The sequence below is a fragment of the Mercenaria mercenaria genome, chromosome 3, assembly GCF_021730395.1.
Source record: "Mercenaria mercenaria strain notata chromosome 3, MADL_Memer_1, whole genome shotgun sequence".
In the NCBI taxonomy this organism is placed as follows: Eukaryota; Metazoa; Mollusca; class Bivalvia; order Venerida; family Veneridae; genus Mercenaria; species Mercenaria mercenaria.
The window spans coordinates 86,455,623-86,576,886 of NC_069363.1; the positions used below are offsets into that span (position 1 = coordinate 86,455,623).

The 121,264-nt window shown below is 34.2% G+C and overlaps 5 protein-coding genes and 1 long non-coding RNA gene across 6 annotated transcripts; 1 reads left to right on the plus strand and 5 right to left on the minus strand.

Annotated features, from left to right (window-relative positions):
- Nucleotides 1–24,654: 24,654 nt before the first annotated feature.
- On the plus strand, nt 24,655–48,598 carry LOC123524166 (uncharacterized). The gene is made up of 7 exons (XM_045302138.2): nt 24,655–24,742; nt 35,165–35,465; nt 37,053–37,250; nt 37,540–38,271; nt 39,842–39,937; nt 44,116–44,311; nt 48,199–48,598. The coding sequence occupies exons 2-7, from the start codon at nt 35,282–35,284 to the stop codon at nt 48,293–48,295; spliced, it is 1,503 nt and encodes a 500-aa protein (XP_045158073.2). The 5' UTR covers nt 24,655–24,742; nt 35,165–35,281; the 3' UTR covers nt 48,296–48,598.
- Nucleotides 48,599–53,065: 4,467 nt separating this feature from the next.
- On the minus strand, nt 53,066–64,619 carry LOC123524165 (sushi, von Willebrand factor type A, EGF and pentraxin domain-containing protein 1-like). Its single transcript, XM_053539157.1, has 10 exons — nt 64,493–64,619; nt 63,731–63,946; nt 63,182–63,391; nt 61,647–62,648; nt 61,281–61,460; nt 57,615–58,613; nt 55,838–56,011; nt 54,798–54,903; nt 53,669–53,763; nt 53,066–53,380 (listed from the first exon to the last, which is right to left on the minus strand). The coding sequence occupies exons 2-10, from the start codon at nt 63,927–63,929 to the stop codon at nt 53,355–53,357; spliced, it is 2,991 nt and encodes a 996-aa protein (XP_053395132.1). The 5' UTR covers nt 63,930–63,946; nt 64,493–64,619; the 3' UTR covers nt 53,066–53,354.
- A 5-nt stretch (nt 64,620–64,624) lies between these two features.
- LOC128555760 (uncharacterized) lies at nt 64,625–66,524 on the minus strand. The gene is made up of 3 exons (XR_008370337.1): nt 66,079–66,524; nt 65,093–65,195; nt 64,625–64,712 (listed from the first exon to the last, which is right to left on the minus strand). It is a non-coding gene; the product is annotated as an uncharacterized LOC128555760 (long non-coding RNA).
- An 11,492-nt stretch (nt 66,525–78,016) lies between these two features.
- LOC123524163 (sushi, von Willebrand factor type A, EGF and pentraxin domain-containing protein 1-like) lies at nt 78,017–94,772 on the minus strand. Its single transcript, XM_053539158.1, has 8 exons — nt 94,654–94,772; nt 93,755–93,857; nt 90,836–91,928; nt 90,289–90,498; nt 82,595–83,596; nt 82,221–82,400; nt 79,649–79,822; nt 78,017–78,815 (listed from the first exon to the last, which is right to left on the minus strand). The coding sequence occupies exons 3-8, from the start codon at nt 91,032–91,034 to the stop codon at nt 78,706–78,708; spliced, it is 1,875 nt and encodes a 624-aa protein (XP_053395133.1). The 5' UTR covers nt 91,035–91,928; nt 93,755–93,857; nt 94,654–94,772; the 3' UTR covers nt 78,017–78,705.
- Nucleotides 94,773–106,264: 11,492 nt separating this feature from the next.
- On the minus strand, nt 106,265–112,029 carry LOC128555761 (complement receptor type 2-like). Its single transcript, XM_053539163.1, has 6 exons — nt 111,866–112,029; nt 111,383–111,592; nt 109,619–110,620; nt 109,247–109,426; nt 107,021–107,200; nt 106,265–106,638 (listed from the first exon to the last, which is right to left on the minus strand). The coding sequence occupies exons 3-6, from the start codon at nt 110,100–110,102 to the stop codon at nt 106,538–106,540; spliced, it is 945 nt and encodes a 314-aa protein (XP_053395138.1). The 5' UTR covers nt 110,103–110,620; nt 111,383–111,592; nt 111,866–112,029; the 3' UTR covers nt 106,265–106,537.
- Nucleotides 112,030–112,960: 931 nt separating this feature from the next.
- On the minus strand, nt 112,961–116,236 carry LOC123523372 (uncharacterized). The gene is made up of 3 exons (XM_045301054.2): nt 116,156–116,236; nt 115,209–115,311; nt 112,961–114,164 (listed from the first exon to the last, which is right to left on the minus strand). Exons 1-3 carry the CDS (start codon nt 116,183–116,185, stop codon nt 113,923–113,925), a joined length of 375 nt encoding a protein of 124 aa, XP_045156989.2. The 5' UTR covers nt 116,186–116,236; the 3' UTR covers nt 112,961–113,922.
- Nucleotides 116,237–121,264: the final 5,028 nt, after the last annotated feature.

Below are 121,264 nucleotides of genomic sequence, written 5' to 3' on the forward strand. Positions count from 1 at the left end.
TACATATTTTAAATGTATGAATTTAAAGATTTGATACATATAATCAGCTAATTAGAGTTGTCCTCAAAATCACAGGTTGAAATTTTCTTGTTTATGGTATGCATACATAAAGATCATCTGTGATTTCAGCTATTTTTACTCTGATTTTTTTGCATTTCAACAGAAATGAATGAAACTCACAAATATGAATTCATAGAGTACTTTGTTATTGTTGAAATAGGGCAACTATTTTATTACAAAAAATATATGCCATTTGAAATGTCATTTTGTCCAACGCAAGGGCAATCATTCTATTTTAACTTATTGAATTCGATGTCAAATCTGCACATGCACAACTTTCTCTTGTCATGTTTCATGAGAACTTTGAATTTATTAATTTACTTCATAAGGCTATCAGCCCATCATGGCATTAGAAGCATACATACATATATGATGAACAGTGTAAACATAAATTTTTGAAAACAAATAATTTTTACGACCTTTTTCATTTAACATTGATAATTAAAATAATACTTCAATATTTCTGTTAATTACACCAAACATGATACAGTCTTAGATACATACAACACAGGGTTCCAACAGCCCATTTCACCAAAGTCAAGACATACAATTTAGCTCTTAGGCCACACCAAATTGATGTCTTGTTCTTCGGATTTTTTTCAAAAATATTTGGGGCGGGCGAGCGAAAAAAAATTAAAATAATTTTTTTTCAAATCATCATTTATTGATGCGAGCGAAGAGCGATGAAATAAAAAAAAAAGGTAATTATCGCTTGTGTCATGTTTAACACCAAACAAAGTATATTTCCATCTATATTGTATGACAAGCCGAAACAATCTTAATTTTGGTTCAGCAATAATGTGTACAAAATAACCTTACCGACTGATGTTCAAACAACAGTTTCGGAAAAAAGACTCTTCACTGAAATGGGACTTGGACGTAGTAAGTTAGGAGTCCGAAACTACATTTATTACTGGAAATTTTTTTGTGCTCCTCAGTGTAAAAGGCACATGTGGCAATTAATGGCTGAATGTTTGTCCCATATTTACTTTCAATGGGTCTTCTTTATTAGTATACTTAAGTGGACATGAGAATGTTGCCAGGAGTTTCATGTTTGATAATTAACTTTTGAGTTAGGCCCGTTAGGGTACCTGGTTAGAACTTTATTCAAACTAATTTGACTTGATCCTCGGAATATTGAGATAAGCTTTTCATATGTGCAATATCTCCACTCGGTTAGGTTGCCCGACAGAAATATAAAACAATCATTAATGTGACCGTCAAATTATTTGGACTAGTTTGAATTTTTTATCACGTGTTTGCATAAATTTTGCAGGGGACATCAATCATTATACATTGAAAATGCAGTTTGTTTTAAACATAATTACTAACAATTGTGATATTACTTATTGTTTTCTTCTCTGACCCCTAACACTTCAAAGGAAAAGACTCTCAATACTTCAAAGAAATAAAATGTTTTTACAAGCTGATACTCACTTTTGCTCTTCCATTTCCCAATTTCTTTGTTGTCTTTCCTTTTTTATTAAATGTGGTATTTTTCTGGCAGTCCCACATGAATTTGATCGTTGTCCAATTATAATATAGAGACAACAAATCTCGTACATGTGATACGCCAGATTTTTCAACATCTGGACAGCGTTGTTAGTGAACGTCATTTTTCGTAGTTTTAGTAGTGATTATTCCCAATGTTGAGCTTTAGTTGCTGTAATTTCTATTCAGCTCCAATTCATTTACAATACTTGTTATCACTACCAACTTATTCCAAAGATTATTGTCTGTTAACTAATATATTTTGTCTAATTTAATTTTACACAATTTCATTCATGCAGGCTGCCATTTTTCATGCGTCTGCTCACTTTGACGAAACAAAACCATACAGTTAAACTTGTATTTGACAGTAGCAAATATGGACGGTCGGCGGTAAAATGAAAATAAAAGTACTGAAAATGACTTTTATTTTTATTTCGTTTTGTCAAAAAATAGGGTCTGCGCTCCCATAAACTTTCAAACTGGTGCGGGAAATCCGACGAACAGGTAATCAATTTGGTGTGGCCTTACTGATGAATTCTTTGGTTGAATATTCAGGTGTTACTATTCTTTTCCGACAACTATTTTCTTAAGATTTTTGTTACTTTAGTATATAGTTTCCAAGAAATGGCTCAACAGAGTTCGAGTTCGTAAGTGACAAGTTTATCTTTACAAAGTGATTATTTCTGAAATATTATGATGACATCAAACCACTAGTTGTTTTGAAAGACTTTGAAAGGAGTATAATTTAGGATAATACTACCCTGATTTTTCAAGTCTAAGTGATGTGCTTCAAAATGAGGTATAGGTAACGTTTGAGAGAATAGAAATAGCTAAAACCAAAACCAAAGTAGAGGGCCAGAGTGAAAGTATTGGATTTAAATTAGATTTAGTTATTTTCCTATTATTGATCAACAGCACAGTCCTTTTTTTTATTCCTTTTTAGCTCACATGTCACAAAGTGACAGTGTGAGCTTTTGTGATCATGCAGCGTCCGTCGTCCGTCGTCCGTGCGTCCGTCCGTCCGTCCGTGCGTCCGTGCGTCCGTGCGTAAACTTTTGCTTGTGACCTCTCTAGAGGTCACATTTTTCATGGGATCTTTATGAAAGTTGGTCAGAATGTTCATCTTGATGATATCTAGGTCAAGTTCGAAACTGGGTCACGTGTGGTCAAAAACTAGGTCAGTAGGTCTAAAAATAGAAAAACCTTGTGACCTCTCTAGAGGCCATATATTTCACAAGATCTTCATGAAAGTTGGTCAGAATGTTCACCTTGATGATATCTAGGTCAGGTTCGAAACTGGGTCACGTGCCTTAAAAAACTAGGTCAGTAGGTCAAATAATAGAAAAACCTTGTGACCTCTCTAGAGGCCATATTTTTCATGGGATCTGTATGAAAGTTGGTCTGAATGTTTATCTTGATGATATCTAGGTCAAGTTCGAAACTGGGTCACGTGCCATCAAAAACTAGGTCAGTAGGTCAAATAATAGAAAAACCTTGTGACCTCTCTAGAGGCCATATTTTTCATGGGATCTGTATGAAAGTTGGTCTGAATGTTCATCTTGATGATATCTAGGTCAAGTTCGAAACTGGGTCAGCTGCGGTCAAAAACTAGGTCAATAGGTCTAAAAATAGAAAAACCTTGTGACCTCTCTAGAGGTCATACTTTTGAATGGATCTTCATGAAAATTGGTCAGAATGTTCACCTTGATGATGTCTAGGTCAGGTTCGAAACTGGGTCACGTGCCATCAATAACTAGGTCAGTAGGTCAAATAATAAAAAAACCTTGTGACCTCTCTAGAGGCCATATTTTTCATGGGATCTGTATGAAGGTTGGTCTGAATGTTCATCTTGATGATTTCTAGGCCAAGTTCGAAACTGGGTCAACTGTGGTTAAAAACTAGGTCAGTAGGTCTAAAAATAGAAAAACCTTGTGACCTCTCTAGAGGCCATATTTTTCACAAGATCTTCATGAAAATTGGTCAGAATGTTCACCTTGATGATATCTAGGTCAAGTTCGAAACTGGGTCATGTGCCTTCAAAAACTAGGTCAGTAGGTCAAATAATAGAAAAACCTTGTGACCCCTCTATAGGCCATATTTTTCATGGGATCTGTATGAAATTTGGTCTGAATGTTCATCTTGATGATATCTAGGTCAAGTTCGAAACTGGGTCAGCTGCGGTCAAAACTAGGTCATTAGGTCTAAAAATAGAAAACCGTGTGACCTCTCTAGAGGCCATACTTTTGAATGGATGTTCATGAAAATTGGTCAGAATGTTCACCTTGATGATATCTAGATCAAGTTTGAAACTGGGTCACGTGCCATCAATAACTAGGTCAGTAGGTCAAATAATGAAAAAACCCTGTGACCTCTCTAGAGGCCATATTTTTCATGGGATCTGTATGAAAGTTGGTCTGAATGTTCATCTTCATGATATCTAGATCAGGTTCAAAACTGGGTCACATGAGCTCAAAAACTAGGTCACTATGTCAAATAATAGAAAAAAAAACGACGTCATACTCAGTTCAAAACTGGGTCATGTTGGGACAGGTGAGCGATTCAGGACCATCATGGTCCTCTTGTCCTGTACATGCGAGGGAGTGTTTTTTTTTCTCTTAGAGATAAAAGTTTTGATGAGGTCGATCCGAAGAACTACAGATCAATTTGGAATGGCCTAAGCTCACTTCACATTTTAAAAAAATGATGACGATAAATCGATGGGTATGGGTAAGTGATCTTGGAAAGGATTCCAACAATGGAACATATAATAGTTAATCCTTTACATATGCAGCTTCTTTTTACAGCTAAAATACCCTTTTCTTGTTTGTGTACACCCCACTCCGAAGCAAGTAGAGACATTTTTCTATTATGTTACGTACACTGGTACTTCGTTATATAAGTCAAATACTTTTGAAGGATGGCTCTAGGCATATATTTCGCCAAAGTTCAAATTTTAGGTAGTAAGCGGAACATTAGATTTTCAAAAGACTTTGAAAGATATATTTCACGTATAAAGAAATAAATGACATGTCAGAAAAAAGAAGGGGTATTCTGTAACTTTCAGTTTTGCCTAGGTGAATGATAAGTTAATTTTTTAACATATTCCAAAGATTCTAAATTAAGTGGGGTAATATTACAGCTAAATTGTACGTGCATTATAGCAGACGAGAGTTATCTTACGCTAATTCCTTCCAAATGCATGGCTTCTCAGTGTTAATTCTATTCACTGACATGAAAAAAAAATGATTGTCATTTTGTTGTTCCAGTGGTGAAGTCACGCGAAACTTAGTAATCACATGTTTCTCAAAATCACAAAAATCGGGTATCTTCGGCGATTATCGCCAAAAAGTAATTGGTTTTGGAAGAAACATGGCCGCTGAAAGGGGTCAAATACGGCGGTCGGGGGGCAATTTCGGTGGCCGCTGGCCGCGGACGGGAGGTGGCCGCTGAATAAAGTGATAAAATAGAGGAAAATCCGTCGGGGGCGTCATGAAATGACCGCTGAATGGAGGTGACCGCTGATCGGAGGTGACCGTTAGTACAGGTTAGACTGTAATCAGTTCTGTTAAACCAGTACCTTAATTATATTAGTGTGTTTGTTTTACAAGTATTAAATAGTTTCCTTTAGCTGACCCGCTAGTTTTGCTATCAATGTTCAACAAAAGTTACAGACAAATGTATATTATATGTGTCTTTTCTTTCTAATAACAAAAAGTACTTTTCGTTCATAATATATGGGTAGGTCAATATTAAGTATTAACAGTCTGGGGATTTTTGGGGGAAAACCGGGCGCGAAATAAATGTTGCAACTCATTCAGGCCTGAAAACTTATCTCTGATAAGAGTCTAGGGGTTTGTCTATAGCTGGCGTCTACAGCAAAAGTGATAAACTGATAAATCCTGTACAAGGATTTTGAACAACATGCACATGCTATGCAAAAATAATTGTAACTGGGTCATTATAAAATACAGACTCGCCAAACTTCATATGCATATTTGGCATACTTGTACCTTTCTTGTGGTGTGAGTTAAATCCAATATATTTTGTATTAAATTAAATTCCAAGGTTGAATTTTCCTGATTTCACAGCCTTTGCACTTATTTCCCATTTATTTGCATTTTATTTGCATACTTTCAAGGAAGCTGGTAGTTCTTTTTTTTTACCTTTATATAGAAAAATCTGTAAAAGGACTATATGTATGTACATAATTTACATTAAAGATCTGGACATGCTGTCAAAATAAAATGTAGCAGTACATCATTTCACTTATATACAGTTATGTGCAATATATGTGTTTTTGTTTGTTTGTTTGTTTGTTTTTGTTTTGGAGGGAGGGGGGTACTTTATTTTTTATTTTACCACCAGCTCCTTGATGTTCACTATATTAACTTTCCTTTGCGCTTTTTATTCCTGTATTTTACCGCATATCGAATAATGAATTACATACAAAATTTCACTTTCACTTTTCACATAACTATGCGGCACTGCATTGGCTCAATCAACACACACTTTTAATTTAGCACACGTTCAAGAGGACCAGTAATGCTTTTGAATTATTTGAAATGTAGAAATGTTATATAATTGATAGAATTGATAATAACAAACATCTACATCAAATATCATGCTAATATCATGCTTGATGCATGACAGGTAATGCATGACACTATTTATATAAAGGGATGTTGTTGGAAATAGAGAAGTTAGTGCAGTAAATTTATAGATGTTTACATTTTTATTCATTTTAGTTAATATTTTGTAAAGGAATTACAAGCCCTCTTGATGTTCAAAGATTTAATTGATTTACACTGATTTTGAGCACTATTTCCCAAATCGCTCCGGAAATATTTCAAGGTGGTACAGCTTATAACACTCAACACAAAGATTAGATTCACTCCACATCCTTCACAACTATACTGTGTTTCGCGTCGCTTTCCATTTGTTCGAACACACCTTACAGGTTTGCCTTTTTCCCAAATTAGCCGGCCAGCATATCCTGTCTTGTAGTTGAATATTTTCCTTTAACACGTCGCGTTTCCATTTCTGCATAAAGTCCCCAATTAGCTGCTTCGCGAGTTTCTTTCGAAAATCCAGTTGTGTCAGTGGCTTAGGTTTTCCTTTTCTTGTCTTCTGCTGGAGATTTATTGATTCCTTCATCAATATGTAGGCTCCAACTATGGCAAGATCAACTAAACACCAGAAAAGATATTTCCATCACTTGGCTGACTTGTGTGGGAGACTGTACATTGCCCGTAGCTGATCCGCATGGTCAACACTGTTCATATGCTTCGTGTAATTTCGTTCTCCGGGCAAGAAACGTCTTTCTGCCTTCGTTGAACCGTTGTCCTCGGCGTTGTTGGATCGAAGTTTGTCGATAAAATGAATACGGTCTTCCTGGCCATCGAAGCTGTTGCTGTTTTATTTATTTCGTCCTGAATTCCTCGTCTGTTGGATCTAAATGTTTCACAAGCATAAGGTCCTTGCTATTGTAATTCTTCGAATAGTCTTACCATAGTGAAATAATTGTCACAATACACATGATGTCCGCGATTCAAGATTGGTGTCACTAAATCCATCACAACTCCCCTAAACCCTTGTCTCCGTCACGGTTCTCCTTACCTAAATACACTTAAATGTCATTTACATATCCATTGTGAGGGTCCGCCCTTACCCACACTTTGATCCCACGTTTAGTCGGCTTCCGTGGCACATACTTTTTGAATCCTAAGCGACCGGTATATCCAATCATAGACTCATCAACTGTCGTTTCACGGTGCGGTTTATAATTGGCCATCAAATTCGCACGCACGACTTCAAGACTCGGTCGAACATGTGAAAGTTTGTCATGACCTTGTTGTCCGCGTGCCGGATTGCATGATGTATCAGGTACGGGGATTTATCATACCGATCGCGTGTCATCCTTACTTTTATTCTACATTGACTAAACATAGGATCACTACTCCAGTACATATCCAAATTAGGTGCAGCAATAATCCCCATCACAATTTGAAATCCAAGATAGGCTCTTATTTCACTAAATGTAACATTCCTCCATTTATCATCAGGTTACTCCAGCTGCTTTTTTGTTGCATACTTGTTGGTCTCATCCACGATTTGTTGAAACATCTGCGGCGTAAATAATAAATTTTAAAAAATCCATTTTAGTTTTATTTACATCCATAATCACGGAAGGTCCCGGATTTCCACTGAAAACGTTAACATTTATCGGTCGAAAATTTGCACTCCATTCCTGTAGTACCCCACCCACTTCTTCGTTACGTCGGTCTCCATTCTGTCGCTGAATTAAGTCCACTAAAGGCATATCGTCGTCAGAATCATCGTCACTAGACATAGAAATATCCGAATCATTCACGGTTTCATTAAATCCCATCATATATTCAATTTCTGCGTCGTCTATAACTGAAAAATCATCGTCATGAAAGCTCGCCATGTTTACAAATTTTGTTTCTCTTTCATTTTGAAACTCCCGCATTCACATAAGAATGAAACAGATTATACTTGTCCAATCAAAATATTTTTTACATAATTGCAAAGTTTAAGCTTTTATCTGATTGGCTAAATATTTGGGGAAACCCTTTGTGTTCACAATTTTAAACCAGTCAAATGTTTTTTAACAAGGGATTGATCACGTATAAATTCGGGATCCGACTTACACTATATCGTTATCATCACGCATTATATAAGGGATCCGACTTGGAGCGCTTATCTCTTATCACGGATTTTCACGGGATTAGGCCTGAATGAGTTAATCCTCAAACATTTTGTTTATCTCTTTCTACATTAACACATCCTGAGGCTGAACTCTACCTATTCACATATAATTTATTCTTAATTCTTGCACCCTGGATATGTATCAAAACAAGACAAATAGTGTACAACTTTGAATTTTGTTCCGTTTTGAGTACAGAAATCATTTCTTGGTCAGCGTCTTTACACAGAAGTGTGAATTCCGCCCGCCTAGATCAATAGGGAGAGTGCAGATCTATGGATCCCCGGTCGGGACGAATGATCTCCGTTACGATTTGATAATAGACATTGTGTCAGGAGTCATTTTTTCCTTCACCTCCAACACTTGTTAGGTTAACAGACTGTTAGTTTTTTGATAGTCCCTCTGTCTGCCTGCTATTTGTGGGTATATCTACCTGGCTGTTCATTTAGGGGTCTAAATACTTTGGATTTGCGGGTTTGTACTGAACATAGTATATATCTATGATTTTTCCTTGAACGAAGTATACGACCAGATACGATGATGAATTTGATAACAACAGGGCTGCTTCTGAACTTAATACATGTGAGTGTTGAATAACTGTCAAGACATGAATCTAGCTACTACATCCTTTAAATTACCCTCATAGTTTTATAAAGGCTAAAACTGTCCTCCTTTACAAGCGTGTGGATTTCTTTCAAACTTTCACAGTTGGTCGGTAATTATGCGAAGGTTTGCAAGGTGGAAGGAATTGTAATTGGACCAATTTTTCTATGAGTTATAGCCTTTTGATGTTTTTACAATAATGGGTTGCAAATCTTGTGTGTCCAACTCCCCTTTTAGTGGGTGGATTTCTTTCAAACTTTCACAGTTCATCAGTAATGATGTGAAGGTATGCAAGAAAGATTATTTTCAAACTTCCGTTGACCAACTTTTCTAGGAGTTACGGCCCTTTGATTTTTCTTACCAAACAGAGTAGGTTATAGTAACCTATTTATCATGATCATTGGTCATATGTGTTTATTTCAAAATAAGATAAGATAGTTGTGTCATTTTACTGATATGCGTTTTTCCGCATTTACCCCACACCCATCCCTCATGCATATTGAAGATTCCCCAAGTTCAACATCCATTCCGCTGCTGCGTTTTACAGCAACATTTTAACTTGCTCGTTATTTACAGCACGAGAGCCATTTCACACAGTGGGGTGTAAGATGGAGTTTTTCAGCCACCGTTATAAAATTGGAAACTCACGTCCCGTATGGAATAAAATAAAATTATATGAATCCATATTTTATGATCAACATTACGTTCTAAAGGAATAACAGTGAACGATTTGTAAGTTCAAAGATATTGACAAGTCACAATATTATGTTTCGTTAGAAGATTTTTTTTAAGTTTTAAGAAGTTCTCACATTGAGGATAGGATGGCACGGCCTATATTCTCACAATCACATTAAGGATTGGATGGCACGGCCTATACTCTCACACTCACATTAAGGATTAGTTGGCAAGGCCTATATTCTCACTCTCACACTAAGGATTGGATGGCACGGCCTTTCTTCTCACCCTCACACTAAGGATAGGATGGCACGGCCTATATTCTTACACTCAAACTAAGGATTGGATGGCACGGCCTACATTCTTACACTAAGATTGGATGACACGGCCTATATTCTTACACTCACACTAAGGATGGGATGACACGACCTATATTCTTACACTCACACTAACGATTGGATGACACGGCCTATATTCTAAAACACACTCTAAGGATTGGATGGCACGGCCTACATTCTCACACTCACACTATTGATTGGATCGCACGGCCTTTATTCTTAAAATGAGGATTCGATGGCACAGCCTATATTATCACAGTGTGGATTAAATGGCACGTCCTATACTCTCTCAGTGATGATTCGATGGCACGGTTTATATTCTCACTGTGAACTGAACGGCGCTACCTATATTCTCACAATGACTATTCAATGGCACGGCCTATATTTTCACAATGAGGATATGATGGCAGATGGCACGGCCTATATTCTCACAATGAGGATTTGATGGCACGGCCATATTCTCACAATGAGGACTCGATGGCACGGTCTTTATTCTCACAATAGGTATTTCATGGCACGGCCTATATTCTCACAATAAGGATTCGATGGCACGGCCTATATTCTCACAATGAGGATTCGATGGCACGGCCATATTCTCACAATGAGGATTTGATGGAACGGCCTATATTCTCACAATGAGTATTCGATGGTACGCCTATATTCTCACAATGAGTATTCAATGGCACGGCCTATATTCTCACAAGAGGAATGGATTGCATGGTCTATATTCTTCTCACAGTGAGGATTGGATAGCACGGCCTATATTCTCACAGTAAGGATTGGGTGGAACGGCCTATATTCTCATAGGATATATTTGAACGGCCTTTATTCTCACAGTGAGGATTGGATGGCACAGACTATATACTCATTGGATTGGATGACACGGCCTATATTGTTACACTCACACTAAGGATTGGATGGCACGGCCTATATTCTTACACTCACACTAAGGATTGGATGGCACTGTCTATACTCTCACACTCACACTATTGATTGGATGACACGGCCTTTATTCTTGAAATGAGGATTCGATTGCACGGCCTATATTCTCGCAGTGTGGATTGAATGCCACGTCCTATATTCTCTCAGTGATGATTCGACTGCACGGTCTTTATTCTCACAGTGTGAATTGAATTGCGCTACCTATATTCTCACAATGACTATTCAATGGCACAGCCTATATTCTCACAATGAGGATATGATTGAAGATGACACGGCCTATATTCTCACAATGAGGATTCGATGGCACGGCCTATATTCTCACAATGGGTATTCGATGGCACGGCCTATATTCTCACAATGAGGATTCGATGGCATGGCCTATATTCTCACAATGAGAATTCGATGACACGGCCATATTCTCACAATGTGGATTTGTTGACACGGCCTATATTCTCACAACGAGTATTCGATGGTACGGCATATATTCTCACAATGAGTATTCGATGGCACGGCATATATTCTCACAGTGAGTATTGGATGGAATTGCCTATATTCTCACAGTAAGGATTGGGTGGAACGGCCTATATTCTCATAGGATATGATTGGACGTCCTATATTCTCACAGTGAGGATTGGATGGCACAGACTATATACTCATAGGATTAGATGACACGGCCTATATTGTTACAATCATACTAAGGATTGGATGACACGGCCTATATTCTAAAACTCACACTAAGGATGGGATGACACGACCTATATTCTTACACTCACACTAAGGATTGGATGACACGGCCTATATTCTCACACTCACACTATTGATTTGATGGCACGGCCTTTATTCTCAAAATGAGGATTCGACGGCACGGCCTATATTCTCACAGTGTGGATTGAATGCCACGTCCTATATTCTCACAGCGAGGAATGGATGACATGGTCTATATTCTCACAGTAAGGATTGGATGGCACGGCCTATATTCTCACAGTAAGGATTGGGTGGAAAGGCCTATATTCTCATAGGATCGGATTGGACGGCTTTTATTCTCACAGTGAGGATTGGATGGCACAGATTATATACTCATAGGATTGGATGGCACGGCCTATATTGTTACATGGTAGATTAGATGGCACAGCCTATATTTTCACAGTGAAGATTATATGGGATGGCCTTTATTATCACAGTGAGGATCGGATGGCACGGCTTTTAATATTCTCACTGTGAGCATTGAATGGCACAGCCTATATTAACTGGATGGCGCGTCCTATACTCTCACAGTGAGGATTGGATGGCACGGCCTATATTCTCACAGTGTGAATTGGATGACACGTCCTATATTCTCACAGTGTGAATTGGATGGCACGTCCTATATTCTCACTGTGTGAATTGGATGGCTCGTCCTATATTCTCACAGTGTGAATTTGATGACACGGCCTATATTACCACAGTGTGAATTGGATGGCACGTCCTATATTCTCACAGTGAGGATTAGATGGCACGGCCTATATTCTCACAATGAGGATTCAATGACAGGGCCTATGTTCTTACAGTGTGAATTGGATGACACGTCCTATATTCTCACAATGTGAATTGGATGTCACGTCCTATATTCTCACTGTGTGAATTGGATGGCTCGTCCTATATTCTCACAGTGTGAATTGGATGACACGGCCTATATTACCACAGTGTGAATTGGATGGCACGTTCTATATTCTCTCAGTGAGGATTGGATGGCACGGCCTATATTCTCACAGTGTGAATTGGAAAGCACACAGTACGGTTTGGAAGGCACGGCCTATATTTTCACAGTACGGTTTGTAAGGCACGGCCTATTTTTTCACAGTGAGGATTGGATGGTACGGCCTATTTGGGAAGTTCAATTTTATCAGAAAAACTAAATGTCTGCTTCACAGTTTCTTTTTGTATTTTTCTCTTTTAAGTTTTAAGCTTTTACATTTATTTCTTTTTGGTCTGTCGTTTCTCTAAATTGTGTATACATTTTGATCCTGTTAAAAAAACGATAACATTAAAAGTGATTTTGCCTTTTCGTTTTCTTAAATAAATACACTAAAGTTGATCCACCAAAATTTCAATGAATAGAAAACACTTTTGCTGATAGATAAGTTGAAAATAAAGACGCGACCGTGAAGAAATCGTCCGAATAGTTTTTTTTATTTACGCGTACACTTAGTTGTTGATACATGATCGATATGAAGTCCTATATGTACCTTCAACGTTCTATATTGCAAAACCTTACCCTTGATTTTGTTTGCCTCAAAAATTGTAAACTTAACACTGTAGCGAAATAGTGTACCTTTTTTCAAGGATGATTTATGAGGTAACTTTTAACTACAATGACTTAATATAATTATATATTTATAAAGAGGTTTTGTTTCAATAAAAAATACAGTATACACTTGAACAAAGAATTTGAGCCAAAGAGAAGTGCAATAAATAACAAAAGAAAAGTAGAAAATGAACAGTACTTAACAATTCTAAGATGTATGCTAAATTATATTATTACACGACTCCTTATAAAAATCTCTGGTCCTTAGTTTTTGCTACTGACCGGCCTAAAGCTCAGCACTCAATTTTGCTGGGCTGTGACAAAACTTGAAGAAACAAAAATTATGAAGTCACATAATAAACGCTTATAGAATGACTTACCTGTCACTGGTCAAAACTATTTGCATTCTGCCTGTCAAGAGTCAAAACTATTTGCGGGTAAATAGTTTTGACTTTTGACCAGCGAGCCAACCAATAAAATTCATTTTATGTACATTTTTGTAATATGCGGAGAAAATAGGTCTGAATATAGACCATGTAAGAAATCGAAAATATTATTTTTTCAGAGTGAGATTATATGTAAATAATATCAATATATAGACAAAAGTAAAGTGCCTGTGTGAATTTGAAAATTAATTCAATGCATAATGACGGACGAACGAGCAGACGGACGGACGGACGTCTTTTCTATATCTTCAATACGATAAGAAGGCGTCTGCAGTCGTGTACTTTAAACGCGATAGTTTCTAAATGGCCTTGCATATTTGTTACAGATAACTTGTAAATTACTTTGCACTCGTTTAAGTACACATGTAGCTAAAGTTTGTTAAATTTAAACCATGAATTAAACCGTTTTTATTTTTACATCTATTTGTATGTAATACAGTAGTGTATTGTCACGTTATGTAAAATGATACCATTTACAGCAGACGACACAATTATAGTAATTTCTCAACTTCACACCTAGGCTAACGGAAATACTTGATCTCTGACAACTCGCCTTCTCATTGGTTACGCAATAACCAATCCGAACGCTCTTCTGGAGAAGAAAATAGTGGTTCAAGTTTTAAAAGGCAGTTGTCACATGGTTATGCAGTGCACTCACATACCTGTTTATAATATACACTAATTTTAAAGGTGTTTTTTCGTGCTCCTAACATAGCGTTTAAACCGTAATTTCTTAAAGCCTAATTTTTCTTTTGATTTTGACAAAATGCTTGTTTATGGTTCCATTTTTATTTCAGTGATCTGAACTAACACTTAATATTTTTATGATTGTTCAGTTCGACTTGAATTACCTATCAAGCTGAAGATATCAAAATGGTTAAAATTTTATTTCTGCACTTTAAGCAAACTTTCTTTATCAGATGCATTATCATGTTTTAAGTCTACATATTGGTTACGCAACCAAGCTAAGAAAAATGAAAATTCCGTTAGAAATCCGATTGTCCACCTTTAAAACTGATTATCCCGACATATGCGCGTTACCATGACCTGCTTCGTTTGCATACAGCGTTATATCATTAAACCAAAACATTAAAGTCGGGTAGGCCAATGAGCTCGCAGGTTTGGAACACATGACATACCTGGGAATTTACCCTCAGTACCCAAAATTGTATTTACAAAATATATTTGGTTCCTGGTGGGTTTTCTATCGGATCTTAAAGTACAAAGAAGCTTTTGACAAACAAAGATTACGCTGCAAAATTCTGAATTACGTGTTTCAATAGATTATAATGGCTAGGTTGTCAAACTTAATTTCAGGTTTTAATGTAAGGAATGAATGTTGAATCTGTGCACGCTAGCATGAAAATATCACAATAAACAAACATGCATGTAGTTTAAACTTTTGCTGAAGAAAAATATATAAAACAAATGTTCAGTTAATTGCTGGATTGACGATTCACTTTGAAAAGAACGATGTTTCAATTGATGAACAAATGATGGATGCATGTACCTGATTAAGCATGAAAACAAAGATTATAAACTTTTAAATAATGGGCGAGATAATGATAATATTGTATATGTAATTTCTTCTTCTTCAGGAGTCTAAAAAACAGTATTGTTGACTTATTTATAGCGTACAGTACACCGTACATGTATACCATATAGAGTATGCTACAATATTATGCATTTTCCATCCTCTAAACATCAACAAACTTTTATTTGGTGTCGAGAATAGAAATGATGATGACAATTTTAAACTATTTAATGTTGTTCAAAAATACATTAAATAGTGTAAACGTTTTTAATACAAACGTTCTTCAAAGCAACTTGATATAAAGAATCTATCAGTGTTATCATTTTATTATCGATATCATTTTAAACATTTCTCTAAAGTTCTGCTGACGGCACTTTTACTGGTGGACAGCGGGTGTGCGAAACTTTCATTTTTGCGTTAGTTCTGATTAATCAATTAATAGAAAAAAACACGGTACTTAAAAGGTATTATTATATTTTGAAATTAATAGGTGCGAACTTTTTTTAAATATATTTTGGAACCGGTATAAAAATAATTCACTTTCAAAAGCTGATTTCTTCCATATCGCAGCGTTTGATTTTTTTTATTCAACAAGCCTCTTATCTGTGAGTTTTGTTTTCGGTTTCTTTAAGTGTGGCATAAGGCATTTCAGCACAATCACTCGTTGCTAATATTAGCCAGTGTAAATAGTACTAAGTAGTAAACAATACCAGTTGTGTTTAATTTATTAACTCGAAACTCGAATAAGTGTCTCAAAATTATGAGTTACCTTAACATGCTTAAGTCGAAATTTCGAGTTACTAACTACCATATATGGCCACAGGTACCCTACGGCTGGACATATAGCCGCCAATTGACTAGCAGCCGTGATTTTACCATTATTTCTCCTTTTTCAAATTCTTTACATATATAGTCACCAAACAACCCACAATTTTCGATTTAAATGCTTCTTTTGAATATCCAGATATTGCCGATGATATTTAAAAAATGACAATGTAATTCTCACGCCATTTTTTCAATCAACGGAAGTGGATTGAAACCTGCTTGGCAATGAACGCGACAAAAATCCGTGAGGACAGCTAAAAAGAGCTAGATTCCCGTCGATTCCATGCGTGCCGGGCTTAGTCCACTTCCATTGGTTGAAAAATGGCGTGAGAGCTACCTTGTCATTTCTTTTAGTATCAACTGCAAATTCTGAATATTGTAAAGAAGAATTTAAATCGAAAGCTGTCTTTGAATGTAAAGAATTTCAAATAGGAGAAATAACGATGAAATCACGACGGGTAATCAACACGGCGGCAAAGATGTATAGGTCCCGGCCAAGATTATGTACATTGGGTAGTTGTTGGGTAACGCTAGAGGATTACTCGGCAGACATACCCTACACGAAAGTGTTTTCACAGGTTCGTCCTGGCTACCATCTGAAATTAAGATCGGTACCACGGGTAGGGGAGGTTATAGAAGTTGGCCGGATAGTGTTCGAACCTAGAATATTTCACTTTTTTGTCCATATATATATGGAATACTAGTAGTAGGTAGATTTTTTCACTTTACTCTTTTCACTCAACTATCCGATAGTCAATAAAATTAGATTCAAGAGAGGTAGCCACGAAAAACTTATTCATTAATATTTTAGCGGACATTCAAATTTTGCGGATATGTCGAAATTTTGCACTAGCTTGACAAAAATTTGGAGTCGGGTAAATCAAAATCTCGAGTAAGTTAGTTTAAATTTCGAGTTACAACGTTGAAATTATTAGTAGAATCTTGCCATATTTCGAGTTAATTTTATATTACACGCACCCGGCAGTAATGCTATTCCATACATTACACTGAAAAAGCAGTCCTTTCTAATTTCTTTAAAAGAATTAAAACAAGAACATTTGTAAGGCACTGAACCACTGGCATCAAACTAGAAAGAAAATGCTATAGTATGTCCATGCTATACATACTATGAGGACTGTGGTACCTGTCGGGAAAAATATATTAGCCCGTTTCAATATTAAACGCGCATTTCGGCAAAAGGCTAAGTTCATTAGTGACTGTTTGTGTTAAGGTACTGGAACATCCATCCATGCAAACTAAAGTTACTGACCAGACCAAAACAAATGACCGTTTATCTTTGACCTTTAAGTTTGACCTTGATCTTTGCGACAGAGACCTAGGTCATGCACTTGACACATCATCGCATTATTGGAAAGGAAACATTTGTGCCAAGCGAATTTGAAATGTCTTGATGAATGGTAGAGTTTTGGATGCTCTAAACCTGTGACCTCCAAGTGTAACATAGGGATCTGGGTCTTGCGCATGATAGTCGTTTCATTATGGGAAATATTTATGCCAAGTAATTTCAAAATTCCTTAATGAATGAGTTTTAGACCGGACAAGAATCTGACCATGTTTTGATATCTGATCTGGCCTGTTTTGTCGGACCTTTTAGAGTGTTTCTCTCGATGTTGTATCTTCTATAAAGGCATTGAGAACATGCATTTTTGTTCTTGAGTTTGCTTTAATTGTAAATCTCTTTTAATATAAATTTAAAAGAGCATTTTTGTGTTTTACATACCATGCCTTCTGTTGCCATTGCGTGTTTTAAGAATTCGCCTGGTGGGGATAACTTTTATTTATCCAGTTCTGTGAACATGGTGTGGGTAAAAGAGATTCATAAACAGTTTTAAGTTCCTCAGTGGTGGTATTGCCACTGACCTTTCGGAGGCGGCGCCCCTCTGTGTCCCTTTGTCTGTTACTTTTGTTCTCGCGTGTTTGCTTTGTCTGTGTGTGTGTGTGTGTGTGTGTGTGTGTGTGTGCGTACGTGCGTGCATGCGTGCGTGCGTGCGAGTTAATGTTCTAGTCGTGTGCACGTTCGCGTAACGCGGGTTGCGCTCTGGGGAGGCTGCATTTTTGGAACGTTGCTTTACCTGTTGGATATTCATCCTTGTTTTATGTAGCTTTTTCATGTAAACATATAATCTAGAAAAGCGAGTGGCCACCATAATACGTATATAGAGACATTCTTCTTCTGGTTTTATACTGTGATATTCATTCAATGGCTTCCAACCTGTGGAATACCCATGTAGAACAGTCCCATCGCCACCAGAATCGTCCATGAGATCAATGGATTTAATACATAATAAAACAGAATCTACGTCGACAATACGGCTAGTTCTAACGACTGGACAATGTAGTGAGACTCATAGGTACTTTTTGTTGAAGCTCATGAAAATCCTAATCTATTTTGACAACGGCTGATCGTGAGTGCCAAGTCTTGAGTTGAGAAATGATTGTCAAAGAACAGAAAGAATCGTACTTCTACGGTTGCGAGAGGTGCATGGGAACCAGCTAGGTATTCTCAGTAGATCTAGGAAGGCAATGTGGAATATGAAAAAGACGACAAAGTAGAGACCGAGAGTCATTTGCATTTCATACAAGACTGTGGAAGACGGTCTCAGAAAGACAACATTGAAAGATATACAGACACAATAATGAAAAGATACATACCCAATAATGAAACGCAAGACGATCCATTGGAACATTGTCCAAGAATGGAGCCAGAAGAATTGACGATTATCCGTTTAGATTCAAAGTAGGCGTGGTACTTTAAACATTTGAAATTCGACTTTTCAGGATTTTTCAATGTGAAATGATGGCTTAGTGCACTAATTTACTAAACATGTATATTTGTCTTCATCTTATAAAAACAGATATGTATCATATTTAAAAAAAAATGACTATCAAAAATATCTGAAGGAAAATTGACAGCTTTAGTATTCTCAGTTACTCACTGATTTTTGTGTTTCACCAATTATTGTCAATTTCAAAAGTCTTGATGTAAATAAATTCAATAGAATATATTGTAAGCTTAGTCTTATAAAGTCTAAAAATAAGTGATCTGTTTTTTTTTCTAATTCCAACGTTGTGAATGTTCCTAATTAGTGTCAACTGATTGAAACAATAGGAATTCTTTCGAGATTTGGAGTAAACGACAGTAAGGGAAAAGAAGGTCAAGGAAGCAAGAAAGCAAAATAATAGCAGACTCGGATTCATGAGTGATAATGGAAAGTCAACACCCCTCACGCCCCCAACCACCGGCTCAAGCGGAATTCTACTACATAGATAGTAAATGAATGGACACCATGATTTTTGCCGTAATAAGAAGTCATACCAAGATAATAAAGTCAGCAATATTTTGCTCCACCACGGCCAATACAGAACGTTCTTGGTCAGTATCAGATTCATTTAATTTGATTGGTTAATCAGCTTGGCCGAAAGCGAGAAAACTTTTAATTGGTTCAGCCAACTCGACCAGTATCTTAAGCCTTTCGTGGCAGACTTGGATTTCGTTATTAGGTTTCAACGTATAAATGACATTTCTCATAACATTTAGTGCCTTGTACCCTACAACCAGAAATTAAAAACGAAGTGCTATGCTGCTCTCTTTATGGAGGCCGTTCAATTTTGCTATATTAGAAAACAGCTTAAGCCGGAGCTAGGGGGCAAGAAGCTAGTTGCACATATTCATTACCTCTCATGCACCAAACTATTATGCTTGGATGCGTTTTACAGATTGATTTCATTCACGTCATACTTAAAGTGACATTATGCGTATCTTACTGCACATAGTATGTTTTGGTGAATGTTGTTTAATAGCAATTCCGGATGCTGTGCATTTAAATGTATCAAATTAACGACAATGTCGCATAAGTGTTTGAATTTGATGCTTTCGAAATAAAGAAATCGGACTAATAAAATAATAGTTCTTTTCTTCAGTCTTCTACGCAATTATCTCCCTTAATAAAAAAAGTCATATTTGGAAAGTTATTATTTCGTACTGGTAACATGAAGAGTTTGGTATATTGGGTTAAAAGCTATAATTTCTACCACCTTTTTTTACACACATATCTATTTCACCTGGATTTCTACTTAAAAATGCGTATAATTCCACTTTAAATAATAAAATACAGACAAACCTGTCTATAAAGACCGCCCTTGGGAGAACTGAAATGTGGTCTTTATTGCGAGGTGGTCTTTATTCACAGGTTGAAATACATTGTAAATGTTAAAATTGGAAACAAAACATGTGGTCTTTAGAGCCAGGTGGTCTCATTAGAGGTGGTCTTAACATTTTAGCATAATTTTGTAAAAGAGCAAAATAGAGTTATGGAACTTGTGCAGTGTAAGTCAGTTTATCACAGTAAATAAATGTGTGAGGTTTCAATCCATTCCCACAAGGGGTTACTGAGATACCGGCTTACATACAAAAACTTAACCAAATCGGGACGCACACGCCAACGCATGGATGGGTCTAATAGCTCTACATATTCTTTGAATAGTGGAGCTAAAAAGGATATACCTCCGGTGCATGTTTTATCATTTCTTATCAGCTTTGATTTAATTTGCTTACAGTCGAGAAATTGGTTTTATATAGAATACTATTGAATTGAATATTTCAAAAATGTTTTGTACAATCATTTATGAAATTGTCATAAAAATTAGTGTTAAATCAGCACACTTCAAAAGTTAGATTAACAGATTTTTTTTGTTGTTTTTCTCCTTTCCTCTATCTTATGTTTAATATCACTATATATTTTATAACCTTTATTAAGTGTACGAATTAAACTCTTTACGGTCCAACGTAACAACAGTAATTCTCTCCAGAAACATAGGTCTAAATGGATCAAGATATATTGGCCAATAAATAAAAAGACCATTAGTTTTTTGTAAATTTTTATCGCTAATATCATTCTAGCACGCATTGACACCTTAAGAAGTTTACTAAAATACGTTATTGTATATAAGAGATATTATTTATGATGGCATAGTAGAAAAATAATAACACCGGGAAACATTGCTCCGAAGCAAGGTTATATTTTCACAAAAAGTAAAAATATCATGAACATTTTCTGCTTCCATGAAGTTAGGATGATAAATATATCTGCTTTCATGATATTTTTGTTTTTCATTAAAAGTAACCTCATTATTTTTGCGAAAGTTTTCATGACAAATAATAGTTACGTGATGACAGTTTCAGATATTGAATTGAATATCTATGCAGATAATTGACACGGCCATATTAATATAAATGACAGGAGACGAGAACAACAACATTGCGTCGGTTAATCGAAATTAAAGATAAAATTTATTTTAAAAATAGCATTTGACGAATTAAATGTTGAAAATGGATAAGCTTTTTGCACCTATTTTTAGTATTTTTGTTATTAAGTAAATTTGTACATGCCTATCTTATTTCTAAGTAGAAAAATCTGACCGCTATCGATTATTGGCAGGAAGAATATTCTTCAGAATGCAGCTAAAGTAACACATTTTGTGTAATATCTGATAACAAAAGTTTGTATGCTTGCAAACGGAATGCAGGGTTGTTCACTAACCTTAAAGATAGGTAAACTCGTAATTTGTTTTCTTATATTTAGGTGTCACCCCGGTATTGAAGTACTTCCGGGTCGTTGTATCCTAGGAAGTAGTTCTTTGAAATTTTGAAGTTCCTAATTTGAAGCCATCTCTACTTTGACTTGTTAAATTCTAAATGTATATATTGACACTGTGTACATTTTGTGTCACTTCTGATGTCTTTAACAATTGTTTTATGTGTGTTTTTCAGGACTACATTTCTGTGAGGAAGGATAAAAAACTTCTCCAGACTGGCGGCCATGACAGATGTGTGTAGGAAATTTAAACATTGACTTTATACTTTGATGTGTAGCAAAAAACGTTCATTGTTGATGATAGCGTTTCTTTATGCTTTATTGAATGGGACAGTATTACTCTTCAGAAATACAGAGCTGTCAATGCTGTAAATTTGTGTTGACATTCGCAATCCATCCATGCCAAAAAGTGCTTGTTTTACTATACAGCAATGAAGGAGAAATTGAACCGGGCCGACACCTATACTGAACACTTTACACTTGCCCTTTCGCTTGCCGGATGTTGGTCTGATGAAACACTTCTAAGATGCCTTATGGCAGTATGTGAGCATGTTTTGCTAAGATGTCTGTATGGGTCAACATGCCACACAATCCCATTTGACATTACATTCTGTCTATGCGCATTCGCTCCCAAGACCTGTTTTTTTTTGCGGCTCAGGACGGACTTACTAGATACAGCATTTTCGCTACCAATGTGCTCAAATACCACGAAATATTGTAATTAATATTACTGTAATTGATGTTTAGGGTTTTATCAAATGCTACATTGTAGAGAAAAATGCTCTGAACGTGCAGAAATACCTTTAGCGTTCAGTTCTTAACTTATTTTTTTTCTTTTTCTAGGTCAATTACCAACCTCACTGTGTCAAGTCCCATAACTCTAACATGTATTTTGGCCAAATTATGCCCCTTTTTGGACTTAGAAAATCCTGGTTAAAGTTTTATATGCAAGTTACTATCTCCAAAACTAATGCAGATATTGAATTGAATCTTCACATGTGTCTTTGGGGTTATAAAACTAGGTGACAGCATCAAGTCCCATAACTCTGACATACATTTTGGCCAAATTATGCCCCCTTTTTGGACTTAGAAATTCCTGGTTAAAGTTTTGCGTGCAAGTGCCTATAGCTATTACTTCAAGGCATACAGATTTGAAATTTATTTTTTTTCTTTTCTAGATCAATTACCAACCTCATTCGGTCAAGTTCCATAACCCTGACATGCATTTTGGTAAAATTATGCCCCCTTTTGGACTTAGAAAATTCTGGATAAAGTTTTGCGTGCAAGTTACCATCTGCAAAATAAATGCAGATATGAAATTGAAACTTCACATGTGTTTTGGGGGTTATAAAACTAATTGATTGCATCAAGTCCCATAACTTTGACATGTATTGTGAGCAAATTATGCCCCCTTTTGGACTTAGAAAACTTCTGGTTAAAGTTTTGGTTGAAACTCTATTGATATTTTAACAGTAGATTAATATTCCTGTTTCTGTGACAACGATTTGAATAGTCGAGCACTGGCTGTCTTACGGACAGCTCTTGTTATGTGATAAATCGATATGTGTGGTTGACAAATTCAGATAAAGAATATTTGTTTCAAATATTATCATCAATTTTGCTTATTTTTATTTCTGTAGAAAATCGGGGATTACATCATAAACTTCAACTGAAATTTTGACGGAGACAATTGCGTTCGTTAGTCTCAGTGTAACTACGGGCCTGCTATAAAACCCTCTATATGTATAATTTCCTCTTTCGTTTACAGGATATACCTAATATATAGCTTTTAAATCCCTTGGCTCTTTAACCCGGATTCTGTGTCTTGTTACCGCAGTGCAAGTTCCCCCTGTCTTCTCCATATCTACACAGTAGGCGTATTTAACACGAATTAATTATTACGAAATCTTTTAGTTTACTTCCTTTTTTATTTTGATTGGGTATTGTCGGCCTTGAGAAAATGTAGTTCAGCTACCTATTCATGATTTACATACAACGATTATTGGGGTATGTCTTCAGGCTTCATAGCACAAAAATACTATCGACGGTTATGGCACGCCAATTGTCCAATAATTACATGAACCCAGGTTCACGGTCGAAAAACTAGGATTAACGATAGATAAACTAGGTTTTTCGAATGCTAACCTATATTTTCGAGCGAAAACGTAAGATAATGGACGTAAACCATAGTTTACGCTCGTGAACCCAGGTTTACCTTCGATAAACTAGGTTTCTCGATTGAACCATGAATTTCGGTCGTTATCCTAAGTTCACGAGCATGAACCTATGTTTACGGGCGTAAACCTGGGTTCACGAGCGTAAATCATAGTTTACGAACGTGAACCTATGTTAACGACCGTGAACTTGAGTTTACGACCGTGAACATGGTTCGTAAACCCAAGTTCACAGTCTTAAACATAGATTCATGCTCGTACACATAGGTTCACGTCGGTAAACTATGGTTCACAGCAAGGCAATTATCCTATAATTACGTTCTTGTCGAAAAACTAGGATTATCGAATACTTACCAATATTTTTGAGCTAAAACAAAGGATAACGGGCGTAAACCATAGTTTAAGCTCTTGAACTCATGTTTACGTTCGATAAACTAGGTTGCTCTATTCAACTGTAAATTTCTGTCGTTATACTAAGTTTACAAGCGTGAACCTATGTTTATGAGCGTTAACCTATGTTTACGGGCGTGAACCTGGTTCACAAGCGTGAACCATAGCTTACGAGCGTGAACCTATGTTTACCACCGAAAATCATAGGTTTCTCGATTGAACTACAAATTTCGGTCGTTTTCCTATGTTTACGGTCGTTATCCTATGTTTACGCTCGCGAGCCCCGGTTCACGCTTGTAAACCACAGTTTACGAACCTGAACCTATGCTTACGACCGTGAACTTGGGTATAAAGCGTGAACCTGCGTTTACGAGCGTGAACTATGGTTTACGGCGAAATCCTATGTTTTCGCTCGAAAATATAGGTTATATTCGAAAAATCTGGTTTTACATTCGAAAAACCTGGTTTATCGATCGTTAATCCTAGTTTTTCGACCGTGAACCTGGTTTCACGTAATTTTTGTACAATTGGCGTGCCATAGACGGTGCATTTTTCGGTGACTTCTTAGTAGGCAAAAACTGAATGAATACGACGAATAAGCTTTGTAACCAAGCACAATCATGCTGGTTAAACTCGAGGTAAGGACTCTTCTCTATCATAAATTGCATTACTTTAATACTTATTTAGTTATTTATCAATTTGTTATTATTATTATTATTATTATGACTTTCGTAGCTTTTTTCCTTTATCTTTTGTATTTAATATCCCTTATCTGTTGTGCACCCATATGTATTTTAAATCCAACAACAAAAGCGGAAAATATTATAACATACAAATATAATTTTAGGCTCATTTATTATAAAAAGATATTGGCATGATAGTGGCCATGGCTGGAAAATTATTGGCAGAGAAATATAGAATGTACGAAATGTTTTGACATATATATACCTAATAATTTGCCCCGGCAGCGGATGCAAAAAAACTATTTTATTCTAGAAAATACCATTACTCGCTTATTTTACAAAATCAAAGATGGTCGAATAAGAACTTGAAAATGACTTTGTATCTGTAAAACATCATATTATGTAATAAAAATATTCCGTGAAATTACATATTAAAGATGGTCAAATAAAGATATGAAATTAACTGCGTATCAAAGTCATAACCATATTATGTTAGAATTAGAAATACGAATATTCAGCTCCGGCAACTGTCGCTGATAATGATAATTAGGCATCCAAACATCACTTGTTGCTAACGGCTGCTGTTGGCTCGTGTCTGTAGACGACACCCTCTGGTGGAAAACGGGTAGAGTATTATCTACAGGAAGCTGTGTTGGCAGCTGGTTCCCTAGTGGTGGAAGACCGCTTTCTGTCCGAAATGGAGGTTGTACCTAGTTCCCTTGGTTAAGGGGAGGGTGTGGGAGCTGATTCCCGTTTTGCGGAAGAATCTGGGTTCCCGGATGTTAGCTTGCCGTCAGATGAGATGGTAACTGGTTCCCGCTGTTATTGACAGTTTGAGACCGGTCTCCCATCCGCCTTCATGATCGTGCTACACGTTGAAGGGAATCCATACTTTCGCCTGCGACCCGCCGACGTGACGTCCCGACGGATTTTGGCATAGTTCAATATGAAAAAGTATAAAATAATTGTCAGTAAAAGGTTAAATATTTTTATCAAAATCTAGTTAAAGAAATAATTATTTGTAGGTTACTATTGATCAGTGAAATTAATTATGAAAGTAAATAAAATATATTACTGGGACTGGGGCAGAATAATGGCTCAGAAAGAGACCTAATAATATCGTGATCAAGAGTCGTGGATAAGTTTCAAATTGTATATCAAAAATGAAAGAATAATCTTTGATGACACCGATACATCAAATAATTGTTTAACTGTTTGATTTTACTTAAATGTATTTACCGCAGTGGGTTAATGTACATTCTTTAGCCAAAATATCGACATTTTAGTGCTTGTCTTTACAACCATTTTGCGAAATTTTACTGAAGAGTTACACATTTTGAAGAATGAAACGCCTATTGAAAATGATTAAACTATCTTTGGAAGTATATATCTTGAAAAATAAATGCCAATTTTTACCTGAAAATCCGGACAGAAGACAGGAAAAATATTTTTTAGTGGGGTCATGTTTTTTTTCAAAATCGACGGCTACTACACGCAAGCAGTATTCTGTCTAAAATTGTGACCAAAACTTACCTAGATAAAATATCTACTTCCTGCGAGCAATCAATTCTAAAATAAGTTTGATGAAAACGCCTGTTAGAGTCGATCATTTTAGATAATTTTTATTTTCTCTTCTTTTTTTTTCATACAGACATCATCATTTCACTATTGATTTGAAATAAACATGTGTTTTTATGACAAAAATCCATAATATCATTACAAGGGCAATAAACAGTAAAGTTAGAGGTGTCAATCTTTTTTAACAAACGGTTGCGGTCACAAAGTAATTAACAGAATAAAATTTAAATTTCAGCAGATTTGTTCACACAAAAATGTGTTTGTGCGTAGAAATATGATCAGGCTTGAGCACATGGCCTTACGGATTATGGATTAATTTTCGGCGCTTAATGTAAAAACAGTTAAAGGGGACGATTCACAAATATTGAATTTATGCTAAAATCTACATGCGGTACATTATGCATATAATTCACGATAGTATCGCATATGGAAGTAACTGGAATAAATTTGGACTATTTCCTTCGGATATTTACAGGACTGTGCTGTCAAAAGGTCTCCTATGTGTTTACATATTTTGACAAGTCCAGTTACTCTGGTAGGAACGACGGTAAGTGCAAATTTATATATATATGAATTAATTATTTTGCAACGAGTTCAAAACAAGATTGATAATTAGTCGTCTGTATTTCAAGACCTGGAAACCAGTCATAACCATTTAAACGTATGTTCTTGGTGGAGAACATATAGCATATGTATGCGTGTAACACTGTCACCAGAGTTTATCATTAGATGCAGAATTAACGCATTGTTTCATAGATAGTAAATCAATCAGAATGGGTCATTGTCATAGCAAAAAAAAAAAACGTTGATGTACTTTTTGCATTCAAATTTACATAATTTGAAACTTAGAAAGAAAATGGCCAGAAACTAGTTCAAATAATAGGACGTTTCGGGACAGCGTGATAACTTTTGACTGTGGCTGTCTGCGTTAGAGGCTTGACAACTATAAAATATCAGATCATAAAATAAGTATTCCCAATAAGCCAAATGAATACGGCTAGCCAGAAACCCTGTGCATAAAACATGTATGATTGGACTTGAGGCTGAATTAACCGGTTAAGTATGAATAAAAAAGCCATTAAAATTTCTTAAGTAACGTTAATTACCGTGTATTTTATTCGTCTTGTGTTTGTTTCAGATGAATGAATACCTGCACCATGGAAATAATGTAATTTGTAAACTGTTGGAACCTGTGCTTGGCGTGCACAGGAATTCATGATGGCGGCCAACAGTACAGAAAGGTAAATGTCAATATTCTATATACAATATTTTTGTATGAAAAAGAAACGATGTCTGTAATTAAGCCAAAGAAAGGATACCTCCGCATAGCTGACAACACAGGTCTAGATACATAATCAAATATTTTACTTAATAGGCATATATATATGTATATAGTAAGATATCTTATATATATATATATATATATATATATATATATATATATATATATATATATATATATATATATATATATATATGCATATTAAGTAAAATATTTGATTATGTGTCTAGCACCTGTAGCTGACAAGGTCAAGGGTCTGAATGAAGCATGGTCATGCACTAAAATATCAACAAATATACAAGTTGAATGACAATAACATACATTACACCAAATTTAATTAATGAATAGTATAATAATTATTTTTCATAGCATGCATGAATTGTTCAACTACATTTGTACATCAACTGTGCTGTAGACTTACAGAATAAACTTAATTAAAGAAGTGAAGCTACATGAGTAGTTTTAAAATACATAAATTCACACTTGTCTGTTAATTTCCTTATACACATAGGGTTTTATACTGTACTTGTTTCAGATGAAGATGTAAATTGATCCAAAGAAATAATGGGACAATGAATGCTATAATTACCAAGAAGAAGACTGCCATATTTAAACACCATTTTTATACAGGTAGGTGTCAGTGTTTTGAAAATAAATGTGACATTTAGCATTTATTAAACAAAGTATAATAATTGATTTTAGATTTATGTATTTCTCAAAATTGTTTTTAATATAGAGTGTCAGCAATTGAATTTAAAGAGAAAACACAGTTAATTGTGAAAGTAAAATGTATGTATATATAAATCTGCATTTGGTCTTTTATTTCAGTTACAGTATGATAGGGTGGATAAAAACCCTCAATGCAGCCTTATGGAGCTTTGGCTAGACCATGAACAGTAGACATCAAAAAGGTACAGGATAGTTTAGTGCTGCTTTTATTAAATTCTTTCATGTACATGTATCTACTAATTATCAGTTCAAATGAAACTTGGTACACAAAATCAGCATGAAGTGGACATGTACATATTGTCAGGACTATCAAATTTGATTATTTGTTTCATCAGTTAATATGTAATTTTCTTTATTTTTAAATATTATTTCACAGCTACATTGATACCTTGTGCATTAAAACTCCTTCTGCAGATTCCACCAGATTCAAATGGATCATGGTATACTTCATGGCCAGGCAGCAGACTTTTACATCTGGTGACCCTTTTCTATAGTTATGGCCCTTTTTGGACTTTGAATTAAATATTAGTTTCTTTTGTCCTTCATGTACTCAGCTGCTCCCTCACTTTCTATCCAGTACCCTTGAAACTTGTTATACATCTTTGCCATAAATGTCAAGGCCTTTTCATACTGTGTCACAATGGAAATGTAAGTTGATATGAAATTATCAACATGAAGTATGCATACACATATTGCCAGACTTCCATTTCAGGTTACTTTTTCTTGAGTTATGTCCTTTACTTTAAAATATCACAAATACACTTGTACATTGTGTAGGCCTACTCACAAATTCAAACAATTCAAAAGAAAGTTAGTATACATTATCGGCATGAAGTGATCATGTGCATAGTCTTAGTTGCAAATGAAGATGTATGAAGACATATAGACAAATATATCATCAGTTAAAATGCATAGGTCTTAGTCTTTATTACTTGTGTAGGGTACTGTTTTACCACTTCTTAATAAAGTCATGACATTTTCTTAATAATATCTGTCAGACTGATATTGTTATAATTCTATGATATAACATTTTACATTTTGTTTTCTAAAATTTGTGGGTTTTATGAACAAATGAAACATGTAAGATTTATACTAGTGTAAAACTTGACTAAAATTTCTCATTTCAGATGCTCATCCAAAGGGCCACAAGTGTTTGAAGCATTGGTCAACAAAAACTGAACTATTTTATGGATCATACAGAATGTACATTCATATTTCCTTATAGAATCAGAGAAATAGAAATATCAAGTATTAGGGAGAAAGAAATATATGCATCATGCATGAAGAACCTGCTTTAGATTAATTTGAAAAATACATTGAAATCTCACAGTTGCTAATTGCATAATGCATATGGAAGTTAAGAAAGGTGTACTCCTCTGGAAAATATGCGTCCAGTCAATACTGCAACAACATTGTTTTTGTTTTTTTCAATTTTCTGAGCATAAGTGATAATTCTACATAAAAATTGCAACATGGCTACATGGATAATACAAAATGTGTAATCATATTTCCAGACACAAATTGGGAGAATCAGAGAAGATATATCAAGAATTAGGAGAATAGAAATATTTGCCATGCATGAAGAATCTCCTTTATTTTAATTTACATACTACTTTGAAACCTCACAATTGTTAATGACATTATGTATATGGAAGTTCAGAAACGTGCATTTTGATTAATCATCTACTGGCACATTTTTTTTTCAATTCTCTGGGCATAGTTCTACATAAAAGTTGTAACTTAATAATCTAGTCTTGTAGAGTATGATGTTTCAATGTAAATGTGCTATTGCTTTTTTGTGGTGTGGAAAGTGAGTTTCAAATAATGTTTTTCTCATTGTCAGTAACTTTTCCATGGTTGAGTAGATTTTCAAATTACTTGGTACGGTTATTTAATGTTATAATTCGATGTGACACATGTTAGATTCAAATGATAGCGCTTAATGTCACTTTAAGTAGTCAGAAACTAATTTTTCTGTCTGTAACTTTTTATGAATGTATTGCAGCTCACATAACGTGGCACAAATATTCATCATAACAAGATGACATTTAAAATTTATGACTCGGACTTCTAGCACAAAGTCAGTGTTATATGTAGAAGCTCCCTTTAAACTAGGTTAAAATGAATCCATCCCTTTAAAGTGACATTATGCGCATCTTACTGCACATAGTATGTTTTGGTGAATGTTGTATAATAGCAATTTCCGGATGCTGTGCATTTAAATGTGTTCAGTTAACGAAAATATCGCATAACTTTTTGAATTTGATGCTTTAGAAATAAAGAAATCGGACTAATAAAATAATAATTCTTTTTTTTTTCAATCTTCTACGCAATTATCTCCCTTACCGTGAGGAAAAGAATTCTGAAGTATAAGGAAAGAAACTCATGTGTGCAGTTTGTCTTTTCTTAAAAAACCTGCCCCAGTCAAAATAAGCGGTCATATTTTCGTACTGGTAACAGGAAGAGTTTGGTATATTGGGTTAAAAGCTATAATTTCCTCCACCTGTTTTACAAACACATCTATTTCAGCTGGATTTTTACTTGAAAGATGCGTATAATTCCACTTTAAACCAGGTTAAGATGAAACCAGCGTACTACGTTATGAAAACTTTTAAAGCGTATACTTATTCCAAGATATATAATAAACTCCTTTTATGTCTCCGGTGTCGAAGAACTTAACCCATACAGTTACCATGAAATTCATATAAAACTCTGTTTACATCATCAACATAAAGGGGACATGAGCATTGCATCGGGACTTTTATGCCTAATTATTTTTTCTGGAGTTGTTGCCCTTTTGGACCTCGAAATAATTCATCACATTGTGAACTCAAGTCCTACAGTTTCCATCCAACTGAATTGAAACTTGGTATACATCAACAGCATGAAGTGGATATGTACATGTTGCTCTGACTTTTATGATCGATTATTTTGTCTGGAGTTTCGGCCCTTTTTTGACGACTAATGACAACTACATTGTAGTTTCCTACATTTCTCTTGATTTCAAATAAAACTTGTTAAGCATCATGGTCATTATGTAGACATGCGCATTTGTTTTGTGTTCAGTTGTTTTAGTTATGTCTTTTTTACTTAATAACATTATTGAGCCGTCGATATACTACATTATTGAATGAAACATTTTCTGTCGACACCATTCTAGTTCCCTTTGCAACCTCCGTGAAGGAATATTGTCAAACTGTACCGATAAGGGGAAGTAACACGTGTTGGAGTTTGGTTCCTTTAGTAGCACAACTTTCTATGTATAATTGTGTTTTGATAATATATACTTTAATCTGTGTGGACATGCATGAATTTGTTATACTGCAAAATGAAACAGTCATTATGAATTACTTAACTTCTTGTCCCTTTGATCCTTTTTATCGTTCACAGAAGATGCACTATACTAACACTTTTTGTTTGTGAATATGTTCTACTTAATTATTTAATATAAAAAAGGTAATCTTGTTTCTAAGACTTTGTGTAAAAAGATATCCTACATCCGTGTGTCTATCATCAGTCTTGTACAGAAATGCAAAGTATTACAAGTTCACAAAGAGGAAAAACAAGCAAAGGAACACAGCTAGGCAGTCAGGCAAAAAGTACTTTTATTTTCAGTTGTCGATATTTTTTATAAATGTTGCGATTTCGTGACTTCTTGACAGTACTTGTTTATAAAATGTACCTTATGTAGAGGAACAGTTAAACAATTAATGATATTGGTTCCACAGACTTATCCTGACATGTTTTTCAAACACTTCTGAGATAAACCCGAAGGCCTTGAAAAGTCGTCCAAAGTAATGCATATGTTTAACCGCAGAGTGTCCTATACTCATCAAGGATGCACCCAACTATTTTGGCAATTATATTTTCTCAAAAATCAGACCAAAAATCCACCAGAGGCCACCATTACATACCTATATTTCAAACTTTTGCAGGGGAGAACAACCTGACTCCTACACTTGCTAGCTATGCGTCTCGCTGGTGATACCTTCGTTCTAAACTGGTGCCTCACCCAATCAAATAGAGATATTTCTAGATTCGGACCTGTCCTTAGGTCGCTGTCTAGCGCCCGAATTGCTTCAACTAACTTTATGTACCCGAAACGCTATTTACAATGTAGAATATATTTCCTGCGAAGAAGCTATCCAACTGACTCGTGGAAATCGTAAGGTGTACTAAACTGTGCTCAGAATGTTCAGACAGGCACTCCTTCATATAACTCGGACGAGGGTTATAGCAAAGTTTTACAACATTTAAGCTTATCAACGACGTCAGCGGAGATCATAAAGTTGGTCTGCTGTCAGGCTTAAGTTGCAGGTATGCTAAAACCCTTAAATGAAGGCCGTTATTGGCATAATAACATTTATTTGATATAATAGAGCTTCATCAGGTTTGAATAGTTTAAATGGCTGCGATATGTATTTTATACAGTAGTTATCATTTCTGCGTACAGACTGAAGGTTGACAATGACTAGTCTGGTAGTCAAATTATTCTAAAGACGTAATGGTCTTGGAAGTAAGAATTATTTTTAACAAAGTTTGGAATGATAACGCTTTTATTAAATTGAATAGACCGATTGAAAAAAAAAGTAAGATAGTTCAATGAAGCACATGATTTAGATTTCATTTGAGGTTGTTGAATATTTCGCCCCCAAAAAACTGTTAATTATTCTTGAAATACTTTTTGACTGTAATGTTGGAATAGTGTTATTGGATCGTTAACATCTGTCGAGAATGTCAATCGGGATAAAGAACTCTCCCTCAAGGTAAACGGCGTGAAAACTATCCTTTACTGTATTTGGCGGGAATCGGACACGATTTCTCCGTGCAATTAATATTACAAATATCGTATTAAAGCAACTAATCAAATGTATGTAAACGTCATTTTCCAGTGATTGTAGAATATTGCTGATTGCTTAAGCCCTTTGTTGCTTGTTGAAAAAGCATGACCAATTTTGTTATCAAATTCGTCGAAGAGTCGTAATCGTAGTTTGACTATCTGGTCGTATACTTCGTTCCAAGACGAATCAATTGGTATATACTTTTTATAAATTTTGTTCAGTAACAAACCCGCAAATCTAAATTATTTAGACCCGCTCTTTTTTCGATAGAATGAATCTTAATCGGTGCGTGTGAACCACACATTCCACAGACATTATGTCATTTTAAATATAGCGACCTTCGCTCTATTGTAAAGTCATTCGAGTAAATTTATATCAAGCTGAAATTTTAAAAATACATTAATAGGGAGGCGGAGGAACATTTTTGGTCCAACATTGAAATGATGCAATAACACGTGGTCGTCCAGTTAACACAAATGTGTCCTCTCCGTCTGAGAAACTAAATTATACAATTGTCTTCCCATAAAGTAGTTTAATCCCACAATAATTTTAGGATGTATGATTGTTAAAGAAAAATGAAATTTAAAAACTCAACATGGCGCTAATCGAAATGCAGCCGCCATGTGCCTATGATTAAAAATAAAGCAGAAATTGTCCCTAGAGATTATTTCATATTTAATTTAGTATTTAAATGTTCATAGATGACAAAAAAAACAACATTTATTTAGTTATTTTTGTTTTTAAAAGTAAATAATTATTAAACGTACAATGTAAGAAATTTAAATAATGTTTAACGTCTACCTTGCAATGGAGCTGTCGAGAAAAAGGAAAGTTCTAGAAATCGATTTACATAATTATATAGTTAATGAATTGTCTCCCTTGAAAACTCTCCTACACAAAAAGAAATCTAAGAAAGACCTAAGAGATATTTGGTTCCGGTGATGTGTGTTCTTAAACGAATAAATAACGTATTATCTAAGTGCTATTGATGTGCATCCGCAAGGCTTGGTATTCACTTAATGGTACACAGTCCCCAGTCTATCCACGGCGACTGGTGACACACTTCTTAAACTAAATGCTTCATCATTTGTGTTACACGATTTCTTTGATTTTTTTTTTTTACTGTAACATAGAACTTTTACTAATATTTACAAAAACATCAATGATCAGGTGCGTGTTTTCTGAAAAACAAAATATTATATTAATGTATTTAAATAATAATATTTTTGATACATTGTATTCTCAAATAAATAAATATATGCCATTTGTTTCCTTGTAAGGAGAACGAAGTTTTGACATTGTAATCATAAAGCAGCAGGTCACAAACACGCACATATTCGTTTTCACTATTATAAAAATAAAATACTATTTGTGACAGATGTTTCTATTTGACCATTATCCGCCTAGCCAGCTAAAACGCTAGTGAACAAAAATAGACAAACAAATTTTTTACTGATGACAAGAAAGGGAGTCATATGCATATAAATATTTCGGCAGTATCTTCAACATATAATTGAACGGATCAAACGTGTTTTGACATAAGTCCTAAAAAATTCTTTGTTTCCGGTAACATGCTCAAAAAAATTAGGGTAGGTAGGTCGGATTTTTCTATTTTTGAATTTATTTTTATTAAGAGAGACTTTTCGGAAATTATTTTTGTGTAAAAAATGAAAACAAATAAGGTGGTTATGCCTTTAGAGCATCAGTAAGTTGATTTCTAACATCACTGGCCCTGTTTAAAGCATAAAAAGTGCAGTTTTGCAACCTTTTGTTAAAAAGTTGAAAAAAATCTCCAAGGCCATAAAAACATTTAGGGTCGGGCCAAAAATTTAGGGTAGGTCAGGATACCGGAAACAAACAGTTTTTTTACGTCTAATAGGATATCAAGACATGCATATCTTTCTTTGGTCAGCCATTTTGGATCTTTGTTTACTTACCTTTCTGCAGATAAATGAAAACAAACTGTATACTACAAAGGAAGATTCATAACAGTACAAGAAAGAAGAATTTCTTTGGACTTTTGTATGTAGTGCTGGACAACAGCGTGGAAGTAGTCCCATCTCAATGCAAACTTGCCCCAGTCCCTGTGAGACACCGGAAGACCTCGAATTTCTGTCTGAGGCAAATAAACAATATGTTGAACTTGGTGTTAATGAAACACTTGACCCATTGCGAAGGAACACAATACACGAAAGTTGTAATAATAAAAAAAGAAAATATATAAATATGGATGACAGTAATACAAAAGGTATACATTTTTATTATTTTTCTATTCTTGTTTTGGTCACATTAATGTATCATTTATATTTTTATTATTTTCCTATTCTTTTTTTGGTCACATTAATGTATTATTTATATTATTTAATTCTCGTCAAAATTACCAGGTATGTTAAAAAAAGAAATTACACTTTATTGCGCAAAGGTGTTGAAACTTAATTAGAAAATAAGGTAATTCTGCACGTTTGATAAACCGGAAGTGATGGCGTAACGTCATTTATTCGGAAAACGCAGAATAAAGCCTGGATTCGGCGTACGGAAATAAAAAATATTTTATGATTTAATCGAAATATGTGAGTAAATTTATTACGATGGCACTGTTGCTTTATTTCTAAAGTCAAAATATGATATTAAAACATATGACACGTTAAAAAATTCCAAATAATGTCTTAAAATTAGCGTAAAATGTTCGGTTCACTTTAATCATGGTCAAATTTCTCAAAACTAAGCACACGGACCTATACATTTTATTTCACCAAATTATAGGCCATGTGTTTATTTACAACTGTGAAAAGTTTCATCAAAATCTACATTGTAGAAAAAATTCTATTCGCGAAAATGTTATGAAAGTTATGATTTCCCCATAGACTCCCATTATGAAATATTGCGTGAGGTCCAAATTTTTCAAATCAGTCTAGCAAAAAATCAAGCACACGACCCTATCTTTTTTATTTGCTGAATTTTCTAGGTATATTCTGAAGTTTTGAAAAATCAGAGTTTAATCAAATTCTACATTGTAGAAAAAAGTTCGACCCAAACGTGCAGAACTACCTTAATATGTAGACTAGTAGTATTTATATTTGATGTGTTAATTATTTAAAAGTACAAAATGTTATGTGACTAGAAAAATAAATGCCTTTAATAAAAAAAAATAAAAGTGAGAAACAGGTATACAATTTGATCTAAAATTAATTTTATCTGTGTCAGTCGGTGGCACTATTCAAAATTCATTTCTATTCAATGTGACTTTTCATAATGAATGAAATGATATATTTTTGTTTTTATTTATGTAGACAAATTAGTCAGATTTTTTTTTAATGTTTGTGCAGTTGACCTTTATTTAAATTGCACAATTTGCTTAGCAAACTATGAGTTTTTTTCTTTTGATATATGCATACGTATGACTTACTACTTTGAATTGAAAAAAATGATGACAGAATAAATTGTACAAAACACACACAATATTGGTACATTGCTATGAGCATATTTAATATCGATACAATTTCTAGATCTTACCATAAAATTTGATGAGCCAGTAATCATTACTTGACAAAAACATATATTCGTATGCGGGATATATTTCACCTACGCTGTACCTGTTTGCATGCATACGTTTTAACCAATCTCTTTATCTATTGAATTTGGTTTTTATTTACGTTACTTTCTTGCGGCAAACATGTAATGAACTGAACCAGTTTCATGACAAATTAAGTTGATAAAGTCTCAAAATAACAACAGCATTTTTATATAATTCAACTAAACGTGAAAACCGTAGACACTTTTTTAAAATTATGTTAAAGTTAATAATGCTAACGGGTAAATACATTTTTCTATTCAGTTCAAGCAAATAGACCAAGTGATGATGTTGAAGCAGTTTTTGATGAAGTCACAGGAGAAACAAAAGTAAAACTTTGGGCATATGAATATCCAATAGATACAAAATGTCAGCTCAGTGCTGAAATGGGTGTTCAAGACGATAAAACTGGAGCTATGTTCGGAGATACAGCGTATGATACTGAGGAAAACATGTTGACTGGTACCTTTTATACTTAAACATGTTGACTGGTACCTTTTATACTTACACATGTTGATTGGTACCTTTTATATTTATATATTATTATATTTATACAGTATTATGCTGGTTACTGAAAATTGGCCGCTCTTTGAATACCACATTTAACTCGAAATACAATGATCACGAAGTTCTAGCTTTAAAGTAATTACTATTAGAGCTAAAACATCATGATGGCGAACCTTGCAAGTTATATTATGTAAATGTAATGACAAAGCATTGCAATATTTAAAATTACTATTTGATGTTACAGGAGACGACCGACATGATGAAATGATGCCTCAGTATGACAACTGGAAGATTGGCGAACGATTTTTGACAAGTACTGAGTCGGCTGACAACCTTCACTCACCAGCAGTTCCTGAATGTAGAATAAAAACAGAACAAGAGGCTAAATACAGTACAACATTAGACAGCCTATTTGGTGATGGAATGCAAAGAACAAGTTCTGATCCTTGCATGAAGAATAAACCCTGCACAAGTAAGAAAAGGACAAGTTTTTCCTATCCAGTCATAGCGGACCAGGACTCTGGAGGTATGAGCAGGATTATGTCTTCTGAACTTAACACTGAATCATACCCACATTTAACTAGGCAGAGGACAGAAATGGGATGGACTAAGTGTGAACAAATACAATATGTGCATCAATACCCTGATCAAAACTTTAACTCGCATGCACGAGAACAGTGGCTACGATATATGTCGATTTCGACCAATGCAAAAATGTTTTACTATCAACATGAAACGATTCAAAATGAAAACGAGGAAAGAACAGTATTTGGCATAACCCCGTGTGCTGGATCATTCCCTACAAGATTATCTTTACTTTCGAACCGTCACAATAAAGTTTGGAAACAAACAGAAGGCACGTTAAACAGTGATCAAAGTGATAAGAGTAAGACTGAGGATGTATCTAGCCCGAATGACCAGAAATCTCAGTTTATAGACTTCAGTCAAATTTCTCAAGATGTTACTCCATATGCAGGTATAGTTAGCGCAACAACTCCATTGTATTTACTTTGGTCTTTAAATAAATATTACTGCGTATTAACGCATGAAATAAAGTGTTAATAAATTTGTGTTCAAAGTAACTATTGAATTTCTCCAGTAGCGATTTAGAAATACTTTCCAAGTCAATGATTTTCCCGGAAAAACATTGAATCTCAGAACTGGAATAAATTATTCAATATATAAATAAAATAAGGAGATTTTCTCGGGTCAGTAAATTAATAATTATCTTTTCAAAATCAAAAGATATATATGTCTCAAGTCAGTAAATTAATTATCTTTTCAAAATCAAAACATATATAAGTTTCAAGTCAGTAAATTAATTAATTAATTAATTTTTCACAAATTAAAACATATATAAGTCTCAAGTCAATAAATTAATTAATTATCTTTTCAAAGTCAATATATATAGAGAGAGAGAGAGAAAGAGAGAGAGATTGAGAGAGAGAGAGAGAGATTATCAAAATAATGGTATGAGAGTTACGGGAACATATTTTTTATGCCCCCAGCATCCACTGATGCGGGAAGCATATAGTGATTGTCCTGTCCGTCCGTCCGTCCGTACGAAGTTAACCAAATGGGACCGTTTCGTCTAGCATCAATACCCCTTAATAGAATGACTTGATACTAATATAGATGTAAACTGTGACCATTCCTCATCTTCAAACATCACCTGACCTCAGTTTGACCTTGACCTTGACTCATTTTGGACTTAGGTTGCTTTCTATGGGCCATCCCTTGGTTAACCAAATGGGACCGTTTCGTCTAGCGTCAATACCCCTTACAAGAATGAATTGATACTAATACAGATGTAAACCGTTACCATTCCTCATCTTCAAACATCAATTGACCTCAGTTTGAACGGTGTCTTGACCTCGTTTTGGACTTAGGTGCAAAATCTATCGACAAGGATGCCACTGGGTGCATCAAGCGTTTATTGGACGCAGCTCCTTGTTTTTCACCTGTTTTGCTGTGTTTAAATTTATCTTGGATGTGCAAATGTGACTAAAGCCAACGATTCCTTAATAACAAAAGGTATGTCACTTATCTGTAGTAATACGTTTTGACATTTTTGTCATTAGCTCTGCTATTCGAAAAATAGGGAGAGCTATTGCACTCACCCATTCGTCTGCATCCAGATTTGGTCAAGTTTTGTGTGTAAGCTTGTATCTCAGAAGCCACTTATGGGAATTGATTGAAACTTCACACACTTGTTCACATTGATGATATGACACGTAATGCACAGGTCTCATAACTCTATTTTGCTGTTTCGCCCTCTTCCGACGACTAAGGAATCTTTTTGTGTGATACGTTATCTTATTAAGCAAAAGAGGGCAAAGGTCTACGATTCAAAATTGTTGTCCATGTGTACTTTTTCATGTCTACGTTTTCATTATTGTAAGGTTTTTAGTAACAAGTCTTTTAAATAGTCGAGCATTGCTGTCCTCCAACAGCTCTTGTTTATTTTTTATCAAACTTAAATGGATGTCTCTTTGCAATATTTCTTCATTATGTTTTGTGCTATATTATAGTTCTTTTTATTCCAGAAAATACAGATATTGGAGAAAGTTCCTCCCACACGTACTTGTACCACAGTAAACACCATAACACGGAAACCAAAGAATACAAACATAAAAAAAAATGTAACTTTGCCAATTAGTCATGTTTCAGATTTTGAATACTGTAAACCTAGAAACATTCGCGTACACTATATTTTGCGTTTTTATGACAACAGACGATTTAGCGGCTACAAAGATTCGCGGAATACGCCCGTCGCGAAATACGCTAAAACTTGATAGCTTAAGCAGATAAGAAACGGTCGCAGGCCTATTGTAGTAATTGGTCACTTATCCTTAACACATTTTTAATCTACCGTACTTTGTGATCGTGAGTGAAATTAACGTTTTCCAATATACCGTTTGTAATCAATAATCGCTGTATAGTAGTACAAGAAAGCAGACCAATATGTCTATACAGATTTTTTTGTGATATCAATTTTGATTAAACAAACACATGCATTTTGTTCCTGTGATAACTGAACCATGGCCGAGAATGGTAACAGTGTTTTAAACAATGAAATTTATTGTTTGGTACGGAAAAAGATAGCCATGGTGATTAAAATAACAGGTTCAAACAAATATTTTACTATTGTCAGTGTGTCACATAATTTTCGCTAATATAAAATGTTTGCATATTGTCCCATATACGATGTATTTGTTTGTATCACATCTTTACTTAAATTATTTGATCCGTGATATAAGTATATAATATAAATATATAAGAAACATCTCAATTAATAAAAAAATCCTGTCAAACTTTTCAGGTGCCAAGCATGTTTCTCTAACCGGCTTAGAAGATAAACGGCAAATCACAGCATTGTTGTCATGTATAATGAAAACTGCAAACTTCCGCGTTTTCATGGTAGCTGGCTGGTTCGCGGCTACAAAACTTCGCGGATACACATCAACCGCGAAAGTCGCTAACTTAAATAGCGCGAAACCCTTTCTAGGTTTACAGTATAGGTTTTCTGCAGTTAAAATGTAATTACTGCTTTTTTGTAACCAGGTACTTAAATAAACAGTGCCATCTGAAATATTAATATCAGGTCTATTAAATTGTATGATTCAGTGATTTAAACACAAGCTTATAAGTAGCCTTATTTCCATGTTGAGTGCTGTACATACGGGTTGCTGCCTTCTTGTCTTATTTGGCTTGTGACCTTGTAAGATTTTTTTTCTGGTATGCACATAGTTTTAGAGTTACATTGAATGGTACATAGTATGGAAAATAAAAACATTAAAACGTCTCTGTTACCTTCAGTGGCATTTGATGTTTACTGAATGAGGATGCGGAATTATTTTTCAATACATACTTTTATTTTTCATCATTTTTGTAAGCACGTCTCTTAAAATATCTTAGGCGGTGGGCAAGTATGTTAAATGAATTGATTTCCATTTACAGTTACATCTGAAATTATATACAATATGGTTAAATGTAATACCGACGTTGGTGCCATACGAGGTGTTTTCCAAACGTTTCTGTTTAGTGGCATTACTCTATCATGCTATATTACCCTATCATGTTAAGTGCGCACGATATTTGATCACTTATACCATAGTTCACTTGGTCTGTTTTCAACAGAAAGACCTTGCTGAACCAATACCCAGAGCATTTAATAGTGCATAAGTAAACTATCTTGCATACTAATGGTGCATACTATAAAAACGCTATTGTTTACATTTAAACTACTAGACTGTTTCATGGGATAGTCATGTGTAAGAACACTTAACAATTTAATTCTATTCAAAGGACTAACAAGAAGAGCGGCTATTCTCAGCATAGCTCAAACATTTCTGACGCTTTCGAAATAAAATTGATAAGATAAGATTAAGTGGAACTACATTTTCAGAGAATCACAATATGTAAGTGAGAATAAACTGTGTTTCAGAGAACGGATTAAAAAACTGCTTGAGTTCTTTGAAACTTATTTTAAGTAGCAATTCTGCCTATCACTAGACAATTAAATGCTATTATTTCCTGTAATTGTTTTCTTGATAGCCACATATCAATCAGTTATAGATATGCTGACTTCAAAATTCGATGTATTTAAACAATTTTTATTTTAATTTTAAGTGGTTCTTTTGTTTTATAAAATGTATTCATATTCAAAACATTTTCATTAAAATGTAAACAAGTTATTTGAAACATTGACTCGTTAAATCAAGTTAAAGTTAACTTTAATTGGAGTTTCTAACTAGATAACAACTTACAGACAATGCTTATTGTTAAGTCGAAAGGCATTATCCATTCAGTCCTAAGGTAAGGGCCAAGAGGAATGCTCGTTCCGATGTGTTAAGAGCTTAGTTTAACGTCAAACTGAATACTACATAGAGGTTTGATCATGGAACTTAATTGTACTAACAGTTGCGCTAGTCCCTCTTTTGCATACAGAAATGGTAAACAATGTAATTGTGTCAGCAGAAAGATGATATCCGCAAAAAAAGTCTGCACAAAAAGCAGAGTGAAAAGCACACATACACGATTTTCGGTAACTTGGGAAAAATCCCTTTCTGATCACAACGACATTGTAATTACCACAAACCCGTGTGAGATATATATAGTGATTAGGCAACTAACATCTCTGGCCATCGTGGTTAGCCAACCTATATCTGGTCATCAGTTATGATACATTAAGTTGTTAGCCAACCAAGGTCTGACCCCACAAACATTTTTATACTCAGCTGAGTTTGATAATGAAACTTTATTTGACATTTATATCTAAATAGCATTTTAAAACTAAGTGTTAAGTTAATAACTATTTTCAAATGACTTTTCAGTATTGATGGTCAGTTTCAATTTGAATTAGGTCTTGAAGTTTTAGTAAAACTAATAATAAATTTTGAAGCTCAAACTCAGCTGAGATCGAAAAATGCTTTGTGAACACGGGGCCTGATCATTATTTGAAATACAGTAAGTGGTTAGCCAAATAAGATCTGGTCATCATGGTTTGTCAACCAAGATCTGGTCACCATTTACGATACATAAAGTGGTTAGAAACCAACGTTTGGTCATCATTTAAGATACATATAGTGGTTAAACAACCAACGTTTGTACACCATTTAAAATATTATATTTCTGATACTCTAAGCAGTTCACAGTTGACATAATTTGTTTGAAGATTTTTAAGCGTAGAATAATGCCATCCTTTCGAACCTTTTGTTTACAAGTAATACCTAAGTTATACAATCCTATTCAAAGAATCTTTATTCGTGTTTCGAGTCTGTTTATATTTTACATGAATACAGTCATATGTTAATAATAACATTTTGCGATATTCATTCCTAGTCAGTACATATTTTCGCTGATTTGGTCGTTTTAAGAGATATCATATCTTTTCCTGAAATTACGAGGATGTGGTAAAATAAATGTCACAGTTATAACTAAAGACAGACAATATATGAGCCGTGCCATGAGAAAACCAACATAATGGGTGTGCGACCAGCATGGATCCAGACCAGCCTGCGCATCCGCGCAGTCTGGTCAGGCTCCATGCTGTTTGCTAACAGTTTCTCCAATTGCAATAGGCTTTAAAAGCGAACAGCATGGAGCCTGACCAGACTGCGCGGATGCGCAGGCTGGTCTGGATCCATGCTGGTCGCAAACCCACTATGTTGGTTTTCTCATGGCACGGCTCATATGTCCATAATGGTGGAAAATGTCTGCTCAGTATACGTATTTTGATTAATAACATGTAACAGGTGCGTTTGTATTTTATCTCATTAACAAGACAGTAACTTGTTTGTATGCATTATTGCTCTTGTTCTGACCATGTCCTCATTGGGTATCGAGTCAATTCCTTAAAATTTTGGTGTGTTGACTCACCATGACATATAGTTGTACACTTGGTACTAGTTCCTCAGGTATAATTACCTTTTTTAAGCATTCAAAAATTGTCACTATGATATCTGTTGTGTTGAAACATTTATTTTTGTGTTACTGCCCATACACGTTAGTACATGAATAAAATTACATCACCTAGTGTTTTAAAATCTTCCAGATCGTTTGATATTTCATGAAGTTATTCACCGTGGTTTGCACTTGTATTGAAGTTCTGTCTTAACCTTGTTGTGGTATTTAATGTGGTCACCCACCATGTAATGTAGCCGTAAAATTTATCAATTTACTAGACAATTGCCAAAAAGTCCCAACGACTGGGGAATATTTGTGTGTCTATTGCGACATTTTTTTTTTCATTTAAAATGATGCACTGTATCATTTATATATAATAATTTCACCAATCATTTTTACCTTTTACTTACAGTAAAAAGATGCTGCCGTTTATGGGAATACATACGAAACCTCTTACTAGATCCCTCTACAAATCCTTCTCTTATTAAATGGGAGGACCGTAATGAGGGGACATTCAAACTTGTTGAAAACAAGAGAATAGCTTATAGCTGGGGCTTGAAGAAGGGTAATACGAATATGAGCTATGAAAAACTCAGCAGAGCTATGAGGTAATGAAAACTGATGTTCTTTTTTTAAAACTGTTTTGCAGATGATCTGAAGTCAAAGAAACTAGAGACTGCGTATCTTTGCCTCTGACACCATTGACCAGTAGTGACGCGTGTCTTTGCCTCAGACAGAGAGCACGGGTCTTTGCCTCTGACACCATTGACCAGTAGGGACGCGTTTCTTTGCCGCAGACAGAGAGCACGGGTCTTTGCTGCTGACACTATGGACCAGTAGTGACACGTGTCTTTGCCTCTGACAGAGGACACCTGTTTTTACTGCTGACACCATGGACCAGTTGTGACGCGTGTCTTTGCCTCTGACAGAGAGTACGGGTCTTTGCTTCTGACAACATGGTCCAGTAGGGACACGTGCCTTTGCCTCAGACAGAGGGCACGGGTCTTTGATCCGACATCATGGACCAGTAGTGGCGCGTGTCTTTGCCTCTGACAGAGGGCACGGATCTTTGCTTCTGACACCATGGACCAGTAGTGACACGTGTCTTTGCCTCTGACAGAGGTCACCTGCTTTTACTGCTGACAAGATGGACCAGTAGTGACGCGTGTCTTTGCCTCTGACAGAGGGCACGGGTCATTGCTTCTGTCAACATGGACCAGTAGTGACACGTGTCTTTGCCTCTGACAGAGGGCACGGTCTTTGCTTCCGACACCATGGGCCAGTAGTGACGCGTATCGTTGCCTCTGACAGAGGGCACAGCTCTTTGCTTCTGACACCATGGACCAGTAGCGATACATGTCTTTGCCTCTAACACAGGACACGTGCCGTTGCTTTTCATTTGACACCATGGACTGTCAGTGACACGTGCCTTTGCTTCGAACACCGTAGACCAGTAGTGGTACGCGTCTTCGTTTCTGACACAATGGACCAGTAATAACACGTGTCTTTGGTACTGGCATAAGAGATGTATATTATAGATATATGTTCTATGATATCAGAGCAGGAAAGTGCTCCGAAGTCATAAAATGATAATATTGGTTTTGAAGATTATTTATTTATTGTAGAATGTTAATACATGATTGCGCAACCCTATTTTGATTAAAATGTATTGAAAATGTATTCACCGCCGTTTGAATACATCTGCGGATGTCTCTAAATTGCTTTTTGTACTTTTAGCATGTATAAATGTTGAGTTCTGCTCAACCCGGGGCTAGAGGGCGTGGACGGTAGCATGCATTTCCACTACCGTCCATGAGCAGGCTCAATCAAACCGAGTCTGCAACATTTTCGTTTTTGTCGTGTTGAGCGACCTGTGAAGTTTCCACTTTTCTCTATTTTATTATCACACATTGTTTGTGCCATGTGGCGGCTGTAAAAAGTCTCCCCGTACATTCAATCAGGGCTGTTATATTTCGATCTTCTCAGATCGTTCAGCACGACTTTTATGTCGTGTTATTGGTACTGTTTAGTTTCTCAACATGGCCATTTCGGCCTGGGTGGTTCCAATACTCCCGCTTTCATAGCCTTGGGTATTGTTTAATCACCCCTTGGATATGGTGCCTGCTTTTTCTTTTTTTCTTTTGACCGTTCCTGTGATACGCAGGCTCCATAACCTCAGATCCCCTTCCTAAATTCCAGTTTGTTTAGTTCTGCCCATTGTTTTCTCGTTTAGGGCAAACCCTTTACTTTATCTGGGAACCAAACGCCGCTCTTCATGGAATTACACGCCTCAACACGTGTATCATTGAAGGTTCCATGTTCACCGCCGTTTGAATACATCTGCGGATGTCTCTAAATTGTTTTTTGTACTTTTAGCATGTGTAAATGTTGAGTTCTGCTCAACCCGGGGCTAGAGGGCGTGGACGGTAGCATGCATTTCCACTACCGTCCATGAACAGGCTCAATCAAACCGAGCCTGCAACATTTTCGTTTTTGTCGTGTTGAGCGACCTGTGAAGTTTCCACTTTTCTCTATTTGAAAAGGGATATCTATAGATGCGTTTTTAACACAGTCGTAAATAATTAAGATTAGTGAGGTAACAACACTCTTACTTGACATAAGGAAATTATTAATAATATTTTTTTTAGAAATACGTTTTACGAATTTTTATGAACAGTCATGAATTGTCATGTAAATGTCATAGAAACTGTGTTTAAGGTATTTGATACACCAAGGGCAATGCTTCAAATGCTTCAAAAACTGCCATTTTCATTAAAAGTTCCATTTCTTTGATTCAAAAGCAGATTTTAAAAGTAGTTTTTACTATCTAATTAACACATGCAAGGTATTTTATATTCTATTTCAATTTCGAAAATTTAGAACAGCCAGAAAATTCTTAACTTCAAACAATAAACGATACTTTTCTTAATATTATTCCCGAAAACACCTCGCACAGGAAGCCTCCTTAACCCGTTACTGAGATTGAATTTCATCCAATTCAAAAAAGAAGAAAAGATTAAAGAAATGTGCAAAACTCTTGAGAATATGCTTTAAATAGGTCTACTGTTTGTTACATGGAATTCAAACCAGTACATATCATTTAAATCATAAATACCTATTTAAAGTAAAAATGATGTAAATGAAATAAAACGAAGTTCTGAGAATTTGTAACGAGTGTTTATTGCGTGTCTGTTATAGATAAATGAATAGGATAAACGGTAATAATGCAATAAAATCCGTGAAAAGATCCCTGGGAAGCACAGAACGCAAACAAGCAACGTAATATAGCAGACTCGGTGTGACTGAAATAGCAGACCCGGTTTGATTGTAATAGCAGACTCGGTTTGATTGTAATAGCAGACTCGTTTTGATTGTTATAGCAGACTCGGTTTGATTGTAATAGCAGACTCGGTTTGATTGTTATAGCAGACTCGTTTTGATTGTAATAGCAGACTCGGTTTGATTGTAATAGCAGACTCGGTTTGATTGTAATAGCAGACTCGGTTTGATTGTAATAGAAGACTCGGTTTGATTGTAATAGCAGACTCGTTTTGATTGAAATAGCAGACCCGGTTTGATTGAAATAGCACACTCGGTTTGATTGAAATAGCAGACTCGGTCTGATTGTAATAGCAGACTCGTTTGATTGAAATAGCACACTCGTTTTGATTGAAATAGCAGACTCGGTCTGATTGTAATAGCAGACTCGTTTTGATTGAAATAGCAGACTCGGTTTGATTCTAATAGCAGACTCGTTTTGATTGAAATAGCACACTCGGTTTGACTGAGTCTGTTCAAGCGAGGTATTGGAATGTGCAACACCCCTCACGCCACCTAGTATCGGCTTAAGCGGAATTCTATTATAGTAAAAGTACGGGGAGACATGTTTTAACGTAAATATTTTTTGCACACGAATGAATACTTAAGAAAAGAACAGCTGTATTTTACTGCAGTTTTTACATGTTGGTAAAGTGATGAATTACGAACTCATATACTTTACGACTGCGTCGTCAAATGTGTCGGTGCGACGTTAGACCCAACAAAAACAAAAAACAAATTTCACGAATGTGAATGGTTATCTCTATATCTTTCGTTGCTTTGTTTGAATTGTTAAACTTTTTGAAATACTGTTATAATATTAAAGCCGTACAATATTTTATATACATATTAAGTTTCTTGTAACATGATGGTATTTTATATATAGGTGCACGAACGGTAAAGTTGAATAATTCCAAACAAGGTAGTGATTAAATGAAAGTAAACATTTATCTTTATCTCTTCCTTTTTTTGTAAAATTATCCGTAAATGTGCTATTCATACTACTGTAAATGACCCCGTTTTCTTGGAATTTTAAGTGTTAAAGAATGTAATGTAAACAACCGCGAATGTAGGATGGCACAATTAAAGCAGATGTTTGAGTCATTAAATCAAAATAAGTCCAAATATAGTTAAACGTAAAACAGATATTTACGCCAAACTTACAAATATTTTACAGGTACTATTACAAGAAGAAGATATTTCAGCCGGTTCTTGGAAAGCGTCTAGTCTACAAGTTTGGACCATGTGCTACAGGCTGGAAAGTCGACACTTGAAAATCCGGGGGACATTTTTGTTGAATTTGGCACTCATTGTGCTTCAGATAGGATTGTTATTTCTTGCGAAACAGATCTTTCAGCTTGCCCAGATGTGCATTGGGATGACTGTAGTGTCGTGTATAGCAATGGAATTTTGAATCATTTATTTGTTTATTTTGTTGATATCCAACTTTTGCCTTTCTGCTCATATGGTAATGGTAATTATATTTGTTTGTATTACCTTTTTCATAGTTTATTTTTGTATTTAAATTCTTTTTTATATAAAACTTACGATTTGGAATAAAAAAAACAATACTGCTTTGAATGTTAATATTGTTATTATTACCATCTTTTATATTTCATCAGTCTTCAAAACATGAAATGCCATGTAAATGCCGTAAAAGCTGGGTCTGTGCTTCGGCTAGATGGTGTTATAATGTCTGGTTCTGTAGAGCAATGGAGCAATGTCTGGTTCTGTAGAGCAATGGAGCAATGTCTGGTTCTGTAGAGCAATGGAGTCTATTCAATGTTATTTTGCAAAGAGTTCCTTTTTAGCCAGTGCATGTGCGCGTGACAGGTGCGCACGTTTTACTATCTGCTATTATCTTGTTTGGTTGTGTTTTATGCTTCCAAATTATCTTTTTATAGATCATTTTATAGATTTGATATATCAAAAGAGAAGCGTTTTCGAAAGAAGGAAAACCAAATTGAGTAATATTGCCACTGTGATTTTAATGATTGTCTTGCAGTTCGTTCGAATATGGAATTTCGTTTTGATTCTGAAATATCTATGTGGTAATATATTTATGTAACGGGGAAAGGCTATAAGGATCTTACATGTCTGTGTAAGACAAGGTTTTCCGAAACCCGAGGGACAGCATGGAATGTAAGACAATGTGTTCCGAAAACCGAGGGACAGCGTGGAATGTAAGACAATGTTTTCCGAAACCCGAGGGACAGCGTGGAATGTAAGACAAGGTTTTCCGAAACCCGAGGGACAGCGTTGAGTGTAAGACAAGGTTTTCCGAAACCAGGGGGAAGGCCTGGAGTGTAAGACAAGGTTTTCCGAAACCCGAGTGACAGCTTGGAATGTAAGACAAGGTTTTCCGAAACCCAAGGGACGGCGTAAGACAAGGTTTTCCGAAGCGTTGAGTGTAAGACAAGGTTTTTCGAAATCCGAGGGACAGCGTTGAGTGTAAGACAAGGTTTTCCGAAACAGGGGGACGGCGTGGAGTGTAAGACAAGGTTTTCCGAAACCCGAGTGACAGCTTGGAATGTAAGACAAGGTTTTCCGAAACCCAAGGGACGGCGTGGAGTGTAAGACAAGGTTTTCCGAAACAGGGGGACGGCGTGGAGTGTAAGACAAGGTTTTCCGAAACCCGAGTGACAGCTTGGAATGTAAGACAAGGTTTTCAGAAACCCAAGGGACGGCGTAAGACAAGGTTTTCCGAAGCGTTGAGTGTAAGACAAGGTTTTTCGAAATCCGAGGGACAGCGTTGAGTGTAAGACAAGGTTTTCCGAAACAGGGGGACGGCGTGGAGTGTAAGACAAGGTTTTCCGAAACCCGAGTGACAGCTTGGAATGTAAGACAAGGTTTTCCGAAACCCAAGGGACGGCGTGGAGTGTAAGACAAGGTTTTCCGAAACCCGGGGGACAGCGTGGAGTGTAAGACAAGGTTTTCCGAAGCGTTGAGTGTAAGACAAGGTTTTTCGAAACCCTAGGGACAGCGTTGAGTGTAAGACAAGGTTTTCCGAAACATGAGGGACAGCGTGGAATGTAAGACACGGTTTTCCGAAACCCGAGGGACAACGTGGAATAGAAAATTAAGCACTAGCAAGCCTTTTATTCACGCAGCCTCGAGGTTTGGGAAAATACTCAAGAGTCATAGAGTATGGGCGAATTTTAATGTACAATATCTTTGAAACTGTTGCAATAATATTAACGGTAGGCAAGAAAAGTGATCTAACATATCTACCTGAGTCAGGCAGGTGCTTTCTCAACCCTCGGGACAACGTTTTTCATTTCACGCTTTTCCACGGGATTGGGAAAAAAACATGTTTTACACAGGCAGGCATGTAAGATCCCTTATATTACTAATCTATCAGAAGTTAAGGTTTCAGTTCGATTTAGCATGTTAGACAACATATTTGAAACATATCTACTGTCAACATATGGAAAGATATAAACAAGCCCTGGATAATTTATAAAAACGATTCTTTGGAAGCATAGAACTCAACCAAGCAAAATAATAGCAGTCTCTGTTTGACTGGGTTTTTCATGAAAACTAATGAAATGTGTAACGCCTCTCACACCCCCTAGCAACAGCTTAAGCGGTATTCTGTAATACTAAAACTGAGACAAGTTGCAATTACGTAGACAGTCATCCCTAAAAATAAACGCCATGGTAGGCTGCAATACAATATAAGAAATGTATATGTATTTTAAGACTTTGGAACTCGAACAATTAATTAATCGCATTGTCAAATGAACATACATTCAATCGAACAGTTATTAAACTATATCAACATTAGAATGAATTAGTTTCTTTATTACTAATGATGCTGATATAGGACGGATTACACCAAACCGGAAGTGACTACTCAGTGTTACATGTGAAGTAGTCCAAAATGTAGTTCCATGCTATGGATAAAATCTGGTATAATGAGTGACATGAGGAGGTGACAGTTAAATTTTTGGCTTATGTTTATTGCTTATAGTATTGAGAATAGATCTGGACCATTTTCATTGTAACTTTCTTGGAATAAAATTTATTCTTTGCGAAAAATGTCTACCTACGCATAACTGCTAAACGGCTGTTTTCATGGGGGCATTTTTAGAGGGTGATGTTTCTCAGAACAGATTATTTTTCTTATATTCAACATAACATGTAAATATTTTTCTATTTTTGATAAGAAGACATGTTATACTAAATGACCATATATGGTTTTCATATCATTGAAATGCTCTAAAGTGCTGAAAATGAGGTCTGAATGTTTTGTTATTAATATGAAATAAATAAGGAATTGAATTGGTAGAATGTAACCTATAAGTTGTGCAGGGGTAAAAATTTAAACTTGTTTAGATGTGGCTGTAAACAGGCTAGTTTGGCCAGATTATGATAGAAGATGACAATTTCAGTGCAATTTAGCAGAGAAAAAGAAGAAAAACTAAAAATATTTCAAAATCACTGTTTTGGGTGTATTTTTTTCAAAAAATGCATATTTATGGACTAAATATTGGTATGTTTTAGGTGTCAGGGGTGAGTTTGGGTATATTTTACAGTAACAGTGTGTGATTTGAGTGCAGTTTATGGTAAAACTTGATAAAATATGGCAAAAATAAGCTCAAGCAAGGAAAAGTGGTCAAAAATGATGTCGCGACAGCTTTTTTCCAGGAAATTTGGCGCGCTAGCATACGTTACTGAAAAAGCCATAAAACCTTGAAAATTGATTGTATCAAACTGAAACTGGTATTTTTTCCATGCATTTAGGTTACTGGTACAATTTAAGTGAAAATAAAACATTTTGAGTATGAAAAATGTTTCTTTAAGGACGGATTACACCAAACCGGAAGTGACTACTCAGTGTAACATGTGAAGTAGTCCAAAATGTAGTTCCATGCTATGGATGAAATCTGGTATAATGAGTGACATGAGGAGGTGACAGTTAAATTTTTGGCTTATGTTTATTGCTTATAGTATTGAGAATAGATCTGGACCATTTTCATTGTAAATTTCTTGGAATAAGTTTTATTCTTTGCGAAAAGTGTCTACCTACGCATAACTGCTAAACGGCTGTTTTCATGGGGGCATTTTTAGAGGGTGATGTTTCTCAGAACAGATTATTTTTCTTATATTCAACATAACATGTAAATATTTTTCTATTTTTGATAAGAAGACATGTTATACTAAATGACCATATATGGTTTTCATATCATTGAAATGCTCTAAAGTGCTGAAAATGAGGTCTGAATGTTTTGTTATTAATATGAAATAAATAAGGAATTGAATTGGTAGAATGTAACCTATAATGCAAACAATCGTTATGTAAGGTGCTGATGCTTGTGTAATATATATGTGTAAAATGTAAATATATAGTATTTTTGATAAAATATATATAATATTATATATCATAATACAATTTGACAACAAGGACAATATAAACACATTAAAAAACATGGTAGAAACCCGCTTTGGAATGGCAAAAGGGGTGGCTTAAACCGATTAATTGCACGCAAATGTTCTATAAAATATAAACAACGGACAGGTATATGACCTTTATTTACCAAAATGCCTTTTTCGTAGGTAATAATTCACTTTAAATATAAAACTATAAACAAAATGAAAAACTATGAACAATATGTTTACATAATCAGGAGATATCTGTACAGAATTAGTCTTCAGTACATGTTTCACAGATGTTAAATACCTCTATTATAGACTGGACCACAACCTGTTGCACGAGTGGTTGCGTGTACGTGCCGAATACTGCATTGCCTTAAGATGACTTTGACACACTTTAGGTATATTCACAAAATCATTTTTCTTTAAGTGAGTAAGTTGTCAGCTTTTTACGGACAACAATTTCGAAATACATACAACATTTACATTTGTAGCCCGTGGTAAGTCCATATCAGATGTTCAGTTGTTATCCGTTTTGAGAACCATGCACCTTCCAACATGATGACGCTTGCGTCAAATGAATTATATGAGTATAAAGAATAAGAAAACAACTATTCAAGTTATATAATACAATGTATTAATTTAAACTATGAATACAATTACTTCGATGAGCTGCATAATTATTATATCATATACAGAACGAAAGAGCTAACCAGTAAGTTATTATTTACCTATTGTGGAATCTAACTGATGATGACACAGTAACCGTTAACTGTTAAGTTGTATAACTAATCAATTGTTTGTGTTATATGAAACGTGTTGATTTTATGAGTAACTACATATTTGTGAAGTTTCTATAATGTCTGAAAAAGGTAATATCCTTTGTCTGCCACAGTTGACAAGTTAACTTATTTTCTAGGTTATAAAATCCATTCTCTCTATTACACTTCACTGCAGTTAACATAGTTTGTATCGTACATCGACTGAAAAAAAAATATCAACGATTAGTTATTCATACATATGAATAATGATACTGTTGACTATATTCTTTTTTGTATATTGTGTCCTAATATTTACTGAAATTTTCTTGAAACATCAAAATTAATGACAAAATTGTTTTTCAAAGTTAATTATTTAAGATATATTTCTTAACAGTTTTCAAATGTTTTTGTTATTTTTCAGTTATGTAATATTTCATGTTAATGTCAAGATTTTAGTAAATGTTAACGACATTCATACAATGCCAAAGACAATGTTATGTATCATTTTACCTCGTATTATACCGTCAGCGTCATCACTGCTATCTGTTACTTCGTGATTTGTTAAATGAAATTTTTGATCGTCTGGTGACTTCCGATGTCGTAGTCTAATTAGTATGACATGCAAAATGGAAAATGTTTGATTTCACTAAAATTAAATATGACATGTCTATAATCGTACGCTTATTAGTGTTAAAAGAACTGGAATTGTCTCAGTTACTTGGGAAAGTGAAATATATTACACTAAGGAAATTTAAAAAAAAGATAAAGATATAGACTGGCTGACATGCCTGCTGTTCACAAACTTCTCTGTTAAGCAGTTGTAGATTTCAGCAAAATTTTACTATATTTAAAAAAGATTACAGTCTTACTTTGATTATTTCCATTCAAAAAATTTGTTTGTTGCAAAAAGTAAAGTTATTAAAAGCTGAAGAAAAGATTACTAAAATAGCCCATTAAAGACAGTTTATTGCAGCTTGTAATGCCCAGCACATCTAACATTGAACGAACCAAAAAGTGGCTTACTGCAATTTATGCGTTATTAGGCATAACTTACACATGCATGAACAGCAGGAAAATGTAAATCCTATAATTTATATGCAAACACCGAAGCTTAAGCCTGCTGGTGGTAAGTGATTATGCCTTTGCGACCATTGCAGACCAAGATCAGCCTGCTGCACTGTTTACCAGAACATTTTCTGTGAACATCGTTTTAGATATTAGGTAGTACCGTCCAATTTGTATGATGGACCAGTCCATTCTAGAAATTTTGCTGGCTAAAGATAAAACTTGCAGTAACCGAGTACTTTTTTCTCAACCTTTAAATAACCGATTTCATGAAGACGTTACTTCCATTAACTCATTACTAAACTTGTAGTAACTAAGTTCAATGATTTGCTATTTTCTTTACTTACTTTCTAAACCTACAGTAATCGATTTCATTGAAAACTTGCAGTTTCTGTAATTGATTTCATGAAAATGCTAGTTCCGTTACATATTTCTTAAACTTGCAGTAACCGTGTACTTTCTGTACCAACTTTATAAACTTACAGTAACAAAGTTAATGACAATTCTGTTTTCGTTTACTTATTTGTAAATCTGCAGAAATCGAGTTCATGGATATGCTACTTTCGTCACCTACTTTATAAACCTGCAGTAACAGATTCCTGTGGTTAGTGCCACAATCGCTACCACCACGACAGATACAACACCATATATCACTGTATTCTTACTAGTTCCAGACTGTGCTGTAAAAGTTAAAGTTTCGGGAAAATAAATGCACCTCTCTCTGAAACAAACTTCCGAGTAAAATTACATAATACAAACGACATGACTATTCTATATGAAAAATGTAGAATATTGTCTAAATAAATTTAAATAAAAGAACAATACTATCAGTTTTGTACTATTTCTCTCAGCTATTCTGCGACAGGGCTTTAATTGAGTTCTTCTGATTAATCTAAGAAGCTCAAACGATTTTTACAGAACCTATTTTATGTTTTATACATTCTCGTATAAAATGTATCGAAATTTCATTGCAAAGGTGTATTTTCCATTGTCAATTTATTTAATATTTTTAAACATCAAATACGTCCATCTAGACCCTTCTTATGTGATGATTACAAAACTGTATTTGCTATAAAAGCAATGTTTTAGTGTAATTCATTTTTTTAATTTGTCAGTTCAGGGAATTTTTCTCTTTAAAGTGTTTTCCACATGTCAAAACGAGAAGTAGCAATAATATTCAAAATGTTACTAGTGCCAACCACACAGAACTTCCAAATGATGAATAAGTTGTTTGAGTATTTCAAAATTAGGAAGACACATCGAAAACCTTATTATGGAACGGGTGCACCAAATAGTTAATGCCGACTTTGAATGGATTTTTTGCAAAAAAATAAATAAATAAAACATCAAATGATGCATAATCGAGGATCTATATCATTTTAGTCACTTTAAATAATCAAATGCACATTTTATTTAGTAAATTATCAATATTGATGTTGTAGCAATGGATGCATCGTGCAAGAGGACACACTTCACGCAACAGACAGTCACAGTCATTTGCAATGTGGATGTGAAAACAATATTCTGACGTGATTTACGCAATTTCTATGCTAACGTTTCGAATTTCATTCATTAGGTAGGTTATGTCATATGAAATGTGCTTCTATATTATACCTTGACATATGGGAGTTACGTTCCATTGATGATTCCCTTGGCAAATAATTGTATGTGATGTTGCTCTGTATCCCGAGTCACATGCCAGACGCACTGATGCTCCGGACGGTAAATGTATGGATGACACATTCGAAAACTTTCCATTTGCCACGGTTGGTAAAAAGCAAATTGGTTCTATTATTGAAACATGGATTTAGTAAGTCAAAAATGCATTATTGTCTACTTACGCATGCATAGAAAACATTCAAAACGTCTTTAACTTATATCTACACTAGAATGAAGTACAGAGATATCGGATAGATTGCAGTTAAGCGGACTCCGGAAATATATCACTGCTCATGGACACCTGTTATTATGTTCTAATTGTTTACATTTATAGCAGCTGCTATAGTTTTAACGATTTCAGAATACCATGCTGAAATAAGGGAGCTTTTGAATAGATATAATATGATATAAAACATTTGACACAGGAAATAATTCCAATAATATATTAAAACCAGCATTTAACGGCCGGTTCGCTTTAATCATTGGCAAATGTCTCCGAAAGAACTACACAGACCTGTTCATTTTATTTCACTATATTAGAGATTATACTTTAAAAAAAATACTTGAGTAATTTCATTAAAATCTACATTGTAGTATTTCAATAAACGGAAATTTTATCAAAATTGTGATTTTTTCCATAAACATCCATTTTGAAAACTTGTATGAGGTCCAATTATTTCAAATCAGTTCAGCAAAAACCCTGTCTTATAAGAACATCTTGGCGAACATTTTAAGCATATTCTTTAGTTTTGAAAAAATCAGAGGTTAATCGAATTTTACATTGTAGACAAAAATGATCTGAACGTTCCGAAAAAAATCATATATGAGCTCTTCAAACATTCTTTTAACGTAGTTTTGAACTTTCGAAAAAATGGAGTTTAATCAAATTCTTCATTGTAGAAAAAGAAATTAACTGAACGTTAACTGTCAACAAATATTTTGTTTTTCCCGGAGTCCGCATTACTAGACATGTTTTACTGTCTATACTATTAATTATAAGGCTATGTTTGTATCATTTTAATGTAGTTCTGCACGTTTCATAAACAGAAAGTAATGTCGTAATGTCATTTATCTAGATGAAATAGAATAAAGCCTGAACTCGGTAAACGAAAATGAAACTCTTTCCCGCAGGGCAGCGTTACTATATTTCTAAGCATAAGATATTATATAAAAGGGTTTGAAACGTAATATAGTTTAATATTATATCTTGAAATAGCGTGCCTATCACTTTAGTCATTAAAAATATCTCATTTACCAAAAACAAGGACCTATACCTATTATTTTATCATAATATAGGCAACATATCAATTTATGACTGTGAAATTTCTTTTATAACCTACGTTGTAGAAAACATTCTGTTCGCGAAAATGTATCAAAATTCTGACACTTAATAAGGAAACTTGTGTTAGGTCCGCATGTTTCAAGTAAGTTCTGTTAAACTCCAGCACACGACCGTAGTTTTTATTTGCTAAATTGGCAAAAATTCAATCAAGCTTTAACCAAATTCTACAATTATTTTAACTTTTATGAAAACATTTATCCGAACGTGCAAAACTACTTTAAAGGAATTCTTGAAGAGCTCATATATTGAAGATTCGTTCTGTAATAAGTAATTGTGTACATTAAGATACTTTTTATGCAGGGCTTTGTACATAATACCGTAAGGCAAACCACTCATACATACAAATGTAGAAAATAATTAATGACAATGTCTAATTTGTATGTAACCTACCACAGACTGCAGGTACGTTATTCCAGACTGCATCCTCATCACATCGTCGTTTTCGATAATTGCCAGAGAGCCTATACATCTCATTGCATGAAACCGTCAGTGTTGTATTATATGGCATTCCAGACGTAGTGGCTCCGTTTGATGCCTTGTAGTACCCGTTATCAAGTTTCAAAGGCCATTCGCACATCAAGTGGACACAAACAGGGTTATCACCATCCCAAATGCCACCTGAGGTACATTGTCGAATACTATTTGTTGATTTTAATAGATAATGTGTCATACAAACAGCCTTTATTTTCGCAGAAAAATTAAGGTTACCTGTAAGATAGGGTTTTAGTTTATTCATATTCGTAACATTGTGGTCCCTCATTACATAGTGGCCATTGTCAAACTTTCCTGGAAAGTCACAAGTCACAACAGCGCAGTGTGGCTCTGTACCACTCCATGTCTTATCACTTTTACATGTCCGTTCTGCTTGACCAAGAACAGTATATCCTGTTTTACAAGATAATGTTAGCACTGTGTTGTAATTAAATACTGTTTTTGGAAATATTTGGCTGCCGTTTTGAAAAGTATAAACACCATTGGTAATATTTTGAGGATGGGAGCATTGAAGCGGTGTACATTTTGTTTCTAGGTCAATCCAGCTGCTGTCATTTCTGCAAATTCTTCTCTGGGGATTCGTATTCACATACCCAGTATTACACAGTCCTATTATTTCGGTCATATATGGGAATTTCGACACTAAAGGGCCATCAACTGCTGTTCCATTCACACTGTAATATCCATGATCAGGTTTCCTTGGCAGCAAGCACTGAATACGATGACACGTTGGAATCGGATTTTCCCATTTGCCTCCAGATTGACAATGAGTGGTGTCCGTCTTTATTATTTCATAGCCAACGTCACAGATGACTGTTATTGAGTCATTAACCGCATATAACGAAAGATCCGGTACCACGTGTCCATTGACAGGTGTTGGGACTGGTCCACAAGCCTCTGACAAGATAAGCATAATGCAAATTGATGAATGACATATTTTGCATAACATAACCTATTTTTTATGATGTATTTCTTTCATTTTGATAAAGAAATATATAGTCATTGTAAATGGAGACGATTCAATATTTTCACGAATGAAAATAAGAGATAACCGAAATGTCATGCATATTAAAAATGAAAAAGAAACCCAATAACTGCATAGCGTAACATGATGAATGACTACTAGCGAAAAGTGGTTAGAATACAAAGAAAAGCAAACCTGAGACAACAGCTTCCAAAAAGAAGAGAACATGAATGAAGACAACGAAAAACTAAATTCACTTTCGCCAACGAAAGCTTCAGAACGACAGTAGCCAGGTTTAAGGAAACAAAATATTTCAATTGACTTTGTGCAAGTTGAAGCAATAACACAAATTCTGTGCGTCAATTTTATTTCCTTCGAAATTCCTGCTACAGCTTATTTGTCCTTTTGTCGTACATAAGAAATTAATTTAGAATAGCACTGCGGTGTCATATTGCCTTGGCCTTTATTCTTTTAAAAATTAATAATGTAGTATGTTTAGTAGTTTTGTTAACTAAAAAGGATTTCTGGTGTTATCATGTACATCTTCAGGCAACAAGGAGGGGTTATTGAGGACCATTTTGGTGGGAAGATGATTTATGTTCAGTTTGAAACTAAAATGATAACAAAAGGATATTGTTAGGATATACAGTACTTCTCATGAACATATCACTCCATCCTTTTGTAGAAGAAAATCAGAATTCCTTCAATATCTTCAATATTCTAGTATATGCTAGTACTGCATGTATCACCATATACCCCAGTTTAAACACTCCCTTACCAATAGTACATGTAAATGTACTCCACCCTTCCAATCGCCAGTAAATAAAAACGATCTTATTTTCATGTTATCAATGTACATGTATATACTACCGTACAAATATTCAGGATATATAAGTTCTAACTGATACCACGGCATACCCCTACACCCAGCGCATCATTGGCTTTTGTGTACAACATAATTTGTTCCTAAAACATAAAACGGAACTAAAAATGATATATTTTGATGAAAGCGGTATCTCAACAGGCGCGGTGGCGCGAGCACTGTATAGCACAGTATAAACTCTCCTAATAAACAAAGCCTTCCCTATCCTAATCAAAATAATTCTGTAATCTATTTGTTTATGCAAATTATAAATAAATGTTGACGTGGGCCCCAACATAAATGCCACATTTTGCAAAATGCGTATGCAGTTACAATTTTGCAAAATGCATATGCAGTTACAATTTTGAAAATAGACTTATTTCAAGATTCCTGAATTACCACTAGTATCAACGAAGTAATCTGCAAATATAACTCACGTTTAGATAATTTTAGTCTTCTCTCCCTTTTTATAACATTTTTAGTACTTAATGGAATTTTATCAGCCTTATTATGCAATAAAACATAATTCCCTTTACATGTTTCTCAGCCTTTTTCTGCATGTCTTATCAACAAATGTTGTTTCCCTCTGTGTGTCTAAGCTATATTCGGTTAGCATACATTTTGGTATGAAGAGGTGAATATTTAAATGCTTTTGCGTAGGAAAGTATGCATGCGTATATTCCAGTAAAGTATATTTTGTTTAATGTAACCGTTTTAAGTCCATTCTCTCGTACTCATGCGTATTTATGTATCATGAGCAACTGCTCAGTATATGCAACTACAATATTTCGTTCAAAAAAAAATGAAATAAGAATTTATTTATATTTAGTATCGGGCATGTGTCTAATGCGGACCAAATGTGAACGAAAATGTGAGATGAGATTCTGATATAATTACAGCTGCATAAGGAGGAAATGGCTTTGTAAGAAACACACAAGAATAGCGCAGTTATACTGAAGCAGAGTTTTGTGATACATTTAACACAAAGGGAATACTCATACTTACAAAATGTTCTCAAATATACTACAGTTATATATTGTAAAATCCGGTAAATAAGCGTATACGCTTATAATAAAATTAGTGAAACTTTTATGCGCTTATTTTTGATATGCGCTTAAACGTAAGCCAAAACTATGCGCTTATTTTTGATATGCACTTATAGACAAGCCGTGTGCGCCTATTTTGGATATATTAGGATATTGACAGTGCTTACCTTGGTTGAGAAAACGAAAATAAAATATTGTCATGGACGTGCGCAGTGAACAACTTCCTTTTATTGCATAGGCCCACATTATTTATACATGATCAAAACATCATGAACTTCATAATTTGCAAATAATGTTCAATCTCTTGGACCATTCAATAATTGTTTAACACTAAGATTGCAGCATTTATCAAAAAAATCTTTTCAAAGATTTACAAGAGAATGTCAAACTGTTATGACAACTTTTCTGGTATTCAAACTTTTACTTTCAATAGCTGAAAACAGGTAAGAACTCTTGTCACCTGTATTTATGATAAACAATTATCACCGTATTATACCTTTAATTACGTCTTTTTGCTGTATCTGTTGTTTGTTTACCAGTAATCGGATATGCGCCTACTTTTGAGACAAAATTATGGTAAGGGCGTGACATGCGCTTATTATCCCATACGGAATAACGGTAAGGCCGTATGCGCTTATTTTTTATAAGCGTTTATATTCGAATATGCGCTTATTTACCAGATTCTACAGTACCTTGACAAACCGGCGTAGCGCTCCATTGATGATTTTGTAGACATGTGATAGTATCGTTAGTCGATCCTGTTATAAATCCAGGTTTGCAAGTAAAACGAAGTGTTGTTCCTAATGCAAACTTTGTAGAAAGCACATTTATGAACTGGCCATTTTCCACGGCTGGTAATACGCACATTGGTTCTGTAAATTATACAATGTATCCATATTTCATCAGATGTTTAAGAATGTCTTATTCTCAGCTCAGTTTTTATCTAGAGTACTGGTACATACACACAAACTGAACATTTTTACACTTTGATAAGCGTTAGACATAGCAAAATGATAACAATATTATTTATAATTAAATAATGGAATAAATTAATTTACCACAGACTGCAGGAGAATTGTCCCAGACCGCGTTTTCATTACATCGCCTATCTTTGTAGTTGTCAGATAGTTTGTACGTCTCATTACATATAGCTATGAGCGTCGTATTATACGGCAAGCCACGTGCTGTTGGGCTGCCTGATGCTTGATAATATCCATTTTCAAGACGTAAAGGCCATTTGCACATTATAGGATTACAAACAGGCTTCTCACCATCCCACAGTCCTGTTGATGTACATTGTCGCGTACTATTTGATGATTTTAACAAAAACGTTGTCTCACAAACTGCTTCAATCACTGAAGAAAAGTCTAGTTTACCGCTAACATAGGGCGTAAGTGTATTTTTCTCCGTGGTATTATAATCTCTTGTTATATAGTGGCCATTGTCAAACTTTCCTGGAAAGTCACAAGTTACAACACTGCAATTTGGATCTTTACCACTCCATGTTTTATCACTTTCACATGTTCGATTTGTCTGACCAATAAGAGTATATCCTATTTTACAAGATACCTTCAGCACTGTGTTGTAATCAAATGTCGTTCCAGGGACTATCTCACTGCCGTTTTTGAAAGTATAGACAACATTACTGATATTTCGAGGATGAGAGCATTGGACAGGTGTACATGCTGTTTTTTGGTTACTCCAGGTCTTGTCACCATTGCATATTCTTTTCTGGAAATGATTGCTCGTAAAACCCGTATCACATAATCCTATAACTTCTGTCAAGTATGGCAATCTTGATATTGAAACGTTTGTTATTTCTGTGTGTCCATCTAAACTGTAATATCCATGTTCAGGTTTCCTTGGAAGTAAACAGTAAACACGTTGGCAAGTGGGAATCGGACTTTCCCATTTGCCGTCATTTTGGCAATGAATAGTGTCCATCTTGAGAGTTTCATAGCCAACGTCACAGACGATTTTCAATGAGTCATTTACTTCATATAACAACAGGTCCGGAAGCACGTGGCCGTTGCTAGGTTTTGGGATTGGTACACACGCCTCTGACAAGGTATGAATGAAACATATATGATAGGTTTAACAAATGCAAAAGGAAAAAGAAATACAACAGCATGTCAAATTTATATTATGTTTATACCAAAGAATATACGTATCAATACCTATTGCATATTTATTGAGATGTAATACGTATATTTATAAATGTTGTAAATGTTAAAGTCGGTGTTTTGACATATATCTGTTTTATTACATTGAATCAGAGGAGTCTCTGTGGCTAAAAGATTAGGTCGTTGACTTCAAGTCAGTTTGTTGGAAATCTCATTTTTGTAGGTAGAGTTTTATCTGAGGAGGCTATTTAAATCGGTGCCCATATTCCCGCTTATGCCTACCGGAGGAGCACAGGGGGGTCTTCCTCCGCCATCAGAAACAAAAGAAGTAAATTAAATTAACAAGGTACATCTGAATCTTTATTTCAAATAGTCTTTATATCAGTCAATACTGTTTTGAACGACAAAGTAATGCTACATTACTAGAAAATATTAACAAAATTCACCTCCTACTAAAAGGTAATACTTACCAACACATTTCGGAACTGGATAATTATATTTGCCTGTTGCCAGACACTGAAAACGTGGTGGTCCGTCGAGGTGAAGATCTTCCTCACAGACTACTTCAATGATTGTACCGACAGTATACTCATGATCAATTACCTTACCAGAGTTGTTGTATATCTGCGTTTGACCGTTTGTAACGTTTGTTTGTCTTTCATCGCACGCAGGACGTGGAACTTAAATCAGAATTATATACAGTTTTAATAAAATGAGATATCTTACATGTATACATGATGAGCAAATGTACTAGTATCAACTTTTGTCACTATTAAATTTAGTTGTATTTATTCACAACAAATATAATTCGTGTTTGTGGGTAATGTAATATCTACTTAATATACAAAAGTGCACTCGCAAGTAGCCACCCCTTCGCCACTATACACCCATCTCTAGTCCATCAAATGTTAGCACGCACACATATATATGTTCCGAACGACATGATCACGTGCAAAACATGCACATTGAAACGTAAATGAATACAACAATTTTAATGATAAGTTAAAAGATGTTTGTACCTGCATATATCTTAACTTCGCATAAAGTTAAGTAATAATTCCCTCCATCTGAATAACCGTGTTCTTCTGGAAGTAGTATTGTTATAGTAGAAAAGGTACGCAACCCATCAAGTTTAAAAGTAAGCATGTCTTCGTTGTATTCGTCAGTGCCTGAACTGTTGTGAATCAAAGAATCATCTCCATATATCTGGAAATTCATTAATCGAATTTTCACGTCTGTAATGTAAAATTGGGAAGATGTTATACAACATTTTATTAGGTTTGTTTCAAGTTAGCACTTGATACTTTGCAATTTACTAGTATGTCAATAACTAGTTGTATATATCAAAGAAAAAAGGCGTACAAAATTACAGTAATCAACATTTTATATCAGGATATGCCGCTTTTCAGTATTAAACAGAAAATGTAGAGCAAACAGCACACATTTATGAAACTTTTAGGAAGTATTTTTTTTTTTTGCAATTTTAAATAAGGCAAGATAAAGTTGTTATGATTTTTATGAACCTTTTTTAATTTGAATAACGAATATATGCACAATTGTTAGTATGTATTACGCACTCTGCAGAATAATTCACAAAATTGCAAAGAAAAAAATAATTTAATAAAATGGACACTGATTAATGCCACTTTAATTTGACAACTTGAATATTAGTTATTTCATTTATCACTTGTTTTTTCTTTACATTGCTTCCGTCAAAACAACGAAAAAAGCTCGTAAATTGTTTATTAGCTGAAGTACTAAACATTGTAACAAGTACTCCCCATCTCTGTTGTAGATAACAATTCCAGTCACGTTTACTGGTTTTCCCAGATCCACCGTCCATGATGCATCGACGCTTGAATTACCGACTGTGTGGCTGCAGCTATCATGTTTAAAATAACCATCTGTATTCCCTTGCGGGATAACATTTATGAGACTGATCATCGTCACAGTACGTTTCGGGTAGCTGACTGACATTTTTGTGGAATGCTATATTATGACCTAGAAATAAAAGACAAATATAACAGACATACTAAACCTAAACAGAAATAATTGCAAAGCGATTATATATTGATATGATTATTAAACTCTAAGTCGCACAAAAACGTTATTGTTGCATTCTGTAATGTACATCCAAACCAATATCAAAAGCATTAGAAGTTAAATTTTATACATTTATATTGAAATTGAAAAATACTAATGTTTGGAAACTCCTAAGAAAGAACAAATATTTGCTTGATATAAACATCAGAAGTATGAAGAGCTATTTTACTAAATTATCTCCATGTCCTATATATTTCAATACCCTAATCACACTGTTGTGACTAACTACCCCAGTTAGAAATTATAATTTCGAATGTAAATCGACTAAAAAGTGTTACCGTCAAAGTGCCAGTCGTCGTTCGCACTTGCGGCCATGCCAGTGGCACAAATACAAACCACTAGTAAAGCTGTATGTAAAACTAGATCAGCAACCTTCACGTTCTGTAAAACAATATCTAATTACAACAGATATATCGACTCCCCACCCACTTCCCTAAAAAAAAGAAGAAAAAAAGTTGTTTACCTGTGGAGATAATTAGCTAAATGCTACATGTATATAGACCTTCTCCTAGCCAGTTTGGTGGATGGCTATCTGAATAAAACTGACCCATAGCGATACAGTGCTATAATTTGACGACTGCATGCAGCCATTAGTTGATATTGTAGGTTGAGCACACTGCTGAGCAATGAAGAGGAAATACTTTAGTGGTGGATCCATCTTTTGAAAATGGACTGTGACAGTGATAAAGGAGACAATCTATTTGACTGTTGTCGTGGCAGATTGCACCAATATACAATAACACCAGCATTCCTTTGATATTACACGTTCTTACCTATTGTGGAATCTGATGTATAGCTTCTTCCATGTTAATACATATATTTGCGTTAATTATTTATAAAAAGCATAGATATATTTGCTAACGTAAGTATAACTGTTAATATAATTTAATTATCCGCCCGCTTAGCTCAGTATGAAGAGCGCAGATCTACGGATGACAGGGTCGTGAGTTCAACTGCCGGGCGAGGCATATGTCACATTGTGTCTGCAATCATCCGTCCTCCACTGCTGATTCATGTGGGGAAGTTGGCAGTTACTTAGTAGCTTGTGGAGGTTAATACTGTTGCAGAATCCAAGAAAAATGGTAAGGTTAACTGACCGCCGTTACAAAACTGAAATATTGATGAAAAACGCTGCTTAACCAAAATAAACTACACTGTGCATATTCAATTTTTGTAGAATATAAAGTCAGACTTATATCCCGGTGAATTATTATTTTTCAAGTATGTATATATATCAAACATATTTCCTTGATAAAAATCATACCATTTCCACAAAAAATCCAGTAACAAACATGTATTGTTAGTTCGAATATTACATTAAACACTAATTATGTATTTAACTTAGATAAATTCGTACTTTTGCACATAAGAGCTAATCTTTCAAGATGCTTCTGATACAAGAGATAAATTAATAAAGATAACTAGAGGTTAAAATTATGATAGTAAGATTTCAAAAGTTACTTCAAATAATACATGTATACTGAAATGTCTTTATCCATGTTATCTTGAAAAAAGAAAAGAACGTTTAATACGATTATATGAAATTATATATTTACGATATTTTTCGCCAAATACTGCATTATGAGTATTCTAAAACTAGAAGTCATGGAAAAGTAGGATTCGGATAAAAGAACAACTGGGAAAAAAGTAAATAATCCTCTAGCTGTACTGTATAAATGGATATATTTTGAAACTATGTAAAAACTCCAACGTTCACAGCAAGCGGGTTGTAACAGTTTAAAGACATCTAGTGCTCACTATCATATTTTATCTTCAAATGCAAAAAGTCCTCAACCACGTTAGTTAAACTTAACTAAACATATAGGTTAATTGTGTATAAAGTTCTACTTTCATAATAAGATGTCATGATGTGATAATTAATTGTTAAAAGGTTTTCAAGTTTTAGTGGTATGATACATTTTTATACTATTATTATAGTATGTGTAGCTGGCTATATATGCATTTATGTGCTAGTTTAAACTGGTAATACACATAACATGCTTATTGTAATTGTTCCTATTTTCTAGTTCGAAACTTTGGTCTTGTATACCTTCATAGGTAAATACTTTTACCTATCTCATTATTGACGGAGCAATTAGCAACTTTTAGAAATAATATTTTACATTTGATGCTGATAAGTTACAAAAAGTATCATTGTTGGTGGAGGTAGAAGTATTGTGGTCCATCAGTATGTGTATGTGTGTCCATCAGTTTGAGCGTCGTCCTTTAAATATGACTTGAAAAGATTCAAACATTTCAACAAGAAGTGGCATTAGAAGAATATGATAATATGTTTTAAACTATAATAGGTTATTATAACAGTAGCTTGATCTGGGATGCAGTATTCGGCTCGAGTGGATTTTGCAAGATCGGATCTCACGAGGCGCGCAAGCGCCGAGTGTGATCCGACCTTGTAAAATCCATGAGAGCCGAATACAAAGTCCCAGATCAAGCTACTGTTATAATGACCGTTTTATTATATACTTTTACTATTTTGATTCTTGTTTTGTTCTTGAACGAAATCTTCAATGTTTATCGATATTAAATGGAACTTAGTGAAGTTTTTATGTGCGCTATTTATAGAACTGTGTCAGGTCATGAATATTAGTGAAAATAGTCCGGCAGCATACAATACGGAAGGTACAATACGGAATTTAAAAGGTACAATACGGATTTTTTGTCTGTTTGTCCATATTTAATTGTGAAATACAAGCCGATTTTTTACAGAATTTATATAGGTATATAATAAAATCGATTATGACATATCAGAACAAAATACAAAAAAAACAGAAAGTCAGCAGGATTTGTCTTGTAACTTCAATATTGATAATAGATGAAAATTGATGAGTATGATCACGAGAATGGTAAGTAAACCATCTTTATCAGGAAGATCTAAATGTAAACACAACTAAGCTAGCCGTTTTCATTTTGTCTTTATTTCTGTTTCTGTTTGAAAGCTATTCACTATTCAATTTATTTTCAATAGGATTTTCAGTTTTAACATATCTCATTAAAGAGAGTAGTGCTGGTTTTAAGCACTCTTGAATCCTTCAAACAGAATTTTTAAGGAAGAATTATATCATATTATGAATTCCAAATTCCAGAAATAGTCTAATTGTTTAACACATTTTTGCAGGCTGGAATGAAAATGCATGATCAAGGTTTTGTCTAATACCACTACAAAATAGGGCTATAATAGCAAAACACATTTGCGATAAACTGTTTATCCAACTTTCACTGGATATATAAAACTATTAAATGTAGTGCCCGCCTGCTTTGCAGAGTGCAGATCTACAGATCAAATAGTCATTAATTTTAACCCGAGCGTGGCGCATGTTCTCAGTGATGATGTGATTATTTGGTAATAAATGACATCGTATCGGAAGTCTCTATTCCACCTCTGTTTCACCCAAGAACAATGGTTAAGGTGTCCGCCTTTACTTTAACTGAAAAATGTTCCTAGAATGAATGCGGTCTGATAGTCACATTATTTGTGAAAACCTGTCTTGCAGTGTTGTAAGGAAAATGAAGATGACCTGTTAAGCTTTTATTAGTATATTTTCATTCTCAGATCATGTACAATACTAAACAATGTGACATATCCGTATTTTAAATTATGCATACTTAAATTAATGATCCATTTAAAACCCAATCTTATTGTTTGATACATATCGAACATTCGAAGATGAGTATGGAAAATATCAAATACATTCAAAGCTGGCATTTCATTTGCTTGTAATAACATAATTATTAAGTCCTGTTGATATATTTGTCTTTTCTATATATTCCTTTCTATGAATAACTTCTATTTTAATAGCATTCCCGAATTCTTTTCTTCCTCAAGTGCAATACAAACAAGTTCAACTTCAACGCTAGGTAAAAATTTCAATCATTATGTTGTATTCCATCTAACTTGCTAAAAAGTATGATTTTAGTCCAGGCTCAGAAGAGCAAGTATGAGAACTTTATTCTAGTAGGTCTTTATTCCCAGTAGGTCTTTATTCACAGGTAAAAAAATTAAATCGCAAAATAAAGATAGTGTTTCTTTTTTCAGACAGTTTGTCTCTATACACGTGTGGTATTTAATGCATGTTTTACTTCATGCCATCCTCGTGCCTGGAACCTCATCTGAAAGAAAAGTACCTAATTCAATAGTAGATTTGCTTCTAGTTGACATATCTGTTAAGTTTAATAACACTTACTGTTGGATCGTCCGTCTAATATGAACGTTTGATAATTAACAAATAATATCTATATATGATTAGATCCAAACAAAATGTTACATGAGACATTTTGGAAACTGCTCCATGTCTAAAACATTATATAGTACAGCAGTGTGCTTTAATATTTCTTACATAACGGTGATGTGGGTGGGCCAGTGGTATAGTGGTAACACACTTGACTGTCAATCCAGAGGTCCGGGGTTCGAATCCCGGTCCAGGCACTGGAAATTTCTGAGATGCTCTTGAGTGTCTCCCACCTAACTAGAAGCCTGTACTGGTTCTTCCAAGGAAAGACAGCTTCGCGTGTGTCGGTGCTATACGCCAAGCACGTTAAAGAACCAGACTGTCTATTCGATAAGAGCTAGGCTAAATTAGCCGGACACGTTTGTTTTTCTGAAAATGTTCTCTCTGTCTGTTCTGGTGGGCTTCATCTCACTCTGACCCTCTGGTCAGATCACTCTGTGTCTGTACTAGTAGAGGGTGATTTTGCGCCCTGTGTGGCTGCAGTTGCTGTAAAGCGCCTTTGAACGTGTTTATCATGAAAAGTGCGCTACATAAATCTGGTATAATAATATTAATAATAATTTTGAGTGCTTCTACTATTATACATTCTTTTTTCAATAGATGTTTTCTTTGATTAGGTGAGTCATGCTTATAGAACATTACGTCACTGTATGAACAATATCATTTTATTCTTTTATATTTAGGCCTTTCCTAAACGGCTGCAAATTATATTCACCAGGTAGGTAGTTAGGTCATATTGTTTAAACCACAACAACATAATTTGAACATTAACAGAATCAGTAGCATCATTTTATCAACCAGGAATCTCTTTTTAATTTTAATTAATTGATTATGTTTCCTTTCTCCTTGTAAACGTTTTATTTTTGTTTCAATAAAATAAACAAACCGATCAACCTATTGTTTGAAGCAGCAGATACTGATTTTAGAACTGTATACTTACCGCTACATCCGTCACCTGTTACAAAAGAGGGAAAATATCATTTAACAGAAAATCGTAGTAGTGTTGTTTTCTTCATTTCCTTCTCTTACATGATATCATTATAAAAATCAATTTATATTTGATCAATTATCATACAGACATGATAGTGGTTAGGAACATGTATTTTTACATTTTACAGTCGCGTATATAGTGAACATTGTAAAGAGTGGAATTATCAATAGTTTTAACAATATATATATTAGAACAGTAGCAGAACCTTGCCTTAAAATACACGTCCTGCCATATGTTATTGAATGACGTAACACATAAGTTATATAGACTTAATACCTACTAGGTAATTTCGAAGTATTTCAGCTGCTTCAATAAGCAGTAACTATGACATTGGATATTTCTGATAAAGCTAAATTCATAGTAAAACTGTAAACATATTGACTGACTGACTGAATGACACGAGGGAGATTGGATGTGAAGTCTACATGTTTTCAAAACATAAACCATCTGCTGAGATTTACTTGAACATTATAATGACACGACCTGTATGGTATGATTTAATAAGAAAGGAATACAGAAAATCTGAGACTTAGGCGATTCCGTAGAAACTTTTCAGGTTCAAGCACGGTTTTTCATGGACATTTGGGCGTTTCAAATGACATGTACGTTGAAAGTTTCAATACAACTGGTTTTGATATAGCCGAGTAAAAGCGTTTTAACGCACCGCACTTGTGTACTTTGATGTTACTTTATCGTTGGTTCAAATTCCCAGTGCACACGGCAAATCTATTATTGGAAACTTTTACAGTGACAAGGTTATAAAGTCTGTTGAAAAACACGTTAAACGTGGCCTACAAACTATTTTTCGGGGCATCTGCTTTATACATGACTATGCATCTGCACAATATTGCACAGCAGTATTTACAGGACCAGCAGGTCAAGCGATTGTCGCACCCTCCATGTCCGCCCGACCTAAGTCCCTTTGATATTTTTCCATTTTGTTTGGTGAAAAAATATCTGGATGCGCATCATACATTTCCAGAAGCGCAGAACTCAACTCCTGTAACAAGTAATAACATTTTAATCTTGATATTGTCACTCATTCATACTTCTTAGCCCATTTATGCGAAATACATAATCACTTACTTGCATGTGACGTACTAACTATACATGAAAAAGTAACTGTTGGTTCGGGTTTCGAGTCTTTTTGCTGTATTTTTCTCCTACAAGCAGTATCATGAACATCATTATGTAAATGTATAAGTTTCAATTGATATAATGTATGTTGTTATTGTATATGTGTAGATAAATTGTATTGATTAGCGTACACTCGTATTAATTCAAGCATATAAAACGTGTTTGATAATTATCATATTTAAAAAAAAAAATTTAAAGTTTGAATACAAATTTTAGCCAAATAGTAAATTCTCAATGCTGCATACATTATAAAATGAATACTGAAAAAAACATAATGACACGTGCATCTGCTTTTAAATTAATAATAGAAGCTTAGAAACACGAAGAATATTCTACAAGATTTAATACATGTATATAATATATGGTCAAACTATGCAGTAATTCAATGTTTAGTGTTTGATTACCCTTGCGTGAATTTATGTTTGAATTGTTTAAGAATATTGTTCTTCTTTATGTACACACACTGAATTATCCGCAGCAAGTACGAAATACTTTTGGAGGTAAGAATTTTGACTAATACAATAGATACGCCCACAACGTGTGTCATATTTTTTCCTCAATGTGTTATGAAATTTGAAATACAGGTACAATTCAAGTCAAACACAAAGTTTTTGTAGTGGGCACGTCATAGATATGAGTTTAACTGACAGATTGCCGTGCAAAATATACGGAATAGGAGATTGCTCGTGTTGACAAATAAGACCACAGACAGAGAAAGTATATGAACTTCAATTTCCAAATAGGAAAACTTCTATAAGGAACCTACTAAGGAGATATTACAAAAATGTTAATATTACAGTATACAATAATGTCTTTGTCTAATTTTGTTCAAAACTAACACATTTGAAAGTTCTCTTTAAGGAACATATCATTCTTTGATTATTAACACAACATTCAAAGACCTACCTATCTTAAAGTGAAAATCAAAAACACAAACCATTCTACTTAAAATCCTAATATTTAATTCCGAAAATAACACAACATTGCAAACCCTAACACATAAACATTACGATCGGTATATCGTATATCTGCACGTATTGAATACTTTGTATAATTAAAGTTTGATAACGCATATATTGGATAAGTGATAAATTGTCAAATCAATAATTTTAAAATAAAACTAAGAAATTAATTTCTGATGTCACAGAACAAACTTCCTATTGAAAAGCCTGAAGAAATAGTGAAAACTATTGATCCTAGATCATTTGAAGTACGTATTTGTTTCAGTGTTATATCGAAATATCTTTCACCCCAAAAACACCAACGGGCTGCGTTACTAATTGTAAATACATAAAATCTGATATTCACGAGATACGTAACCACATGTTAATATATATAATCAGGTATTAATGAGCTGCGTGACCATGTGTGAATAGAAAAGATCTTGCGTTCATTAACTGCGTAACCATATGTGAAAATGTTAGAACTGCCAAACTGTCAAAATTCACATCTGTCTTCAAAATATGTAAACATTGTCCGTTTATCTTTTGTTTACATCACACGGACAACAACGGAAGTTACGACAAGTCAAATATTCCTTGCTATGGTGTACAATAGATGACTCCTTACAAAAATATGCTTTTGTAATTTTCAAACTTGATTGACTGGGAATTGGCAAGGATTATTTTGAGGACTTTTTAGTTAGACATACAGGTTTAAACTTACATTTAATCGAAAAATATTTTGTGAAGGAATTAGTTTAATGCGAAAATTTAAAATAACCAGCCTAACTAGATGCTGATTCAAAAATGCACGTGATAAAATACAGTTGTATATGAAAATGTTGAATTAATTCGTTTGATGTAGCTTAAATACGTTTATATCAAATTGATTCAAAACATTTGTGACGAAGGCAATAAGGCATTAAGTAGGTTCTATTTTGCCACCGATATAGTTTTCTTTGACTTCCGACAAGCAGTGGTGTATTTATCCCTAGAATATATTTGCTGTTCATTATGCTTATAACAACATTTTTTTGCAGCATCGGAGTAACACAAAACTCTAATGTAGTCATCATAATCTGCGGATGATTTGATATAAAATCAGTAAGTATCATGTTTCCGACTCGATCGTCCTTCGTAACTGTCACACCCCTATAACATGAAAGGCGAATAGAATGTTCTTCAGCAACAATCCCTGAAACGGTATAAATCAAAGATAACCTTGTGTATTGTGTCATGTCAGTCCTGGTTGGAAGACCATCAATAAATCGCATTACAATAAGATAATCAAATTCCAAAAACGTTGAAAGTCTGCTAGTACAATTTATGTCGTAACCTAAGATAAACAGAAGTGTGTCAGACCAATATATTTCAATTCCAATATTCGTGATTTTCATTGTTGTTTAAACATGTTTGCTTCGCTTGGAAAGGAGACTGGGGACTTTTTATGTTCTCGTCGCATAAATCAAAGCAAATAAGGTAATACTAACCGGAGGTGCAGGAATCTTTGTGATAGAATTCCTAATGACAGATATCTCTCTGATTTTATAATCAGATTTTTTTACCTTTAGTGTTCAGAATATTTACAGTTCAAATTCATTGATAATGTTACTTGAGTTTACATAGTTGCCCTACCTGTTGTAATTAGAAAGCATTCATAAGATTGCATCATAATTTCAATCACTAACTGATAAATAGCGATTGCTACCATAATCCACATTGCATACCAGGTAAGATAACACCGAGAATACAGTTAAGTACTAAAACATATTCAAGAAAATAATAATTTTAATTACCCTATGGTGTTTACAGCTTATTCTTTACATTTAATAACTAATATCCTAAAATCGTGTATACTATGTCTGAACAGATTTACTTATGCAAGATGTAAGTTATTATGCCAAGAAGATATCATAAGCAAATACGAGTGTTTTATAAATATAGCTTACAGGAATATTAAAAAAAAAATGTTTTAACATTTTCTGTTATGGATATATCATACCACATCTCACAAAGAAATTTGTTTTTTGTTGGGTTTAACCTGGAGCCGACACAATGTAGGCCATATGGCGACTTCACAAAGAAATAGGTCACATATAAACGGAAACACGTATACAGTGCCTGCGCACGTAATGATTAATAAGGTCGAATGAAATAATGATAGCAAGGAAGAAGCATATATAGCGAACGAACACAGCAAGATGCCGCCTTGGAACGGTCAGTGGCAAAACACCACTGGGGAGTTTAAATTAGTTTACATCAAACCTCACTCATTAATTTCCACCATTTTTTTCCTATATATTTCAAGACAGCTGAATAAAAAGTACTTACTGCCAGTAGATCCATTTCACACGCAACGTTAACGAAAGGAACACACTGTCATTGTAAAACATAAACATGCTCCTGTTTAGATATATAAATCATACTCCATAGAACCGTAAACCTATGTACTCAATGGCTTTGAAAAAGCCGGAACACTAAGAGGAACACCATTCAGGCCAAGACGAAGCGGGACATCGAACAATTATCAAACCAGCCCGTCTCTTGAGGACGTTTAAAATCTAATTGCCATTGAGTCCCCTCCTGTCTCGTTATCGCACAATCAAAGAGAAAAACGTTGTGACCAAATGTAAAAGGACTGATCACTAAACGGCACCGTGTGTCAGAACAATGCTGCCATAGTCTAATAAAGTTTTTAAATATTTTTTTTATAAATAATGACCCGAAATGGCTTTTCCCGAATAAAGCACCAAAGTTTGTAAATTCCACCTGAATAAGATTAGGTGGTGATAAACCATGTCGCAGAAGAGCCTATTGATTACTTGCAATTTGATTACGGTTATAATCATTAGCAAAAGATCTGCGAAGTTTACTTTTGAAATTCAGCAAATTACTATTCATACAATGACTAAGATGGAAAAATAACAAGCATACGGCAATAAAATTTTTAAAACGGATTCTTTGGAAGCATAGAACGCAACCAAGCAAAATAATAGCAGTCTCTGTTTGTCACAGTCTTTCATGAAAGGTAATAAACTGTGTAACGCCTCTCACACTCCCTAGCAGCAGCTTAAGCGGTATTCTATAATAGTAAAACTGAAAAGACTCCATCACAGTGTTACTTCCCCTTATCGGCACAGTAGACACTGCCACCACTTATGAATTGGGCTGAATTTCAGCCGAGTTATATTTTCTAATATTTTAATTTTGTTGTATAAAATTATTATTTCAGTAGTTGAATATTATATATTTTGCTTGTACAACGAGCAGAAACTAAAACATAATGCTGTAATACTAAAATGACTTCTTTTTTTCTGGTGTTGTGACGTGCACCTGCAAAAAATGTAAACAATGAAATTACTTGACGGTATTTTGAATATAGTAAAAGAATTTGACTAAAGGCATACTGTAAAATATAGATACATTCAGTACTTTCAGTATGTTCTTAAAGGTTGTGAAATAAATGTCAATTTGCCTGTAGATTCTGGCAAGCATTTGATTTACCAGGCGTTGCCAAGCCTGTCGCCATTTTAGGATCACATGGTTGTACCATCGTCACGTGATTTTCCTAAAGGTAGGGATGATTGTTTGACAATATTCCTGCGCGGGGGTTGCAAAAGGACAAGTTGCAATTACGTAGACAGTCGTCCCTAAAAATAAAAGCCATGGTAGGCTGCAATACAATATAAGAAATGTATATGTATTTTAAGACTTTGTAACTCGAACAATTAGTTAATCGCAATGTCAAGTGAACATACATTCAATCGAGTAGTGATTAAAATATATCAACATTAGAATGAAGTAGTTTCTTTGTTACTAATGATGCTGATATGATGCCAACAATCGTTATGTAAGGTGCTAATGCTAGTGTAATATATGTGTGTAAAATGAAAATATATTAGTATTTTTGATAAAATATATATAATATTATATATCATAATACAATCTGGCAACAAGGACAATATAAACACATTAAAGAACATGGTAGAACACGCTTTGGAATGGCCCAAGAGGTAGCTTAAACCGATTAATTGCATTCAAATTTTCTACTAAATATAAACTACGGACAGGTATATGGCCTTTATTTACCAAAATGCCTTTTTTCTTTGGTCATAGTTCGCTTTATATATAAAACTATAAACAAAATGAAAAACTATAAACATAATCAGGAGATATTTGTACAGAGTTGATCTTCAGCATATGTTTCGCAGATGTTAAATACCTCTATTATAGACTGGTCCACAGCCTATTGCATGAGTTGTTCCGTGTACGTGCCGATAACTGCATTGCCTTAAGATGACTTTGATGTCAGTTGGCAACAATTTCGAAATATACATACAACCTTTACTTTTGTAACCCGTGGTAAGTCCATATCAGATGTACAGTTGTTGTCCGTTCTGAGAACTATGCAGCTTTCAACATCATGACGCTTGCGTCAATTGAATTATTTTGTGCTCATGAACTAGAGCTTGTTAGGAATGTATAAAGAACAAGCAGCTAACGCCTGACGGCGTTTTGCCGGGTTTTCGGAATTAGGTGATAATGAGTTAAGGTTCTAAAAATCGCGTACAATAAATAACCCCCAAATTTATAAGAAATATTAAGGGAAAAGGGGAAAAAATGGACAGGTTGAAAATGAAATTAAAGAAAAAAATGGTGTAAACAAATAATAGTAAAAAAAACAAAACATTTTCAATGTTTATATCCCTGTGACCTTGACCTTTGAGCCTGTAATCAATGGGGTCAGGTGCACATCAAGACCAACATAACTATGAAGTTTCAAAGTCCTAGGTGAAATACTTGTCCAGATATTGAGTGAACAAAAAGGATAACATCTTCAGGTCCCTGTGACTTTGACCCAGTGACCCTGAAATCAGTTGAGGTCACATACACATCAAGACCAGCATATCTATGAAGTTTCTAGGTCCTAGGTGAAATACTTGTCCAGATATTGAGCAGAAACCATTTTCAATGTTCAGGTCTCTGTGACCTTGACCTTTGACCCAGTGATCCTGAAATCAATAGTGGTCATGTACACATCAAGACCAATATATATATGAAGTTTCAAGGTCCTAGGTGAAAAACTTGTCTAGATACTGAATGAAAAAAAAGGTTAACATGTTCGCATCCCTGTGACCTTGACCTTTGATCTATCGACCTTGAAATCAAAAGGGTTCATGTACACATCAAGACCAACATATCTATGAAGTTTAAAGATCCTAGGTGAAATACTTATCCAGATATTGTGCAGAAACCATTTTCAAATGTTCAAGTTACTGTGACCTTGACCTTTAATCCAGTGACCTTGAAATCATGTACACATCAAGACCAACATACCTGTTAAGTTTCAATGCCCTATGTGAAATACTTGTCCAGATATTGAATGAACAAAAGGGTTAACATGAGACACATTATCCGCCCATCCGCCCATCCATCCGCCCGGACAGACCTACTCTACAAGCCGGATTTTTCTTCGAAAACCCGGCCAATAAAACAACTATTCAAGCTGTATAATACAATGTATTAATTTTAGCTATGAATATAATTGCTTCGATGAGCTGCATAATTATATTATATACAGAACAAAAGAGCTAACCAGGTAGTTATTCTTCGAAAACCCGGCCAATAAAAACAACTATTCAAGTTGTATAATACAATGTATTAATTTTAACTTTGAAATAATTGCTTCGATGAGCTGCATAATTATATTATATACAGAACAAAAGAGCTAACCAGATAGTTATTATTTACGTATTGTGTGATCTTATTGATGATGACATTGCAACCGTACATTGTCAAGTTGTATAACAAATCAATTGTTTGTGTTATATGAAACATGTTGATTTTATGAGTAACTTAATATTTGTGGAAGTTTGTGGAACGCTTATTAGTGTTGAAAAATTGGAATTGTCTCAATTGCGTGGAAAAATCAAATATATTACGACAGGAAATTTGAAGAAAAAAAAAACAACTGGCTGACCTGTCTGATGTTAACATATGTTTTTAAGCAATTGTGGAACTCGCGGATATAGCGCTGCATCTTGATAGAGTCAGAAAGCAGTCGATCAAGTTAGATAACGGTGATAACAGTTACTAATCTCTAAACAAAACATTCAAGTGTGAGCTTTCAATTTCTCACTTCGATCAGTTTCTTTCAAAGTGTTCGAAATTGTAAGTGATAAGACTAAACTTATTAAATTAAAGCTGAAAAAAGAATTACTGAAATAGGTTAATGGTCAATTATAATGTGGACATTCCCATTAAGCACCAGCTTTAAAATGCACAACACATCTAACTTCGAACCCGAAAGGGGATTTCTTTAATTTGTGCGTTATTTGGCAAGGCTAACACATGCATGAACAGCAGAAAAAGTTAAATCCTGTAATGAATATGCTAATATTTAAACTTGCAGTAAACGAGTACTTTCGTTACGTTCTCTTTAAACTTGCAATAACCGATTTCATGAAAGCTACTTTATTTACATATTTTTTAAACTTGCAGTAACCAAGTTCATGGATATGCTACTTTCATATCAACCTACTTTTAAAACTTGCAGGATATGCTACTTTCGTTACCTACCTTATAAACTTGCAGTAACAGAGTCCTGCAGTTACTGCCACAATCATTACCACTACGACAGATACAACACCATATATCACTGTGTTCTTTCTAGCTCCAGACTGTGCTGTAGAAATACAAGTTTCGGGAAAATAAATGCACCTGCTCACTGAAACAAACTTATGAGTTACATTATAATAATACACAAGACATTACTATTTCATATGAAAGAAACGTGTAAGAATGGCTAAATAAATTAAATAAAAGAGCAATACTTTCAGTATTGTACTATTTCACTCAGCTATTCTGCAACAGGGCTTTTATTGAGTTCTTTTGATTAATCTAAGAAGCTCAATGGATTTTTACAGGACCTATTCTATGTTTTATACACTCTGGTATAAAATGTATCGAAATTTTCATTGCAAAGGTGTATTTTCCATTGTCAATTCATTTTTTTTTTTTTTTTTTTTTTGGACATCAAATACGTCCATCTAGACTTTTCTTGTCTGATTATTATAAAATTGTATTTGTCATAAAAGCAGTATTTTTAGTGTGATTTATTTTTTCAGTTTGTCAGTTCAGGGATTTTCCTCTTTAAAGTGTTTTCCACACTGTCAAAACGACAAGTAGCAATAATATTCAAAATGTTACTAGTACCAACCTCACAGAACTTCCAAATGATGAATAAGTTAATGAGACATAATCGCGGATCTATATCATTTTAGTCGCTTTAAATAATCGAATGTACATTTTATTTAGTACATTGTCAATGTTGATGTTGTAGCAAAGGCTGTATCGTGCAAGAAGACACACTTTACGCAATACGCAGTCACTGCCATTTGCAATGAGAATATGAAAAACTATTCTGACATGATTAACGCAATTTCTATGCTTACGTTTCGAATTTCATTCATTAACAAAGGATATGTCATATGAAATGTGCTTCTATATATATCATACCTTGGCACACGGGAGTCACGTTCCATTCATGATTCCCTTGGCAAATAATTGTATCTGATGTTGCTCTGTATCCCGAGACACATGTCAGACGAACTGATGCTCCAGACGATAAATGTATGGATGACACATTCGAAAACTTTCCATTTGTCACGGTTGGTAAAATGCAAATTGGTTCTATTATTGAAACATGGATTTAGTAATGCAATATAAAAATGCATAATTTCTAGTCTACTAATAAACAGAAAAACGTTCAAAACTTCTTCAGCTTACATCTAGACTTGATTGAAGTACAAAGATAGCGGATAGAATACAGTTAAGCAGACTCCGGAAATATACTGCTGCTCACCCGCACCAGTTACTGTGTTCAAGTTGTTAACATTTTCTGCAAACGCCATCGTTTTAACGATTTGGGAATACTATGCTGATATAAGGGAGCTTTTGAAAAAATAAAATATGGTATAAAACGTCTGACACAGAAAATGGTTCCAAATAAAATCTTAAAATCAGCATTTAACGAACGGTTCGCTTTAATTATCGGCAAATATCTCCGAAACAAACACACAAACTTGTTCATTTTATTCACCATACTAGAGATCATTCTTTTATAAACGACTGTGAATAATTTCATTAAAATCTACATTGTTGTAAAATTTCAAATAACGAAAATGTTATAAAAATTGTGATTTTTCCATAGACACCCATTTTGAAAACTTGTATGAGGTCCACATTTTTCAAATCAGTTTAGCAAAAAATCAAGAATGAAAATAAGGGATAGCAGAAATGCCATGCATAATAAAAATGACTAAAACACCAATAACTGCATAGCGTAACACGATGAATGACTAGTGGCGAAAACGGGATAGAATACAAGGGAAGCACACCTGAGACAACAACTTCGAAAAAAAGAGAACAGGAACGAAAGCAACGACAAGCAAAATGCACTTTCGCCAACGAAAGCTTCAGAACGATAATAAACAGGTTTAAGGAAACAAAATATTTAATTGACTCTGTGCAAGTTGAAGCAATAACAAAAATTCAGTGCGTCATTTTTATTTCCTTTAAAAACTCTCGTACAGCTTATTTGTCCTATAAAGAATTGCCTTGTCGTACATAAGATATTAAGAATAGCACTAAGGTGTCATATTGCCTTGGCCATTACTCTTTTGAAGATTAATAAATTAGTATGTTTAGCCGTTCCGTTAAATCAGTAGGTTTTCTGATATTAATATGTACATCTTCAGGGAACAAAGAGTGGTAATTAAGAAACATGTTGGTGGGAAGATGTATGTCTAATCTGAAACTAAAATGATAACAAAAGGATATTGTTAGGATATACAATACTACTCATTAACACACCTCTCCCTCCTTTTTGTAGAAGAAAAATCAGAATTCCTTCAATATACTAGTATACCCCAGTTTAAACAATCCTTTACCAATAATAAATGTACTCCACCCTTCCAATCGCCAGTAAATAAAACGATCTTGTTTTCTTACTATCAATATATACATGTACATGTATATACTACCGTACATATAGTCAAAATATATAAGTTCCAACTCATATTACGGTATACTCCCTCCCCTCCCCCCTCACCTCCACCCCCACCCCCCATCCCCCTCCAAAGCATTATTGGCTTCTGTATACAACATTATGTGTTCCTAAAAACACAAAACGGAACTAGAAATGATATACTTTGATGCAAGCGGTATCTCAACAGACGTGGTGGCCCGAGCACGTTTGACTACTACTGAATAGCACAGTATAAACCCTCTTAATAAACGAACCTTTCCCTATCCTAAACAAACTAATTCTGTACTCTATCTACTTAATATGCAAATTATAAATCAATGTTAGCGTGTGCCCAAACATAAATGCCGCATATGCAGTTACAAAATAGACTTATTTCAAGATTCCTGAATTACCACTAGTATCAATGAGGTGAAATGTAAATATAACTCACGTTTAGATAATTTTAGTTTTCTCCCCTTTGTATAAAATTGTTAGTACTAAATTGAATTTTATTAATCTTAATATGCAAGAAACATGACTCTCTTTTCAATGTTTCTAAGCCTTGTTCTTCATGTCTTATTAACAAATGCTGTTTCCCTCTGTTTGTCTAAGCTATATTCGGGGAGCATACATTTTGGTATGAAGAGGTGAATAATTCCATGCTTTTTCGTAGGAAAGTATGCAGGCATATATTCCAGTAAAGTATATTTTGTTTAAAATAACCGTTTTTAAGTCCCATTCTCGTATTAATGCGTATTTGTGTACTAAGAGCAACTGCCCAGTATATTCAACTATAATATCTCGTTAAACTAATAAAAATCTTGAAATAAGAATTTATTTATATTTAGTTTCGAGCATGTGTCTAATGCGGACCAAATGTGAAAGAAAATGTGAGATGAGATTCTGATATTACAGCTGCATAAGGAGAAAATGGTTTTGTAAACACACGTTTGTATGCATAGGCTATATTAGAAGAACAACGCTGTTATACTGAAGCGAACTTTTTTGTTACACATCTGACACAAAGGGAATGCTCATACATACTCATATATACTACAATACCTTGACAAACCGGTGTTGCGCTCCACTGATGATTTTGTTGACATGTGATAGTATCGTTAGTCGATCCTGTTATAAATCCAGGGTCGCAAGTAAAACGAAGTGTTGTTCCTAACGAAAACTCTGTAGAAGGCACATTTATGAACTGGCCATTTTCCACGGCTGGTAATACGCACATTGGCTCTGTAAATTATACAATGTATCTATAGACCATCAGATGTTTTAGAATGTCATATTCTCAGCTCTGTTTTTATTTAGAGTACATACACACAAACTAAACACCTTCACACTGATTTGCGTTAGAAAAAGCAAAATGTACTCTTACTTTTCTGATAACAGCATTATTTATAGTTAAATAATGAAATGAATTAATTTACCACAGACTGCAGGAGAACTGTCCCAGACCGCGTCTTCATTACATCGCCTATCTTTGTAGTTTTCAGATAGTTTGTACGTCTCATTACATATAGCCATGAGCGTCGTATTATACGACATTCCACGTGCTGTTGGACTATTTGATGCTTGATAATATCCGTTCTCAAGACTCAAAGGCCATTTGCACATTATGGGAACACAAACAGGCTTCTCACCGTGCCACAGTCCTGTTTGTGTACATTGTCGTGTACTATTTGGTGATTTTAACATGAACTTTTTCTCACAAACTGCCTCAATCACTGCAGAAAAGTCAAGTTTACCTGTAAGATAGGGCGTAAGTGTATTTCTCCCCGAGGTATTATAATCTCTTGTTATATAATGACCATTGTCAAAGTTTCCTGGAAAGTCACAAGTAACAACTAGGCAATCTGAATCTTTACCACTCCATGTTTTATCTCTTTCGCATGTTCGATTTGCCTGACCAATTACAGTATATCCTATTTTACAAGATACTTTCAGCACTGTTTTGTAATCGAATGTCGTTTCAGGGACTATCTGACTGCCGTTTTTGAAAGTATAGACAACATTACTGATATTTCGAGGATGAGAGCATTGGACAGGCGTACATGCTGTTTCCTGATTACTCCAGGTCTTGTCACTATTGCATATTCTTTTCTGGAAATGATTGCTCGTATAACCCGTATCACATAATCCTATTACTTCTGTCAAGTATGCCAATCTTGAAATTGAAACGTTTTCAATTTCTGTGTGTCCATTTAAACTATAATATCCATGTTCAGTTTTCCTTTGAAGTAAACAATAAACACGTTGGCAAGTCGGAATCGGACTTTCCCATTTGCCGTCATTTTGGCAATGAATAGTGTCCGTCTTGAGAGTTTCATAGCCAACGTCACAGACGATTTTTAATGTGGTATTTACTTCATATAACAACAGGTCCGGAAGCACGTGGCCATTGCTAGGTTTTGGGATTGGTACACACGCCTCTGACAAGGTATGTATGAAACATATGTGATAGATATAATAAATGCAAAAGGAAAAAGAAATAAAACAGCAAATTTATATTATTAGTATACATCCCCAGCTTTTATTATATTTGACTGGCATATCATAGTAGGTTGTCCCCTTGAAATGTATCCGATAATCAATATTGGTTTCCCTGCTGATATCATTTTGAGCAATAGATTATATAGAAAATTTATTTTCAATGATTAATTTCAGATATGTATTTTAGTTTGTGAATATTTTAACACGTATGACAGTATACATCAATTTCTCCTCTTTAATTTCATGTGAATATATTTATTCTAACTAAACATCTTCTTGCTTCCAATTTTGTTTTAAAAGTATCACCATCGCTTATATTCAACATAATGTGAAAATCACTAAACTTTTCAATTTCTTTTACTTTAGATGCAAATAAATTATATTTTCCAAAACATGATAACTTATTAACAATATGTAGGTGTTCTTGCCTTTATAAACAATACAATAGTATATGTATAATTGTAATAGGGTAAAAGCTTCTTGCTTCCATTTAACGTCAAAGTGTATCAAGAAATTAAAAACTGTTGGATTTCTTAAGTTCTGATGTTGTTTAAACGGTGTTAATTTACGGAACTCAAATACCAACACTTGACGTACGATTCAAAATAGATTTTGGAAATAATAACGTTCATAATTGTCTCATAAGACAACAAGAAATATCTTTAAAAAATATGGTCGGCGAATTGTAGTAAGGAAAGAAGTTTATGAATTTTTCATCTAACATTCATCTTTCATCTAACATTTTTCAAATTGCAAAACTAAACACCGCACTTTAACAATTTAAATGGTTCTCTTTTAATTTTTCGCAAAGGTTTCGTAGGGTTGCAATTTTGTTTCGTTTATCCTTAGACGAATAATTACAGCAGTAGTTTGATGAAGATTCATGAAGCGGTTCATGAGAAGAGGTCATTAAACGTGTTTATTTTTTTAGCTAAATTGGTCCCTATCCCCATTTGTAACAAAATAGCAGGAGACATTACGATATTGCTACACATCGAGTTTGATAAAAATCCATTACATTTTAGTGATTAATGCGAAGAAAGGCATATCTACTTTTAGCTATAGTGGTCCCTAATAGGGCCCAAGTTCCTATATAAATAAAATTGGAATAGGACCTTATAATGATGCTCCAGACCAAGTATGACAAAGATCCACCAAGCTGTTCATGAGACGCTGTATAAAGGCATTTCTAGTTTTAGCTCTAGCAGCCCCTAAAAGGGGTCAAATGTCCCAGCTGAACAAAGTTGGCTGCGGGCCTAATAAAGATGCTACAAATCAAGTTTGATTAGAATACATGAGAAAAAATCAATTAAAGGATTTTTTTATTTATTATTTTTATTTATTTCTAAAATAGGCCAACTGATCCCACTTTATCAAATGCATATTCGCTATTCGTGAATCTTTGGACAATGACGTCACACCTATAAAAAAGTGAAGGTCAAGCAAAACATACAATTGTAATTATTTCAATATTTCTGTTTCATAAGCAAAGTTTGACCGTAGTCATATCACACAGATAAACTGTATGCAACGTACCTTCATTTCAGTGTAATGAGATTCAGTCATTATATAGCATATATATAATGAAACAGATTTCAACTGAGTTCAATATTTGCATACCATACTAAAGAAAAATATTCATATATAATAAATCAGTTAAATAATTTATAATAAATATATCAAAGCAAACAAGTACTCATTTTAATATGCAATCTCAATAAGTCACAAAAGCAAGAAACCTTTTCATATACAGACGACAATTGTAACAAGGAAAATCTTTTAAAAAGCACTTCTCTACATAAAAGACTCACACCCTTATTCATGTGATACGCAGACCGTATTCAGTTCTTTCTTTAATTTGATATATGTTGGTATTTGAACAGGTTTTTATCATATTTATTAAACTTACTTATCATTTTGAGATATATCAATATTCTTGCTAAATATATTGAGCCAATGTTAGCTTTAAATCTGTGAACAGCGTCGTTTAGGATAAACGCTTTGTCTACATTTCACTCAGCGTAGCACAATCAACAGAGTGAAAGAAATTGACACTCTCGTCCAATCAGACAGAGTGTTGCATAAATCTTCCATTTTGATAAATTATCTATAATGCGTTATCAAGTAGTTTGATTTGCAAACTGAAGTCACGTGGCATAGGTAACGAAAACGAATTTAGACGGCGTCGCCGAAAAATAGAAAAAAATATTAACGAAACAGAGATTTGATTTTCCACCAACTGTTTAATTAAGGGGACGCATATTGCTACATTCACAGTTCATACAGAAATGCGGAAGGGGTGCATATACAAGAAATCGATGGTGGGAAAATAAAATACATATTCCTAAACTGATATAATACTGATGGACACCTGTAATATTCAGTATTTTGTGGATAAGGATGTGGTACTATGAATGTAATAGGAAAACAGAGGTCTTTGTGAAAGTACATTCAACACAAAATATTAAGATTTTGTATAAGGAAAAAACAGGTTTTTTTACAATAACAGTGTTCCAAATAATGTTGAAGGGATGAGATTTTCTTTCTAACACACCAGGTTTGCTTAAACATGTAAAAATTTAACGCCACGTCATTTCAGCTCAGCTCGGGATGGACGCCATATTTCTCACTGATAAAAATGTAAACAAAAAAAATCAGAGTGGGATTAGCATTGCAAGGACATAACATGACATTCTACACAATGAATACCTTAGAACAGGTATCTAAGATGCTACACAGGTCAGGCGGGTTAAATGCATAATGGCGATCACTTGAAATTCATCTTGAAAAGGTGGTTAATTTTAGTTTATTTACATGGTTTTTAATTTTCCCACGACTTCTCGGCGATTCACTGCAAATGTATTACTGCGCCGGACGAAAGGTAACTCTAATAAACAACGGGAGACAACTTAGATGTCAGCACGTGTACGATTTTTAAAAAAAACATGTCGATGATTATAATTTCTTATCAAATAATGAATCCTATTCAGATATTCGTCTTTAATATTAGAAAATTATTAATTTCTGTGGACATTTGTCAAAAAATATTACTTACATTGGACTACTTTGCGCATCAAACTGGTTTCCGCTTCAGTTGTGAGGCACTTCCGTTATACTTTTTGACAACAATAACAAAACACAAAATGAACCAATAAAGTCACTTATAAACCGACTGCTACTTAAATCAGTGTAAGTAAAGTTGTTGTTACAACATTATACATGTTCGTTACGTTATGAGATAAAGTTTATCTTGAACTGCATAATCCATTAATTACGTTTAGATGATATTGCATTTACAACTTATTTGACCCCATTTTTTTACGAGAATGACAGCATTCTCGTGCAACTCGTGCAAACAGAGTTATGAAAAGTATGGTGGAGAATTCAAGGACAAATTATAAATGACATTAAAGTGAGGATAACTGTATATTCGTCCAGTTTTGATGATTGACATGCCTGCTGTGTATTAGTAACTTTTGTGAACAAGATTGGAATGTTACTTTTGCACATATACACATTGATTGGACCTCTCAACCAAATTTCATACCTTATTTTAGGGATTTTTAAGACAATACATTTTCAAAAGTTTGTTGAATGTGTTTTGATATTTAAGTGCATTGTAGTTCATGAATACCAAGTTAAAAATTAATAATGGCAACATTTCTAGGCCCTTATTGTAAGCCACTAGACTTCTGTAACGATAAATGTTTAATGTATTAAGGGGAATATACTCTTTTAGTTTTGGAATGTGGCATTCCTTGACCACCGTATCTTTTCTTATGCACTACTTTGTAAACAAACTAAATAATGTGTTTTAGCTTACATATGCGAAATGAAAAGCAAGACAGTGACCATATTTCACATTCTTTCTTTAAATTAGAATCTGTAGGACATTGATAAATGTTTGGACAAGGTGAAGCACTATTATTTTCGCACCAAAAAGTCTTAATTGTTGACTTTGAATGTACACAATAAGTCTTATGTAATTCAACAATAACTTTCTTGTTTCAGTTTTCTCATTTTTATTTTAGTGAGCAATCCTTTGTGTACTTATAACAGTTGAAACAGTATCCATTTCATGTACCAAAACCTTGTACTTTTTTGCAGGTAAATTTTATCATACCCCACCCACTGTTTTTCTAATTTCAAAGTATGCGTCCCCTTAATCGCAATTGTACGCGTGTGGTATGAGAACGATACGAATCAACATAGATTACAATAGTTCCGACAGAAAGCTAAATATCTTTAAAAAATTTGAATATTGAAACATTCGACGACAGAAGAAAAACGACGTCAATAAGAATCTTTTTTTAGAGAATATTGTAATCTGCAAGTTTGGCGATTAGAGAAACCTGGTGGGAGTGCATTTATTTAAATAAAAAATACTACAGGCAGCATGACTTCCCGCTGTACATAAAAAGGGGAAAATTACAGATGAGCAATATCATGTCTATTTTAGAAATGAAATCCAAGCTTGAAAACAAAAAAAAAGGAAAAAAAACAACAACAAAAAACAACATTTATAATAGCGTACTTTCCATGAGTTTGCACGACTTTAGTGGGACCTATATTTTTGTCACGGTTTCGTTTGTGGAAAGCATGCAAAATAGTCACCTTTACAGCTAAAGAGACTTTAGCTTACACGGGTAAATTTGATTTCATGTTTTAATTGTATAATAAGCTGAAACAGATACCTGAATGGCATATTTGATTTATATATATATATATATATATATATATCATTGTTTATACAAACTAAGTAACTTAGACACTATAAATAAGTAGACAGGATAAATCAGTACATTTTTTTTTATAAATTGAGTTCGGATCTCAGTGATACACATACACCAGTGCTGATAAGAAAAAATAAGAACTTGATTCATAATTAGCTCGACCTTTTCGAAAAAAAAGTAGAGCTATTGCACTCACCCCAGCGTCGGCGTCGGCGTTGATGTCGCCGTTGGTTAAAGTATTTTTGATGAAGTAAAATATCTCTGTTACTATCAAAGCTATTGACTTGAAACTTAAAATATTTATTTACTATCAAAATATACACCAGGAAAAACAATCCCTATAACTCTGATTTGAATTTTGATGGAGTTATGCCCCTTTTTGACTTAGAAATTTTGGTTAAAATTTTTGATAATGTCAAATTTCTCTGTCACTATCAAAGCTATTGACTTTAAACTTAAAATAGTTATTTACTATTAAAGTTTACACCAGGAGAAACAATCCCCACAACTCTGTTTGAATTTTGACAGAGTTATACCCCTTTTAACTTAGATTTTTGGTTAAAGTTTTATAAAGTTTTTACTGGCAAAGCTCTAATTCAGAGTCAAGCACTAAGAAAAGTCGAACGCGCTGTCTTACGGACAGCTCTCGTATAATAGATTCTTTCTTTCCATGTATTTTTCTTTAAGTTTGTTAAATTGCTTGTTTCTTTTGCCATTGTCCATGTCAAATACCTTACTGCTTAGTTTATTTCTTTATTTTATCATGTTTAAAGAGCAAACCTCTAGGCACGTAATGTTAAACAAAACTTCTGTTATATATGTACAAGGACATTCAAACCAAATGGGAATACAATCATGTATCATCAACAAGTCTCGTTTTTCTCGAGCAAAACTATGATACTGTGTGAAATTTCGTTTATTAAATAATCCTCGGATTTCAATGTTTAGCGGTCATTTTCTGGTCAAAAGAAAACAAAACAAACAAAAAATATTTAAATGTTTTCATTTTCAGTTACATGACAACATGAATTCCGTTATGTCATATTATTAAGCTAACATGACGCTTTTTTAACAGAAATGTTTTATATCTTTACAAGAATGATATTTCTATATGAATCTATAAAAACAACATGATTTATATCAAAAACTGCCTACATGTTTTGTTTCTTTCTATAGTGTAATATGCGAACTTTATTTCCGTGTATTGGCCAAAACAGTCTATTAAAATCAATGCAAAATCTATAACAAAGAATGACACGACTTTAGCTAATGTAAGGGAGACAATCCAACTTGAAGGAAATAGCTTTAACACAGTAAATAATTAAGGGAGAGAATTCTCGAAAATTCTCGTTAAAAGCTGACCATGTTTATTACCAAAGAAGATACGTATCAATACCTGTTACGTATTTAATGAGATGTAATACGTATATACATAAATGTTGTAAATGTGAAAGTCGGTGTTTTGATACATATCTGTTTTATTACATTGAATCAGAGGAGTCTCTGTGGCTGAAAGGTTAGGTCGCTGACTTCGACTTCGAATTAGTCAGTGTGTTCGAAGTCTCATTTTTGCAGGTAGAGTTCTTTTTTTTTTCTGAGGAGGCTATTTAAATCGGTGCCCATATTCCCTCCTATGCCTACCGGAGGAGCACAAGGGAGTTCCTCCGCCATCAAAACATTGAAAGTTTCCATAATGCCTAAAATCGTGGCTGTGTGCTATTTATCCTAACAAAAAGAAGTAAATTCAATTAACAAGGTACATCTGAATCTTTATAATTTCAAATAGTCTTTATATCAGTCAATACTGTTTTCAAATTGATAACTTTGAACGACAAAGTCATACTACATTACTAGAAAATATTAACAAAATTCACCTCTTTCTAATAGGTAATACTTACCAACACATTTCGGAATTGGATAATTATATTTGCCTGTGGCCAGACACTGAAAACGTGGTGGTCCATCGAGGTGAAGATCTTCCTCACAGTCTACTTCAATGATTGTACCGACAGTATACTCATTATCAATTACCCTGCCAGAGTTGTTGTATATCTGCGTTTGACCGTTTATAACGTTTGTTTGTCTTTCATCGCACGCAGGACGTGGAACTTAAATCAGAATTATATACATTTTTAATAAAGTGAGGTATCTTACATGCATACTGGGTGAGCAAATGTAGTAGTAACAACTGTCGTCATTGTTAGATTTAGTTATATTTAATCACAACAAATAAAATTCCTGTTTGTTGGTAATGTAATATCTACTTAAACAAATAGAGCACTCGCACGTAACCACTCCTTCGCCACTATATACCCACCTCCACCCCATCAAATGTTGGCACGCACATTTGTATATGTTCCGAACGACATGAACACGTGCAAAACATACACATTGAAACGTAAATGAATACAACAATTTTAATGATAAGTTAAAACATGTTTGTACCTGCGTAAATTTGAACTTCGCATAAAGTTAAATAATAATTCCCTCCGTCTGAATAACCATGTTCTTTTGGAAGTAGTATTGTTATAGTAGAAAAGGTACGCAACCCATCAAGTTTAAAAGTAAGCATGTCTTCGTTGTATTCGTCAGTGCCGGAACTGTTGTGAAACAATGAATCATCTCCATATATCTGGAAATTCATTAATTGAACTTTCTCGTCTGTAATTTGAAATTGGGAAGATGTTATACAACATTTTATTAGGTTTGTTTCAAGTTAGTACTTGAAACTTCGCATTATACTCGTAAGTCAATAACTAGTTGTATATATTAAAGTAATCAACAATAAGAAATAGGCCGTATACTTTTTATCAGGATATGCCGCTTTTCTGTATAAAACAGAAAAGGTAGAGCAAATAACATATATTAAGGAACATTTTAGAAAGTATTTTCTTTATTTGCAATTTTAAATAAGTCAAGATAAAGTTGCTGTGATTTTTATGAACGTTTTTGATTTGAATAACGAATATATATACAACTGTTTTCTCGCCCATATGGGATTACCCGGTGGCGAGGGTAAACAAACGCACACACACATACACATATACACAATTGTTAATAGGTATTGCGCCCTCTGCAGTATAATTCACAAAATGTCAAGCAGAATAATATTCAATAAAATGGACACTGATTTATGCCACTTTAATCTGACAACATGAATATCAGTTATTTCATTTATCATTTATGTTTCATGTACTCTTTACATAACTTCCGATAAAACAACGATAAAAGTTCATCATTTAGGTGGGTAAACATAAGGTTTTTAATAGCTAAAATATTAAACATTGCAACAAATTACTTCCCATCTCTGTTGTATATAAGAATTCCAGTCACGTTTACTGGTTTTCCCAGATCCACCGTCCATGATGCATATCGACGCTTGAATTACCGATTGTGTGGCTGCAGCTATCATGTTTAAAATAACCGTCTGTATTTCCGTCAACGGCTAAACTTGCGGGATAACACTTGTGAAATTGATTATCGTCACAGTACGTTTCAGGTAGCTGACTGACATTTTAGTGTAATGCTATATTTTGACCTGGAAACACACGACCAACATAACATACATGCTAACCTAAACAGAAATAATTGCAAAGCGATTATATATTGATATGATTATTAAACTGTATGTCGCACAAGAACGTTATTGTTGCAATCTGTAATGTACATCCAAACCAGTGTCAAAAATGTTAGAAGTGAGGTTTTATACATTTATATTGAAATTGTAGCATACTAATGTTTGGAAATCTCTAAGGAAAGAACAAGTATTTGCTTGCTATAAACATTCTTTGCTTGAACGAAGTACCCTCAAATGGGAAAGAATGAGGTGTCCAGTAAAAGGTATTAAGACCTAGCGTTTGTTATGCTCCTCCTCGTTGATGACATATATTAATTACTGCGTCTGGCCATTCGTCCCGTCCAGACTTTGTACCCGATCTGTAACTTTGTCATCCACGGAGGATTCAAAAACAAGTTGGCAAAAATGATCAGTATAACATGATGATGTGTCAAATAAAATGTCTATAAATCTTCCCCACTTTCTTTTTTAATTATATCTCTTTATTGACTGTCCGGTTTTCGTGTCCAGTCTGCAACATTTTCATTCATGGATGAATTTCAAACACATGTCGCCGGTGATCAGTATGATATGATGATGTGTCGCATGCAAGAAATATAATTACATCATCCCATTGCTTTTACTAATAACCCTTTATTTGAATTTTCTTGTCCTGGTCATAACTCTAAAACTACTGTAGGGTATACACCCAAATTGCATATTACAATAATAGACGACATTTAGAGTACGTAAAATTTATAAAGATTATAACTCCAGGTTATTTTTTCAGTTATCTCACTTACTTTATTGATGTTTTAACAAAACTATATACTGAAGTACTGGTACTCAATATATCTAAAACATTAGATGAAAGTGAGATATTGTAGATCGGTCTATACTGATGTGTGTAATTGTCATCATTGGTTTTAGACTGTTTGCAAATCAAACCAATTTTTAACTAGAGCTGTCACTGATGGCGATGAATGTACGCCTCCCCCACGCACGTACAGACACAGTACATTGCAATCTGACGAACACAAGATTGCATAATTATGTTGACTGTGTGTTTATAGTATAGTAACAATACACGAAGTTCGGTAACTCAGATTTTTTCTGACAGTACATGTATCTAACATGCACCATACTCAACTAGGTTTGATACTAATCACATGTGTGAAGTTTCATTAAAGTGTGCGGAAGTGTTCAGGAGATTAGGCGCGCACACGATTGCATATACAGACTCTAGGTATATAGTATAGTAACAAAAAACTGCTTTTTGTTTCTGAAAGCACTTAACATGCACCATGCACAACTTCTGTTGATACTGATCACTTTTATGAAGTTTCATTAAATTGTGTCAAGGGGATGAGGAGAGTTGGTGCTCACAAAATTGTGTCTACAGACAGATAGATAGATATACGGACAGACATTCAAAGTGAAACCAGTATACCTGCCTTACAACTTCGTTGTACGAGGGTACAATAAGTTCTATGTACAGTAGTACAGTAGTACGTAAAAAAAAAAACTTGACCAAATAGTTACATTCATATTACATAATATTTAACACTGACACTCAAATGAAGCAGTTTGGGGCGCATGCGCGTTTTCAAAAGCAGTCTGCGGTGTTCCTTTTTAAATACGATATAAACATTATCTACTCCAGAAGTATGAAGAACTATTTTACATATCAGGGGAAATTATCTCCAGGTCATATATGTTTCAACACCCTAATCACAGTGTTTTGACTAACAACCCCAGTTAGAAATTATGTTTATTTTTCGAAAATAAATCGACAAAAAAATTGTTACCGTCAAAGTGCCAGTCGTCGTTCGCACTTGCGATCATGCCAGTGGCATAAATACAAACCACTAGTAAAGCTGTATGTAAAACTAGATCAGCAACCTTCAGGTTCTGTAAAACAATATTTGATTACAACAGATACATTGACACCCAGTTAAGAACATTTGGCTTCCCTGTGGAGATCATTTAGGTGCTACATGTATATAGACCTTCTCCTAGCCAGTTTGGCGGATGGCTATCTGAATTAAACTGTCCCATAGCAATACAGTCCTATAATTTGTATCTGCAGTCATCTGTTGATATTGTAGGCTGAGTACACTGCTGAGCAATGAAGAGGAAATATTTTAGTAATAGCTCCTTCTTTTGAAAATGGACTGTGACCATGATTAAAGGAGACAATCTATTTGAGCTACTGTCGTGGCAGATTGAGTCTTAATTATAAAATGAATAAGCACCAGCAATTGTTTGATATTACACGTTGTTCTTGCATCTGATATGTAGCTTTTTCCATGTTAACACATATAGTTACGCTAATTATATATTAAAAAGCATAGGTCTACATTTGCTTACATAAGTATAACTGTTGCAACAAATACAATGCAATTATCCGTCCGCTTAGCTCAGTATGGAGAGCGCATACTACGGATCGCAGGGTCGTGAGTTTGATCGCCGAATGAGGCATATGTTACATTGTGTCTGAAATCATCCGGAGGTTAATAGTGTTGCAGAATCCAGGAAAATGGTATGGTTAATTGACCGCCGTTACATAACTGAAATATTGATGAAAAACTCCGCTTAACCAAAACAAACTACCGTGAGTATATTCAATCACCCATACTTATTTCCTGGTGAATTATTATTTTTCAAGTATGTGTAGTTATCAAACAAATTTCCTTTAAAATCATACCATTTTCTCAACAAATCCAGTAATAAACGTGTATTGTTAGTTCGTATATTACATTGCACTCTAACGATGTATTTATCATTCATAAATTCGTACTTTTGCACATAAGAGCTAATATTTCAATATGCTTCTGATACAAGAGATAAATTAAAGATAACTAGCGGTTATTATGATAGTAAGATGTCAAAATTTATTTCAAATAATACATGTATATTCTGAAATGGCTTTATCTTGATAAAGGAAAGAACGTTTAATACGATTATATGAGACCATATATTTACGACATTTTAAACTAAATATTTAACTACATTAAGAGTATTCTAAAACTAAGAGTTATGGAACAGTAGGATTCGGATAAAATATCAACTGGGAAAAATAGTAAATAATCCTCTAGCTGTATTGTATAAATGGATGTATTTTGAATCTATGCAAAAATTCAAACGCTCAAAGGAGCGGAATATTATAGTTTAAAGACATCCAGTGCCCACTATCATATTTTATCTTCAAATGACAATAAAGTCTTCAACCAAATTAGTTTAACTTAACTAAATATATAGATTAATTGTGTATATAGGGCTACTTCCATAATACAGTTATAATCAGTTGTTAAAGGTTTTCAAGCTTTAGTGGTAAGATACATCTATACTAATATTATAGTATGTGCAGCTGGCTATATATGTATTTAGTTTGCTAGTTGAAACTGGTAATACACATAGCATGCTTATTGTAATTGTTCCTATTTCCTAATATGAAACTTTGGTCTAGTATACTTTCACAGGTAAATACTTTTTTCCTATTTCATTATTGACTGGGCAGTTAGCAACTTTTGAAAATAATTGTTTGATGCTAATAAGTTACAATAAGTATCATTAGTAGTGGAGGTAGGAAGTATTGTGGTCCATCAGTATGTGTGCGTGTCCATCAGTTTGAGCGTCGTCCTTTACAAATATTACGTTTAAGTGATGACTTGAACAGTTTCAAAACATTTCCACAAGAGGTGGCATTGCAAGAATATGATAATATGTTTTAAAACTATAATAATTTATGATATATCAGAACAAATAATAAATAACAAAAGCAGAAAGTAAGCAAGTTGTGTCTTGTAACTTCAATGTTGAGAATAGATGAAAATTGAAGAGAGTGATCACGAGAACGGTATACAAACCATATATAAACTAACTTGATCAGAAGTCGAGAATGAACAAAATTTAAACATAACTATGCTAGCCGTTTTCATTTTGTCTTTATTTCTATTTGAAAGTTATTCACTATTCAATTTGTTTTCAATATAATTTTCCGTTTCAACATATCTCATCGAAGAGAGTATTTCTGATTTTAAGCACTCTTGAATCTTTAAAACAGAATTTATATCATATGGATCCTATTTTCCAGTAATATACAATGTACTTATTGACAGGCTGGAATGAAAATGCGTGGTCAAGGTTTTGTCTAATACCGCAACAAAATAGGGCTATAATAGCAAAATACATTTGGGGTAAACTGTTCAATCACAGATTCATGATTAATTTTATGATATATAGACTATATGACGATTACTGGTATTATTTTAATTTTCTCCAACGTTTTTGCTAATGTAAAAGGAAGTAAGTAACAAGTTATATACTAGTGAAGTACTATTATGGTTCAGTGCGAAAATAATTGTAACTATGTATTATATACAGGTTACTGATATATATATTCTTTAACGTTTACTCATGTCTTAGTGATATACCTGGTTTTGAGTGTCAAATAGGAATAGCAAAGATCCAAGAACGCAGCTTGCCAAAAATAAAACACTATGTACAACAATGGATGACTGTATGAATTATAAACATTTACATAAAAATACATACAGTGTAGACAAAGGTTAAACATTTTACATAATATACAAAACACACAAACAGGAGCCCAGTGGGACAGGCCTTAGAATGGTCAGTGAAAAAAGCCACTCTGGAGTGTTTAAACCGGTGACTGCTGCGCACCAAGCCATTTAACTGTTAGGCATTACGAAGAAAGTATTTTTGCCAAGAAATCAAGCGATTTTTAAGTAACTCTTTTCATGTTTAAAATAACTATACAACATTCTAACATTCAAAGTCTGGAATCTACATGTCTGATATTTGTCTTGTTAATGACACAATTATATGCATGTTTATTAAGCAGGACACCTGATTTTTTTGTCTGAAATATAGACTTATTTCGCACACGATTGTTAAACACTGCATCCCACTGAATATTTAAAACTATTAAATGTAGTGCCCGCCTGCTTTGCAGAGTGCAGATCTACTGATCACAGAGTCATGAATTTTAACCCCGGGCGAGGCACATGTTCTCCGTGACGATTTGATAATAAATAACATCGTATCTGAAGTCTCTCCTCCACCTCTGTTTCACCCAGGAACACTGGTTAAGGTGTCCGCCTTTACATTAACTGAAACAATTGTTAAAAACTGTATACCACTAGAGATAGGTAGAGGTAAGTAATAAAAGGATAATTAAATACGGTACATTGCATTGCAATGATGCATTTTTGCCCTACGTAGATTGCGCATGCGCGAAAATTGTTTCCCGTTGCTAAGGAATTAGTACGGAGTAAAAAGGTCTATATATTCCTTTCTATGAATAACTTCTATTATTAATAGCGTTCCCGAATTCTTTTCTTCCTCAACTGCAATACAAACAAGTTCAACTTCAAAGCTAGGTTATAAATTTCAATCATCATGTTGCATTCCAACTAACTTGCTCAAAAACTATGATTTTAGTCTAGGCTCAGGAGATAGCCCGGCTTATAAGTCATTCGATCTTGCACTTTTAGTAGAGACAAGCCATGAACATAAAATGATTGAAGGTTATGTCAAATAGAAATCTGGATATGGAACGCTGACTTTTCACACCTTCTCTTATCAGGGGCAGACAACTCATATAAAGGATATCTTTAGCAAATTTCTTTTTAAATCGTCATATTTCGCTCAATTTTTAATAAAACCTTAAGATTTTGGGGATTTAAATGTTTTGTGTTATTATCTTTCTATTTACGGTATTAAAAGCAGGTTTACTCTCAAGTTTATTCATGCGCAAAGACTTCCGTTATTTTGATAAAAATGCTCTTAGTAATTATATTTTTTAATGAATCCTGACAAAATTGTTATATAATTTATCTTTATAGGAACGCAAAATTGAAATTATGTAAATAAATGATATATTTCAGAAAAAGACAAAATATTCATTGTGGTTTATAAACAGCTACCGGTCCTTCTTTTTTATTAAAATTACCGTAAAATGTTTGTAATATAATACTCATTTTTCAATATACAACACTAATTACACTTTTGTGACATTATCCGCGATCGAATATATCATTTTCCTGAAAAAATATCAGATAACGAAATTAAAAGGGAGGTAATCGGTAAATGAAAATAGATTGTGCATATTTGTTGCATTACTGAGATTAATGTGTTATTATAAATAGCCGCCGGTTTCTTTTTGCCACGCCGGTATTTGGCAAATTCAGCCCATATTTATACGCGCTTTACAAAAATGAAAATTGCCTTAAATTGTTACATTAACCCACCTATTTTAAAGTTAGTATGTTTTGATATGATATCATTACTAGTTTTTTTGTAAATCAGTACATGAAAATTACATTTGCCATGGCAAAAGCGGTTTTGCCATGGCAAATCGGTCTTTTGCCATGGCAAAATAATTTGGCCATGGCAAGAAAATTCGTGATTTTGCCATGGCAATTTTTTTTTTTCATTTTTCTTAAAAATTGATTATAACTATTTCCAAACGAATGTATTGGTAAAAATATGTTGTTTCATATCGATAACTCAGTTTTTTTTATTTTGCCATGGCAAAAACTGGCCATGGCAACTTTGCCATGGCAAGATTCTGCCATGGCAATTTTGCCATGGCAATTTTGCCATGGCAAGATTCTGCCATGGCAAGATTTTACCATGGTAAGTTTGCCATGGCAAGATTTTGCCATGGCAATTAATTTATTTTTTCAAATATTTTAAAGGAAGTTTGATAATTTTAGTGATTATGAAATACAATACTGGCAGGAAAAGAGAAGATTTTAGATTTCTTGTGTTGGCACATTTAAATCAGCAAGCACAGAATCTTGCTACATAGATTGTTTCACCATTACTGTGATAAATGCTGATTGATTTTCAGTGGCAAGAAGTAGTTTTTACATCCTTGTTTTCATGAATGAAAATGTGTGAAATGTATTTGTAATATGACATAACGGTCATCGTGTGCCATATATTTTTCTATTTAGAACAATACAAATATTACTTAAATTACAGAACATATCTATTCATCAAATAAGTAAGTTTCTTTCGTTTATGAAATACGATATTAGTTATTATCATAGTATCTTGATCTTTGATGTTATATATGACTCGAGAATTTTAGCAGGCTTGGATAATCTTTTTGTCATGGCAAAATAAAAAAAACTGAGTTATCGATATGAAACGACATATTTCTACCAATACATTCGTTTGGAAATAGTTAAAATCACTTTTAAGAAAAATGGAAAAAAAATTGCAATGGCAAAATCACGAATTTTCTTGCCATGGCCAAATTATTTTGCCATTGCAACACATTTTGCCATGGCAAAAGACCGATTTGCCATGGCAAAACCGCTTTTGCCATGGCAAATGTAATTTTCTCGTACTGATTTACAAAAAACTAGTGATGATATCATATCAAAACATACTTACTTTAAAATAGGTGGGTTAATGTAACAATTTAAGGCAATTTTCATTTTTGTAAAGCGCGTATAAATATAGGCTGAATTTGCCAAATACCGGCGTGGCAAAAAGAAACCGGCGGCTATTCATAATATTGGTTAATTACAAGTATCCAGGCACTTATGTATTTAGATTAAAAGGTTCGTGGTCTCAAAAAGAATAATTGAGTGGAATCATTCATGGCGATTTACCATTAAATAATTTGCACATTCTGACATAGCTAGATTTGGTTGAAAGTTAAACAAAGAAGAAAGCAGTCAATCTCTTTATATTTAAGAAATAAGAATTAATATCACGTGGGCGTAACTCGAGTGATACGCAACGGATGACAAACAATGAAGAGCAAATCACTAAATTTGATATATTATTTCGATTCTAACACGTTACGAAGTACTTTAAAGTACATCCTTGACGACATCATCAAATGCTAGTATTTGCCTATTTTCTGTTTTGTGTTGATTTCTTTTCCTGTGCGACTGGCGTAATAATTGTGACGTCAGGAAAATGTATTGATATATAAAAATACACAATAATCAGCGAGGAAAATGAATTCGATTGTGTTAAAATCTGCGATAAACAACGGTTGACGCGCGGACCGGTAAGACAGCATTATGAAGTCCATTATGACGTCAAATGGTGACATGACGTCCGGTTTATTACTACTTGGATAAATGAAATCCAGCAAAATTTTATCTAGAAATTTCAATGATCATGTAAGAATAAAAATAAAGAAGGCCGTCGAGTGGATTTTCACCTGATTTATCACAGTTCAGAGCTCAGATGCGCAGGAATTGAACCAAAATGTTTTAATATATCTAATTAGAATGCGATATTTTTAACAGCATGATTTATATAAAGTGATGGGTGTGATATTTTAAGTGAAATGTTTCTACAAATCTAACAAAGCTGTTTTACTCTTTGTAACGACATGATGTGTGTAACATTCTCTATATTTTTGCAAACTAACGTAATTAAAGATATACTAAAATGAACAGTACTAAGTCACGATTTATTTCTTACGTTATGCCTCGGTCACAAATCCAATCCGACCGCCGCCCGATGATCGGCCGACGTATTTTCTCGCTCATCGGACCAGCGGCCGGCCGATGATCGCACGGACATCGGGGCATTTTGGAGCATCGGGCGGCGGCCGGACAAATTTTAAGTCTCACTTAAAATTTTACCCGACGTCGGGTCCGGGAAGGAATCGAGTTGAGATCGGATGAAGATCGGACGATCATCGCACGGAGATCGCCCGGTGATCGCCCGACATTGGGGTCATTGTACATGCGCCGGGAAAAATCAAGGTATGGCTAAGCGACATTTAAATCGGCCGGCGACCGTCCGATCGCCGGACGGCCTCCGCCCGATGACTGACGGACGCCGGACGGTGCCCGTCAGGTGTCCGCCGTGAGACCGAAGGACTCCGATCAGCGCTTTGCGGATCACGTGGGTAGGTAGGTTCCGCCATGCATCTTCAGCTTTTCATTTCAAGTCAAGATGCCGAGAAGGAAAGTTGTTTCACGGCCAGACACACCCCCTCCAACAGCTGATCAGCCTGCGAAACAACACTATCAGGAGAACAACACTGGCCATAGAGGGGTCGTCGCTGAATCCAAGGCTTAACCCACCATCGCCTTTGACGTCGCTGTCGGGCTACAATTTCCTCCTCTGCTACCAAAGCAGTTACCGCAATGTTGAGGCGGTGTCTAGCTATTGCTAGCCTCTCCCTCAGCCTCGCTATTCTCTGCTGCCGGTTCATGAATCGATCACTGGTAATTTTCTGTCTGCGAATGAAAGACTGTGGGATTTATATATTATTTATATAAAATTTTCCAGACGGCGCGCAACAGTTACCTCGCGGAGTCCGGCCGACGCCCGGCCGACGCCCGCCAGATTGCCGTCCGGACAACGTACGATTCATTTAAATTTTCCGGCATCCTTGCGGCGCTCGGACGATACCCGGGCGATAGCCGGCCGATAATCGGCCGGCCGCCGTCCGATTAATAACCCGATGCTCCACCCAAAAGTTTTCCCGAACTGTCCGATTGCCGGCAGATGCCCGGCCGGCGCCCTTTTGTGCAAACTCATCGGACTGCGACCGGCTCCGACGTGTACAGTCCGTCCGATGCCTAGATATCGGCCGGCGGCCGGGTGATTTGTGACCAAGGTATTAATCAAACTGTATTTATATCTGACAAATTAACATTTTAGATTGAAAGAAAATTGACATCAGAACATAATTTAATCACACAAAGCATGAAAAAGTCTTACAGAGTTGTTATTGACCTATCATCCTAAAGGTCTATGGTCATAGTGTAAAATAAAAATCAGCTAAATATATTCGTGTTTTAAATGTTAAGAGGGGCTTATTTCGAACGCATCAATGTAGTACATACCAAAATGGAAACTGCTAATTTGCTATTTATATCATATAAGCACATTTTTTATTTGTCTTTCTTTAAAATTATTTACACTGATTCAGTTTTGCATTACTTTGACTGTTTTTATAGATAAACTTTTCAACTTACGGCATATATTTATACTAGCATGCATCATCATGAAAGTGTCTTATGACTAATGTCTAGTTTAATCACAAACGAATGACGACGCGACGTCTGTAAGCAATCGTACATCCAAACGTTCTGATAGTTCTAGCCCCGTTTTGGAAAGCCAATTAACTTCGGTAGAACTATTTATTTCATTTCATTTCATCAAATGCAATCGTTTTAGAGTACTAAGTTGTGTAAAAATGCTTATGTTCATCTTACATTCCCTTTCATTAATAAATTTGACTGTGGTTTAGTAGTTCACATCTGGGTATGAAACATATAAACGTGTTTAGCTTACAGAACGTTGGAGTCTTCATACGCGCTTTAAATAAAAAAAAAACATGTATTTCATTCCAAAATATAAATTTGTAAACCACGATGGTGATGTGTATCTTATAACTACTACTTGAAATATTCAGTCTAATTTTACATATTTTGGGAGTTTTAATGTGGTGTCACAATGCAGTTTTCCAACTGGTCACATCCGGTAACATACACATTTACTATACCGCAATTGTTCCACCTTTCCGTAAAAAAACAAAGACAAATATCAAACAGGGAATGCCACGTACCAAAATCGCAGCCTCCCCAAAACGAAACCTACAGCACGCAGACGTGCACACCACAAACACACACACACATACACGTGCACACACACAAAGCCAACAAACGAGGACAAAACGAACAAACAAAGGGACACACACACATACACGCGCACACACACAAAGCCTACACAAGAGGACAAAACGAACAAACAAAGGAACACAGTGGGGCACCGCCTTGGAACGGTCAGTGTAAGTCATAGTAATGGTACATAGGTTTATCGTTTATAATGCAGAAGCATTTTAACATATACTAATGAGGTAGCCTGTCCAGATTGTAATGTACTTTGTTGACTTATAAACATATGCAAAAGAGAGGAGTACATTTATAATATATTGTCTACAGTCATACGACTTACTAGCACAGTATATCATCTCACTGGTGAAATGCAGTTTGATATAAATATGTTAGATCAAAGTAGCCACACTATAAGAAAAAACATTAAGCAATCACACATTTTTTTCTCATTAATTTATATAATATAATAATGTACCTCTGACAGGTAAAACGCCCCAAAAATGTAATTTAGTAAGGAAATCATTTCAAACATGCGCAAATGTTCAGTTTTATTCATCAGTTAAAACGTATATTTGGATGAGTACCCCCCTCTTTGACATTTTACTAACAATATACTTTTCTAAATGAGTAAAAATATGTGCATGTACATTTTTGTAGTAATTTGAAAGGTATTTGAAAAAGTCTAAGTATGACGCTAGAAGATTTGGTAAGTGCATGTTGTCATACAGATTACAGCTGTATGTAACATCGCGGTACTAATAAAATCTCTCTGACCTATCCCTACAAATATTCTTTAATGGAATATTTCTTTCAGTTTCAGTTTTATATATGTTTCTTGCTTTTTAACAATTAGAAAGGGTCTGCTTTTCTTAGTATTTTATATGGCATCCCTTAGCCTAGCTCTGTTGCGAAACAGTCATGACATCAGCATCTACACTGTTCTTCATTATGTTGTATTAAGTAATAATCGCTGCAAAAGTAAAGAAAAGTATTTAATTCAAATTAAGATCTACGTATGAATTGATTATTACATAAATACGACGTTTAGTTGGTATACACAAGAAAGAAATATACAACATTTATAATGAGCAAAATATGAGGCATCTCTCCCGTATGTGTGGACAAGTTTAAAATGACCCTAAATGGCATTTATAGTCGGAATAATTCCAAAGCGATATAATCTAGTTATGAACACATGTTTCCTCTTTTCTATAACACTGTTTTATAAAAAAATATGTCTTTGTTTGAAAACAGGATGTAAAGTTTAAGAAATGTGATACGTCGTTTTAGATAATTTATCCCTGTTCTTACAAATTATTCCAAAAGTAATCTTTCTTTGATATTTCTTAAAATAATGTAACTTTGAGAAGCTCTACATAGCCCAATTGTTTTGTCACCAGATTATTAGAAATTTCGAAGTGGGTGATAAAATTTTAAACGTTGCTGAACATGATCAAATTAATTTTACGAATTCAATTGTCCTAAAGATGACGTCATAAAACAGTTTGCACAGGCTTTCATGGTTGTATGATTCGAGTGTTACATATTCAGAATTTATCTTCTGGTATTGTTCTTTAAGAAATATTATCTTTAGTCTCTACAAAAATGTGCAAGGTTCGGCCATATTTAACTTTATTCTAGTAGGTCTTTATTCCCAGTAGGTCTTTATTCACAGGTAAAATATTTAAATTGCAAATAAAGACAGTGTTTCTTTTTTCAGTCAGTCTCCATGCACAGGTGGTATTTAATACATGTTTTACTTCATGCCATCCTCGTGCCTGGCACCTCATCTGAAAGAAAAGTACCTAATATAATAGTAGAGTGGCTTCTAGTCGACATATATGTTAAGTTTAATAACACTTACTGTTGGATCGTCCGTTAAACATGAACGTTTGATAATTAACAAATGATATACATAGGTAATTACAAGGTAATAAGGTCCAAACAAAATGTAACATGCCCCATAAGATCTTAAATATTATATAGCACAGAAGTGAACCTTTAATTTTCTCACATAAGGGTGATTTTGAAAATGCTTCTACTATAATTATACATTCTTTTTAATCGCTGTTTTCTGTAATTAGCCGAGTCATGCTTAGAGGAAGATATGTCACTGTATGAATAATACCTTTTTATTCTTTTATAATATTTAAGCCTTACCTAAACGGCTACTCATATACTGAAAATGATATGCACCGATTAGATAGTAAGGGCATATTGTTTAAAACACAACAACATAATTTGAACATAAACAGAATCAATAGCATCATTTTATCAACCAGCAATCTCTAATATAATCTTAATTAACTAATTATGCTTCCTTTTTCCTTGAAAACGCGTTTCTTCTTTCAGTAAAGTAAAACTGATCAACCTATTGTTTGAAGCAGCAGATACTGATTTTAGAACTGTATACTTACCGCTACATCCATCACCTGTAACAAAAAATAGGTAAAACATCATTTAATAGAAAATCGTAGAAGTGCTGTTTTCTTCTTTTCCTTCTCTTACATGATGTTAGTACAAAAAGGCAATTTATATTTGATCAGTTATCATACAGACATTATAGCGGTTAGGAACATGTATATTTACATTTTAAGGTCGCGTATATAGTGAACATTGTAAAGAGTGGAATTATCAATAGTTTTAACAAGTATTATATTATTACAGTAGCAGAAACTTGCCTTGAAATACACACCCTGCCAGATGTTAATAAATGATGTAATACATAAGTTATATACCCTTAATAACGAGGTAATTTCAATGTACTTCAGATGTTTTAGTAACAGTAACTATGACATTTGATATTTCTGACCTATTAATTTGGAATTAAAAAGCTAATTCATAGTAAAACTGCAGACATATTGACTGACTGACTGACTGACAGAGGGAGATTGGGAGTGAAGACTACATGTTTTCAAAACCTGAACCATCTGCTAACTTATCACACTGACTAAATTATTAAAATGATTTCATTTTATCCTTATTCCATTTGTATTAGTGTGTGCACTCTTATATTCGGCAATTATGTATTTTTGGTTTCTTTAAACAACTTGAACGTTATAAATGACACGACCTGTCTGATTTAATACGACAGGAATTCAGAAAATCTGTGACTTAGTCGATTTCGTAGAAACTATTCAGGTAAAAGAATGGTTTTTCATGGACTTTTTGGGCGTTTCAAATGCCATGTACGTCGAAAGTTACAATTGGGTTTGATATAGCTGAGTTACAAGCGTTTTAACACACCGCAGTCGTATACCTCGATGTTACTTTGTCGTTGGTTCAAATTCCCAGTGCACACGGCAAATCTGTTACTGGAAACTTCTACAGTGACAGGATTAGTCAGTTAGAAAACACGTTTAACGTCGCCTACAGACTATTGTTTGGGGCATCTGCTTTATTCGTGACTATGCATCTACACAATATTGCACAGCAGTATTTACAGGACCAGCAGGTCAAGCGATTGTTGCACCCTCCATATTTGCCCGACTTAAGAACCTTTGATATTCTTCCCTTTAATTTGGTGAAAAATATATTTCCAGAAGCGGAGAACTCAACTCCTGTTACAGTAACAAGTAATAACATTTTAATCTGATCTTGTTATTCATTCATAATTATTAGCCCATTTATGCAAATTGCATATCACTTACTTGCATGTGACGTACTAACTGTACATGAAAACGTAACTGTTGGTTCGGGTTTCGAGTCTTTTTGTTGTATTTTTCTCCTACAAGCAGTATCATGAACATCTTTATGTAAATATATAAGTTTCAATTGATATAATTATGTTGTCATTGTATATGTGTAGATAATTTGTGTTGATTTAAAGCGTACACTCGTATCAATTCGAACATATACAACGCGTTTGATAATTATCATATGTACAAAAATGTAAGAAGATGTCTCAAATTTCATTAGGATATTTCATTATGCTACTCATAAAACATAACGTAAAACCTACCTTCTATAGACTAATACCAATATTATCACAGACACAAAAACAACTACAACCACAACAACTATCACAACTACATATCCGCTAGAGGTGTCAGATACAGCTGAAGAAAATATGAACAACGTTACGTTACGTTATGGACAACATTTTGTTAACGACTGTACTTGCAAAATAAGGTTGACCTCACAATACTACATTGATAATAGCATGCTATGTAAAAAAAGGGGGAAAAAATGTACATATGTAAATCGTGTAAAACAAATCAATAAGAAATCATACAAAACTAAGCAAAACAACAGCAAATCCAGCCTTATTGTCGTTTGATCAACAAAGTTAGTGGTATGAGCAACAACAGCCCCCTCTCCACCCCCCCCTCCCCCCCACCCCCATCCCCGATAATGCTTACTCAGAATTTTACGAGTAAAGAAATGTCATAACCAAATTTCTGATATAGTACTATAACAAACATTTCACGAAACACTTACCTTGGCACACTGGCGTAATGTTCCATTGAAAGTTTTCTTCACAGGCAATAGTGTCTTTCGAGGCTGCTGCCGTAAATCCCTTGTCGCAAGTAAATTGAAGTGTTGTCCCTACCTCAAACTTTGTAGACAGTACATTTATAAATTTGCCATTCGTAATGTTTGGTATTATGCAAAGGGAATCTGTAATTGATATTTTGATTGTTATAATCTACTTTAAATTCGACAAAGGCAATTACAATATAGAAGAGCTCAAAGTAATTTACTGCATAAAATCAAATAAAAATATATAGTTTGACATTTTATATGAATTATATAAATGTTTCCTTAGTCTAGTTTGCGTCATAGCGGAAGGATTCATTTCAAAACTTAAAATGAAATGTCATATTATATGATAATTATATAACTACTAGGTTTAACAACAACAACAACAAAAACATCAGTATCTATTAGCAAATATATACAATATTGTCGCCTGCCTTTGGTTAATAATCATAAAACACATGTATAAACAATAATGATGTGAAAATCCATGACATATTATTTTAGGTTCTATGTTTACTTGATAAACAAATATGTTATTTATAATTTTTTCCATTGGTATAAACACGTCACATAATAATGATGAAAAGTCGTATTGTTTCGTTGTCGGAACAAAACCACGTTTAGACCTCCAACTGTGAAGTCATGACTTTCTTACGTCATAACAATATGACGCTATACACAATTTACTGGGGAAAATGACCAACCGCTGTAAATGTTTGCATTTGATTTTTCTGTATCCTAACACCCTTCAGAATTTCATAGTAAACAATTGTTGCATTTTTGGTTCGGTCAATATGAGGATTTATCGACCTAACTCAAGGGCAATAACTTATAATATCTGTATGAAAATACATTTATCCTACCACTAGGCATTTATAAGGCTGATATCTGCCTGCCATGTTAACTTGGAGTTTATTCAGTCAGTAGAGGTTTATACGGTCAATACAACTGACGTACTACTTTTTTCAAGTATTTGTTCTATAGGCAGTGTAAATCTGGCCAAGAGTTCGAAGGTTATGAGAACAGCCGCGGTAAACAAAGCAAAAACTAGTTTTACTCTAAACTAGTATACCTCAATACGGAATGGTACGGTGACGGTTTTTTAAGTCTGAGTGAATCGAACTTGACTTTGAGTATTGTGGCGTTTTCACATTTCTAGTTAGAAATTTATATATATTACCAGTTTCAAACAGTCGTCTATTGTAATTATCAGATCTAAACCATTCAGTGGTGGAAGGAATTTCATTTTTACTTAAATACATCCAATATCTTAATTTTTATATATTTACTTCCAATGTATAAAATCCTCATCGAATGCTTTTAACTTTACTAAATATATAAATCAATTTTGCATACAGAGCTATATTCATAATTGAATTGTCATGCAGTAATAGATGAGAGTTAAAAGATAAACAGCCAGTTTTTAGTGGTAGTCAAATTTATACTGGTTTTTCTTTACATATATAAAGTATGTACTTTTTTAAACCTAGTGCATAGTACTGTTGATACACATACATTTGTTAACTTTATGTTTACATAAACTAAATGAAGTAATAAATATGGGGAAATTTAGGTCTTATATACCTTTATCATGCAAATAATAAAACAAATGCAATGGGCCCATGAATATCCCCTTTTCCAACATTCTTATGCAGCTACAGAAATGTATTCGATGTTCCTAAATTACAGCTATGAAATGCAAACATAACTCATACTTAGATAATAATTGATTTATCTCTCCTTTTCTCACTTAATTTTACATTCACTTTATAACATTCTTATTACTGAATAGAATCTTATTAAACTGACTATGCAAGAAATGTAAGTCACTTATAAGTGTTTCATACTTCATTCTGTCATGTCCTATAAACTTATGTTGTTACAATTCTTGTGTCGAATCAAATTTGGGGAGCATACATTTTGATATGATAGGGTGATTATTTCAATGTTATCATAGGGAGGTATGTAGCCCTATGTTCCAAAAAAGTATATTTTGCTAAGAGTTACCGTTCTTTAAATTGCTTTCTCTCGCGTTCATGTGTATTTGTGTACCAGAGAAAAAATTCCAATGCGATGAGATTCTATTGCATAAGCTAGCGTCGTTATATTGAAACGGACTTTCTTCTCTTGTACATTCGACACAGGGGAAATATTCTATGATCGTATATACTACATGTACAATACCTTGACAAACCGGTTTGGAACTCCATTGATGATTTTGTTGACATGTTATAGTATCGTTAGTCGATCCTGTTGTAAATCCAGGGTAGCAAGTAAAACGAAGTGTTGTTCCTAACGCAAACTGTGTAGAAAGCACATTTATGAACTGGCCATTTTCCACGACTGGTAATACGCACATTGGTTCTGCAAATTGTATCTATAGACCGTCAGATCTTTTGAAAAGTCATATTATCAACTCCGTTTTAATCTAGGGTACACACAAACAACTGCAAACTGTTGGCAATCGTGAAAAAATAGCAATATGTAATTCTTATTTTCTGACAACAATAATTTTAATAATAAAATGATAAAATAAATTTAAATGAAATAACCTACCACAGACAGCAGGAGAACTGTCCCAGACCGCGTTTTCATTACATCGTCTGTCTTTGTAGTTGTCAGATAGTTTGTACGTCTCATTACATATAGCCATGAGCGTCGTATTATACGACATTCCACGTGCTGTTGGGCTATTTGATGCTTGATAATATCCTTTTTCAAGAAACAAAGGCCATTTGCACATTATGGGAACACAAACAGGCTTCTCGCCGTCCCACAGTCCTGATGATGTACATTGTCGAGTACTATTTGGTGATTTTAACATGAACTTTTTCTCACAAACTGCTTCAATCTCTGCAGAAAAGTCAAGTTTACCTGTAAGATAGGACGTAAGTGTATTTCTCTCCGTGGTATTATAATCACTTGTTACATAATGACCATTGTCAAACTTTCCTGGAAAGTCACAAGTAACAACAATGCAATATGGATCTATACCACTCCATGTTTTATCACTTTCACATGTTCGATTTGCCTGACCCATTACAGTATATCCTATTTTACAAGATACTTTCAGCACTGTGTTGTAATCAAATGTCGTTTTCTGGACTATTTGATTGTCGTTTTGAAAAGTATAAAACGCATTAGTGACATTTGGAGGATTAGAGCATTGCACAGGTGTACATGTTGTTTCCGGGTTACTCCAGGTCTTGTCACTATTGCATATTCTTTTCTGGAAGTGATTGCTCACGTAACCCGTATCACATAATCCTATTACTTCTGCCAAGTATGGCAATCTTGAAATTGAAACGTTTTCAATTTCTGTGTGTCCATTTAAACTGTAATATCCATGATCAGGTTTCCTTGGTAGTAAACAATAAACACGTTGGCAAGTCGGAATTGGACTTTCCCATTTGCCATCATTCAGGCAATGAATAGTGTCCGTCTTGAGAGTTTCATAACCGACGTTACAGATGATTTTTAATGAGTCATTTACTTCATATAACAACTGATCCGGAAGCACGTGGCCATTGCTAGGTTTTGGGATTGGTACACACGCCTCTGAAAGGTATTATGAAACATATTTGATAGATATAACAAATGCAAAAGGAAAAAGAAAAAAAACAGGATGACAAATTTATTTTATGTTTTTTTACCAAAGAATATTACGTATCAATATATATTACGTATTTAATTATAATAAATGCAAAAGGAACAACAGCAAGACAAATTGATATTAAGTTTATTACCCAAGAATATGCGTATCATTATCTATTAGGTAGTTAATGAGCAGTATAGATCAGCTCACGCGGAAAGCCGTAGTACTCGTTTTGGTCAACCTCCGAGGATCGAGTAGAAAGGGTTTCCGCTTGAGCTGATCTGTAATACGTGTGTACATTTATGTTGTAAATATTAAAGTCAGTCTTGAAACGAAAATAACTCAGCTTTATCATAATTAATCAGAGAAGTATCTGTCTGTGGTGACTTCAAATCAGTGAGTTGGCTCGAAATCTCGTTTTTGCATGTAGAATTCTTTGTGAGGAAGCTATTTAGATCGATGCCCAGATGCTCGCTTGTGCCTACCGGAGGAGCACAGAGGTTCTGCCATTGAAAGTTGCTATATTGTGTTAAATTGTGGTGTGATAATTAACCTAACAAAAGCAAATAAATTCAATAAACAAGGTACATATGACTCTTTATTTCAAATAGTCCTAATATCAGTCACTGTTTTCAACACTGTTTTGGTAAGTTTGAACAATTATGTCATGCTTATTTACTAGAAACCATGACGAAATACATCTTCTACTATAAGGTAATACATACCAACACATTCAGGAACAGGATAATCATATTTGCCTGTTGCCAGACACTGAAAACGTGGTGGTCCATCGGGGTGGAGATTTTCTTTACAATGTACTTTAATGATTGTACCGACAGTATACTCATGACCAATAACCCTGCCAGAGTTGTTGTATATCTGCGTTTGACCGTTTGTAACGTTTGCTTGTCTTTCATCGCACGCAGGACGTGGAACTCAAATGAGATTATATACATTTTATTATAACGAAATATCTTACATACAGAATTAACGAATATAGTAGTAACAACTGTTGTCTTTATCAAATGTAGTCATAGTGATTCACAACAAATAGGTTTCACACAACCACCCGTTTACCACTCTGTCACCACCGCACTCCAACATATGTTGGCACGCAAACATGTATATACAACACGATCATATGCTTAGCATACAAACTAAAATGGAAATGAATTCTACCATTTCAAAGATAATAATTATATTTGTACCTGCGTAAATTTTAACTTCGCATAAAGTTAAGTAATAATTCCCTCCGTCTGAATGACCATGTTGTTTTGGAAGTAGTATTGTTATAGTAGAAAAGGTACGCAACCCATCAAGTTTAAAAGTAAATATATCTTTGTTGTGTTCGTCAGTGCCTGAACTGTTGTGAATCCATATATCTGGAAATTCTTTAATCGAACTTTCACGTCTGTAATTAGAAATTGCCTGGGAAGATGTTGTACAACATTTTATTAGGTTTGTTATTCAATCAATACTTGAAACTTAAGCATTATAAGTCAATAACTAGTCGTATATATTAAGAAAGGAGGCGTATAAAATAAATCAACAATTAGAAATAGACCGTATACTTCTTTTAACGGCCATTTAACAAACGTTCAAATGTCTGTACAAAACAGAAAATGTAAAATAAAAGATACGCCTCAAGATTTAGTACTATATTGGAAATTATTGTATTCTATTTACAATTTTAGATAAGTTAAGGACGCTCGCTGCAGTTTCGTATTTTTTTTTTTTTTTCTCAATAATAGATTTTGATGAAATGTTTTGTATTAAAAGATCTTGTTATGATGTATTGAAAATGAAATAAAAATACTAGGTCACCAGCTTTGTTTCTATTTAATTTGTCCCTAGATATGGTGCTATTTTTAACATTTTTCAAAATTTCTATAATCCTAAAATATATTTCAGTAAAGTACAATAATCAGCATAAATTTGATATCTAAGCATTTTTATAACGGAAAACAATATATCTATTTGAAACATGCTCAGAGAAATCAAAAGAAAATGATTTTGAAAAGAAAAGAATACTTGTTCAGCAGACCCAAGGGCTATTTTTGCATATTTTTCTCAATTTTAAGTTGGTACTTCGGCTATTTTATCGAGTTTCACATAATAGAAATTAATCAAACTCTGCATATACCTTTGGTTATGTCTACCTAATCTAAAACAAAAAGAAAATTGATAGGTCACCATATTAGATTTCGCTTAAATCAAATTACAACGAGGTGGGGTGTGGCGGGCATTTATACAACGCAGGTTGGTACGAAATACTCTTTCAGTGTTTGAGCAAATAACATATAACAATAAGATATATCAAATTATCAAACGGAAGATTTCTTAATAAGCGGATTTTAAGGTGTTTCTGAAGCATTTTGATGTCATAGAACGATAAAGTTTCCGCCTTTCTCCGAACAAAACCTATAGTTTACGAACACGGATGTACGGTATGGGTACGGTACTGGATTAGAAACAGCTGTGACTCAATGCAGAGCTGAGTGCCGGTAAAAATAACAGACTCCAGTATATGTCGGATTGAAGCAATTTGAACTAAAAGTACTTTAAATGTATATATTTTGTAACCATGGTGATACTTACCCTAACCTTTAGTCAGTATATTATACATATAATACATTAAATGCATGCGAACATACCATAATTTGCGAATTTTTGCCGTACGCGACATTAGATAATCACTTCCGGGCATGCGCAGAAGACCGCTCAACTCAGCAATGAGCTACATCGATTAGAATCACAACCAAATTGGCACGGTGTTGTGGTAAATATCAACCAATCTGGAAAAACTGTAGCGAGCGCCTTTAAGATAAAGTTTTAGTGATTTTTACGAAATATTTTTAATGTAAATAACGAATACATCCATATTACTAGTGAATATATACATGTATAACGCTCTCTCCTGTATTAATTAAGCAGGACAATACATGACATGTCATTCAAAATAATATTCATTAAAGATGTGTGCTATTTTATAGACATTATTACATGCCATTTTAACCAGACAACCTGAATATCAGTTTATTTCGTTTTCACCAATTCTAAATACTGCTTCAGTTAAAGCACGCACACACTTACAAATGTGATAAAATCTCGTTTGGGGATGAAATTAATTTTAGAAATCTATGTGTGAGGCCTGCAGTAAAGTAAAAATAAAAACGATATCGCAACATATTGTAATATTACCGTGGTCATATAGATTCATAAATATAAGTTACTTAATAGCTGAAATATCAAACATTGTGACAAGTTACTTCCCATCTCTGTTGTAGATAACAATTCCAGTCACATTTACTGATTTTCCGAGGTCCACCGTCCATGATGCATCGACGCTTGTATTACCGATTGTGTGACTGCAGCTACCGTGTTTAAAATACCCGTCTGTATTTCCATCAACAGCTAAACTTGCGGGATAACACTTATGAGATTGATCATCGTCACAGTATGTTTCAGGTAGTTGGCTGACATTTTTGTGGAATGCTATATTTTGACCTGGAAATAAACGACCAATATAACATTCATGCTTGCCTAAACGGAAATTGCAAACCGGCGACATATTGATTTGACTATTAAGGTTATTGAATAAAAGTCGCGTAAGAACGACTTGTTATATTCTGTAATGTATTGAAACTGTTCATCCTTCTAGATTTTGTGTCAGATCTGTAACTTTGGTATCCATGCAGGGATTTAAAATAAATTATAAGCATAGCGTGGTGAGGTGTCGTATAAAATGTCTATAAATCTTTCCCTCTTTCTTTTTGAATTATCTTCCTTTAATGACTTTGCGGATTTCGTGTCCACTCTGTAACATTTTCATTCATGGATGATTTTCAAGCACATGTCGCCAAAAATCAGTATGACATGATGATGTGTGGCATGCAAGAACCATAATTATATTCTCCCTATGTTTTGACTAATCACACATTATTTAAAATTCTTGTCCTGGTCATAACTCTAAAACTACTGTAGGGTATTCATGGAAATTGCATACTACAATAAAAGACGACATTTAGAGGAAGTACAATGTATAAAGACCATAACTCCAGGCTAATTATTTAAGTTATCTCACTTTATTGATGTATTATACAGGCCTATCTGCAGAAGTACTGAATGTATCATAAAAACATTTGATGAAAGTGATATATTGTAGATCGATATACACTTTTGTGTGTTACTGTCATCATTGGTTTAAGATTTGTTTGCAAATCAAATCAGTATTTAATAGAGTTCTATATACAGTAATATGTTAAAACCATGACCAAATAGTTACCTTGATATTACATATCATTTAACACTTACATTCAAATGAAGCAGTTTGGTGCGCTTGCGCGTTTCCAAAAGTAGTCTTTGGTGTTCCTTTTCGAATATCATATAAACATTCTCTTCTCGGGAAGTGAGAAGAAATAATCTATATATGAGGAGATATTATCTCCAGGTCAGTTATATTTCAACATCCTAATCACGCTGTTTTTACAAACAATCCCAATTAGAAATTATGTTAATTTTTCAAATAGTAACCGACAAAAAAAGTGTTACCGTCAAAGTGCCAGTCGTTGCTTGTACTTGCGGCCAGGCCAGTGACACAAATACAAACCACTAGTAAAGCTGACTGTAAAAGTAAATCAGCAACCTTCAGGTCCTGTAAAATATTATTTAATTACAACAGATATATCGACTGCAAAACAAGAACATTGGGCTTCCATGCGGAGATCGATTAGGTGCTAAACGTATATAGACTTTCTACTTGCTAGCTTTGCGGATGGCTATCTGAATTCAAAGTTTTCAGCCATCTGTTGATATTATAGGCAAAGAACACTACTGCAAAATAAAGAGGATATACTTAACAAATGGCTCCATGTTTTGAAAAAGGACTGTCAGAGTGAAAAAGCAAACAATCTGTTTGAGGTATTGTAATGGCAGATTGCATCATTGTAAAATTAAAGAGCACTAACGTTTCTTTGATATTACACATTCTTATCTATAATTGAAATTGATACATAGCCTTTTCTATTTTCCCACGTTAATCATATATTAAAAAGCATATATACATATGCTAACATAAGTGTAACTGTGATTTAATTCAACAAAAATGATTTAATTGTTCGCCCGCTTAGCTCAGTTGGAAAGGCGCAGATCTGCAAATTGCAGGGTTATGAGTTCGATCCACGGGCGAGGCATATGTTCTTTGTGACGACACATAAAGATATTATGTCTGAAATCATCTCTCCTGCACCGTTGATTCATGTGAAGAAGTTGGCAGTTACTTGAATGTTTTTTAAGTTAATATTGTTACAAATGGTTATGTAAACTGAGTAAAATACTGTTGAAAATCGCTGCTAATCCAAAACAAATTACTCTGTGCATATGTATTCACTGTAAAATATCAAGTCATATAAACTTATTTCATGGTGAATTATTATATTGTTATTTTTCAAGAATCTATACGAAATATTCTATCAAACAAATATCTTTAAAAAGCATACCATTTCTTCAACAAATCCAGGAATAAACATATATTGTCAGTCCATATTCTCTGCGCTCTAAAGATGTATCATTTATCTGACATAGCTGCGTACTTTTGCATATAAGAGCTATTATATCAATATGAATATGATACAATAGATAACTTAAACTACCGGTCATTATTTTAAGATTTCAACATTTACTTCAGTTAATGCAAGTACATTCTGAAGTGTCTTGATAAAGGAAATGACATTTGAAACGAAAACGTGAGACTATATATTTACGATTTTTTGTCACTAAATAATACATCAAAGTATTGTATATCTAGGAGTTATTGAGCAGTAGAATTCAGAGAAAGAAACAGCTTGACATATTAGTAAATGATTATTTTAGCTGTATTGAATAAATGAATATATTTTGAATGTATGTTAAAAATATCAACTTTCAGAGGCCGCAGAATGTTATATATGTAGTTTAAAGGTATCCAATGCCCACATTTCCCCTTAAAGCAGCATGCCTCCAGATTTGGCTAAAAAGTAATCTTTCTTTCAAATTGAAGTTTGGTCATACTAAGAACATTAGAATATGAATTTTAGTTTCTAAAATGTTTCAAAAGTTCCAAATCAAGAATAAAATATGACCGCGCCGAGAATCGAACCCCGGACCGCCGCGGCAATAAAGACATTTTCCCGTCGTCGTAACCAATAGCGCTGCAGCTGAAGCAGTGAATAATGACTTCAAAATATAGATATTTGTAATCGAGACAGTTTATCTGGAGTAAAAGCGTGACAAACGCTTTTCGATTTTCATTGTAAAAAGTAGTAACATCAGCAAATTCTCATGTGTTCCCGTAACATAAAGCTTTTCAGTAATTAAGTTTTAAAGCCTTCTTAAGAAATATGCATTTAATTCAAGTTATCTAAAAAGGAATATGTTTATTTTTTGTCGAACGATCTGGAGACATGCTGTTTTAAAAGTTTATCTTTAAAATGTAGAAAGACCATAACAGATGTGTTAATTTTTACTACATATACAAATTAATTGTTAACGTAGAGCTTCATGTACGTTCCTAATTAAACGTCATGCAGTAATAATCAATTGATAAAAGTTTTGAAGTTTTAAGGCAGTACACATATATATGACTGATACTGATGACTGCGACGGAACACCTTCACCTAATGAAATCACAGTTTTTTTTTTAAAAAAGGAGGCTAGAATTTCAGAATTTATACACCTGCCCAAATAAAATGATATTGATGATGCCCATTACAACCAATCAAAAACTCACAAACTTTTGAATGAAAATAATATGAATCACTTTATATACCTAACTTTGTTCTCAGCATCAATATTAATCTTGATGATATAACGAACAGTGTAATGCAGGCAAAATCGAGATCTGTCAGCGAGTATAACGAAATACCTTACTATTCATTAAATGCCCCTCCAATAATAGCAGTATTACAACAATTATTTCAATTCATTTTTTATACTAGTATAATACCCTCTTCTTGGCGTAAATCTATAATTTGTCCGATATTAAAAGACTGCACGTCAGCTAAAAGAGTACCAATGAACTACAGAGGAATGCGCCTATTGTCGTTTGTCCCAAAGCTTTACAGTTCGTTTATGAACTAACCTTTAACAAAGTATTTAGGGAAAAATAAAGTTCTGGCAGATGAACAAAATGGATTCAGGAGCAGTAGGTCATGTGATGATCACGTTTTCACATTAGACAGCGCAACAAAAAATAATGACAATGTTTTCACAGCATATATTGACTTACGGAAATGTTTTGACTTCGATGTTTTACAACATGATACTCAATCACATAGATGGTAAAATATATACAATACCATTGAAAGTATATATGCTCGATTTTCATCTCATGTGCGCACGAATGATAAATTGACAAAGTGGTTCTCGGACAACACCGGCCTAAAGCAAGGAGACAACATTTCGCCCACTATTTTCTCGATATTCGCAATGACCTTGTAAAAGAGATTAATGTCCTTGACTGACCTAGGGATAGATATTGTTGATGATACAAAACTGTCTATTCCTTTGTATGCCGATGATATTCCTTTGACAGTTGAACTGGAAGAAAAATTGCAAGACTTTTTTTCTTAATGTAAGAAATTGCGGGAACTTAAAATACAGATTAAAGCAATTGTATGCATTTTGGAAAGCACCGTGCTGTACAGACTAACTATGTATTTCATGTAGGGGAAAATACCCTTTACACTGTTGACCGATACAACCTTCACGATAAAAGAGACTTGTTATTTCAATGTGACGCTCTTGTCAAGGGTGCGGGACGTTCTACAAAGATTTTGGATATAAATCATTTAATAAAATATTTGACGCGATTGTTGTTCCAGTTTCATACTACTGTGTCTCGTATGGGACTACAAAACTACCAACCAATAGACGATGTACAATACCAGGCTTTACGGTATTACCTGGGTGTGCATATATTTTCACCAAAACTCACTGGAGATAAGGATGGCTCTCGATGGATATCGATGCTGAATTTTTGGAATCGATTAGTATAATTTAATAATAATAAACTTACTAAGCGTGTCTTTAACATTTAATTTAGTAAATGCAAGAATAATTGGTGATGGCTTAAAACAATTGTGTCAATATTGACATTGATGGGACAATTGGAAACAAATCTTATGTACACTTAGACATCGCCAAGGCAAAAGTAGTTGATTATTACACTAATATTTGGAAAGCGGATGTACTAATATTATCTAGATTACGAAAGATTGAAATCTTGAAAGATAGTTTAAGAACAGAAATTTGTTTATTTAAGTCTGAGTAAACATGAGACATCTTTGTTAGACCAGTTCAGATATTGTATTCTACCGTTAAGAGTAGAAACAGGGCGATCACAGTGGCTCTGCGGAGCCGCCATGCCCCGTAAACATTTTCAGGTTCAGCTGAGTTTTATAATGATCCTTTTTTGTCATTTATATCTAAATAGCATGTTTGAAACAAAATTTTAAGTTAAAAACTATTTTCATGTAACTAATTAGTAATGACGGTCATTCTCAGTTGGAATTTGATTTTGAAGTTTTAGTAAAATTGATATTTAAATTTCAAACTCAAGCTCAGCTGAGACCAAACAAATATTTTTTGAACATGGGGCTAGAGCAAAGACTATGTCCATTTTGCAATAATCAGCAAATTGAAGATGAGATGCACTTTCTAATTAAGTGTCCATTTTATAATGAAATCAGAGTAGACATTTTCCATGACCAATTGTCTGATTTAAAGTTTACAAACATGAAAGATACTGACAAACTGAAACATATTGTCACTAACTTTCAAAGAAAAGTAGCTAAATATCTCGTGACTGCTAATCTATTAAGAAATACGTTGTATAATCATTTATAATACTTAATATTTACTCATACTTACATAGAATACTTAACTTATTTTTATAAATTGATGTATAAACGTGAGCAGATTCGAATCGTATATATAATATCATGTGATATAATATTGTTAATATTTCTATACTAGATGACTCATTAGGACCGGGTGTTATGTTAAATTTAATATGATTTCTGAAGCCTATAATACATGTCATTGTAATAAAAAACTTACTTCACTCACTTACTTACTTACTTACTTACTTACTTTACTTTACCTTACCTTACCTTACCTTACCTTACCACTTTACCTTACCTTACCTTACCTTACCTTACCTTACCTTACTTTACTTTACTTTACTTTACTTACTTTACTTACTTACTTACTTACTTGAATTACTTACTCACTTACTTAGTAATACTTTACTTTACTTACCTATTTACTTACTTATATACCGTGTTTAGCTAGCTATAGATTATTTAATGTGTTTAAACTGGTAATACAAATAGCATACTAATGTTTAGATGCAATCAACTGTTCTTAATAACTGGTGACATTTTCAAATATGAAATTTGGGCACTTACTTACTTATATATATACACTATTATAAAAGAGTTACTTACTTTACTTACTTACTAACTTACTTACTTACTTTACTTTACTTACTTACTTGCTTACTTACTTACTTACTTACTTGCTTGCTTTACTTACTTACCTATTTACTTACTTATATACCGTGTGTAGGTAACTATAAATGTATTGCATGTGTACGAGTTTAAACTGGTAATACAAATAGCATGCTAATGTTTAGATGCAATCAACTGTTCATAGTAACTGGTAACATTTCCAAATATGAAATTTGGGTACTTACTTGCTTGCTTGCTGGCTAGCTAGCTATAAATGTATTTAATGTGTACTAGTTTAAACTGGTAATACAAATAGCATGTTAATGTTTAGATGCAATCAACTGTTCTTAGTAACTGGTAACATTTTCAAATACGAAATTTGGGTCTTGCATACCTTCAGAGGTAAATACATTTTCCGATTTTATCATTGCCTGAGCCGTCAACAACTTTTAGGAATAATATTTTACATTTAATTCTCATTAATTACACTAATTATCATCACTGGTGAAGTATGTATGTGTGTCCATCAGCTGGAGCGTTATTTTAGTATACCTTGGTAAGAGATGACATGAAAAGTTTCAAAATATTTCAACTGGAGGTGATTTTCGAAGAATATGATGTTTTAAAATGTTGATTGTTCATAATATATCAGATAAATAACAGAAACAGAAAGTAAGCAAGTTTAGTCTTGTATCTTTAATGTTGAGAATAGAAGAAAATTAATAAGAGTTATCACGAGAAAGGTATACATACCATGAGGAAAAAGTCGGGAATAAATAACATTTAACCACAAGTATGCTAGCCGTTGTCATTGTGCCTTTATTTCTGTTTCCAGTTATTTACTATTCTAACACGACCAGCAAATAACCTACATACATGTAGAGCAACATCTACTTCGGGTTATTTAAGAAATAAAAAGTTCCCAAACGTGGTTTATCATAGAATAACCCCAGTTTGGGTTCTTATGCGTAAAAACATATCACAAAGGCCGTAGGCCTTTCGCATAAGAACGAAACACTCGGATTATTCTACGATAAATCACACTTGAGAACTTATTATTTCGATTCAAACACGACATACCAGTATCAACAGTGTTAGAAATAATGGTAACTACTTTTA

Excerpts from the sequence above, each read along its gene's own strand:
- LOC123523372 (XM_045301054.2), bottom strand. The coding sequence starts at position 116,185 with ATGTTTATTCCTGGATTTGTTGAAGAAATG. Across the intron at positions 115,312-116,155 it reads CTGGATTTGTTGAAGAAATG|GACCTGAAGGTTGCTGATTT; the intron begins GTATGCTTTTTA and ends AATATTTTACAG. Across the intron at positions 114,165-115,208 it reads CAACGACTGGCACTTTGACG|GTCAAAATATAGCATTCCAC; the intron begins GTAACACTTTTT and ends GTTTATTTCCAG.
- LOC123524163 (XM_053539158.1), bottom strand. The coding sequence starts at position 91,034 with ATGAATTTCCAGATATATGGAGATGATTCATTGTTTCACAACAGTTCC. Across the intron at positions 83,597-90,288 it reads TCCAATTCCGAAATGTGTTG|AGGCGTGTGTACCAATCCCA; the intron begins GTAAGTATTACC and ends ATACCTTGTCAG. Across the intron at positions 79,823-82,220 it reads CGCAACACCGGTTTGTCAAG|AACCAATTTGCATTTTACCA; the intron begins GTATTGTAGTAT and ends TTTCAATAATAG.
- LOC128555761 (XM_053539163.1), bottom strand. The coding sequence starts at position 110,102 with ATGGGTCAGGCAAATCGAACATGTGAAAGTGATAAAACATGGAGTGGT. Across the intron at positions 109,427-109,618 it reads CAGTTCTCCTGCTGTCTGTG|AACCAATGTGCGTATTACCA; the intron begins GTAGGTTATTTC and ends TACAATTTGCAG. Across the intron at positions 106,639-107,020 it reads CATTACGCCAGTGTGCCAAG|CTGTATCTGACACCTCTAGC; the intron begins GTAAGTGTTTCG and ends TATTTTCTTCAG.
- LOC123524165 (XM_053539157.1), bottom strand. The coding sequence starts at position 63,929 with ATGAATTTCCAGATATATGGAGATGATTCTTTGATTCACAACAGTTCA. Across the intron at positions 63,392-63,730 it reads CGAAGTTAAGATATATGCAG|TTCCACGTCCTGCGTGCGAT; the intron begins GTACAAACATCT and ends TTCTGATTTAAG. Across the intron at positions 58,614-61,280 it reads CGCTACGCCGGTTTGTCAAG|AGGCTTGTGGACCAGTCCCA; the intron begins GTACTGTAGAAT and ends TTATCTTGTCAG.
- LOC123524166 (XM_045302138.2), top strand. The coding sequence starts at position 35,282 with ATGCAAACTTGCCCCAGTCCCTGTGAGACACCGGAAGACCTCGAATTT. Across the intron at positions 38,272-39,841 it reads AGATGTTACTCCATATGCAG|AAAATACAGATATTGGAGAA; the intron begins GTATAGTTAGCG and ends TTTTTATTCCAG. Across the intron at positions 44,312-48,198 it reads AAACTCAGCAGAGCTATGAG|GTACTATTACAAGAAGAAGA; the intron begins GTAATGAAAACT and ends AATATTTTACAG.